This window comes from Eucalyptus grandis, chromosome 9, assembly GCF_016545825.1.
Source record: "Eucalyptus grandis isolate ANBG69807.140 chromosome 9, ASM1654582v1, whole genome shotgun sequence".
NCBI lineage: Eukaryota > Viridiplantae > Streptophyta > Magnoliopsida > Myrtales > Myrtaceae > Eucalyptus > Eucalyptus grandis.
Genome location: NC_052620.1, coordinates 28,544,361 through 28,659,051, shown reverse-complemented (window position 1 = coordinate 28,659,051; position 114,691 = coordinate 28,544,361). Strand labels below are relative to the sequence as shown.

Here is a 114,691-nt window from a genome sequence, read left to right as displayed (position 1 = left end):
TTGTTAATCTTATTATTATTTTTATTTCTTTCTTTTTCTTTTTGTTGGTGGCTATGTCAACTAGCCTCGCTTGGGCAATGGTTGCCCGTGCACACCACAAGCGAGGTGCATCTAGGCAAGGGTGAGATTTGACATGGGTTAGCCTCGCTCAAGCTAGGGCAGCCTCCGTAGGCATCGGTTGGATGAACGCGACGTCGGTCAAGGCCACCTTGGCGTAGGTGAGGTTGACCTTACTTGAGAGGGCGAGCTCCAGTGAGGACTTCCCTTGCCAGATTTGGCAATGCCGGCCTCCCCCAGGCTAGGGCGACTTCTTCAGGACGTTGCCTTCACCTGACCTCGCTCAACCTGGGCCTCGCCCTTGCCTAACCAAGCCTCGCCTATGGCAAGTGAGGCCAGCCTGCCTAGCTATGGCTGGTGGGAAGAAGAAAAGAAGAAGAAAAATGGAAAAAAAGAAAATAAACAAATCGAAGATAAATGTTAAAATATTGTAAAAAACTATCCATGTTAGTAGTAGGAGGCTACGTAGGATGAACGGTATCTACATCAACGAATTCCAACCAAAATTAGATGGATAGACTTAATTAGTAACATGTGAAAAAGTATAGAACTCAATTAACGAAATTGAAAGGTTTATGACTTAATTTGTAAAAATGAAATAGATTTAGGATATTTTGAACAAGTTTCCCAATCATTGATCGTTACAGAGACTCACTCACGCTAGTATAAATCCGCCATTGCCTCGCTATCACTTGCTCAACTCCACGGCCACAGAAAAAGAGAGCGTCGAGATGTGTGAGGAAGAAGTGAAGCTGCTGGGTGCGTGGGGGAGCCCGTTTAGCTGGCGGTTGGAGGTGGCTCTCAAAATGAAAGGAGTCGAGTACGAGTATTTTGACGAGGACTTGATGAACCGCCCCAAGAGCTCTTTGCTTCTCGAGTACAATCCGGTCCATAAGAAGATACCCGTGCTCGTCCACAACGGCAAGCCCATTGCCGAGTCGCTGGTGATTCTCGAGTACATCGATGAGATTTGGAATGATCGCCCTGTGATCTTGTTGCCTCAAGATCCGCGCGACCGAGCCATCGCACGTTTCTGGGCCAAGTTCATGGATGACAAAGTATGTCTACCTTTGACTCCGCTTTCATCGGATCTTTTTCTTTATGATGCATGGACAACAAGAGGTGCCTTTGGCTTTATTTCTTACGAGGTGAAAGTTTTGAACTCGCTTCATCAAAAGTCGTCAGTCTTGAGATTATAGAGTAATGAGTTTGCACCCTTAGACATGTTTGTTCTCAGGTATGTCCTCACGTTTCTCAGGTCACTCGACTTTAGGCTCGCTTTCAGCAAATCGGTTTAATTCATTTTGCCACCGACAAGCCATTGAAAACCTCTTTTGTTTGACAAATTAGACTAAAGCTAAGTGAACCGCTTGTTGAGTGTTGAACTATATGATTCAGTGGCATATCATGAAAGCAAAGTGAGAATCAAGTGATCCTGAAGAAAAAGTTTGGCGGATGGTGCCATTTTGATTGCAGTGCGCTCCAGCCCTATGGCGATCTTGTCGGCACGAGGGTATTGAACGAGAAAACGCATTCGAGGAAGCATGTGCCCTCCTAAATGTGCTTGAAGCCGAGCTCAAGGACAAGCAGAAGAGGTTCTTCGGAGGAGACACCATCGGGTTCGTGGATATCGCAGGCAACTTCATCGGCTACTGGATCGGAGTGATCCAAGAAGTGGCCGGGGTCCGTCTGCTGACTAGGGGTGAGCATGGTCCGGGTTGGTCCGGGCCACCCCGTAACCCTAGGACCAACCCGTACAGTGTCGGTCCTCAATTTTTAGGACCGAGGACCGACCCTACTGAGCCTGGGACCAAGGACCGGACCAACCCAATGGGTTCGGTCCGGTTCCAGGGTCAACCCGAGACCGATTGATAATTTATTTCATCTTATTTTTTATACTCTCTAAAAAAGTAAACCTACAAATTTAAATTACACATCCATCAACAATACGACATTGTGCAACTAAACTATAAATACCAATACAAGATCTCAAATGAAGCACAAAGTAAATATCACTAGCCAAGTTGTGTTTGGAAAGCAAGGGCAAGCTGAGTGTTAGGGTTTCTAATTAGGGCTTCTTCTTTTTTCCTTCTGATTTACTCGGCGATAAGTGAGGCGACCGGCGCGAGTGGTGAGCGCAAGCATCGAGTGTCGAGTGGAGTGAGCGTCAACTGGCAAGCGGCAAACGTTTAGTGAGGCCAGCGGCAAGCGGCAAGCGTTGAACAAGACTAGCGGTGAGTGGTGAGTGGCGAGTGTTGAGCGAGGCCAGCGACGACAACAAAGGGCGAGTGGTGAGTGGCGAGCAGCGCGAGCAGCGCGCACGGTCAAAGGTGAGCGGCGCGGGCAACCAGAGGCGAGTAGGATGTTGCTACTTTTGATTTTGGCAAATTGAAGAAAAAAGAAGACAAAATGGAAGAGAACGTACTTTAGGGAAGAAAGCTATGAGGAGATTTACGGCATAAACTTCGCACCATTTTGGACGTCACGAGTCCATGACTATGAGGAGTCCTTGGTCCTCACGGTGAAGAATGTACTCTGGAGTCTAGACTATGGGGGAGGAGGTCGTGAAGACCTTTACGGCGTAAACTTCACGCCTTTTGGAATTGGATGCCGTCTGTCCGTGACTGTGAGCATGAGGAGTCAACAACTTTAACATCATTTTACTTAGGTTTGAATATATAAAAGAATTATATATAATATAATATAACATAAATTTTACTTAGGTTTGAATATATAAAAGAATTATAAATAATATAATATAATATAATATAATATACGGGATTGGTCCAGGGTTGGACCGACCCAAAACTCTCAGGACCGAGGACCAACCCGCACAGTGTTGGTCCTAGAATTTCAGGACCAAGGACCGACCCAGTCCCCTTGGGAACCGGACCAAGACCGGCAGGGTTGGGCCGGTCCAGGGTCGGTCCAGGGTCGACCCTAAACCGCTGCTCACCCTTACTGCTGACCCCGGAAAAGTTCCCCCTGCTATGCAAGTGGTGCTGCGAGTTCCAAAACTTCCCCATCATCAAGGAAAATTTGCCTCCGAGAGAGCAACTCTTCGCTTTCTTCAAGGCTCGCTTCGAGAGGAAGAGGAAGACTTCTCACCGGCGGCTTGATTATACGGGCAAGCCGGGACGATTTCGGACTTTCTTTCGGCCCATGCAGTCACAAGCCAAGAAAGGAGGATCCAAATGGTGGTGTTGGTCGCCTTTGGCTTGTTGTTATTACGGTTTTCCAGTTTGGTTTAGTGGTTTGTGAGGGGATATTATGGCCTGGGAGGATGGAGTCATATCCAGACATCACTTAGATGTGACGTTTGTGGTGTCTCTATCTCCGTCGAATAAGAACGAAACTATCACGTACTTCTTTCGTTATTTCTATTGTCTTGCTAGCCCCGAGAGATTTTGCGCGGAGCGGCACAATGATATACGTTTAGGTCGAGATAACAACTAGATCTCATGCTAACGAGCCTTGATACTTGTTAAACATGATCTACAAAGAAATAGATTATGTAGGAAAGGTTTTGCAGTCAGGCTGCAAAGCTGTTGGGATATATGATTATCATTCGCTCTTTTCCGTCACTAATGATTTCCCAACCATAGTCACCGACAAATGTTCCTAAGCTCTCTCCTCTCTCCTTTTGCCGCTATGACTGCCTAGTCATGGTTACGTGCCCAGCCGTCCCCAGCCGTGCTCAGCCTCGCTGGTGTTGCCACATTCCACCTAGGATGTTCTGAACGGCGCTGTCTCTCTCTCTCTCTTTAGCACGCATCGAGAATGGAACCAGACCTGGCTTCGGCGTGACCCGATTGATATTTGATTGCTTAATAAAAGACTCTAGGGATTCTTTGAAGTGAGCTCCAAAAGAGAAGTCAAATTTAACTGCTTTGGGCGTGCATGGTTGCGTTTTTAAATTTTGTTCATGAACAGATGTTATTTTTATTCCGGGAACAAAAAAGAACAGAAAACGCGTTTGTTTGCGTTTTTGTTCAAAATCTGTTTTTTCGTTTTAGGAACAAAATTAGAATAGAAATAAGAAACAAAAAAAAAAACAGTTTTTTTTTTGTTCCAAAACACTTTTGAAGAACAAATTTTCTCTCTCATCTATTTTCTTTTTTTTTTTCTTCTTTTTTTCTTTGGCCGGTCACGGCCTCGGTCATGGTAGGCGGGCCGATGAGGGCCGGCGGCCTCGCCTAGATCTCGCCGAGGCTCACCGGCCCCGATGAGGTCGAGCGTCACCGGCCCCCGGTGAGGCTCGGTCTCGCCGGATCCGGGTGAGCCCGATCTCGCCCAGCCAAGGTGAGGCCGAGCCTCGCCGGCGCAGGCGAGGCCTCGAGCCGGGCGAGGCCGAGCCTTACCGTGGCTGTGCGATCTCGGTGAGCTCGGCCTCAGATCCGGGCGAGCCTAAGCTCGCCCAGCCAAGGTGAGGTCGAGCCTCACCCAACCACAACGAGGCTCGGCCTCACCGAGGGCCGGCGAGCCTCGTCGGCCGGTTGCCGGCAATGGCCAAGGCCTAAAAGACCAAAAAAAAAAAAAAAAAAAAAAAAAAGGAAAAATAAAATAAAAATATTAAAAAATTAAAATAAACAAAAAAAGAATACAAATTTACCAAAAGTGTTTCTATTCATTTTTTATTCCGGAACAAGTTTATCAAACACGTCTTTCTAGTAAAAAATTGTTTCCGGAACAGAAATAGTTTTTTCTATTTCTATTATTGGAATAATTTTTGAAAGAAATATAAATAAACGCACCATTTATGGTCTTCCAACTATCAATGCCGAAGGTACAATCCCACGAGCGATGGTTTTCCCGGAAGACCGGAGACATAAAGACCAAATGAGAATTAGGCTGCGTTCGTTTCACGGAAAATAACTTCCAGGAAAATGTTTTCCGGATTTTCCGGTGTTCGTTTCACAGAAAATCAACAACTCAAGGAAAATATTTTCCATCAACAGTAAAATTTACATGCAAATCTAAGGAAAATGTTTTCCACTTCTGAAAAGTGGAAAACATTTTCCACAACTTCCTCTGCCTTTTTTTTTTTTCCTTTCCTTTTCATTCTTCTTCCTTAGCTTGGCCGGTGGCCGGCCCCGATAGCGGCCGGCGATCGGCGACCGACGACCGGGCCGCGGTCGCGAGCCAGCTCGAGCTCCGCTCCGGGCCGGCGAGGCTCCGCCTAGCCCGATCCGTGGAAGCCCGGCCGCCCGAGCTCGGCGAGCTCGAGCCTCACCGAGATCGGGCGAGGCGGAGCCTCGTCGGCTTGGGGCGGAGCTCGGGCCTCACCAGATTCGGCGAGCCGGGCGAGGCTCGGCGTCGCTCGAGCTCGTCGGATCTGGCGGCGGAGCTCGGGCTCGCCTTGATCGGGAGCCCGAGCTCCGCCGCCGCCATCCGGCGAGCTCGCGGCTCGCCGGACCTGGCGAGCTCGGGCGAGGCCCGAGCCTCGCCTAGCTTGTCTGGATCTCGGCAACCGGACCTTGGTCGGCTGGATCTGGCAACCGGATCTTGGTCGGCTCGCCATCGTCAGGCGTGCGGCGGCGGAGGAAGGAGGAAGGAGGAAGGAGGAGGAAGAAGGAGGAGCGGCGGCGGAGGAAGGAGGAGGAAGAAGGAGGAGCGGCGGCGGAGGAAGGAGGAGGAAGAAGGATGAGAGCGGCGGAGGAAGGAGGAGGAAGAAGGAGGAGCGGCGGCGGAGGAAGCGGGAGGAAGAAGGAGGAGCGGCGGCGGAGGAAGGAGGAAGGAGGAAGAAGGAGGAGGAAGGAGGAAGGAGAAGGAAAAGAAAAGGAAAAATAAAAATAAAATAAAAAAAAAAAGAAAGAAATTAGTTAATGAACGGTGGAAAATGTTTTCCACCCAAAATTTAAGTATTAGCCGAACACCGGAAAATATAGCCATTTTCCTAGAAAATAACTTCTGGGAAAATATTTTCCGAAGATGGTCCATTTTCCGTGAAACGAACGGAGCCTTAATCTCACTAATGGTTGGTAAAATATTTTTAGTTTTTATATATTGCTACACTTTATATAAAAATTACAATATATGCACGTGATTAAAAATAAGCTATAAAGGTTTATTGTTGAAATACGCACACAAAAAAAAAAAAAACAACAACAACAACAACGAAAGATGACAATGATCTTTTGAAAAGAGAAAACAAGACAATTACAATGAAAGGGGAAGTGGAGAAAAAGTCTTCTACAGTGGAAGAAAGAAAAAAGTAAGTTTAGGATGAAGTCATGATAATGAAGCCTTTTTCATTCCCAATATCTCCTTTAAATTCCAACTCACGGAATATGGTGATGAACAAGCCGGAGATCTTGTTCTTGTTCCACTCCTCTAATTGCGAATTAGCAAACACTGTTCGAGTAACCTTAACTTTAACCTTAAATTGGGCTTTGTTGTGGATCCTTGGTGTAGGTTAAGATTTACCTCACCACAACCCAGGAGTCCGAGAGCTCTGTTGAGGGCCACATTGCTTGCTAGGCAACACTTATAGGAAATATGACTGCATTTTTTTATCATGTATCAGTGTTTGCACGCCTCTATTCTCCAATTATGGAGAATACTTTTTTTCCTTCTCCTCAAGGAATATCCCTAAATTTTACATCTCGGAGTTTAGATGCAGCAGTTTAAGGTCATACTAAGGACCAAAACATGATAATGAACAAGCCAGAGATCTAGTTCTCATTCCACTTTTCTCATTGCAAATTAGCAAACATGGTCCGGGCAATCTTCTTTCTTTTCGACATAGCCCACGTCCATTACCCTTGACTTGGCTCTTTTGGTCAAATCTTCTGTATTAATACCTACATCACCGGTGAAGGAGGTGGATTGTGTGACGAACATAAGTTACATAGGTTGTGTACCGTATAAAAATTTCACAACAGTTTGTCACTTTTCAATGTCTTTCTGATAGGTGCGGCTCAAATTCGACCCCAGCTCAAGTTGGCCCAGATACGAATCCTTTTTTAAATGGCATATGAAAAGGTTTTCTCCTGTGTCTTTTCGATTTCGATTTGTCTTCATCCGAACAGAATTAAATGTTTTGGCTTGTCGATTCTAATTATTATAGGGCCCATTTCAGGTTCGATCCCAATGGTTTCTCAAATATCAATGCTTGTAGGATCAATTTTTATTTATGTAACATTCATAACACATTTTTTACACGATGCGCATCAATTAGCTGCCCGACTCGTATAAAAAAGAGTGGATATAGATTGTGTAACAATAGGACGTCGGGTAGCATATGAAAATACATAATTGTAATTTGCAACCTACTTTGTCGTCCCCTTTTTTTTTTTTTTTTTTTTTTTTTTTTTTGTTTTAATGAGACACAGAACAAAAGTTGGGGCCACGACTAACCCAAACCGTCCATCGAGGAACGAGAAAAACCACATGGAGCCCATCATGTCATTTTAAAACTTTACTCTAGGCTTTTAGATCCATTGAAGCCGAGGTCATGAATCGAGAGTACTCTAATACCAATTTTAAAATATATAAAGAAAAAAAAACAAAGATTACATGAATACTAATATGAAAGAACAAGGGGATGCGAAGGAGGGAAATGTCTTATTTTGACAATAATTGTCTAAAAATTCTAAACCTATTATATAATACTAATTTGGTCCTAAATTTTGCAATTTTGCTAATTTAGACCTTTTGACGATTTGCTATGTAGTTCTTCTAACCTTTTTTTTTTTTAATTATGGAAAATCACTGATATGAACACCAGTCATTCCGAGTGGCACAATCAGCTTGATGTGAATAATTTTTAAAAAAAACTTCTATTTTTTTCCCTTTGTTTTCCTTTTCTATCCTTTCCTTTTTATTTATTTATTTATTTATTTTATTTTTATTTTATTTCCTATTTCCCCCTACAATTCCACGGCCTTGTTGATGATCGACGAAGGTCAATGGCCACAGATGAGAGCGTTGCAGCCTTTGCGGACACTAGGGGAGGGCGGCAACTCCCTCGCCTAGATTTGGGCTAGGCGAGGGTGTCACAGCCCTCACCTATGGCCAACGATTTTTACTAGCCATTGTCAATGTGGGGGATCGGCAGAGGAAAATAAGAAAAAAATTTAGAAAAGTACATTTAAAATATTGTAAAAATTATCCACGTTAGTGCCAATAATGTTACGTAAGATTATCAACATCCATATCAACAATTTTCGATCAAAATTGATCAGAAGAACTATATTGATAACTTGTCAAAGGGGTCAAGACTAAATTACCTAAATTAAAAAAATATCATCACTGAATTAATCTCCATACAATGAATTTACGCTTATTTGAATAATTTTCCCTCTAATCTTCTGCTCTTGTAATTCCAAACAGCGCATAAGAGATAATATTTATTGCCACCAAAGGGGAGAGTTTCCATCTCATGTAACCTGTCTTCCACATAATCACTCTCCTTTCTTGTCTTTTGCTTGCCTCATGTTCTATTCTCCGTTGCTCAATGCGTTTAAGTAACAATACCAAAAGGAATTATATAGAAAATAAATACGTCTTAGCTTTGACTTATTTTTATTTGTACGCACGCGTATGAATTTGTTTCTGACCAGGTCCATCTTGAACAAGAGTGACAGGAAAGAAATCAAGAAAATACCTAGTCCAAAGTCAGCCATAGACCAACTAGAAGACGCACTGTTTTACTCGGTACAATGCGAACCCAATGAAAGACTCGTTAAACAAATCGCAAACGCTTCCTTCGACGCTAAGCACCTGCGCCAGGCCATGCAGACATATATGAAAAGCATGACATGACTTCGAGGCATACTTTAATTCTTTGAAATCTCTCCGTCTGTCTGTCTGTCTCAGTGAAAACGCGACAGAGATCGAAATGAGTCAGCCACAAGAGGGATCGTTGATATACAGCTTCGTGGCGCGGGGCACGGTGGTGCTGGCCGAGTACACACGGTTCACCAGGAACTTCCCAGACGTCGCCACCGAGTGCCTCCAGCGACTTCCCTCCGGGAGCAGCAAGTTCGCCTACACCTGTGACCGCCACACTTTTAATTTCCTGGTCAAGGATGGCTACGGTAATTAAAAGGAAAAAAAATGTTCATTCTTTGTCTCAGTTATTTTGTTCTTCTTTTGCTTGATTTTGTTGGAGTCTTTGTGAAGATGTTTAGCTGATTAGAGCAAATAGAGAACGCTAGATATGTTGGTTTATGCTAGATATATTGTTTATCTCGATTTTAGTTCGTGGAGATTATAGTAATTAACGGCGGGTCAATCTTAACTTAGGAGAAGAAATTTCACGGGACACTATACTAGAACAATTCATCTCTTGAAATGGTGTCGGAGTGAGAGGTCTCGACCATATATCAGATTTGCAGACTTTAGGATCTCCTAATCCTGCTAATTTTCCAGTATATGTATTTGCAGCTTACTGCGTCGTGGCTACTGAATCTGTGGGCAAGCAAATCCCGATTGCGTTTTTGGAGCGCTTCAAAGAGGACTTCAAGAAAAGATACGGAGGCGGGAAAGCGGATACAGCTGTCGCCAAAAGTCTCAGCAAGGAGTTCGGGTACGGTCGGCATCAAGAACCATCTCGGTTCACCTTGCAATTCGTCCACGTATAGTATATAAGGAACATAATTTCAACAGACGGGAAAGCTCAACGAAGAAATAATGAATATATGAATCTGTAGGCCTGTAATGAAAGAGCAGATGAAGTACACCATAGACCATGCTGAGGAGATTGATAAGCTGATGAAAGTGCAGGCTCAAGTTTCAGTAGTCAAGAACATAATGATGAATAACATCGACCAGGTACATTAGCTAAGCTTGAACATATGTTCGATAATGTTTGTATTTTCACAATCTTATGTGGACCTGAAATCATTACCAATTCTCCGGGCAGTACTTGAGAAAGCCGTGATCTCCACTTGTTTTTGTACTGCAATTGTTTTCGTCCTACCATGTAGCATGGCTTTTTGAAATTTCGCATAGTGTAGAATTGCTTCATGAGAACTGCAAATGAGTGTTACCGATGCAGTAACTGGAAAGCCATTTAAGCTCCAGTAAAATTACCTCCTGACAAATCTGGGGTTACAGGTTAAGATATGTATAATTTCAATCATGAATTTAACAAATATAGATAGATTGCGAGATTTAGGCGTGGCCAATGTCCTTTACTTATATATCATGGTATTCTTTTCTTGATTTGTACTCTAGATTGTACCTTCACATGAAGAATCTTGTAAATGTCTTATAATGAGTGGTCATAACAACAGCCCTCATCTTGAACTTCTGTGTGCCTTTCTGTCTTGTTTTTTTCTTATGACCTAATCATAAATTTATGGTTTGACTCATGAAGAAGTCAATGGTTTTTTGAGATCAAAGTCTTACTATTGCTTACCTCTTGAACTGGGAGAATGATTCACACAGTACCATCTGCTAATTGTGTTTTTAAGGCATTGGATAGGGGAGTAAAATGCACAATGCTAGAGGACAAAGCTGAGAGTCTCCATAACGAGGTAAAATCAGTGACGATTGAGAAAACAGCATAACTGTCGTGACGCAGGTCGGCCTTTACAAGTTTCTTGGGCCTCTTAGTTATAAATACGCGCATTCGTCTAATGCAGGCTCAGATATTCAAGATACGAGGGGGAGAGATCCGGCGGAAGATGTGGTATCAGAACATGAAGATCAAGTTGGCCGTGCTGGGGATCGTGCTGCTTCTCGTGCTGATAATCTGGCTCTCTTTATGCAAAGGGTTCAATTGCAGCAATTAGTCACGTTTTTGCACACACCGAGTACAGTCGAGTCTCGCGATGTCCATGAATCCATACGTTTTATCCATCTCTTCAAGTCGACTTGAGAGTTTTGTCATCGTGCGAATTTCTCTCCTTATGCGCTCGCACAGATGAGTGCTTTTACCTGGAGAGACGTATTGACAATTGTAATATGTTCTTGTTCATAAGGGAAATTAATTTTTCAAAGGTTTTACTTCTGAAAATTGTTTTAATCGCAGAAAAAAAATTACCAAAGAAGTCATAATTGTACTCATTTAGTCATAAATATTTCAATTTAGTCATTTTAGCCGTAAACATTTTTATAATTTACCGATATAGTTCATTCGACTAATTTTAACCAAAAATTGATCATGTGGACACTAACTGTTTTTTTTTTTTTTTTCTTTTGGTCGAAAGAGAAAGATGTATTCAAGTGAAAGGAAACGTATAGCCCAAGGCTATTGCATCAGTATATACATGATCTAGCAAATAAAATGGAGGAGAAATAGCCCAGTTGTGGGTCAAGGCTGCACTACCGTGGGCCTTGGCGGCCCAATCAGCAACAACATTCACTTCTCGCTTGCAGTGTTGAAGATGAAGATTAGGAAAACATGAAAGCAAAGCGGGGGCTTCTGCAAACAGGGCACAATCTTCCCATGGCGTCAATATGCAATCATGCATAGTTTCAACCAGAGTGAGACAGTCCAATTCAATCAAAAGTTGTGCGTGGTTGATGTCGTGTTGCAGCAGATGGTGGACAGTGAGAGTAAGTGCTTGGATCTCCGCCTGTAGGGCCGAACAAGCTGGGAAATGTCTGGAGAGACCATCAGTAAGTTTTCCATGATGATCACGGCATATACAGGCCATAGTTCCTTCTATGCTGGCAGGCTGATAAGCGCCATCTATATTGATCTTCATAACTCTTGGATTTGGTGGCCTCCAAAAATGTTTAGGATTCAAAACAAGTCGCCCTGTTCTCGTCTAGGTTCAAGCAAAAAGCTGAGCAACATGGATTTGGGCTAAAGCTGCCTCCACCACATATGTTGGGTCAGGACGCCGACGACATAAAATAAAGCTATTACATGCCCTCCAGATCTGCCATAAAACGTTGGTAATGGTCTCCAAACCAGGTAAGAGCTGCTATGTTGTAACCCTCTCTGCGAGCTATGCATCTATTCTTTGCATTGTTTGAGGCGATAGTCTAATATTGATTTGAGGGTGAGACCAAATGCCCTGAGTCCATGGACATAATAGAAATAGATGTTTGAGGGTTTATGGCGTTTGTTGATGATAAAGAGTACAAACTGGATCTGTGGTAATGTGTCTTTGAAATAGGTTAGCTTTTGTTGATAATGCATTGTGGCATAAAGACCATAGAAAGATACAAATTTTTGGGGCAGTTTTCATTGTCTAGATTCTTCGCCATAATAGCCTTGGGGTTTGATATGATGTCGAGGTCCCATATACCGGTTGTTATCTGTATTTCTAAGAGCATGGTAACCGCTTTTCACAATGTATTGGCCATGTTTTGTTTCAATCCAAATTAATTTATCAGTGGCATAGAGGGGTTTTACCGGAATGGTAAGGATTTTTGCTATGACCTGATCATCAAAAAGCTGGTGGAGAAGGGGAACATTCCAGGTGTTGTGGACTGGATCAAAGAGATCAGCCACTAGTATCCCTGTAGATAACCATCTATCTTCACGGATGCTGATCATGTTCCCATCTCCAACTAACCATCTAATATTAGGTAAAATTGAATCCCTCCTAAGCAGTAGACTCCGCCCACCCCAAGATGGTTGAGTTCCTCTATCCACAAATGGGAAGCCCTTTGAATGAAAATAAAGGCCTTTGAAGAGTTTACTCCATAGAGACAGAGGTTGTTGGAGTAAACGTCAAACCCGTTTCCCAAGCATGGCTTTGTTAAAATCTATGAGATCGCGAAAACCTAGGCCACCATTGTCCTTGCTACTTTTTAGTACTTCCCATTTATGCCGATGAATTCTTGATTTGCGACTATCATTCTGCAACCAGAACCTAGCAATTCTCTATTCAATAGATTTACAAAGAGACACGGGAAGTTTAAAGATAGACATGGCATACTGTGGGATCACCTGTACAACAGTCTTAAGTAGGATCTCCTTACCACCCTTAGAAATTAAATTTTCTTTTCATCCTTCCAATTTAGCATTCACTCTCCCTAATATCCAGGAAAACATCTCCTGTTTTGAATGCCCCCAATCTGATGGTATTCCCAGATACTTACTAGTCCATTGAAGCACTAGTATTCTAAACTCCCTCGCCAAATTTTCCTGTAGTCTAAAAGGGCAATTTTTACTTAGAAAAATTCCAGATTTATTTTGATTAACAGCCTGTCCCGTAGCTAAATAGTATTGATTCAAGATATTGGCGAGATTCTGACATTCCTGAATTTTATCATCTAAGAAGAAAATTGCATCATCAACGAAAAATAGATGGGAGAGGATAGGACACCACCTATTTAGCTTGATACCCTTAATGTGTCCCATCAGCTTGGTTAATGAGATTTGATAAGACATTCACTAGCAAGATGGATATATACGGAGAGAGAGCCCCGCCGAAGGCTCGTGTTGGATGGAAATAATGTAATTGTTCGCCATTGAATTTAACACTAAAAGATGTTGTCGTTATACATTGCATCACCCATTGTACCCATGTAGCACAATGAAGTCTAATGTGAATTTTTTTATAATTTTCATTTTTTTTTATATATTTTTCTTGTTTTATTGTTAAGGCATGACAAGGGACCGCCACTATCGACTAGGGCCAACAACCCTTCCTAGCTACTGGCCAAGAGTTGTGACCCTTGCCAATTGCCGACAGGGCCTTTTGCAATTCTCACCTAGTGGCCATGAGGTTTAACAATTAAAGTTCTCTTTAAGGTTAATTAATCAAACGGGGATGAAATTGGAACTTCATTTGATGTTGAAAATTGGACAAGGAAAAAGAAGGTTGCAAAAGGGTCACTTTGTATCAAAGTTATATCGGAAGAAGAAAAGTGGCAGTAGCCCAAGACAAGCAAATAACCAAGTTTTCACGAAATCTTCGTTCCTTTAACGGGTATAATGAAATTTAGATAGTGCAGCGTGAGAAGCCAGAATTCTATCATTCCGTTCCCAAAATGCGGACTTTCTTTCCCTGCTGGTAAATTTAAATAAATGTGGATATTGTTAAAAAAAAATTTGCTGGTAGAAAAGATCGTTTTTGAGATAATTTTTATGGTAGCTTATCTCCATTTTTACAAAATTACTATTTTTTTAATAATTCGCATTTACCAATTTTGAACTAAAAAATCAATTTTTATATGCATAAAATGTTTCGAAAGTACTAACTCTTGAATGAAATCACTTACCTAAATTAGATCGAGTACGAACTTTCATCATATTAAATTAATAACTAATTTTAGGTTCCCCATGCCTATTTGAGAAAAAGAATTACCAAGAAAGTCCTAAACTTATTATGTTTGTGTTAATTCAGTCCTAAACTTTCATCATATTAAATTAATAACTAATTTTGCTCTAATCATATCTGATAGATAATGTTTTCTCAAAGACCTAAGAGCTTCTGACATTCAAAAGGTGAGAGGCCTCCACAGGATATCTAAGTTCCCAATGACATATCCCCAAGAATTAGAGATATCATCGGTAAGTATATCACCAGGCATTATCCGCAGTGGATTTTGCCCGGAATTATTGTAATTATTAATTTGATCCGAGAGACATCGGATCATTTTTTTTTAATTATTTTAATTTTTGGGCTTTTTGATAGAATTTTAATTGTAAATCATTATAATTATTAATTTAATCCATAAGACTTCGGATCGATTTTTAATTATTTTGACCTCTTTGTTGTGATAATTAGGGTTAGAATAATCGTTAATTTGACCTATGAGACAACAAGTTATTTTTTATTATTATTTTAATCCTTTATTTTTGTTGATAGTTTAGATTTAATATTTATTTAATAATTAAAATATTAAAAAAATCAGAAAATCAAAAAATCAAAATTCTGCATGAGCATATAGGTTTAGTGAATCAGACATGTAGGTTTTGTAAATTAGAATTTTTTAGGATTACATTTTTAGGGTCGCACTTTTAGAAATAAGTTAGGGTTTGACCTAAATTAATTTTTTAGATAATGATCGCACATTTTAATTATCTCATTTTTCAAAAATAGTTTTCTAAGATAGGATAGGGTTTAAGTCAAATTAATCCCTAGATTAAATTAGAAAATTATCCTCTTTTAGATAGTTTAATTAGGGTTTTTATTAATTCTGAAAAATACAAAAAAAATATGAGATGCATATTAAGTAGTTTGCATAATAGGATCATTTGATTAGAATTTATTTACTAGTAAAATTAGGTCATAAAGGTGCATATTAACTAGTTTTCATAGTAGGATCATTTAATTAGAAATTTTGGTAATTTAGGTTAAAATAAATCAGCTGCCTGTAAATTTTTCTTTTGAAAATTAAAAAGAAATGGTATCGAAAGAGCATTAGAAAATTCTAGTGTAACCAAGTCCCCGTACCCTTAGTCTCTAGTTCGTAGAAATAAAATAATTTTCCTGTTATTTTACTTAGGTGTCTAATCGACCTACCATAAACCGATTAGTGGCGATTCCTAGTTAATAACCTCTTGCATATTTAAAAATTTAAACTTAAGTCGCGAATTGGTATGGGCTTGGGAGAGCCCGAGCTAAGTTTAAAAACTTAGTAGTCCATTAACCTAGTTTTAGGTGATGCACCCGAAAATTAGTTTGTGACAGCTTGGCGACTCCGCTAGGGACTTGTTTTAAAGCACTTAGTGGACTTAGGCCAATTTTTCTTTTTCCTTTTAAAAATGTTTTTGTTTGGTAGCGGGGACATCAGGTACGTCCCTAACGTTTCTAAGGTGTTAAATGTTCTTGCAAATATGAGGTATAAGGGGAGTAGTTTTTGCTGACATTTGTCTTGCAGCTGGGAATGTGGGATGAATGATTTGTTTTTTCCTAATTAGAAGCGTTGTTTGCATTTAAACTGTTGTGCATGTTTTATTGCTTTTAGCACTACACTATTGCACACACAACCTGTGGCCGGACCTGGGCTGCAATAGGATTTTTAGGATGGTGTTGAGAATGATACTTCCTCCAAAGTGAGACCACTATATAGAGGTTGACATTCTCTTCCTTGAAAGTCTTTTCATAGTGTCAAATGTGTTTGTCCATATCCGCGAGACTGCATGACTATTGGACATTCCATTTGACTAAGCCGGAGTTAGGAGGACCTGACACGTTAATGCGAGACTACAACAGTCAGATCATCTTCTTAGCTCCACTTTGTTAAGCCGTCTAGGTAGAAATCGAGCCTCACATCTCATGTGCATGTCTATGTGATTGCCGTTAATTTTTCTTGATGAAGTAAGTCTTCTATCCTTATACCATGCAATTTATTTTGTCGTATTCTTGGGTCGATCCATGACAATCTAGGTCAATCATTGATTTCATTTGTTTGTCAATTGGAAATGAAATGAGAGATTGCTAGGGAATGATGCATATGAAAAAAAAAAAACTTTGGAGAATTTGTTTTTGCGTCATGTCCAGAAAATTTGGTTTTACTAGGATATCCATTTTTTAGGAAATTTCCTTCTTGCATAGACTTTTCATGAATAAATGAAAAAAAAAAATCGATTAGATCATTGTCATGGATTGACTCTCCATTCACACCTCATACTTACATGTTCCCGTTTATTTCCTTTAGGTGATTATGGAGCGATCTCGCTCACCCATCCATACATGGTCGAGAGCTAAAATGGCGGATCAAAATGAGGTGCTGGACCATATCATTGTCAATATAAACAAACGAACTGCGTACCTCCAAAGTCAAGTCGATGAATTGTCTGCTACTGTGGCTTGTCTCGTCAAGTAAAAGGGCCATGATGACATAGGTACTCTATCTTCAGTGAGAAACTACGACTCGAAGAAGAGAGCCAAGAGGACTTTCGAACCATCCTATTTTCCTGAGGTAGCTGAATTTGATGCCACTATGAAGAGACTAGTGACATATCTAGAAGGAATAATCTCTAACCTGGAGGATTTGCATCACAAGATCAAGGAGGGTGAGGAACTCAAGCACACATGATTCATGATCCTAAGTAGTTCGCTTTTCTTATTTAATTAGGGGCATGTTCAGTTGCATTTTCCCCTGCGTGGGAGTTCATATTGCTTTTTAGAGATTGGTAAAAATTTCTTCTGTTTTGCTTTAGTGCTTGAATATCACATTTTTCATTCCAATAAATATAATTTGATTGATGAATATCAATAAAATTACAAGTTTTGTTTTGAGGACATGATGGAGTATGCCAAACCAACCCAGTGATGATATCCAGCCGATAAACAAAAAGAAAAATCCAAGGAGAATTCCGAGGCCTGAGCTTCATCATGCTTCCTTGTGTCAAAATGTTTCAAAAAAATATTTTTGTCAAAGGATTTAAAACAAAAACAAAACAAAAGCACAAATGTAGATTACTCTGTTTGTCTTTCTAATTTATTTCATGTTTCAGGAACAATCTTATGGCATACAACGATTGGAAATGGTCCAATCCAATGCAACAAGTATTGATAATGATGATCCTGACGACTCGATCGAAGACTCCATTGAGATGCAACATAGTTGGGAACAACATGAAAAAGCTAAGGCTCTCACATCTGAGCAGACTGTCACTATTAATTTGAGTGACACTGAAGAAGCCAAAGAGGTGAAAATTGGGGTGAGTCTCCCCAAAGATGAGGCGGAGCGCCTAATTTAATTACTGAAGGAATATTAAGACATGTTTGCATGGACCTACGTTGACATGCTTGGACTAGACTCGTCAATCGTGGAGCATTGCCTACCAACTAATCCGGACGTGCCACCTAAGAAGCAAAGGCTACGGAGGACTAAGCCCGAGCTCTCGAAGAAGATATAGGAAGAGGCGAGGAAGCTTTTGAATGTGGGATTTATTGAAGTCTCACAGTGCCCCGAATGGGTGGCTAATATCGTGTCGGTGATGAAGAAGGACGGTCGAGTTCGAATTTGTGTTGACTATCGGGATTTGAACAAGGCTAGTCCAAAGGATGACTTCCCATTACCACACATAGATGTCCTTGTGAATAGTACTGCTGGTTCTGAACTATTCTCATTTATGGATGGTTTTTCCGGGTACAATCAGATAAGGATGAATGAGGAAGATAAGGAGAAGACTGCATTTATTACCCCGTGGGGAACCTTTAATTATAAGGTCATGCCCTTTGGACTCAAGAATATAGAGGCAACCTACCAGTGAGCCATGGTCGCATTATTTCATAACATGATGCACTAGGAGATTAAAGTCTATGTTGATGATATGATTGCAAAAACTCGACCAGGAAGAAGCCACATCGAAACCTTGAAGAAGTTGTTTGATCGACTCCGTGAGTTCAAGCTTCATCTAAATCCCGCTAAATGTGTGTTCGGAGCAACATCCGATAAGTTGCTCAGATTTTTTGTGAGCAGTAAAGGGATTGAGATCGATCATTTCAAGGCTAAGGCCATATGTGAATTGCAACCTCCGTCAACAGTGAAAGATGTCCGTAGCCTTTTAGGGAGATTCAATTACATAGCGAGATTCATTTCTCAACTCTCTGAAACTGCCAAGCCATTCTTCAAGCTTCTAAAGAAGAATGCACAAGTTAACCGGGATGATGAGTGTCGAGAAGCGTTCAATAAGTTGAAACAGTACTTGATGATTTTACCAGTTCTTGTCCCACCCTCATCGAGGTATCCTTTGATTCTCTATCTCACTATTCATAGTGAGCCATTGGGTGCAATGTTAGCTCAAGAAAATCCTGTTGACAAAAAAGAACGAGCCATTTATTACTTGAGTAAGAAGTTCACTGTATCATAGTTGAAGTATTATGATGTTGAAAAGACTTGTGTGGCATTGATGTGGGTATTGCATGGGTTGCGACAATACACACTACATTATCAGAGATTCCTCGTGACTGAAAACGACCCTATCAAGTACTTACTTGATCAGCTAGTTTTTGTGGGTAAGTTGGCCAAATGACAAATCTTGATTTTCGAATTTGATGTGCAATTCATGCCACAAAAGTCGGTTAAGGGTCGAGCGATGGCTGATCTATTGGCCGAGAATTCAGGAGTCCCTAATGATGATAACAGTTTCCTTGATGATCGTGTCTTGAGTATAAATGAAGACTCATCGAAGATGTTCTTTAATGGAGCTATAAACCTATCTGGTTCAGGTACCAGGGCAGTTCTGATATCTCCAAATGGACAACACCATCCGGTAGCTGCAAAATTGATATTTTCATGCACTAACAATGTAGTCGAGTATGAAGCTTGCATCATCGGGCTTTAGGCCGCAATTGAGATGGGTGTGGCTAAGTTAAAAGTGTTCGAAGATTCTGCACTAATCATACTACAGACCGTGGGAGAATGGAAGACCAAGGATGCAAAGTTATTCACATACCATAAGTATTTAGAAAATATGGTGAAAGAGTTCAATGATCTTTCGTTTGAATACTTGCCGAGGTCTCACAATCAATTTGCAGATGCACTTGCGACGTTATCCTCTATGTTGCAAGTCACTGATGGGTTGGAGGTTGAGCCTCTGAAAATAGAAGTTTTGCCGAAGCCGGCTTATTGTATGATTGTGACTGAAGAACCTGATGGAAAACCATGGTATCACGATATCATGAATTACATTAAAAAACAAGAATTTCCCGAAGGAAGCACTAGAGTTGATAGGAAGTACATCACGAAGATGGCCTCGAAATTTTTCGTCTTGTACAAGAGATCTTACGATTCTGTCTTATTGCGATGTATAGATATAGTCGAAACCACTCAAATCATGCAAGAAGTGCACGAGGGAGTATGTGGCCCCCATATGAATGGACAGATGTTGGCCAAGAATATTATGAGATTAGGATACTACTGGCTCACACTGGAAAGCGACTGCATCCGGTATGTTCGGAGTTGTCATCGATGCCAAATTCATGGAAATAAGATGAATGTTCCTCCAACTGATCCGCATCAGTTTTCTGAGCCATGACCTTTCTTGATGTGGGGTATTGACGTGATTGGCCCAATCAATCCCAAGGCTTCAAATGGGCATCGATTTATTTTGGTGGCGATAGATTATTTCTCCAAATGGATCGAAGCTACATCCTTTGCAAGTGTCACTGCTCGTATGTTGTGAAGTTTGTCAAACGTGACATAATTGCTCGCTATGGTGTCCCTAAAACAATCATCACTGATAATGGGACCAATTTGAACAACAAACTTGTTGATGAGTTGTTCGGAGAGTTCAAAATCAAGCATATGAATTCGTCTCCTTACCGCCCTCAAATGAACGGGGCCGTTGAAGCGGCCAATAAGAACATTAAGAAGATTTTGGCTAAGACAGCTGTGAATTATCGAGATTGGCATGACATGCTACCCTTCCCACCGATGGCATACGGACATCGATCCACACTTCCACCGGGGCAACCCTCGTTTGCTTTGGTGTACGGCATGGAGGCGTTCGCCTCTGTAGAAGTGGAGATTCCTTTCCGAGATTTTTATCCCAAGTGGATTTGTCTCGAGGCGGAATGGTCACAACAAAGATTCAAGCAGTTGGACTTGATTGACAAGAAAAGACTAAAAGCTCTCTGCCATGGCCAAGCATATCAACAGAGAGTAGCTAGATCTTTCAACCGGAAGGTGCGGCCAAGGCATTTTGAGGTAAATGACCTAGTCCTAAGGAAGTTGTTGCCAATCTTTTCAGATCCCGGAGGCAAGTTTGCTCCAAACTACAGCGGCTCATATGTGGTAAAGAAGGTACTTCCTGGCGGTGCTTTGATTTTGGCAGAATTGGATGGTCGTGAGTTTTTCACTCCTGTTAATTCAGATGTTGTCAAGAAGTATTACCCATGATAGAATTTTCCATGTCATGTTTTGAACTGCAAGCATTTCAATAATGAATAAATTGCTTCAATGAGTTCAATTGTTTAAATTTATTGCAAATTTTGCATTTTTCTTCCTTGATGAATTGTGTGAGATAAATTAAATGTGTCAAATGGGATACTTTGGAATGATGAAAGGCAGGCCTTGTTCCATACACTATTTCATATACCAATCCCTAGTGAGTTGTGTGAAAAATTCCGTCCTTGCAAGGAAAAGTTGATATCGCAAAGGGTACGTCAACTAAAGTGACGAGAGGCATTCTTTTCTCTATCCCAAACATTACAGGTGATCCATTGCTTAACCCATTTGAGCTCCATATGCTTTTGGAGATTCTTTTTAAATTTCCTCTGTCAAGGATCATCCCACATTGGGACAAATTCGTAATGAATTGGAGGAATCTTGTTGCTCGCACTTGTATCAATCTTCGAGTATTGCTTTCACAATGTAACTTGTACAGAAATTTAAAGTGCCTTAGGATGACGAAGAGTAGTTCTTTCTTTATCCTATACACTTTCATCCATTACATAGCGTACTTGAGCCTATAAATTCATTTCATGTCAAACCTAGTTGGTGATCATCCCCCACACTGGGGCAAGATTAGAGACAATCATTCAAGTAGCATGGTCTAAAATGCTTATAAAAGAAGATTGTGTAAGTCCAAAGAGAAGAAGTGCAAAATAGGGGCATGAAAAAGCAATGTGTCTAGTAAAAGCAAGGCTAATGTACAAAAAGAAAAATTAAACACTTGAGTCGTATCCCCAACAAGGTGGTACCAAAAAAAAAAAAAAAAAAACTCTCAAATGCTGTTGCAATCAATGGAGTTGTGATAAAAAAAAAATCTTTGACAATGGCGAAGGAAAGTGGTGGAAATGTCAGGATGATCACCAACTTTAACCCCCTAAACACTTTTTTGAGCCTAATAATCCTTTCATTTCTCAACCCATGAGTCAAGCCTATGTTACGACCCTTACAAAGTCTCTTCAAATTAGGGCACTTGAATTAACCTAGGGGTTCACATGTTTTAAGCATAGGTCAAAGAAGTGCGAGCAAGATTATTTCTTTCTCATTTTGCAGGGTTCTTGACTTGTAAACCCAGAAATGATTGCGAAGCTATTCTTTCAATAGCCTTGACTCAAAGAGTCCTTTTGTTAAGCTGTTGACAAAGCCCACAATATGGTCCCTGTTGAAGACCTCTCAAATTGGTAAGGTTGTACTGCTTGCGAGAATACTTGAACCCCTGTCGATATGGTGAGATGGAGTAATTCTCTTTTAAATGAGAGTGAGTGAAAGTCCTTTCTAACTGAAAGTCTCTCATTTAGTATTCTTAAGAAATCCATGTCATGAGTAAAAATTATCTTGAATGGTAATTCTCTAGTGGAAATTTAGGTAAGTATGCATGAACCCCAATTAAATTGATAAAAACTTCAGTGGATTTTGAAGTGTGCATTCCAGAATAGCATTAATTGCTTATTTCTTTGGTGAATGCATTTTTGCTCTAATCATGTCTTACAAATAATATTTTCTCAAAGACCTAAGAGCTTCTGACATTCAGGAGGTGAGAGGCCTCCATAGGATATCTAAGTTCCAAATGACATATCCCCAAGAATCAGAGATATCACCAGGTAAGTATATCTCTACTTATACTTTAAATACTTGTCATTGTGCAGGTATTCTCTCCCAAGTGCATCAACACTTGACTCGGTCAAGCTGTCTTCTATATCGACTCGATGTGCTTTCATAGCCCGGTGTCCTTTAAATTGACATGGCGTGCTTTCATAGCCCAGAGTCCTTTTCATTGACCCAGCGTGCTTTTGTAGCCCGGTGTCCTCTATATTGACTTGGTGTGCTTTCGTAGCCTAGAGTCCATTTCATCGACCCGGCGTGCTTTCGTAGCCCGGTGTCCTTTATATTGACTTGGCGTGTTTTCGTAGCCCAGAGTCCATTTCATCGACCTGGCATGCTTCCGTAGCCCGATGTCCTTTATATTGACTTGGCGTGCTTTCGTAGCCCAGAGTTCATTTCATCGACCGGGCGTGCTTTCGTAGCCCGGCGTCCTTTAAATTGACTCTGGCGTCCTTTCGTAGCCTAGAGTCCCTTTCATCGATCCAGCGTGCTTTTGTAGCCCGGTGTCCTTTACATTGACCTGGCGTGCTTTTGCAGCCTAGAGTCCCTTTCATTGACCCGGCATGCTTCCGTAGCCCGGTGTCCTTATATTGACCGGCGTGCTTTCGTAGTCCAGAGTCCATTTCATCGACCCGGCGTGCTTTCGTAGCCCAATGTCCTTTATATTGACCTGGCGTGCTTTTGTAACCTAGAGTCCCTTATATCGACCCGGCGTGCTTTTGTAACCCGATGTCATTTATATTGACCTAGTGTGCTTTCGTAGCCCAGAGTCCCTTTCATCGATCCGGCGTGCTTTTGTAGCCAAGTGTCCTATTTATTGACTCGGCGTGCTTCCATAACCCAGTATCCCTTGATATGACATGGCATGCTTCTGTAGCCCAAAGTCCCCCTATCAAATCGACGTACTTCCGTAGCCCGAAATTCCCTTTCTTCGACATGGTGTGCTTCCGTAGCCTAGAGTCACCTCATTAATTTAGGAGACATATTTTTAAGCATTAGAGATGCCATCAGGTAAGTATATCTCTATCCATACCTTAAATACTTGTCATTGTACAGGTATTCCTTTTCAAGCACTAGCACTCGATGGAGTTGCCCCCCAAAGAATTTTCTCAGATTCATCAGGCGACCGTAGAATGGCACGGGTCCTGAAAAATGAATCTCAGTTTAGGTGACCATAGAATGGTACGAGTCCTAAACAACACCTACTCAGGCGACTGTAGAATGATACGGGTCTTGGAAATGAATCCTAGTTTAGAAGACCGTAGAATGGTACGGTCCTAGACAGCACCTATTCAGGCGACCGTAGAATAGTATGGGTTCAGAAAAAATGAATCCAAGTTTAGGCGACTGTAAAATGGTACGGGTCCTAGATAACACTTACTCAGGCGACCGTAGAATGGTACGGGTCCTGGAAAATAGATCCCCGTTTAGGCGACCGTAGAATGGTATGGATCCTAGACAACCTCAGTTCAGGTGACCATAGAATGGTACGGGTCCTAAAAAATCATTTTTTTTGTCAAGGCGACTGTAAAATGGTACGGGTCCTAGACAACATTCAAGCGACCGTAGAATGGTATGGGTCCTAGACACAACCAAACAATGCCTTACTAGGTGACCATAGAATGGTGCGGGTCTTGGGAAAGCAATCACTTTGCGAAGTCATGTTACTATTATAAGCGACCGTAGAATGGTACGGGTCTTAGATATGTAACACAAATCTATCTTGGGTTTCTCTACCATCCCCGAAGGTAAGTAATTCCAGGTAACTTCCTTTATCATTTGCATTAGCATTTCCATGCATCATATAAATTGCATTCAAAAAAGGAATTCATTTTCCAACAAAAAGTCATTTAGTGCATGTGCATAATTAAAATTATGTCTTAATTTGTCTTTGAATGCAACCTCTACGAGCTCACATTCAAAGAGGGACAACTGTTGACACATAATTTTGGAAAAATAAAATTGCATTTTGAACAAATAAAAAGAAAAAAATGAAAAAAAAAAAATGAAAATGGGGGAAATTGATTTGATTGTTTATGCATGGAAGTTTGAAATCTAATGGATATTCATATTTTGATAAATGCAGAAACAATTAAAGATCAGGTGAACAAAGGGCAAAGATTTTAATAAAATTGAAGGAATTGGTGCAAGATCGAGCTGATTGCGAAATCATGCTCCATTTGCAGTCGTGATTTAATGCGACAGAAGATGGAAACTTGAAAGTTGCCATGGAGACCGGCCATCTAGAAATCACTATAAAATAAGTCGATCCATACAGATGCGAGGGGGGTGCGAAAAATTGGGAGAGAATTCGTGAAAAAGGTGCGAGAGAAAGTAAAAAAGAGAGGAAGAGAGAAAAGGCTTTCTCCCTCATCCATCTTCAATCAAAAGAGGGTTTTTTCTTTTCCCGACAAAAAAAGCAGGAAAAAGAAAAGTCAGCAGAGAGGGTATAGAGAAACGTGAGAGAGAGAGAAAAAAAGAAAGAAGAAAAAGAAAACAAAAAAAAGGACTACGGTGTCGTCTTCTTCCTCCCGACACGCCCCGTCCGCGCCGGGCCGTGCCCATGCCGTTCGTGTTGCTTCGCCGTCGCTCCACCAAGTAGATCCTCTTCGAACAACCCTCGCCCGGCCTCCAAGCACCACCGCGCCTCCGCCACCGTCGCCTCGCTGGACTTGCCCCGACGCACAACAGACAGCCGCCGACGTTCGTGCTCCTCGCCACTCCTCGCCGCTCCGCTTCGCTACTCCTCACCGCACCATCTCGCTCGCCCGCGCCGAGCTACCCTCGCCAGCCACCGTCACTACGCCTCCTCCACCAGCTAGGGTTTGACCTAAATTAATTTTTTTAGATAATGATCACACATTTTAATTATCTCATTTTTCAAAAAAATAGTTTTCTAAGATAGGATAGGGTTTAAGTCAAATTAATCCCTAGAATAAATTAGAAAATTATCTTCTTTAGATAGTTTAATTAGGGTTTTTATTAATTTTGAAAAATACAAAAAAATATGAGATGCATATCAAGTAGTTTGCATAATAGGATCATTTAATTAGAAATTTTGGTAATTTAAGTTAAAATAAATCAGCTGCCTGTAAAAAACATTTTTGAAAATTAAAAAGAAATGGTACCGAAAGGGCATTAGAAAATTATAGTGTAACCAAGTCCCCATACCCTTAGTCTCTGGTTCGTAGAAGTAAAATAATTCTCTCGTTATTTTACTTAGGTGTCTAATCGACCTATCATAAACCGATTAGTGGCGACTCCTAGTTAATAACCTCTTACATATTTAAAATTTAGACTTAAGTCACGAATTGGTATGAGCTTGTGAGAGCCTGAGCTAAGTTTAAAAACTTAGTAATCTATTAACCTAGTTTTAGGTGGTGCATCCGAAAATTAGGTCGCGACAGTATGATTAACCAGAAAGATGCCCAACGGGGATCGAAACGGAGCAAAGATTAAGCAAACCTATTCATTGGGATAATTATATGCACACCAATTCAATTTTAAACATTTTAATTTGATCAATTTAATTTTCAATGTTTTAACAATTTGTCAATATATATTTTTCGGCCAATTTTAACCGACAATTGTTGATGTGGACGAAGTGAATGGCCGCGTGTATAGAGGCTTGCTTTGCACTGTTATAAATTCACCGTTTCCTTTCCATCATTTGCTCAAGACACAAAAGAAATGGGTGGCTGTGTGTGTCCTTGCCCTTCTTCTCTAGGTGGGTGGGGAGCCCATTTAGTTGGCAAGTAGGGGTGAACAAAAGAATTGGATTGAATTAACAACCATCCAAATTCAATAAACTAGCCAGTTTTGGGTGGTTTCCGCTAGAATTAGTCCGGTTCCTAAAATGTGGAATTGTGAATAATCGATATGGTACCTAGTTTTTTGTGCAGAACCAGACCAATAGGTGACACTAAATTAAGATTACACCTGTTTCTTTCTCTCTTTTAGACCTTAGCTTCTTACCTCCCTTTATTGCGATTGACGCTCTCACCTTCCTCTCTCACACAGCCACGACGGTCTTGTAGAGCCACCATCACAGCAAAGCTAGACCAAAATAAAGTCACCATCATAGTGAAACTAGATGAGATTAAAGCTCATAATGTGGAAACTAAGGGTGAAAGAGAGCTGAAAGAGTTTGGTCAGTGGAGGAATTGTTTGGTGCTTAATGTAGATGAGAGAGAGTAGAGAGAAAGTAAAGACAGGAAGGTGCGGGTGTTTTAATAATAAAATGAAAAGGTATATCCATAAAAATATTTCCGTAAAAGCGTGTCGGTTCCCTCTGTGCACGTTGCCTAGGGAAATGTTTCTTTGATCCCACGAAGACTGAAAAAAGTAGTGAGTCATCTTTCTATTAATTTTTTTGATTAAATTAATAAACCATTTTTAAAAAAAAAAAAAATAATAAAGTTGCGCCCAACTGTAGTTTGCCCGGTTCTAGAACTGTCCGATCCAGTTCCTACTTCTGAAATTTGGAGCCAAGAGTTGTCGGGAATCAATCAGCCCTATTGGCGAGTTGAGATGGCTCTCAAAATGCAAATAGTCAAGTGCGAGTATATCGATGAGGACTTGATGAACTGCCCGAGAGCCCTTCGCTACACGAGTACAACTCAATCCACGAGAAGATACCTGTACTTGCCCACGATGGCGAGTCACTAGTAATTATTGTACTTTTTATTAATTCAATTCATAACTTTTCAATTTTAATAATTGAGTCCTAAAACTTTTCATTTTTTATCATTTGAGATTATTTAGTCAATTTTGACTAAAAATCGTTGACATGGATATCGACGCTGTCACGTGGGATGGTAGATGCTGACGTGAATAATTTTTAATAATATTTTAATATTTTTTGTTAATTTTTTAAAATATTTAAATTTCTTTCTTTTTTCCTTTTTTCTTTTTGCCGATGGCCAGGTCGACTAGTCTTGCTTGGGCAATGGTCACCCTTGCTTGCCACGAGTGAGGTGCGTCTAGGTGAGGGCGAGACCTAATGTCAATTGGCCTTGCTCAGGCTAGGGCGGCCTCCCTAGGCATTGGCTGGATGAAGGTGACGTCAGTTGAGGCCGCCTTGGCCTAGGTGAGGTTGACCATCGCTTGGGAGGGTGATCCCCAAGGAGGGCTTCCCTTGCTAGATCTGGCAATGCTAGTCTCCTGTAGGCCACGGCGACTTCACGAGGGCGTTGCCTTTGCCCAGCCTTGCCCGATGTGGGCCTCACCCGCCCGTGGGCGAGATGTCCCACCTAGCTATGGGCGGTGGGAAGAAGAAAAATGAAAAAAAATAAAATAAAATAATAAACAAATCAAAAACTTAAAATTAAAATATTATAAAAATTGTCAACCTTAGTATTAGCTGGCCATGTAAGATAGTGGGTATCCACGTCAGTGAATTCTAGTTAAAATTGACTGGATAAACTCAATTGGTAAAATATAATAATGTTTAAGACTCAATATACGAAATTAAAAAGTTTATAAATAAATTGGTGAAAGTGAAATATGTTTAGTTCATTTTGAACAATTTTCCCATCTTTGATCGGTACAGAGACTCACACTAGTATAAATCCGCCATTGCCTCGCTGTCACTTGCTCAACACCCAAAAGAAGTGTGTAGCTGTGAGGATTCTCACACGTCCACGGCCACAGAAGAAGAGAGAGTGCCCAGATGTGTGAGGAAGAAGTGAAGCTGCTGGGTGCATGGGGGAGCCCGTTTAGCTGGCGGGTGGAGGTGGCTCTCAAAATGAAAGGAGTCGAGTACGAGTATTTTGACGAGGACTTGATGAACCGCCCCAAAAGCTCTTTGCTTCTCGAGTACAACCCGGTCCATAAGAAGATACCCGTGCTCGTCCACAATGGCAAGTCCATTGCTGAGTCGCTGGTGATTCTCGAGTACATCGATGAGATTTGGAATGACCGCCCTGTGATCTTGTTGCCTCAAGATCCGCGCGACCGAGCCATCGCACGTTTCTGGGCCAAGTTCATCGATGACAACGTATGTCTACCTTTGACTCCACCGCCTTCACGGGATCTTTTTCTTTATGATGCATGGACAACAACAGGTGCCTTTGGCTTTATTTCTTAAGAGGTGAAAGTTTTGAACTCGCTTAATCAAAAGTCCTCAGTCTTGAGACTATAGAGTAATGAGTTTGCACCCTTATATATGTTTGTTCTCAGGTATGTCCTTACGTTTCTCAGGTCACTCGACTTTAGGCTCGCTTTCAGCAAATCGGTTGAATTCATTTTGCCACCGATAAGCCATTGAAAACCTCTATTGTTTGACAAATTAGACTAAAGCTAAGAGAACCGCTTGTTGAGTGTTGAACTATATAATTCAGTGGCATCGCATGAAACAAAGTCAGAATAAATTGATCCTGAAGAAAAAGTTTGGTGGATCGTGCCATTTTGATTGCAGTGCGTTCCAGCTCTATGGCGATCTTGTCGGCGCGAGGGTATTGAACGAGAAAACGCATTCGAGGAAGCATATGCCCTCCTAAATGTGCTTGAAGCCGAGCTCAAGGACAAGCAGAAGAGGTTCTTCGGAGGAGACACCATCGGGTTCGTGGATATCACAGGCAACTTCATCGGCTACTGGATTGGAGTGATCCAAGAAGTGGCCGGGGTCCGTCTGCTGACCCCGGAAAAGTTCCCCCTGCTATGCAAGTGGTGCTGCGAGTTCCAAAACTTCCCCATCTTCAAGGAAAATTTGCCTCCGAGAGAGCAACTCTTCGCCTTCTTCAAGGCTCGCTTCGAGAGGAAGAGGAAGACTCTCCGTGGCGGCTTGATGACATTACGGTAAGTACCATTACGGGAAGCGGGGACGATTTCGGACTTTCTTTCGGCTTATGTATTCATGAGCCAAGAAAGAAGGACCGAAATGGTGTTGCTGGTCCCCTTTGGATTGTCATTGTTATGGTTTTCAAGTCTGGTTGAGGTGAGATTGAGTGGTTTATGAGGGCATATTATGGCCTGGGGTGATGGAGTCATATCTAGATGTGACTTAGATGTGACGGTGTCTCTATCTCCTTCGAATAAGAATGAAACTATCAGATACCTCTTTTGTTATTTATATTATCGTGCTAGCCTCGAGAGATTTTGCGGGGAGCAGCACAATGAAATACGTTTAGGTCAAGATAACAAATAGGCCTCATGCTCACGAGTGTCAATACTTGTTAAACATGATCAACAACGAAATAGAGTATGCAGGAGAGATTTTGCAGTCAGGCTGCAAAGCTGTTAGGATACATGATTGTCATTCACTCTTTTGTGTCACTAATGATTTCCCAACTGTTCCTAAGCACTCTCTCTATCTCTATCTTTCTCTCTCCCTCCCCTTGGCGCTATGACTGAATAGTCATGGTTGCGTGCCCAGCCGTGCCCAGCCTTGCCGGCGTTGCCGCATTCCACCTAGGTCATTCTGATTGCGCCATTTTCGTTGTCGATGCTCTCTCTCTAGCGCGCATCGAGGATAGAGCCAGATCTGGCTTTGGCATGACTCGATCCTTATTTGATTGCTTAATAAAAAAAACTCTAGGGATTCTCTCAGGAGAGCTCCAAAAGAGATTTCAAATTTAATTGCTTTATGGTTTACCAATCATCAATGCAAAATGAGGCTTTTACAATCCCACTAGTGCCGTGGAGGTCCCCCGGACCACCCAGATCCCATGAGTGAATAGAAAATTGAATCTACATTGGATCTCACGCTAAGGACCACCCCACTTGCTAGACAACTCTAATGGGCTGATAAGACTACGTTTTTTATTATAACATACTAGTGCCTACATGCCTTAATCCTCCAATTAGGGAGAATAATTTTTCTTCCTTCTCCTTAGGGAAGACCCCCTGAATTTTACATCCGGGAGTTCAACGAAACAGTTTAAAATCATACTAAGGATCAAAACATGATATTGAACAAGCCAGTGATCTTGTTCTCGTCCCACTCTTCTCATTGCCAATTAGCAAACATGGTCCATGTAATCTTCTTTATTCTTGACATAACCACCGGTGACGGAGGTGGATTGTGTGATGAACATAAGTCACATAGGTTGTGTACTGTATCAAAATTTCACAGCAAAGCGTGTTTATGTCACTTTTCAATGTCTTTCTAATGGGTACGGCTCAAATTCGATTCCAGCTCAAGTTGGCCAAGGGACGAATCCTTTCTTAAATGGCTTATGAAAAAGGTTTTCTCCTGTGTCTTTTCGATTTCGATTTGTCTTCATCCAAACAGAATTAAATGCTTCGGCTTGTCGATTCTAATAATGTAACATGCATAACATACATAATTATAATTTGTAACCTACTTCGTTTTTTTTTTCTTTTTAATGAGACACAGAACAAAAGGTGGGGCCACGACCAACCCAAACCGTCCATCGAGGAACGAGAAAAACCACATGGAGCCCACCATGTCAAATATTAAAACTTTGCTCTAGGCTTTTAGATCCATTGAAACCAAGGTCATGAACCAAGAGTACTCTAATACCAATATTAAAATAGATAAAGAAAAAAAAAGACAAAGATTGCATGAATTATCATATGAAAGAACAAGGGGATGTGGAAGGGGGAAATGCCCAATTTTCATGATAATTGTCCAAAAAATTATAAACTTATTATACAACATCTGTTAAGTCCTAATTTTACAAGTTTGCTAATTTAGAACTTTTAACAATTTGTAATGTAGTTCTTCAGACCAATTTTTGCATTGACGTGGACACCAATTATTCTAAGTGACATAATCGACACTGATGTGAATAATTTTTTTTTAAATTTTCTGATTTTTTTTTCTTTTTTCCCTTGCCTTCCCTTTTCTATCCTTTCCTTTTTTTTTTTTTTTCTATTTCCCTTCGCAATTCCACGACCTTGGTGTTGATCAATGAAGGTCAACAACCATAGATGAGAATGTTGCGGCCTTTGTGGACACTAGGGGAGGGCGGCAACTCCCTCACCTAGATCCGACAAATTTAACCGGCCATCGGTAGAGGAAAATAAGAAAAAAATTCAGAAAATTATATTTAAAAAATTATAAAAATTATCCACGTTGATGTCAATAATGTCACGTAAGATGATCATCGTCTACATTAACAATTTTCGATCAAAATTGATTGGAAGAACTATATTAATAAATTATCAAAGGGGTTAGCTAAATCACATAAATTAAAAGAGAAATCGTGATTGAATTAATCTCCATACAATGAATTTAGTTTTAGTTGAATAATTTCCCCTTTAATTTCTGTTCTTGTAATTCCAAACAGCACATAAGAGATAACATTTAATGCCGCCAAAGGGGAGAGTTTCCATCTCATATAACACCTAATTACTCTCCTTTCTTGTCTCTTGCTTGCCTCATATTTTATGAGTGCTGGACACTTGGTGTCACGCCCCGAACCCGAGCGCATGCCCATCCCTCTCTGGTCGATAAAAATTTTGCAACTTCCTAGGACGAGTCGCCGACCCATTGATTTTTATTGCACATGCGGAAGCAAATAACAAATCCCCTGACAATAACTATCTCGGGATAGAAAAGCAGGACATCACATTAACAAACAAACCACACTTTATAAACATACTGAGTCTTTCACACAAGTCTATAACCAAAAGACCAGTTCTCAAAAAGAGGATGTCCTATCCGACCTACTCTTCAGGTCACCTCAGCTTAGCTCCAGGTCCTCCCTCTACGGTCCTGAAAATTTTAAGCCCACGACGGGGTGAGATATAAATCTCAGCAAGTTCACGGTCTAAGCCCCGATTAGGAGGAAATACACCCAGACACAACCACTCAATTGGCACAGAGGACTTACCTTGCCTCAGTTTCCTTTCCTGCATGTCAGTATAGTTCATATCGCAATGCATATAATCAATGCATATAACAACTGGAACACCTCATCAATTCAATTAATCACCGGGGTCCTGATTATAAGACCAAACCGTTATGACACGTCCCATTCTATGTCACACAGTTTTGGTCTCATAATCGGGTGCATCAAACTCAATAATCATGCGTTCCAATTATTAATTACACCCCTCAAGGGTACGGCCAACTCTATTGGCGGTCTTCTGGCATTGCCAGGCGTCGTCTCCCCCGTGAGCACGGCAACGTCTCTCAATTAGATGACTTCCCGAAGGGGCGTAGGTCCGAATCACTGCGACCCGCTACCCTAATGCATGGGTAACCCGAAAAGGGATTTAGTAACGTCCGGCATAATTGCTCGAGATCGGTTCTCTTAACCAACACACGACCACTCAATCTCGGCCTGGACACCGTGCATTGCACTCAAATGCCTCCATTAAAATAGTGATCCCGCCTATTTCCTTCGTATTAAAAATATCTTGAAAATAGTCGTGTGTGGGACACGGTCAATTCGAACTTAAGACCGATACATATCTCTTTCAAACCCCACTATTTGATATAGTACTTAAAATCTATTTTCAGGTGTTAAAACCCGACACCCGGGATTTTCGAATAAATAATGAATTTCACAAATTTTGAATTAAATACTCAAAATTCCAATCAGCACTCAATTTGCACAAATTAACATCCAATTGCAGAAATTGAACACACCATTGCAATCAAGTTTAAATCCGGTCATGCTATCCCTGCCTAATTTCCGGAAAATAATTAATAATTAAATAAATTATCGAAAATTAAATAAATTACAAAATAAATAAATTTAAAGCATTTAATTGAATTAACCTAAATTAACTAAACTAAATAATCTAACTAACAATTAAATCTAACCATCCTATTTAATTTAATCTAAGTGCACTAACTAAATAAACTAACTAATTCCTAACTAATCCACCTAACTAAACTAATTACACTAACTAAATACTAACTATATACTTAATCTAACTAAGCCATCCTAAACCTAATCAACATAAATAATCCACAAATTAGCTAACTAACACACCTCTAAGTGTCATTAGCCCACTAATAAAGGATTAGAACGCAACTCACCGGTTAAGCCCGAAAATTGGCTCACGGCGACGGCGGCGCAACGGCGGCCGAGACTCGAACTCACGGCGAGGCCAACAGGAGTTCGGACTGACTGAAAAACCACAAAAAGAAACTCACGAACTCGGCTGAGTTCGTTGGAAGCCGCGGCTGGCTTCGGTCTTGGAGGACTGAGCGAAGCTAGCGTTGGCAAATCGGCAGAGAAGAATTCGGTGGGTTGCTGTAAGGGAAAGGAAAGCAAAACCAGAATGAAGGAAGCATGGGCTTTGGCCTTCGATTGGGGTTTTGACCGAAGCAAATGGAGCTTCGGACGCGTGGGCTTTGGTGCGAGGAGAATTTCACGAGGAAGATGGCAAATGGTGGGGTGATTCGGTGAGTGGAGAAGTAAACGTGAAATGAAAAAGAAATGAGAAGGAAGACCGAAGATGGTGGGAAATGATCATGGAGAAGAAGCTGAAGGCGTCGCACGAAGAAAGAGAGAGAGACGAAGGAGCTGGCGTGCGCAGGAGGCCACAGGAGAAGAGAGAATCGGATGAGGGAGAGAGGCGGTGGACAGGCGTGCGAAGGAAGCTGCAGCCAAGGAAGAAAATCAAGGAAAATATCTTGATCCTTTAATGCTTGGTCTCTTTCGGCCTTCATGCATATCACCACGCCCCCATTTTCTTTCTAACAAATATAATCCAAAACTTAACCCAATTGATGTTAAAATCAGTCCCCAAACCATAGCTCTGAATTTCACCTGATTTTAGAATTCAATTTCATCCTCAAATTCTCAATTTCAAGTCCGATTTTATCGAAGAAAAATCCCACACATGTCCATAAATTCCCATCACCCAAGAGTTCTGGGCTTTTGCACATCAAAGTTTCCTTCAATGAGCTCCGTCCGAATTTCCGTTCATTTCCGAATCGATTTTCCGTAAAAATCTCGGAATCTCCGAAAAAAAATTTCGGAAAGTGGGTCGACGTTCCTAAAATGAATCGTGACACGGAGAAACTTTCAATTTCTGAAATCGAGCCGATTTTGCGGTTAATTTCAAATTCGATGTGATTTTAGCGTGTCACAATCTACCAGGTAGCTTTTAGGAACTTTTAATACAATTGACTCGTGGTCGATTATTTTCGAGCCACAATGTACATCTTCGACACATTGGCGACTCTCGATTGTCGTGAAAATCTCGAGATTTCAAATACGGACACATGGTACAAAAATGACAGAAAAATCGGTCTAGTACCGTTCGACAGAAGTTTTGTAATTAGGTGGAATCACCCACGCACTAATCACATCTCTCTATCGAATCGACCTATCTCCGGTCTCGATTCATTTTGACGGTGACACTTGAGTGTTAAAATTTGGCACGAAAGACATTTCAATGCCAAAAGTTAGGAAAGTGGCGTTTATGTGCCAAAATCAAAGCAAAATTGATCATTTAAGTGCCAACAGCGAGAAAAATGACCAAAATGCTAACGTGGCGATTGTCTAGAGAAACAAGTGTAAAACGATGTCAATTTGCACGCTGACGTGGCTAGACGAGTGCAAAAATGACATCGCTTTGCTGTTGATGTGGTAAATAATTAATATAAAAATTAATTAAATTAAATTTAAAACTAAATTTCTTTAAAACATTATTATTATTAAAAGGAATGAGAAAGCATGTGGCTGAGGGCTAAGCCCTTGTCGCCATTGCCTCCCCGCCGTTGCCAGGCCTTGGCTAGGGCTAGCAAACCCAATCGACCGATGGCAAGGGCCACGCGAGCCCTCGCCTAGATGGGCTACCGATTCTCGCCAAATCTGCAAAATGGCTCGCGGGCTCTCGCCGTCGATCGACTAGGGTTGGCGACCTCTGGCTAGGGCCCAACGATTGCGGCCGACCCTCCCCCTACCGTCGTCGACCCTTCCCAACAACGGTGGGGAGGCAGCGGCGGCGAGGGCTTAGCTCTCAAGGGCTTAGCTCTCAAGGGCATGCTTCATCCTACTACTACCACTACTACTACCGCCATCGCCAAGCCTTGGCTAGGGCTAGCGAACCCAATCGACCGATGGCAAGGGCCACGCGAGCTCTCGCCTAGATGAGTTGCCGACTCTCGTCAAATTTGCGGAAGGGCTCGCGAGCTCTCACCGTCGATCGACTAGGGTCGGCGACGTCTGGCTAAGGCCCAACGATTGCGGCCGACCCTCCCCCTACCGTCGTTGACCCTTCCCAACAACGATGGGAGGCAACGGCGGCGAAGGCTTAGCCCTTAGAGGCATGCTTCATACTACTACTACTACTACTACTACTACTACTATTATTATTATTATTATTATTATTATTATTATTATTATTAACAATGGGGAGGCAGCCGTTATTATTATTATTAGGGGCATGCTTCATAGTAGTATTAGTTATTATTATTATTATTATTATTATTATTATTATTATTATTATTATTATTATTATTATTATTATTATTATTATTATGTGCCAAAATTATTATTTTTTATTATTATTTTTTATTATTAAGTCAGCTCTCCAACAAACCGTAAAAATAAAAATAAAAATGTTATATAGGTTTTTTTTTGGTAGGATTTGCAAACAAAAAAAAATATGACACTTAATAACACTTTCTTAACTTTTGACATTTAAATGTCATCTTATGTCAAGTTTTGACACTTGACCTATATTTCTTTTCATATTTTATGCTCCTTTGCTCAAGGCATTCAAGTAACAATACCAAAAGGGATTATATTGAATAAATACATCTTAGCTTTGACTTATTTACATATGTACGTACGTGAATGGATTTGTCTCTGACCAGGTCCAACTTGAAGATTAGGTACCAGGAAAGAAATCAAGAAAAATACCAGGTCCAAAGTCAGCAATAAACCTACTAGAAGACGCGCTGTTTTACTCGTACAATGCGAACCCAATGAAAGACTCGTCAAACAAATCCCAAACGCTTCCTTCGACGCTAAGCACCTGCGCCAGGCCTCGCAGACATATATGAAAAGCATTACATGACTTCGACGCATCCTTTAATTCTTTTCAATCTCTCTGGCTGTCTGTCTGTCTCAGCGAAAACACGACGGCGATCAAAATGAGTCAGCCACAAGAGGGATCGCTGATATACAGCTTCGTGGCGCGGGGCACGGTGGTGCTGGCCGAGTACACGCAGTTCACCGGGAACTTTCCAGCCATCGCCGCTGAGTGCCTCCAGCGACTCCCCTCCGGGAGCAGCAAGTTCACCTACACCTGTGACCGCCACACTTTTAATTTCCTTGTCGAGGATGGCTACGGTAATTAAAGGGAAAAAAATGTTTAATCTTTGTCAGTTATTTTGTTCTTCTTTTGCTTGATTTTGTTGGGGTCTTTGTGAAGATGTTTAGCTGATTAGAGCAAATAGAGAACGCTAGATATGTTGTTTATGTCGATTTTAGTTCATGGAGATTATAGTAATTAACAGCGGGTCAATCTTAACTTAGGAGAAGAAATTTCATGGGACACTATGCTAGAACAATTCATAGCTTGAAATGGTGTCGGAGTGAGAGGTCTCGAACATATATCAGATTCGCAGACTTTAGGATCTCCTAATCCTGCTAATTTTCCAGTATACGTATTTGCAGCTTACTGCGTCGTGGCTACTGAATCTGTGGGCAAGCAAATCCCGATTGCGTTTTTGGAGCGCTTAAAAGAGGACTTCAAGAAAAGATACGGAGGTGGGAAAGCGGATACAGCTGTCGCCAAAAGTCTCAGCAAGGAGTTCGGGTACGGTCGGCATCAAGAACTATCTTGGTTCACATTTGCAATTCGTCCACGTATAGTATATAAGGAACATAATTTCAACAGACGGGAAAGCTCAACGAAGAAATAATGAATATATGAATCTGCAGGCCTGTAATGAAAGAGCAGATGAAGTACACCGTAGACCATGCTGAGGAGATTGATAAGCTGATGAAAGTGCAGGCTCAAGTTTCAGAAGTCAAGAACATAATGATAAATAACATCGACCAGGTACATTAGCTAAGCTTGAATATATGTTCGATAATGTTTGTATTTTGCAATCTTATGTGGACCTGAAATCATTATCAATTCTCGGGCAGTACTTGAGAAAGCCATGATCTCCGCTTGTTTTTGTACTGCAATTGTTTTCTTCCTACCGTGTAGCATGGCTTTTCGAAATTTCGCATAGTGTAGAAATTGCATCATGAGAACTGCAAATGAGTGTTACCGATGCAGTAACTGGAAAGCCATTTAAGCTCCAGTAAAATTACCTCCTGGCAAATCTGGGGTTACAGGTTAAGATATGAATAATTTCAATCATGAATTTAACAAATATAGATAGACTGCGAGATTTAGGCATGGCCAATGTCCTTTACTTATATATCATGGTATTCTTTTCTTGATTTGTACTCTAAATTGTACCTTTACGTGAAGAATCTTGTAAATGTCTCACAATGAGTGATTATAACAACAGCCCTCATCTGGAACTTCTGTGTGCCTTTCTGTTTTGTTTTTCTTCTTATGACCCAATCATAAATTTATGGTTTGACTCATGAAGAAGTCGATGGTTTTTTGAGATCAAAGTCTTACTATTGCTTACCTCTTGAACTGGGAGAATGATTCACACAGTACCATCTGCTAATTGTGTTTTTCAGGCAATGGACAGGGGAGTAAAACTCACCATTCTAGAGGACAAAGCTGAGAGTCTCCACAACGAGGTAACATTAGTGACGATTGAGAAAACAGCCTACCTGTCGTGACGCAGGTCGGCCTTTACATGTTTCTTGGGCCTCTTAGTTATAAATACGCGCATTCGTCTAATGCAGGCTCAGATATTCAAGAAACGAGGGGGAGAGATCCGGCGGAAGATGTGGTATCAGAACATGAAGATCAAGTTGGTTGTGCTGGGGATCCTGCTGCTTCTCGTGCTGATAATCTGGCTCTCTGTATGCAAAGGGTTCAATTGCAGCAACTAGTCACGTTTTTGCACACACCGAGTATAGTCGAGTCTCGCGATGTCCATGAATCCATACGTTGTCTCGATCTCTTCAAGTCGACTTGAGAGTTTTGTCATCGTGCGAATTCCTCTCCTTATGCGCTCGCACAGATGAGTGCTTATACCTGGAGAGACGTATTGACAGTTGTAATCTGTTCTTGTTCATATGGGAAATTAATTTTTCAAAGGTTTTACTTCTGAAAATAGATATAATCGCAGAAAAAAATTACCAAAGAAGCCATAATTGAACTAATTTAGTCATAAATATTTCAATTTAGTCAATTTAGCCATAAACATTTTTATAATTACCAATATAGTCCATTCAACCAATTTTAGCTAGAAATTGATAATGTGGACACCGGCTGTTTTACATGGCACAGTTGATGCTAATGTTAAATTTTTTTATAATTTTAATTTTTTATATATATTTTTTCTTGTTTTATTGTTAAGGGATGACAAGGGACCGCCACCACCAACTAGGGCCGGCAACCCTGCCAATTGCCAACGGGGCCTTTTGCAATTCTTACGTAGTGGCCGCGTGGTTTAACAATTAAAGTTCTCTTTAAGGTTCATTAATCAAGGGGGATGAAATTGGAACTTCATTTGATGTTGAAAATTGGACAAGGAAAAAGAAGGTTGCAAAAGGGTCACTTTGCACCAAAGTTCTATCGGAAGAAGAGAAGTGGCAGTAGCCCAAGACAAACAAATAACCAAGTTTTCACAAAATCTTCGTTCCTTTAACGGGTATAATGAAATTTAGATAGTGCAGCGTGAGAAGCCAGAATTCTATTATTCCGTTCCCAAACTGCGGACTTTCTTCCCTGCTGGTAAATTTAAGTAAATGTGGATAGTGTTAAAAAAATTGCTGGTAGAAAAAGATCGTTTTTGAGATAATTTTTTATGGTAACTCATCTCCATTTTTAATGAAATTACTATTTTTTTTAATAATTTGCATTTACCAATTTTGAACTAAAAAATCAATTTTTATATGCATAAAATGTTTCGAAAGTACTAACTCTTGAATGAAATCACTTACCTAAATTATATCGAGCACGACCTTTTATCATATTAAATTAATAACTAATTTTAGGTTACCTGTGCCTATTTGAGAAAAAAATTACCAAGAAAGTCCTAAACTTATTATACTTGTGTTAATTCAGTTCTAAACTTTTTAATTTGATTAATTTAGTCCTAAATATATTGCACTTATGCCAATTTAGTTTCTAAACATATTAATTATGCCAATTTAGTCTTAAACATTTTAATCATTTACCAATTTTGTCATCTTGGCCAATTTTGATCATAAATTGCTAACATAACAGTCTAGTTAATATTGATGGTCTTTTGTGGCACAATGACATCAACGTTGAACTTTTTTCTAAATCTTTCTAAATTTTTTATTCTTTCGATTTTTTTTGGCTAACCCTAAGCCAACAAGGTCATCGATTGATCCTCGCAAGCTATAAGCGAGGACCGGTGACCCTTGCCTCATCTAACACCCTCACAAACCATGGGTGAAGGGTGTTGCCCTCGCCTATGGTAGACGAGGGCATGAAGGCCCCGCCCATGGCCAACGAGAGCCACAACGCCCTTGCCTAGACTAAGTCTTGCCTCTAGCAAGTGAAAATTGGTCAACAACCTCGTTGGCCTAAGTTAGGAAAAGAAAAGGAAGAGAATAAACAAAGACAAGTAAAAAATTCAGAAAATTGTTAAGTATTTTTAAAAATTGCGCAAGTCATCGTTGACCGTGCCACATTGGTGATTTTCAACTAAAATTAACCAATGTGACTAAAATGACAAGTAAGAAATTCACAAAAGGTTTAGAACTAAATTGACACAATTAGAAAGTTTAAAACTGAACTAACATAAATGTAATAGGTTTAAGATTAAATTGATCAAATTGAAAGATTTAGAACTGAGTTAGCACATGTTCAATAAGTTTGGACTATTTTGGTAATTTTTCTCTTATTTGAGTTACTTACCAACTTTTAATTATTGTTTTTGATTTACTAATTTTTCTATCATGAACTTTTGTTTGCTTATTTTAGCAATCGTTATATGTACTAACCCTTTTGCACCAATTTGAATTAGTGTGACTTGCCAACTTTTATCCTATTGAATTTCAATCAAGCTCCTTTAGAGAGATCATCGAGTCCAAGCCAATATTCGGTTGGACCCACCTCTCAAAACTTAAATTGATGAGTTACAAGCTAATTATGGTATATTATTTAATTTATATCAAGTCAAATATCCAATATGGGACTTTTTAAACCTACATTGTGCTTGCATAAGGATAATTGTCCAGCAAATCCTAAACCTATGCTTATTATATAACAGCTAATTTAATCATAAACCTTTCAATTGTGTCAATTTAGTCTCAAAACCTTTTGATAATTTGTCAATTTTGGCCGAAAATCACTGACATGTATATCAATCATCTTACATGGCATAATTAGCCCCAACAAGGATAATTTTGCATTTTATTGTAAAATTTTTCTTAATTTTTCCTTTTTCCTTTTTTTTTTTTTTTTCCTTTCACCTAGTAGGGGTAATCGGTTTTCAATTTGATCCAATTCTAAAGTGAAACCAGGAATCGGACTAGGAGGACCAATTCCCAAAATTGGGAATTGAGGACCAGACCATCGATCGGGTTTGGTTCTAGTCCAATCCAATGGAATCATTATTTGTTTCCCACTACTCGATGCTTTTTATTATAAAGAAATTTTTAAAAAAAATTGATAACTTTAATTTTTAAAGAAATTTAAAAAAATAAATAAATATGTAGTCAGTTCGGTCCAGTTTTCCTTTGGAACCAAGAATTGGACCGCTCGGACATTGATTCCACTTTTAAGAATTAACAACTGGACCAACACTTTTGAGAACTGGGCCCAAGGTCTGGTCTAGACAATCCATTTTGCACATCCCTATGTGATAGGTGCCACAAGCGAAAGGAAAACAAAAGGGAAAAAAAGAAAATTTCAGAAAATATTTTCAAATGCAAAAATTGTCTATATTAGCGTCGGTCATACCACGTAAAACGGCTATAATCCATGTCAGCAACTCCTATCCAAAATTGATCAGAAAAACTAAATTAAGAAATTGTCAAGATATTTGGGACTAAATTAGTATAATTAAAAATTTTAAAATTAATTTGACTGTCCCACGAAGGTTTATGACTTTAGACAATTTTCACCAATTGGAAGTCAACAAGCAGGATTAATGATGGTCATCTTTCTCATTATGTGCTTCAAGTTCCAACAAATTTCTTTTTCCAACTCATTCTTCCACAACTGCTCCCCAAACTGGTGATGATTCAAACAGAAAACCACAATATACTACTATATATCAAAAGACTTTGCAACATACTTAACAAGAATAAATCGTTTCTAATGAGTGCCCCCTTCTCTTTTGAGCTCTATGGCTCAAAAACATGACAAAGTCATGGTTTGCCAAACTCAAGGGACCACAAGACAAACAATTGAAATGCGTGACCATTTTTAATGCAAACAACGTGTGGCGGTGCATTTCTCTTCTCGAGCCCCATGAAAGTTTTAGGCAGGCGACGACGAACGCAAGATTCAAAAGAAGAATCAGAAAGAAGAACAGACTTTTGACAGCAGCTTCCGCGCATGCAATGTGTTTCAACAAAAGTGGCGTCCGAAAGTGGGAAGAAATTGATTTCAAACCTTCTTGATGAAGAATTTGAGCTTGGAGATGCCCGTAAAATACACCACAAGCCGTGCATAGACTGAACTCTCTCTTCAGGAAGGTCCTGACATATCATGTCTGGACTTTAAGAGGAAAAGGCTTCACTCGCACTAATCGAATTCGTCTGTACCGTCGGGACTTAGACAACCTTATTTCCAAACTAATGCTATTTTTTCAAAGTGAGAACTAGTTAAAGCTTGTGTTCCTTGAACTTGTGATTTCTTCGTCTTGAGTATGAGGTTGTACTTTATGTGATAAATATTTACACCGTGTGGGAGACACCCAATAATTTCACGTCTCTCTCCCCGTCCTCGCTTCTTTTTGGGGCATCAGAAGTTTGAGATAACCATTTCCAATTTCGTATGGCTTGTCATTTTCCATGCTTTAGGGTAAGGCCACTTCTCAAAGAGAAACGACAAAAAAGCTTGTTGCTATATTCAAATGATAAAGCTCTTAACTCCGCTCGGGTACACCCCCACCGCAAACCCTAGAAAGGGAGAAAGGAACAAACTTTTTTGCTGATTTTAAGGCATTTCTGGCTTATACGCAACATGAATCTAGCTGTGAGGGTCTCGTTTGTGGCCGTTCTGTATGTTGACTCTCCAACTGAAGTTTCAAGTCTCGCGATAATTCAAGCTTAACTGATACAATGAGGACAATTCACGGGTACGTCATTGATCTATCTTATCAATGTTGAGAGGATTGGATTTCGCAGCATGTTATGGGATGGGTGCTCACAAAGGTTCGTAAGTTTTGGGGATCGGAAGAAACGTGATGTGCTTTTAAGATTTAGGGATCAGGAACTTGGCATAATGGCATGACTTGCAATGTGTAAGCCAAACCTGATTGAAGCAACACGGGACAACACATAAAATCAGATCAAAACGAGATCTGCTCAATCAGATTTAATCATGATGGACCACAGTCTCACTTAGAAAATTCATTCATTTAAATCCGATATGTATCTCCATGCTCTAAGCTCGACGGGATGAGTGAGGCTTGTCCGTGTCGTGGTGCGCATAAATCATGAAATGATAAGCTTTGAATTTCATCAATAGAAGTGTGGTTTTGTCTCACAAATTCACTCGCCTAATTTTGTCATTCATTCAATTAATTTGTTTCGCCGTTGCATGGGATATCAATCCTTTGGACAGAATACTTTCCACAAATGAAAAGTTACCAGAAAATGATCTACCGGAAGAACGTTCCACAGGTACAATGTCCGAGGCATGCATGAAAATCTGATGTTCATCCACAGAAGAAACTCGAACTATATAACATCATCTTCATAACCACGTTGGACGCAATTAATTTACAAAACCAACACTCCATTCTGTTCACCAAGTCCTGTAGATCTCTCATACATAAATCCACCAGAGTCTCATCCATTTAATCATAAAAAGCTAAGATAAATTCACGTGATGGAGCAGTGTCATGTATGCGATAAAAATCATGCATCCCTGACTTTGAATACGTTGCGGTTCTTCACGACAATGTCGTACATGTGCACGGACTTGAACTTGTTGAAGTCCTTGGGAAGGGATATCAAATGAACTGTGGAACTCTTGTGGAATTGAAGGAGGTCTGGATCATTGTAGTACCTTTCCCATCCAAGTGAAACCAGCTTCCTCTCAAGATCAGCATAAGATGTTATCACTTTATTTGTTGGTGAGTGAACCAACACTTTGCGCCTCAAGTTTAAGCCCGAAGACGGATTGGCGCCCGGGTTCTCAATCAGGCGAACAACCCCATTTTTGAAGACCCAAACGCCAGACATAGCTGATGAGAGATCTGAAACTGAATTTTGTTGGAGTATAGAGAGAGATGAGAAATGTGGTGGTTGAGCTTGAGGATGAAGTTGTACCGGTGATGTTGAGTCTATAATAGGGATTATATTTATAAAGGCAAGTTTGTGCTTTCATGGGTTAAAATGAAAAATTAATAAGTTATTTAAAAAATATCGTTGGGTTATCTTTTCGATATATCACTGTCACGTAATATATTTAGTGTGCAAAATTTCTTTCTCCCATGAGTGTGGGAATGATGTTCAAGTTCAACGAAGGAGGAGGGGGCCATGTAGAAAAGGAGAGATTCTTGCCGAATGAATAAATTATTGAAGCTGGGGTTTGTAATTCATAAAGCTATGAAAGTCGCTTAATCAGCCTCGCGTGGTTGACTCCACGAGTTGTCGGAGAAACAGACAATTAGGTTGAGGACACGTTTTCAAGTTTAGGTTTTTTGCAACTCCAAGAAACTTTTACAGTGGGGCTGCCACATTGAAGTCTAAAAGCAATAACAGATTGATTGACTTGAAACATCTCGACTTTCCTCTCCGACTGTATGATTCCTTTTAATTTATAAGTCGTATAACTTATCAAAAAAATATAATCAAATTCTAAAATTTTGAAAAAACGACAGATCAAATTTTAAAATTTATCAAATTCTTCTGATTCCATCCAATTTGCTCGCTCACGAGAAAATGCTAACTTGACCTTCTTTTTTTTTGTTCTCTCTCCTACGTCATTATTGAATTTAAATCAAGTGTGAACTAATGCTTAAAATAGATGTCGTGTTTCCCAATCTATAACCTTATTTGAATTGTCCTTCTTCATCGCTCTCTTCTCCTTGGTGTCGGCCGGAGCTTCTTCAAGCTCGCATCCAAGGCCACTCAAGCTTCATCAAGCTCGATCATGGTCACTCAAGCTTCATCAAGCTGACGGAGAGAAGGAGATGTATAGATGGAGCTTCTTCAAAAGCAGGCGACCATGGTTGATCGAATTTCATCGAGCTCAACCATGTTTGCTTGTACCATCCACCTGAGTGGCGTTGCTGGCTTTGGGCCCTCTCCCCCTCGTGAAGGGGAGGGGTTCGAATCCCCAGTGTGTCGCAGGGTGACTTAACCGCTGGCGTGAGTGTGGTGGCCAGCTTGCGTCAGCCCTAGGTTTTTCCCGCCGGCTGTCGGCTTTCGGGATTTCCTGAGTCATCAAAAAAAAAAAAAAAACCATGTTTGCTTGGGCTTCATTGCGCGAAAGGGACTTGGAGCTTGTGGCCATGACAGGTAAAACTTCTTTGAGCACAACCATAACTGCTCGAGTTTCGTCCAGCTCGACCATGGCCACTTATGTTTCGTTGAGCTCACAGAACGAAGGAGATTTGATGGCAGCCGGAGCTTCTTCAAGCTCGTGGCCACGAACTTCATCGAGTTGGAGTATGACCACTTGAGCTTCCTCGTAGAGCAAAGGAAATAAGGAGCTTGTGACCATGCCAGTTGGAGCTTCTTCAAGCTGGTCGCCATGGCCGACTCAAGCTCTGTCCAACTTGTGGCCATGGCGGCTCAGCTTCTTCGAGCTTGGGGCTGGCAAGATCATTCCTTTTAAATAATAATTTAGTTTTTATTTTATTTTTCTAATTACTATCTTTTTTTTAATCCTCTTTTTCTTTTGTTTTTAATTTTGTATCTTTTTCTTTTCCTTTTCAATTTTCAAGATTCTCTTCTGATGTGGTCCCACATCCATGCCACATGCCTTAAAAGAGTAATAAAAAAAAAATCATGTCAACATTTCCATTTGAAATTAACAAAAGAATTTGATCGTACTAATTTGATAAGTTTTAAAATTTATTAAATATATTTTTAAAAGATTATAACTCAATTACACTTTCACAACAAAACTTAGAACTTTTAATGCATTTCACGTTTAATGTTTATTATGCTCTCATATTGTTAACTTACGTCTTTGTTTTCTATGTTTGTTCTTGGACTACTTATTATAACAAATAAAAAATCCAACAAAATCCTTTGAGCGAATACTTGTATACAAAAGAGAGTCTATATTTGTGAGAGACCTTAAGAAGGTGTGGTAAAACATCTACACTGGAAATCAAGGCAAAGCTGTGCTGTAACTTCTCTTTTGATCATAGTGAAATCCAGCCGGGGTTTGGAGTCTTAGGAAAGAGTGGACGTAGGCTTGGAATAAGCCGAACCACTATAAATCCTGTGTTCAATTTTCTCTTCCTCACTCTCTCTACCTCAATCGTATTTCATTTTGTTAATTAAGAGAGAATTTACTTTCTATCATATGTTAAGAATCGCTTCCGTATATCGATAAATTGTTTAGGCACCTATTCACCCCCTCTAGGTACTCATACTAGCAATATCAATTGGTATGTCGAGCTGTGTACTTACTTTATTTGAAGTGTTTTACTTCATAGTAAAGATCCATGGCTAGTATGCTAGCACCAGGGCTGATGGAAGGGTAAAGCAATACCAGACCACCCTACTTTGATGGAAATGATTACAACATTTGGAAGAACAAGATGAAAGCTTTCCTACAATCAAAGGATCCTCTGGAATGGGACGTTGTATAAAAGGAATTACTCCTACCACTGCATCAGTCTCTGAAAGAGGAAAAGAAACTGAAGAAACCAGCGGAATGTCTCGAAAGAAATAATCAAGAGACAAACACTGATGCAAAAGCAGTTTACTCCTTATATTGTGTTTTATCACCAACTAAATATAATAGAATATCTTCTTGTGGTACAGCAAAGAAGTTTGGGCCAGTGCATATCACCTATGAAGGAACAGTCGAGTGAAGGAAACAAGAATCAACATTCTTCTCGATCAATACGAAGCCTTCATAATGAAACCGGGAGAATCAATATCCGACATGTTTAGTCGTTTTACGATATTGTAAATGGTCTTGAAAATCAAGGTCAACCAACTTCGATCCCATGAAGGTAAACAAGCTACTTGCGTGGACTCTCCGGGGATTGGAATCACATAAAGACTTCGATAAAAGAGACGCGAGAATCATGACACTATCGTCGACGAGTTGATTGGAACTCTTCAATCCTATGAAGTGGAAAGGATCAATGAAGATGAAGATCCAAGGTAAGAAATCCATTGCATTAAAAATCAAATGATGATTATGATTATACGAGATTCTGAAGATGATATGGACGATGAGGAGCTTGCTCTCATGATAAGAAGATTCGGAAAACTAAATAGAAAAGGAAGAAGGTTCAACTTAAAGAAACAAAGCTTTCAAAGACAGCAGACCAAGTCAATTTGATGATGAGGAACCAAATAAAGATGTAGTCGCTTTGAATGCAGAAAAGGACACATCGGACCAACCGTCCTCTTACGAAAGAAGAAGAGAGGAAAAGCTGAAAAATTTCGAAAGCTCTCAAAGCCGAAACACAGGTGATGCGGTGTGAAGAAAGTGATAATGAATATGCTTAATCTATGTACGATTAGCATTAATCAATCTGAGATCAAGAGACTCAGATAGTGAATTTGAGGCAAGTGATTTTAAAATTCCTGTCAAAGTTTCTAAATATATTGATGAACCATGCTTTAGTCTTAAGACTTCTCTCAAAAGAATTTCCGAATCAAAAAAGAAAACTCAGCTCTAAAACAAAAGGAAAATGTTTTAGCGAAAGAGTTAAAAGTCTAGACTTGTCTGTTTCCAATCTTAAAGAAAATGAAGATAATCTTTTAAAAGAAAATGTTTTTAAAAACAGACTTATCAAATATATCAAAAGAAATTTTCTATAAGGTCTGAAAAACTTGAGAAAATTCTTTCAAAGACAAAGACCTTACTTCAATAAGTCCGGTTCCTAGGTATGACAAGAAACAATTCCCTTGATTGATTTTCCTAAAGTAAAAGAAAGAATCAAGAAAAGACTCTCGAGTGAGGTTTACAAAAATCACTTCAAGAAAGTTTTGTAAAACACGTAAGTAGAAATGCTCTCGAATGTTCTAAGTGCAACTTGTCAGGATCATTTTGAAAAAGAGTGTCCTATGGTATGGAAACCTGTTAAGAAAAGTATGGGCTAATATATTTTATCTTACTAACACCAAAGGACCCAAGAAAATTTGAGTACCAAAGAAAGCTTGAGACTTTATTTTAAATGCAGGTCTCCGTCAAGAAAGCGAGGTAAAGTGATATCTTGACGGCGGATGCTCAAGACACATGACGGGAGACTCAAATTGCTTTATAAAGATTGCTCAAGTAAATGGTGGAAAAGTTTCATTTGGGAAAAAGAAAGGAAGTATTTGTGGGATTTGGAACCGTGAAAATTGGAACTCTCACAATAAGTAATGTTTCCTTAGTGGAAGGACTCAATTACAATCTTCTCAAAGATTAGTCAATTGTGTGATACTGGTTTCAAGATCTTCTTTCAAGAAGGAACATGTTCGAATCGGTAAAAGACTCTCGATCTTTCATGGGTCGAAGACATGGAAATATCTATCTTCGGATGTGAAACCAAATGAATCGCAATGCCTTATCTCAATTCAAGACGAAGCAAGCTTATGGCACAAAAGCTTGGTCATGTCAACATGAAGCAATTAGCCAAAATCTCTTCAAAACAGCTTGTTCGAGGACTACCCAGTTGCCATACCAAAAGACCGATTCATGCACTCCATGTATTAAGGGGAAAGAGGTAAGAAATTCTTTAAGCCAATAAATCATGTCTCTACTAATCATGTACTACGTTGCTGCATATGGATCTCTTCGGACCAACGTAACTTCCAGTATTGGGGGGTAAGAAGTATTGCCTAGTAATTGTTGATGATTACTCCCGTTTACTCGGGTATATTTCATTGCAAGTAAGTCCAAACCTTTTCGTATTTTGAAAAATTTGCTAAAAAGGTTCAAAATGAAAAAGGATGTGTTATCTCTAGTATAAGAACAGATCATGGAGGTAAGTTTGAAAATCAAGATTTTACAAAATTCTGTGATGAATCTGGCTTTAAGCATGTGTTCTCCTCTCCATATACTCCTCAGCAAAATGGAGTTGTGGAAAGAAAGAACAGATCTCTTCAAGAAATGGCTAGAACTCTTTTAATTGAAAGTAAAATTTCTTCTCGATTTTGGGCTGAAAGTCGCTTTTTTCAACAGCATGCTATATCATCAATAGAGTCTTCTTAAGATCTATTCTTCGAAAACCCCTTATGAGTTATTCAAAGAAAAGAAGCCTATTGTTTCATACTTTCATGTATTTGGTTGTAAATGTTTTATATTGAAAATGCAAAAGATCGAGTTGGTAAGTTTGAAGAAAGATCGATGAAGGTATCTTCCTTGGATATTCTACATCAAGCAAAGCTTACGAGTCTATAACAAGAAGAGTCGGTCCGTGGAGGAGTCAATGAATGTCAAATTTCAAGACTCAACACAAGATGAATCAAGTGAACTCATCAAGAAGAGTCCGAACTGCTCCGCACCTTCCAAAGCTTACGACTCAAGAAGCATCTCGACTCGGAAAACCAGCATCGGGATGTTCGTGAAGATTCAATCAAAAGAGAGATCATCAAACGGACATATCAACAAGTAACTGGAAGCATAAGTCCAGTCATCCCAAAAGATCTTATAATCTGAAATTAATGAAGGAATTCGCACCGAGATCCAAAAGGCGAGAAGAGTCTAGTGATGTAGCTCTTGTTTCCGAAATTGAACCAAAAAGCATAGAAGAAGCTTTATCGATGAAAGTGGATTGAAGCTATGCAGAAGAGCTCGACGAGTTCGGCATAAATGATGTCCTGAATTGATATCCAAACCAAAAGGTAAAAACTGACATTATTGGAGCTAAATGGGTGTTCGAAACAAGATGAACGAGAAAGGAAAGGAAAAGTCGTACGAAATAAAGCAAGACTCGTGGCCAAGGGATATACGCAAGAAGAAGGAATAGACTATGATGAGACTTACGCTCCCGGTGGCAAGGTTAGAAGCTATTCGACTATTACTTGCGTTTGCTTGTTATAAGAATTTCAAGTTATTCCAAATGGACGTCAAAAGCGCCTTCCTAAATGGATTTATCCATGAGGAAGTTTATGTGGAACAACCACCAGGGTTTGAAGACCCAAAGAAGCCGAACTCGGTCTTCGGGCGAAAAAAGGCTTTGTATGGTTTAAAGCAAGCACCTCGGGCTTGGTACGATGATTAAGTAAGTTCCTAATACAAAATGGTTTTGTCAAAGGTAAAGTAGATACGACTTTATTTATCAAGAAGGAAAACAAAAGTTTCTTACTTGTTCAAATATATGGATGATATTATTTTTGGATCCTCTAATGAAAGTCTTTGCAAGAAATTTTCAAAGTCTATGCGGGATGAGTTTGAAATGAGTATGATGGAAGAGTTAACATTCTTTCTTGGTCTTCAAGTAAAACAATTGAAGGAATGAACTTTTTATTTATCAAGAAAAATATGTTAATGATCTTGTCAAAAGGTTTGGACTGGAAAAGTGCAAAAAGACCGACATACCAATGTCAAGTTCTTTAAAGATAGACAAAGATGAAGAAGGGAAGAAAGTTGATCAAAAGCTGTACGGGAGCATTATTGGATCACTTCTTTATCTTACCGTCTCTAGACCTGATATTTTGTTAAGTGTTTGCATACGTGCTAGGTTTCAATCGGATCCTAGAGAATCTCATCAGTGCTGCGAAACGCATCATTAAATACGTCGCTTCATCATCAAGCATCAGTCTTTGGTATCCTAAGAAGGAGACTTTAATCTTGGGATATTCGGACGTAGATCAGCCGGTTGCGAGTTGATAGAAAGAGCACTTGAGAACTTGCCGATTGCTTGGAAGCGGATGCGATGTCTTGGTTTTCAAGGAAACAAAGCACCTTTGTGTCTCTTTCAATAACGAAGCAGAGTATGTAGCTCTTGGAAGCTGCATTTGTTCGCAAATTCTATGGATAAACAACAACTAAGAGATTTTGAAAGTGAAGACTCATGCACGGAGATTAATTGCGACAACACCCAGCGCTATCAACCTCACCAAAAATCCAATTCTCCACTCAAGAGCAAAGCATATAGGAGATTCGACATCACTTTATTAGAGATCATGTTCAAAATGGAGATGTTTCAATTCAATTTGTTGACTCAAAGAATCAACTGGCGATATACTCACAAAGCCTTTGGAGAAAAATCAATTTGAGTCTATACGGTCCGGACTCAACATTTTGAGGTATGAGGATATCAAAGTCTAAAGACTTTCGGACTCGGAGCTAACAAGACTTTATCTTTTGTCTTGGCTCGACCTTGAGCTGTAAGTCTTTCTCTCCAATCTTATCTTGAAAATGTACGATCATCGGGCGTGTTTAAATTGTTGCTATATTTAATTAACGTAAATATTACATCGATTCATTTTCAAAAGGGAAGTTATTTTTGAAATAACTATTTTGCGGATAAAGACAGTTATTTTGAAAATGCATATTTTTATTTCCTTTGTGACGGTTCGTTTACTCTTCTTTTTAACCGATTGTGCACTTTGTAGATTTCTCTTCACTTTTCTATTCACTTTCTCTCAAAAACCCTAGAAAGCATCGATCCTCAATTCCCGTTTGTCTTCTTCGCTCAGTCTTCAAAAAGTTGTCATCTTTTCGGGAAAGTCAAGCAAGGAATCTTCCAAACACTAAGAGAAAGATGTCATCTTCAAAAAGTCCTCAAGAATCGCAAGTAGGGGACCACGAGAGAATGAGTGAGGGGCCTACGCACTTCGATCTTGCGAATATGAAGTTACTCTAGATCAGCTGAACCGAGTCACAACATTCTCGGCGGCGTCATTCTCCACCATCTAGTCCTCAAGGCGTTGTTCATCGCATCGGGGAAGAAATCATCGAGGATGCACTCGTAAGAGTTCAAAAAGCCCGCTTTTTATTTACAAGCTATATCGTGCCTTAAAAGGAATTCGTACTCCTTTGAACTATGTTGATGAGTTTCTTAGAAACAAAGGATATAGGAACGAATATATCTTTCTGCGAAAAATGGAAAGTTTGGGAATCGCTCGTAAAGGGGTGGTCGAGGAAACCTGCGAATATCCCAAGTGATCCTCATGACCGGGACCGAATCCTGTAGATGGGAATGACGATGACAATCTGTTGAGGTCTATTTCAACCGAAATGGGTATTCATGCTGAAATTCAAGGAAAATGGGAGATTTGTTCAGATCAAAGGAACAAAAGGATCGTACTGAAATTGCTGAAGCGTGGGGTAATAAACCTAGGAGTGTGGACTTTGATTTTACGAGATGCTGTGAAAGTGAACTTGAGGGAAAAGTTCAGTTATCTTCAACTTGAAAAGTTTTGCTCGACTCAACCGAGGCTTATGCCGAATTGACTGCATATTTCTATTCAAATCTTAGCTTTTGGATGCGAATAGATTCTCCTTCAGCGTTAAAGAACAAGACTATGTGTGGATATGAATATCTTTGAGATGTGTTAGAAGTTGAGAGAGGCAGATATCAACCAATCAAAGTTTCCATTGCTCGGGCCACACTTGAACCGGTGAAGGACAGGGAGAACGAGATGAGAAGATCACCTACTCACGGATGAATGCATTCAACATCTTGCTTCACAAGATTGTGATCAATTGCCTTAACAAATCAACTTCCAAACGTGTTTCAAGCTCGAGGCAAAGTTGATGTATGCCATCCTCTATGGAAAGAAGTTTTCTCTCCCTCATACCGTTATGTTTCACATGTATAGAAATGATGATGAAGGACAGAGGTCAACTCCTTACCCAAGCCTTGTTACGAAGTTATTCGGACATCTGAATATTCAGCCTCCGCAAATCTTTTGTGTTCGATCATGCGATCATATGGTGGTAGGACTGAAAATGGTAACCAAAATGCGTTTGAAGCGAGCAAAGAATTGGAGAAATTCAAGGAGAAGACTCGCCAAATCTCATCAACTCTCTTCTCCGCTGCTAAGAGAAAATGGAAGGAGCCCATGGCTGCTCCATCAAGAGAAGAAGAGCTCTCTCGTTGAGGATGAAGATGATGACGAAGACATCACCATCTCTCGCAATGGCTTTGAAGAATTTAAGTCGTCCTGTTCCTCGGAAAGAATCGGAACAAAAAAGACGAAAGAAGCGAAGGAGAAGGAAGAAGAAGAAAGAGAAGCAAAGCAAGAAGAGAGGAAGAAAGACCGAAGAAGAAAGAAGAGAAGAAGGAGAACCCAGGAAATCTCTTCTCCACCGTAGGCATGGAAACGAGGGGAGATCGGGAGGAAATGAGTGACGTCTTCATATCCCGATGCAAAGTGAAGGAGTCGTCCGCTCACCCGCAAACCCTGAGAGGATGTTTATGCATCTCAATTTCCGAAGAAGGTCATGAAGTTTCATCGCCAAACCTCGTGAGATTATCTTTGATCCACCATCGTCTCGCTTTTACTCCATCGATCGAGCGAAGCAAGTACTCGGAGCGATAATGGAGCAGATTTTCGCGGGAAATCATGGATATTCTCTTGGAGATGAAATGTCAAATTTATGCCTTGGGATGCGAAGTTCAAAGTTTGAAGAATGAAAGTCAAGCTTCTTCCCTGTTCATTGAATGATAAGATGCAAGCCCTCTCTATTCGAATCGGCTAATGCCAAGAGTGAGGAGGTTGTCAATTTGAAGGAAGACTTTAAAAGGTGGAAGGCATCGTTCGGTCTATGGAAGATTTCCCGGCTTGTCCGCATTCCCTAAGACTCCATCTCATCCTTTTAATGATGACAAAAAGGGGGAGAGATGCATGATTTGATCAAAAACTTTCAATCATTTTTTAATTGTTTGTTGAATTGTGTTGTTGTTTAACTGTTTTTCAAACTTTGACTTAGTTTTGTGTCGGGATGAGAAGAACTAGACTTGGACTTGACTGCTTCTATTAACAAGTATTGATATCTTATGGATGGTTTTATTATACACTAGACTAACCTATTTTCGTGGTTGCAGATTCTAGTGTTAATCTTTTAGCCATTCATCTCTATAAGATATGCATATGTGTTTGAGAAATGTTTTGCAAAGTCAAAGTTATCCAAATCTGCAGGAAGGTTTGTCACCATCAAAAAGGGGAGATTATTGGAGAAATCTTCGTGAAGTGTTTTGAAGTTGACAAAACGTTTCCATCCCTAATCTAAAGGTGCGGACTCGTTAGTTAAAAGTCCGAAGACTTCCAGACGTAGGACTCAAGACTCAAAGTCTATCCTCATTGACAGTCTCTAATCCGTTGAAGAAAGGTTATCCCGGAACGGATGTTTTGTTCAGGATTTAACCTTATCATCCGGAGAATATCTCGTGGTTGGAGAAGACGTATCAGTAATCATTTGATTGATCAAGATTGATTCAATGACTGAAGATTCGATGATTGTCTAAATATTATTGGAATGTTCTACTTATGGAAACCGAGATCCGATTGCATGGGCGAACGGGATTGATGGGCTATCAACACGTTCCTTTAATAGCTCGAACAATCTTCCTAATTGATTCCGTCCAACGGGTAGATTGGAGGAATTCCTTTGGTAAGTGCCAACGGGTATGATGGCATAAAGGAGTATATAAGGAAGACGTTCTTAGTTGTTCGAGGTGTGCGCGATAGAAGAATTCCAAAGTGCGAAGCTCCTATTTGTTTAGATAAATCCTTTGAGCGAATACTTGTATACAAAAGAGAGTCTATATTTGTGAGAGACCTTAAGGAGGTGTGGTAAAACATCTACCTTTGTGGAATCAAGGCAAAGCTGTGCTGTAACTTCTCTTTTGATCATAGTGAAATCCAGTAGGTGTCAAGTCGAGGTGCGGAAGAGTGGACGTAGGCTTGGAATAAGCCGAACCACTATAAATCCTGTGTTCAATTTTCTCTTCCTCACTCTCTCTACCTCAATCGTATTTCATTTTGTTAATTAAGAGAGAATTTACTTTCTATCATATGTTAAGAATCGCTTCCGTATATCGATAAATTGTTTAGGCACCTATTCACCCCCCTCTAGGTACTCATACTAGCAAAATCAACGGCAGCACCACATAATATAGAAGAATAGGACTTCCACTTGCCTTGAATCCTCGGTGGTGCAGGCTAGTGGCGAAGCAGCAAGACGACGTGAGCAGAATGAAGGCGTGCTGTGAGGTGTTTGGTTAGAGGTGAGAATAAAGCAAGATGGTGGTGCAGCGAGGTGGTGCAAGTGGCGGCGTCGAGTAGCAAGAAAGGAACAAAGCTGTGAGAGTCTTGATGGAGATGATTCTTCGCTGAAGACGTTGATGGAACAAAGAAGATTGTGAGGTGAGGGAAATGAGAGACGGTCTTTTTTTGTGCTTCGGCTTCTCCGCCTGCTTTGACTGTCTTGGTCAACATTCCTTAGTTTTGTGGCAGTCCAGAGGAGAGACGCGTGGAGTGGACATGGCCATTAGCGGTAATCCTCATTGCCATTTGCGAAAATCACAGAATCGTGGCTGAATTCTGTGTCTTCTCTCCTTCTTTGCCTTTGAGAATTTTGTTGGTCAATGGTCTTCATTTGTGGCAAGCTAAGGAGGAGGCGGATGGGGTTGACGTGGGTGATGGTGGGAGTTCTCTGCTCCTCTCTTTGACAAGTTGCACGGATACGTGGGGATGAAGGAGAATTTACATGAGAGAACCGGCATGGCAACGTAATGAAGAAAGTAAACATTGGTGGGAGAAGAGACGTGACCGATCTTGAATTGATTCTTTTTTAACATCTCATGGTCGTGGTCTATCTTTAAGATCACATTAATCTCACTCGTGGCATTTCATGAAGAAGAAAATTTAGTGAGGTAGTAAACTAGGCGGCAATTAAGTTGTCATGATGTGGTGGAGACATGGTGATGGGGTGGTGTCGTGGGGATGTGATGAGGCGCAATGGTTCGGTGAGATGACGGTGGTGGCGATACGGTGACCGTGGCTGGTGCCAACAGCATAGTCCAATGGCCAGCTTGTCAACGCGACAGGGATCATTAAGTATTTGAGGCTCAGGCGAAGTTCGTATATTACATATGGGTTCAAATCCCTACTTGACAATAGCGCCCGGTTCTTGTCGTACCCTCTCTCGGCCCGTTTCCGGTTGGCCGAGGAGCTAGGGTTTGGGATAGGTTCACATGCCTTCAAAGGACCTAAAATGGACGGTCCAAATTGCGAGGCGCGATCGACAATTGGAAAAGGCCCAATTCCTCATCGGAGATCGGACGGTGGGCACACGACTATTTTTAAAGGATCTAACGGTCGACAATTTTCCGCAAGTTCAAAGGCTTATGGGAAAATATAAAAGGAAAAAATAAATTATTTTGTGAATACTGTAGGCGACCCCATCACACCATTAACAATTGCTGGAAATTGCACAAGAAGCTCGGTGAAAAGGAGAAAACGGGGGAGGAATCTTCGGTAGCAGCTTATCGGACCATTGGTTCGAATAATGATCAACCCATCACTTAAGGGCGGTATTAGCAGCTTATGTAGGCATTGCAAAAAAATGAACATTTCCAACAAAGGAAGTAGCTTCTCAAGTATTTCTCATTGCCTGATAAATTCTATTTCCCGAAATTCTTGGATAATCAACTCAGGGGCTAGTGATCAAATTGTCTGTAATAAGAGCTTCTTTTTCATTATTCATGAAGATTTAAGTATTCATGTTTCTATATGATTGCCAAATGGAAGCATTACCTATGTGACCACTACAGAATTGTGAACCTTAGCCCTCAAATAACCTTGAGAAATGTCCTCTATGTTCCAGATTTCCAGCTCAATCTGATTTCTGTGTCTAAAGCCTACAAGAAAAACTCTTGTTGAATTTTTTCAATGCTGATGTCTGCTTCTTTCGGGCTCTTTCATTTGGGAAAACCGATAGGTTTGGGTAATCTCTCCGATGAACTATTTTTCTGGACTAGCATTCCAAGAACTTTAGATTTATCTCAAGTTTCCTCCAATAAGCAATCATTGTGTAATGTCACTACCAATGATAAAAATTTCCTGTTGCATTCTAGAATGGGCCACAGTGCTTTGTTTCCTTACTCTCATGCTCCATTCGTTTCACGGAAAATATCATATTTCGGAAAACATTTTCTAGAAGTCATTTTTAGGAAAACGACTCTATTTTCCAGGTGTTCTACCAAAAATCTAAAATTTGAGTGGAAAATATTTTCCACTGTTCGTTAACTCAAACATTTTCCTGAAAAAATTTTCAAAAATTGAATTTTAATATTTTTAATTGACCAAAAAATTTATTTTATTTATTTATATTTTTAAAAAAAATGATTTTTTAATTATTTATATTTTTTAAAATAGAAATTTTTATTATTTATTATTTATTTTCTTTTCCTTCCTCCTTCCTCCTTCTTCTTCCTCCCGAGCTGGGCTCCCGTCCGCCGTCGCCTCCTTCCTCCTCCTTCTTCCTCCTCCTTCCGCCGCCGCCACCTCCTTCCCGCCCGACGATGGTCGGCGCCCGGCGGCCAACCAAGACCCCGTGGCCAGATCCGGCAAGCTCGAGGCTCGGCCGATCTCACTCAAGCTCGCCGGACGCGCGACGAGCTTGAGCTCGCCCGGACGGGAGCCCGAGCTCGCCGCTAGATCCGGCGAGCCGCGAGCGCGCTGCCATATCCGACGAGCTCACGGCTCACGGCCGCACGACGAGCGGCGGCCGGACGGTGGCTCCCGCGAGCCTCCCGGCGCCGCTGTAGTGCTCCCTTTTAAGCCGAATCCTCCCGAGCGGCTTCGAGCCGCCGGGAAGCTGAGCGGCGATGGCGGCGACGCCCGGCGGAGTAGGCGGGCGGGAGCGGCGGGGAGGGCGGAGGGCTCCCCGGAGAAGGACGTTGTTGAAGCCATTGTAGCAAGGAGAGCAAGAAAAGAGAGAGAGAGAGAGAACAAGAACCGATGAAGGAAGGAGAAAGCAGCGGAGCGCGAGAGGCGAGAGGTGCGGGAAAATGATTTCCTCTTTTCAAAAGAGGAAATCATTTTCCACGATTTCAAGAGGGATTTTCCATTGACCGTGTATTCTCCGCCATCCGAACACCGGAAATTTCGGAAAATATTTTCCTGGAAGTTATTTTCCACGAAACGAACGGAGCCTCAATGTCATATCTGCCCACTTGCAAAACAATCACGTGCAACCTTTCCAGTTAGCAAAAGTCATTCCACTAGTGTTTTTTCACTAATTCATGTTGATGTGTGGGGGCCGTATCATACACCTAATCATGATGGATCAAGATATTTTTTTACTATTGTTGACGATTATTCTCGAGCAACATGGATATTCCTCATGCAAACTAAGGGTCAAGTTCTATCCCACTTTAAGGATTTTATTTCTTTATCAAATACCCAATTTGGAAAATCTATCCAGCGGATTAGGATAGATGATGGAACAGAATTTTTCAACCATGAATGCACATCATTATTTTCATCCTATGGCATCTCGCATGAAAGTTCGTGCACATACACTCCACAACAAAATGGAGTAGTGGAAAGAAAGCATCGACATATTTTGGAAGTGGCACGTGCCTTGAAGGTTCAGAGGCTTCTATTTTCGGATAATTTTTGGGGAGATTGCATGATCACGACAGTCTACTTAATTAATCGGATGCCAACAAAGGTGTTAAATGGTCGAAGCCCTTCAAGTCCTTTTCCGAAAGAAGCCAAAACTGGATCACCTAAGAATATTTTGGTGTTTATGCTACGTCACTACGGTAGGCCCTCGGGACAAAATGAGTCCTCATGCCCAACGGTGCATATTCATGGGATACCCAAATCTTCAAAAAGAGGTATCGTGTGTTTCAACCTTCCACAGAAGAATTCCTCATAAGTAGAGACGTAGTCTTCCATGAAGACATGTTTCCATTTGCTGAAGATCAGTCCTCAAAGGAAAACGATCTCAATTCTTCTCGAGCTATTTTCCGAAGACGATATATCCAAGGATCCTAAATATGTTATGATTGGAAATCCGGGAACCTTCAATAATGCTTCCACAAGCGATCGGACTACTGCTAAGGCCATTTCTCCGTCACCAAGATTTGAGGATGCGGCTACTAAAGAAGCCTCAGATCTCATGACAGCACCACCTATGGAAGAGACTCTACCATCACGTCTGGATCCTCCTCGACGTTCAGGGAGCACCACATGTCCACCGGCCTGGACTAAGGATTATGTTTGTGCCACACATAACTCTCCAGGTATTCACTATCCCTTCTCATCCTATGTCTCCTTCAATCAATTGTCTCGAAACATAGACAATGCATTAGTCGCATATTTGAAGAAAGGGAACCAGCTAGTTATGATGAAGCATCCACGGATCCACGCTAGCAAAAGGCCATGGCAGCAGAATTGCAAGCACTAAATGGCAACCATACATAGGATCTTGTGACTTTACCTTCCAATCGTAAAGCCATAGGATGCAAATGGGTTTACAAGATAAAGTTTCGGGCTAATGGATCGATTGAATGATATAAGGCTTGCTTGGTGGCAAAAGGGTTTACACAGCGAGAATGATTTGACTATCATGAGACCTTCTCCCCGAGTGGCCAAAGACGTCATAGTCCACTCCTTCCCCGTCGGTTGTGGCTTTTCAAGATTGGTCATTACGCCAAATGGATGTCCACAATGCATTTCTACATGGCGATTTGGATGAAGAAATTTATATGGAACATCCTTAGGATTTACGGAGACAAGGGGAGAACAAAGTGTGTCGTCTCCGCAATTCCTTTATGGTCTCAAACAAGCATCCAAGCAATGGTATGCCAAGTTCGCGAATGCTCTCACAGCAGCAGGTTTCAAATAGTCCAAGTATGATTACACTATTTTTACATGGACAAAAGGTACATATTAAATTATATACGTTGATGATATACTCATTATGGGTAACGATGCAATTGCCATAAAGAGCTTTAAGGAATACCTGCATTCCACATTCCACATAAAGGACTTGAGTTCACCCAAATATTTTCTGGGAATAGAAATTGCTTAATCAGATCGAGGGATTTCCCTCGGTCAACAAAAATTCGTGCTAGAGATCATATCATAAGTAGTCTATTGGGAAGCAAACTAGCAGTTATTCTAATCGAACAAAATGTCAAGTTAACAACGGTGGACCATGATGAAGGAAATCTTCCAAGATGATCCTGTTCTCAGAGACCCGTCAGGTTATCAAAGGCCGGTAGGAAAGCTCATATATTTGACCATGACTAAACCAGATATAAATTATGCTATGCAGACACTCAGTCAGTTTATGCATAAGCCAAAGCAGTCTCATATGAATGCCGCCCTAAAGGTTGTTAAGTATTTGAAGAAATGTCTAGGACTTGGAATTCTTCTTTAAAAAAAGTGCAACATGGAGATGACGGCTTATTGTGACGCTGATTACGCAACTTGTCCAATGAGTAGGAGATCGATTACAAGGATTCTATATCATGCTAGGAAAATCTTTACTTTCTTAGAAGACGAAGAAGCAGTCAACCATGTCTTTATTTTCAGCAGAGGCTAAATACCAAGCTATGGCGAAGACCACTTGTGAAATAGTGTGGCTGCAAGACTTGCTTTGGGACCTTGGGGTGCAAACAAAGGGACCGACCATGTTGTTTTGTGACAACGACACAACACTTAAACTTGTGTCCAACCCTATAGTGCATGAAAAAACAAAGCACGTAGAAGCAGATTGTCACTTCACTCGAGAAAAGATTCAAGAGGGGATAATCGAAACAAGATGAATTGAGACTACAAAAAAGCCTGCAGATATCTTCACCAAACCCCTATGTCAGAGACAACACGCATATCTACTAAGCAAGTTAAATGTCTTAGACATCTCTAAGCCACCAGCCTGAGGGGGATTTTTGAAAGATAAGTGAAGTTGTACAATATTCTTTAGGATTTAGATTGATATGCCAAATCAATTAATATCGTCTAATATTGGAATTGATTTTGTAATATTCTTTATTTCCTTTTTCTTGTACATGCCTAGTGCTATAACTGTAGAGCATTGTACATTATTTGGATACATAATAGAATACAAAAAAATTTCCGAAGTTTTTCCTTGTTCTTCCTTGCTCGATCTCAAAAGTTGAATTTGACTAAACTGAAATATTACCCTTTCGTGGAAGCCCACCATTCCGATCCTCGTTGCCAATGCAGAAAACCAAAAGAGGTGGTGTTCTAGGTTGCAGGGAACTGGTCAACAGACAAAAAGAAAGTTCCCAGAAAAATGTACAGAAGAATCTTTATTTGAAGTGTTTCTATGATTCGACTCTTGGAACTTAGCCCAAGGAACAAAGAACACAATTACCACACCGTGGCTTATTAAACATGTCACGTTTCTTTCATTGTCGAAACCTTAAGTGACCGTACAAGGGGCCATGTGCGAATGTCCACCTCCCGCATCATTTCGCAATGCAGCAACTTACGTGGAAAGCCATATTGAATCTTGAATATCTCGAGAAAACGAATTGGCGGGCCTAATCTGTACTAAACTCGACAAAAGGGACATCAACAAAATAACATAAGAATGGGCTAGCGACCCTCTCTCCCTGCTGGAAACGCTGTCTGAGCGTACGCTGCTGTACAGATTGCACTGTTTGCTCCGAGCAGAAGGAGGAGGAGGTCAGTGAACTACATGTAGGATCGCATGCGAGGCCTCACCAGAGATTGGCCTCCATCGGCAAAGATAGTCGTCCCCGTCATGTAACATGAGCCGTCGCTGATCAAATAGATGACGGTTGAAGCCAGATCGTTTTTGGCATCGAGCCATCTGTGAAGCGGTGCCGCATCCTTGACCAGGGCCTTTGCCCTATCCATGCCTACGGATTTTGGATACTCATCCTCTATGTGCAAGCCACGGGCGACAGCATTAACTCTAATCTTATGCTTTCCCATGTCCAACGCCGAGGTCTGTGTAACAATCACAAAGCCAAATAGGTTAGATAAGAGATTGGCCACAAAGGGAGTTAAGAAACACACAAGATTATGATAACATGATGCCTCACTTACTCTGACTAACTGCTGCACTCCAGCCGAACACGATCCGTATGCAGCAGCTCCTTGATAAAGCCCTCTTTCCGAGCCGATTATTGACGTTAAGAATACGATGGAACCTCCTCTACGGCCGTCACGCATTTTTACACCGACGGTCTTCAGCAAAAACCACGCGGACAGGAAGTTTATACGTATTATCTTTTAAACTCTTCTTCTGGCAACTGTAGAGGGTCTTGCATCTTTCCTGTTCAAGAAAAGTCAGTCGTAAGCTAAGCTGGCTTGCTTCTGTTCCCACTAGACAAGCGCGAGAAACCGACAGCCATTAACAGTTGAATTGATTTATCATTAATCCAAACATGGCCACGTGAAGAGCGCACTTCAAGATACGGGAGCGAAAGAACTTTCAGAGTTCTCAAACTTCGGTCCTGATGTATCTACAAATTAAGACGACCCTCCAATGGACAATCTAGAAAGATTCAAAAAGGATGCCTTGGCAACTAGACAGAGTCCCATATTTCTTTTGGACAATTGACGAGTCCCTTGTCAATTCTATTGGCACCATCTGTCTCTTTTTTCTTTTTCCTGTTGATGACCCTGATGGATATGGCATGGGTCGGTTTGACTGGATTCACCCCCCAATTTCCCAGAACTTCACTATTGAGTTCCTCGTCCTAGCATGGAAATTTCACACCCCTTTACTTTTCCACGGAACCATGACAAGTCCCAAGCATTCCCGTCGAGTTAAGCTGTTGACAAGACAAAGAGGGCATCTACTGGAGGGGTCCGAGATGCAACCAAGTCACCTCTACCTACTGTTGATTTAGACGACACATTCCCCAAACGTCGACTCTGTCTCCTCACATCAGGGGAATTAGATTAATCTTATCGAACAGAGCATTTCCGGGCAAACTCTTATCATTTGTCCTTGGATTGGATATTGGAAGATTTAAAGTTCAGGAACTATAATATATCCGAACCAATTGCAGGTAAAGCCATCTAACGTCGAAAGCAACACGATTGAACCCAAGAAGCAATATCCCCGATAAGAATGTCACTTCTGATTTTGAATGCATTATAATTATCTCCGCACGGTATACCGAGTACTATCTCACGGTTCAACACAAGACGCTACAGTCATGATTTCCAAACCGCACGCATGGCATAGAGCAACGTACCTTCGTAATTGTAACAGTGCACGAAAGCATCCAAACCCCCCAGAACGTTGCAGGCTTTGTCCACGGCCTCCTCGAAAGCTCCCTCCCTCTCTTCCTCCATGTCCAACCCGACGACCTCGACCGACGCCGCACCCTTCAAAGAACCGGCAATTCTCTCGCGGACGCTCCTCAGACCCTTTTCGTCTCCCATCAAGACCAACCTGTTCAATACACAAGCACACGATTAAGCACCAACTTCAGGGCCAATTTGTGAGCCCTACGTCAGTTAGCTAATCAATAATCTCTATCATCTTCAATCGACACGACGACTACACGCGCCCTCGGCATTCTTCATGGTGCAGAACCGACCCAAAAATTTCACCCAAAATCGTTCCAGGCTCCCCCCAGCAAACATTAATAAGTTTGGCGAGCGATTTAGGGACGAACATAACCTGCAGCCACGCTTGGCCAAATGCAGAGCGACGTTCACCGATACATCGTCGCCACCGGAGGTGAGCAAAACTCTCTTCCCAGCATTCGCCATCGAACCCTGTATTCCGATCGCGACGCGAGAAAAGATCAGAACCGATCCCCAGAGGCAATGCCAGACGACGGCGACGGCGACGGCGACGGAAGCGATGAATACGGAATCGCAGGTTGGTGCGGATAAACACAGGCCGATCGAGTGACTGGACAGAGACGCTCCGTGGACTTATTTATACGCAAAGCGTATGCGCAGGTCGCTGAAAAAGGAATTATCGGGAAAGGGCGGGGGACTAAAGAAACAATTAATTTCCGAGGGGGGGGCCTATTGGGTGGTCCGGGACCACCACGTCAGCGTGGTCCCGGACCACTCATATGGCGCCACATATGAGGGAGGGGCAAAAGAGAGAAAAAGGAGAGAGAGCGTCAGAGAAGTGGGCCCCGGTTTTCGTCCTTTGTCTGCGCTCCCCATACACGTGGCGCCGTGTGAGTGGTCGGGACCACGCTGACGTGGCGGTCCCGGACCACCCAATATTTTTCCCGGACGAGACTGACGAGGGCGGTTAAAAGCGAAAAAATCCCGGAACGAGAAGGGAACGAGTGAAGGGGTGCGAAATTGGGTGCGAACGAGCGGTGAGGTTTCTGAGATGGCGTCCACGTAATTGCGTTAGAGCTCGAGCGAGATGAGTGGAGAGGGGACGATCCACTACGGGGGGGCAACAAGTGCGCGGGCTGCTCTCGGAAGAAGAGACGCAGCTGGCGGAGAAAGGTGTCGGCACCGTGACGTGGCGCGATCTTACTGGCGAACGAGTGGGATCGGGGATGGTGGCCGTTTGACCCCGTTCGGACGTCGCTTGGGCACGGGTCCCACTCGATGGAAGAAGTCACAGCCATCACTTTTTCTTTTTAATTAGTACCACCAAAAATCATCTCAATCAATTTTTTAGTATAAAAAAATTCAAAATTGATGGATTTATAATAAATTTATCTCAAATTAACTTTTTTATCATAAAAAATTATAAACTGACATATTGATAATAAATTTATTCTCTGTTATTTTTCAATCAATTTAATTAATATCACAAAAAGGTACATTTGTAATAAATAGAAGATGAAATCCTACTACCATATGTCATCTAATTTTGTAATTTAATAAAAACTAATGGAGATAAAATTTATTATAGGTGTATTTATTTAAGATTTTTCACGATATTACCTTTTAAAAAGAAAACACACAAAAATTATGGTTTTGATGAACTTGATCCGCTAAACTAGAAATCATATAAAGAAATTTCCCTTAATTCGAGCATTTGGAGTGTCAAATCTTGTGTAATGCCAATGTTGCATGTACTAAAGACCACGTCACGACACATAGTACATTCATTCAATGCCTTAATTGCGGCATCTAACTTTCCATGTGAAAGATGTCTTTGCAAGTATAGTGCTAGTAGACGGGTTTTGTTTCCCTCCCATGACATGCATCACCATCGTTTTTTTTTTGCATCTGATTCCAAAACTCGAATTCACATCAAAACGATTGGAGAGAAATGGTACAACGAACCCAAAATATATTAAAATAAACCAGCTGCGCCCATTGATTAGTCCCATACGTGAATGCTCTTTTACAACCGTCGAAAGTATTTTAGTATATGCCTTAGATTCACTAAAAAATTGCTGCGTTTAGGACAAGTTAGTTGATTACGGTAGGTTGAAGTCAGTGTGGCATTGAAGAATGGCAGGGGCCTCGAGGAAAGTACCAAGAACCATTTTGTATTAGCGTGGAGACTGAGTCTCGTGGTCCTCCCTCCCCTGTTCTTGTCCAGTTGATTCATGGGAGAGGCTTGGGTCTTATTTTATGCGTTGACCTCTTGACTGTTTTGGATGTAGCACCAAAGACAATGCATTTTGCTTTCTTCCTTAGTGCAAAATTACTAAAAAAATTAAATTATTTACCCTAAATTTTTTTCAATAATACTGAAAATCCCAAACTTGTATTAATTTGCTTGCATGAATGCTAGAAATCAAAAAGTATTGACACGACGCACATGGAGTAAAATAAAATGACATTGATTTAGTTTAAATATTATTTAATAAAAGCTTGACAGAGGGTGAATATGTCATATAAATATAAAATTTAGATTTTTCATGTTATAAAAGGAAGTTCAGACGAATCTCTGTGTTAGGTGGTCGACTGTCGACGATCAATAGCCTAGGTAGTCGGCGAAGTTGATAGCCTGGCATGCCACGGTGGTCGGCGCTCTTGATAGCCTAGCCGATGGAGTCCTGGGTACCAAAAAAAAAAAGGAAGTTCTGACGAAGACGCCATGGTGATTATAATTTAAATTTGTTTTTTTCGTGACTTTGCTCTTTTGCCTATTTTGGGAGTCTTTCTTGTGGTTTTGAATTTGCTGAAGTAACACAAAACTCTATTTGGGCCGGCACGCTTGCGTGCACGCACCCATGACACGTTAGCGCAAAAGTAGAGGGAGAAAGATTTGAGATGAATGAGGGGATAAGAGTGCTCTGAGAGAGAGAGAGAGAGAGAGAGAGAGAGAGAGAGAGAGAGTTTTTTTTTTTTTTGGCTAAAAAGAGGGGGATAGAGAGAGGTTGCAGCGAAAGCAAAATGATCCCCTGCCCCCACCGAAAATTCACAATGATCTGCGACCGCAGTGATAGGAGAGACTCGGCGGAAGACAATAAATGATTGCAGTTGGCGACCCATGAAATCACATGCCCGTAATTGAAGTCGGTCGAACATCGTTTCCAGCTTTTTCCGATAAATGAAGAGAGCAAGGGAACCATCGTGGGCTTATGCTTTATGATTGCAATATATTTCGTTTGGAGAGATTTTCTGATTACTGATTACTGACATCTCTCGACATGTTGTAGAGACAAATTTGCTAAGCTTGCCAACTGTGAACAGTATCGATTATGATAAGTACCAATTTTTTTCGCTGGCGTTGATCACTCTTCATTGGCTTCATTGCTTATGAAGTAATGAAGTATTGAGGGTGGAGAATGATAATGGTGGCAAGAGGGCCCGCATAATTTTAGGCTTCTGACAGGCTTCTAACATAGAGAAGGGGAGAAAAAGGGAGTGGCCCACGCATCAATGAAAGGGAGGGCGATACTAAGCCGACACGATGAGGACGTCAAAACTGGAAGGATCTACAGCATCCCAAACTCTTGCTTTAACTGGAAATCATATTGAAGGATTTATAAAGTAAAGACCTGTCGTGAAAAATGATCACCATCTTGTATGATTACTCAGACGATGTCTTATGAGTACAAAATGAATTGAATTATTACACTCTTGAGATGGAAAACCGGCCAAAATAAAATATGAAAACAAAACACGACAACCTAAAATCCATGTCGCACCCTCCTCATGCACAAAGTCCAACTGGGGAGAACGTGTATCTCGACTAATCACAGCACCACGTGAAAGGGAAGTAAGTTTTCGTTTGATGAAACGTGATTATCAACGTGCATTAAGTGAGGGAGGTACTCCTAATATATAAAGGTGACTTGATCATAACTAAAGTCGTAAAAGGTTGACTTACTATAACATGGGCCGACACACGCAGCGATGGATTCACCGAATCTGGCCATGTAGTTCTTTAATACGAATATAGAAGCCCGAATTATTTACTCGTATTTTGACAATTAAGGAACCAACACCTACTTCTCTCGAAGCGAGGGCGCATGCGCACGTAACAGCGATGTTCTCAAAGCTTATGGACGAGGAATCAGGAATTTCAGCCGGTCAGAACTCTGGCCAAAGATTCCCTTTCCTTCCCTTCCCCATCGCTAGGAAAATAGCTCGTTTCGTCGATTCGTTCTGGTAGTTGAGAAGCTGTTCGTGTGAACGAATATCCGAGCCGCGTAATCCACGTTTCTCACGGGTCAATGAAGCGTGAAGCGTTCACTGCACGACTCACGAACTGAACTCAACTACCGTCCTCGGATGGTGATCAATTTGGTCGCGTCGGGAACAGAGCATCTCCCCTCGCTGGACTTGTTTGACCCTGTAACGAAGTCTCTGCAGTTCGTGGCGGACTGTTTTTCTTCGTCTTTTCTTATGGTCGTTCTACCCGCTTTTCACATCGACCGACCGATGACCATCCTCGTATTTCAAAGCCAACCTGGTAGTTTCGCGAATCCTTACGGGCAAAGAGGAGGAAGATGCACTGGCGAAGCACGGAGCTGGGCTGTGTTGACGGTGGCTTGACGGCCCAAGTCGTTGGGCGGCCCGGAATTTCAGGCCCGGATTTGACATTGCCGGCAAATGCCTAGAGTGCTGATCCAAATGGGTCGGGTTTCTCTCGGATTCCTGAAACGACGCCTTGGGCTGATGTCACGGGGCCGTTTGGTTTGCTGGATTCGATCAAGCCAAGATTTTTTTTTTCTTTTTTGGTTGGAAAAAAGCTTTCCTTCATTCATTCATTCATAAAACAAGCTCTACTATAGCTAGACAAGTAAATTTATGAACACAAAATATTCCTAAGAGGTTGAGGGGGCAAAGACAATGAATTGATGGGGGAGTTTTCTTTCAGTGAGTCTTAATGATCCAATCAGTGGCTTGATTTGCCTTTCGGGGATTATAATTATAACGACCTCCACCTTATCAACTTGGGTTAATAAGTCTCAGCTCTCTTCAATGATGTCCCTAATAGCCCAAGGGCTTGCTTCTCAGCCCAACAAGCAATCCATAACAGAGGTACAGTCGCTAGACATTATGAAGGGCAAATCTCTTCAGATTCTTTTAGCAAGTATTCCTCAGTTTGATGAAACCATGCAAAATTTTCAGCTCCATTAAGAATGGAGATTTGGAGAGATACCGAGACCGTATCAGGTTTTGGCTACCCACTATTTACTAGGAACTCATTAAATTGTTTAGAAAGAGCATTAGTTTCATTGAGAAAATCAAACTCTATCTCTATAACATGTTGACATCAAAATAAGTTGAGATCATATGGAACCATCAAAGACGAAAATAGTCTTCTTGTCTCCTTTTTTCCCTCGTATCACTTATTTAAAAAGACACGTCACGGTTTGCTAAAATCAAGTTGCCATAACCTTGTGAAGTATATGTAGGCACTTTGTCAAAAAATTATATAATTATGTGCTCGAGCTTAAGTCTATTCCATCATAGTTTGACATTAATAACGATACAAAAGTATCATACTAAAGTAATACATATGCTAGTTCCAATTACGAGGCATTTGGTTTCACTAACATTAGATAAAACGTCAAGTGTAAATATATTTTACCTTTTATATATTACTTAATTTAAATTTTCGAACTTTCTCATATTCGACTTTTCTTAAATTTAAAATTCTCGAAACTTCTCACAGCTCTAGCTTGTTAGACACATAAAATTGCACGGAGCTTTTTCTTATAGTTTTTTGAAGTCAATGCCGTAAGCTGCAAAGGAGACACCTTTTTCTTATCCCTAAAACAGGCCGGCATTTTGTCTAGGTGGCTTTTATCCTTAAAAACGAAAACGTAGAGAGAACCATTTTCTCTAATGCCTTAGCCTTTTGACCGGGTTTATCAAAAAGTGAAAAATCAAAACCGTTGGCATTCGGGATCTGTTGAACGGCTGAGATGTATTTCTCCAAGGATGAAGTTTTCATCAAGGCACGGGCGTCGACAGTCACCCCGAAAATTACACTGCCTTCTTCCGGTAAAGTTCATTTCGACAGGAAATTCTCGAGTGCGAGAAGGAGAGAGGAGAGCTTGGCCATGGCGAGCTCCGCGTTCGCGTCTCCTTGGTCGCTCCGGTCGCCGAAGCTCCAAGGCCAGGCGTCGCCGACGGCAGCGAAGTCAAGCACCAGGCATGGCACTTCTCCGTTCATTTCTCCGTGAACCAACACTTGTCCCCCTATTTGCTTAGCGGCAGAGTTCTCAATCGCTCACGTCAATGGCCGGAGCTCGTAAATTTCTGACGGAATTTTCCTTGCGTCGATGTCTTTGAGCAGATTACGATTCCGCGGCGGTGGATTACGCAGAATTCGCTGCGATCATTCCTGCTTCGAAGTAAGCATTTGTTCGTCAATCAGCTTTGGTTTCGGTGTATGCTCTGCGTTGTGAACTGTCCTTATGTACTGTACCTTCAATGCGATCGTTTCTTCGCTGAAGTATTGTCGTGCAACTCTTTTAGTCGGCTTCCATTTGGTCGTGCTTTTATTGTATTCCGTGAGTTTCGGTATCGCGGAACCACTCAGGGTTGTAGCATTTGAATGTTTGGTCGCTCTCGTTGGATTCATTCGGCCTCTGTTAGAATCAAAGTTCAGTGGTACTGACATATTCGCAGATGAACTAACGAGCATTCTATTAGACAATGGCGAAGTGTTGAAGGAGGAAAAGATGTAATCTGTGATTGAAATGGTGGTACTTGCCGAATGATAAACTCCAAAATTGAACGATTCTTAATGTTTTGGAAGGCTAAGGGCTAGCCATGTTTTCTGGATTCTTGCTCACGTTGCCATGTCCATTTGAAATGGAAGGGGTCTGTCGAAACCTACAAGATTGTCTACGACTATCGTTCCCCGTCGTGAAGGGCTTTGTGCTTCTCCTGATTGGCCTGTTTGATTGATTTGAAAAAGGGAGAGAATGAGAGTTTTCTATTAACCTTGATGAATGGCAAAGGGATAAACAATAAGTTGACTTACAAATCACTTAGAGGAATGTATGCTTAGGTATTGACCATATCTCACAAAGAATTTCTTCAAGTAGATCCAAGAGTACAATTCGATGCCTTTTGGTGCTGTTCTAGGTGCTATTGATGCCTTGACATGCCTGGATTCTAACCTAAGTGTTCCCAGACCTCATTGGGCGAGGACTTATCATCGATTGTAGTTGCTTACTATGTTCCAGGAAAGTTTCACAATAGTTGCTTTATTTTCTCAAGAATTTAGGAAGGTTTTAGAAACACTTTGTAATATTTTCACCATTAAGAGGATTCCTAGCTGAATAAGGTTTGCCATCCATGCCAATTGTCCGTATACATCATTCTTAGATTCCTTCATCGATCTTTCATTAAAACAAAGAAAAGGGGAAAGTGAAAGATTCTTCTTTACAATGTGGTGCTATGACTTACTAATTCACATCTAGCATGAGAGTTTTTGTCTGTAATGCATCCATTTTTAGCTTTCATTTATCCAAAAGATGTTGCAAATAGACTTTATTTAATCTACATTTTTCAACTTTTGTTTCATATGGTGTGGCATTTTTTTTCTGGAATTGATCGAATTAGTAGCATCTATGCGTTTCTAGAATTAAACAATTAGAACTGTAGAGGAATGAAAATCTAAAGCTTTATTTTTTGTATTTGAAGGTTAAAAGTGTTGGCTACCATCCTCCGGGGACCCAGTTCAACCTTCTCAAAGATGTTAGTTTTTCCCTCCCCGAGAAAAGGTGTGTCTGCTCTCATTTTCAGGTTTACTCAAAGCATCTCAAACTTTCTGAGCATATTTGTAGTACTTTGAACCATCTAGGCTTTCATTCATGGTATGACTTAATTTGTTTCATGCAGTTTTGGCTTGATTTTTGGTCAGAGTGGAAGTGGAAAGACTACTCTATTGCAGGTCAGCAACATCAGTTAGGAAGCTTACTGCAGTGTTGTCAATCATCAAATATGTCAATTTCCTTGTGGCTCTTTCTCAGCTTCTTGCAGGACTCAACAAACCAACTTCCGGTTCTATCATCATTCAAAGATACGGCGACAGCGGTGAACATAAAGGACCTCCTGAACATTTGTCTCCAGAGAAAGTTGGCATTGTCTTTCAATTTCCTGAGAGGTACCGAGCATCACTTGATATAACCAAAAGAAAAGTTGATTTCCGAGTCGACTGTGCTATGATTACCGAAGCCAGATTTTTTGGCCTATGGAATGCTACAAGATATAAAATTCTGGCTTGGCCATTTTTCTTCCTTTCCTTTTTGTAATCACGCTAGTCGAATTCAGTAAGCATGTATTGGAAAATTGTGATTTATGCATTTAGATAACTTTCCGCTTACTTTGTCATGACCAATGATATTCTCCATTCTTTCGTTTTTCCATTTCTCTCAGCTATTTGTCTCATTCCGTATCAAAAGATTTGCTAAATGCCCCATCTTTCGGAAAGATTATAAATTACAGTAACCGCAAGTTTGATTTGTTGTGCATTAGTAATATGCATAATCAACTTCTGGGTGCATGACCTACCAGATCAAGTTCTTGCTGACTGAGCAATTTGAGTTGTCATTACCGCAATTTGCCTTTTGGATTTGTCAATTTGTTAATCTGTGATATAGGTACTTCATTGCCGACAATGTGCTAGATGAAATTACATTTGGATGGCCAAGGCAAAAAGTTAGCACTCAGTCGAAGAAGCAACTTGCTTTCAAACTTCAAAGAGCTTTCAATTGGGTATTTCTTCTTTGACATGTAATAGAATCTTCTTTTGCTATCACCGGTTTCTTGGTACCTATTGCTTTTTGCAATATCTTTTTACATTAGTTAATCTTGCTCTTTAAGATGGAACTTAGTCTCTACTATGGTCATAAAATCTAGGTTGGATTGGACAGAATTTCCTTAGACAAGGATCCTCACTCGCTGAGCGGTGGCTACAAACGCCGACTTGCTTTGGCAATCCAATTGGTAACTACATTTATGATTACACTTTATAAACTCAGGATGCTACCAGTGCGGCAATTCACACTAATGCTCTAAAATTAAGAAATTTGTTCTTATGTTTCATGGACTAACGTATGCCCATGTCTTTCCATTTACTGAGAGCGCCCATTGGCTTCTATTTACAGGTTGAAGTTCCAGATTTGTTGATATTGGATGAACCTCTGGCTGGTCTTGGTATGAAGATCTTTTTGCCATGTTATTTTTATTTGATTAGTAGCCTCACACTTGGAGGTCTATGGTTCACAATGATAAGATCACTTCGGCCATTGACCAGCATATATTAACTTGATTCACCCATTCTTAATAATTTCTGATGTTTTCGCTCCTATTTGGCTTGGGATGCCTATTATGCTTCTTTGTGAATCAAGCCCCGAGACTCAAGAAAACTGCTAATCTACTTTGCATTAACTTCATCAATGCTCTACATAGAGGAATATGAGATTGTAGTCTCCGTCTGTGGCTTTGAAGAAGTATTTTGATATTCTATTTTTAAAGCAGATAGATCTGTTATTTGTTATAGTAAGTTTTTTGTTTAGGTCTGACCTCTGAATTCAAGACCTCTTGTTAACCTTTATCCCACCCTGACAATGGGCCTCCTGTCAAATGGCAATAGACTGGAATTAGGGCATCCTTCTAAGAAAAAGCAAAGAAAAGGATAAACCTAGGAAAGTAGAGTCTCCACACACGTTGGCTGTCTTTTTTCATCCAAAGAAGTCGCCTTTTATGCCCTATAAGGTGTGTACTGTATATGTGCTAGAGAAACTATCTAATGCACAAGAAGTTATATTGGTGCTAGAATTTATTGGTCATCTTTCTTTAACTACCAATTCCTTGGAATTTTTGTTCATCTATAATGGTTCCTAATTATGCTAAGGTTGTTCCTATTTTGCTGCATCATATAGATTTAGATTCTTACTTGGGGCAATTGTGTTAATTCTCCTGTTGGTTCTTTCCTTCATTTCTTCCCTTCTCTCCGGGGAAAATGTAACTGAATATCATTTCAAGTCACTTTGATCTGATTTCCTATTCCCTATTTGACTTACTTGATACTATCTTGACAATTAGATTGGAAAGCACGCACAGATGTCGTGAAGCTTTTAAAGCATCTGAAAAGAGAAGTAACAATACTCGTTGTCAGCCATGACTTGAGGTGAGTAATCCTTTTAGATCCATCGTATGAGTAGAGTCATTGTTGCTCGATATGCTTTTCTGGTCAATGGTTAAAAGTTTTAGTGAGAAAATCTGAAAGACATTTTTGCTATTGCATTATGGCTGAAAAATTCATGGGATTTCTTGCGAGTATTAGGTTTTATGGACAAGGGAGTCTTCTTATCTTGCGATGTTGACAAATCTTTTGTCTCCCAATGTTTTTGTTAGGCGGTTGTTGGGAGGAAGAGGAATGTGCCGTCTTGTAATTGATTTACTCATTCTAGACACATCAGCCACCTATTTCAATTAACGTTATTCAGATATAAATGCCATAACCGTTGCTTCTCTTGCTTGTCTGTGGATAACATGGATTGTGCTATATTCATGAATTCTCCTGGTGTGATTTCAGGGAATTAGCTTCTTTGGTGGATCGATCTTGGAGAATGGAAATGGGAGGAACTTTGAGGGAAGATTCGCTGCCTTTCTAGAGACGCCATAAATTGTCATCTAAGTCACCAGCATTATTTCTATCATGTAAGTTTCAGCAATTGGTTCTCTCTTTACTTTTGTTTGATTACAACCTTTACTATGTTATATTTAATGCCAATAAAGGCATTTTTATTAATTTACATCTGGAGCAAGCTAATACATCTGAGGGGGATACTGAAGGAAGAGCAATTATTGTTAGAGGACCTATGAATTTGCCACCAAACTCACTAGCAGTTGGTATAAATCGGAAACTGCACGCTCAAGATTTTTTGGCCCCAGTGATTGGAGTTTAGGACAAGTTTGATTGTACTCTCCTGTTTTGTTGCATACATTTCATTTGTCAAATGAGATTCTGATTTTCTTGCTCTTGTTTAGCAACAAAAGCTAACCTTCTTGGACTTTGACTTACCTTTAAAAAATGCAACACATTTAAGTGGATGTCTAGGTTGTGGGAAAAGGAATAATTGAGTTCCAAGCATCCATGCTGCAACATAAGAGAAGGCACTGGCTACAGGATCCACCTTGATGACTTTCAAACATGAACTATGATATATAATCCAATAGTAGAAGACCTGTATGATGCATGGGTTCTTATGTTTTTGAACTTATTTGAAGGTATTCGTAAAATATATATGATATCCAGTGTTGTCTCTAAGAATCCTCTTAAAACGAACTGTTCTTATAAATATTATTTTAGCATACTTTTTCAGCTTTGTTTGCGCTTGTGATTGATTTAATAACTACCAGTTTTTGTTTGGTGATTGTTTGGGAGGAAAAGGAAAGTGCCATCTTGAAATATACACATATATATAATTCTTTGTACACATTTATTTTATTTGTGTAATACTTGAAAGAATATATAATTTGCATAATTGAGAGTGCAATTAAGCGTCATTATAAGGGTAGTGGAATAATCTAGAGTTACTGTTTAAATGAGTTAAAGGTATAAGTTGAAGAATATGGACTCTTGTCGTCACATCGTGCACTGGCAACCTTATGAGCACAATATGCAACTGAATATTGCTTGTTATGAAAATAACGTACATACACCTAGATGTTTCCCAACTTTAGTCGCATTATATTATCTGAATTAATTAATTCTATACCTACAACTTTACAAATCATTTGTTTCGTTATTTTCATGGTAAAGGTTATGAGGAATGAATCAAAATTCTTTTTGTTTCAAGTAATGTGATTTAGGCTTTAATTTGTGAGAATAGCAGAGCCAGCAGAGCTGACTCTTGTGGCTGTGCAACACATTGCTCAACATGGACAATTAGTTCTACCCATTTTTCTATTTTCCTACTGGATATGTTAGTGAACCAAGGATTATTTGGAAGATGGAACTTGCTGAATTCAGGCTTATACTCTCTACCCCTTCTTACCCTGAAAAAGCAGATAACTATATTTCGGCTAACCTAGCCTCCTCCGTAGAAAGTTGAGCACTCCATGTTTTAGACTTCACTATACAGTTTATAAGTCCAGTGGAGGGTGTTATATGTTTTGTATCTTTCTTCTGGACTTATTGGACTTATTTGGGAATTGGAGCATACAGATTCCAGCTTATGTGACTACTTGAGAAAGTTCGAGCACTACTCGTTACAGATAATTTCTTACATTCAGAGATGATGGATAAGTCCCTTACACTTTATTTAAGATCAGTCTCACTCATAAGCATGTAAGACAAAAACCACAATCACATAAACTAACAGCATTACCACAAATATCCAGTAATATTCTCTTAGCTAGAGCTCCAACACCAGATCTGCAGCAGGAAAGTCACATAACAGTGAGATAAATGTTAGCAGACTAGATCACCCTACAGCCTGCCATTAAGTCAAATAAATGAGTCAAATTGCTTCTTAGGGCATGCCTTGTTCGTGTGTATAAACTTGCATATGTGCTTGCTTGTTTGCACAGGTGCTATCAAGCATGTTTCATCATCCTACTACCCCCCAGTGACTTGCAGTTTTCTGGTACTTATTTGTTATTAATAAGGACTTTCTCATGATCAGCGACCCTATTTCTTTGGTCTCAGTTTCATTGGGAATACTTTTCATAATATAGCACCAACAGGAAAATAGCTTGACAGCTAGCACATTTAGTGAATGTAACTTTCCAAGTGTGGCATATTTCACAATGGAATTGTTAGAATGGTTACTTATCGAGTCTCGATCAGATTTATGGTGATGAAGTAGTTTGATTAGTGTTTGCAAGTTGAATGTTGCTTGAATTTCAGAATGAATGCAGCTTCATCAAGTTAGTCAGTGAAGTGGCACATATATGCAAACTTACAGTCTGCATCTGTTTTGATCCAGTGCTCCCTGCAGTCATCTGAGGTGGCCGTAGCAATCTCAGGAGGTCGGAGTTTTAAGCTGGCCTTCTCTCCTTCCGTTGACATTAAGCCCTGAGCAGAACTTATGTTGGCTTTGTCCTGGTCTATCAAATCCTTGTGGCTGCAGCTATTATCATTAAAGGCTTTCTTGCTTTTGTACGCCTTACACTTGTTCATTTCTGCTGTATCCATAGCATTCTCTGGATGGATCTTTCTACGGAACATTTGAAGGACCTGCATGGAACAAAGGCAAAGTTCCTGTAAGTACCGTCTGCCTCTTCTTCATTTACATGCAATCAGCAAACATGTAGATGGTGATGGTGTCTAGCATCTACACTGTCTATGCTCCATGAGCATTCCTGAACAATTAAGTACTATTGAAAGAGAAAGTATTGCTCATGTTACTTATCACTCCCTGGTAATTAGAGTTTGTGATTTTGTCACTCCTGAACTTCAATCATATAAAAGCTGGATGCTGCCATTTGCATGGCATAAGACACTTAGATTGCTCTGTTCTTGTTATTGTGGACTTTGATATGACTAACCTCAGAGTTTCGCCAGAATCAACACATCTGGCACTCTTTGTCAAGATATATTTGATCAAGAGACTGAAAAAAGTTGGCAGACACCTCTGACTGTCAAAGTAAAATTTTGGATGAAAGTTCCTGAATACTTATATGTGGATATGCTATTTTGAGTGTCCAATATGAATGACTGACCTTATGGAATTTTTTCTTGGGCAAAGATGATTCAGTGGCATCTCCTCCAGTGGAATGACTTGGGGGTCTTGAAGAAGCACACAGCTTTTTGAGAAACTTCTTCATAATATGTTTGGAAGATTTATGTATTGGCTCGACTAGTTTAGCTCCCATCTCAGATTTCTTTGAACAATCTCCACCTGTTTTCCTTGTTTCTTGAAACAGCTGCAAAAGGGATGCCTTTTGTTTCTTCATCTCTATCTTTGTTTCTGGCAATTCGACTGAAGAGCCGAACAGATATCCCTGTAGTGGAAAAACCACTGTATCTGCAGGTCCTTCATCTTCAACTGCCTCCATTTGCGGGCTGTCGAGTGTTATGGTGCTGGCATAACTATTCCTTGATGATCCCTTGTGCCCTTCCTCTTGAGATTCAGCCTCAAGAAACTTCTCTAGTTCATTATTTATAACCTTCAAATCATCCTCTGTTACTTCTACTGCTTCTTTGGTCATGTTGTCCAAAGTCACAGCAAATGTTGGCGTGGCAGGCTCACTGGGAGCTGCTTCTGAACCCAGAAATCCTATGGCAAGAAAGCCATGGAAAAGTTCAGTGGAAGTTTCTGGTTCAAGAGAGATGGAATTTCCATATTCCTCTGCTGGGCTCTCTGATGATTTGGGAGCATATCTGGAGCTGAAGTTTGGCATTGTGAATAAGTCTTTCTCATCGTGCGGTTGTTGTGCGGAAAGACAGGTGCAGTAGCTCCCTGAATAATAAGTTCAATGAGAAACATATACTCTAGCTGCAGCAGAGGCAAAAGATAAGGAAGAAAGGGAAATGCTTTGAGACTGATTTCTCTATTAACAACTAATGTTTCAGTCTTGGTAGTTGTAGTTGAAAGGGCATCTCGTTACAGCATTGACATGGTCATGCTCTGCATATAATTTAATTTAAGTATCTATTGCAGTAGTGTGGGCAACTTATAGAAGCTGCTCATATAAGCCTTGTGATGTGAAAAGTTGGCCTGGCCAGTTTTGGCGGGAGGGAGAGGGAGAGAGAGAGAGACTTAGGCTGTTCAGTTATCCTATATTTGCTTGCATTAGGCTGTCCATTGAAGGAAACGTTGAGTTGGTCGAGCCGACAGCATTTGTATCATGGTTATTGTTGTTCTGACATATCTATTTCAAGTAAAACAAAAATCAGGAACTGAGAATACCGATGGCGAAATCTCTGAATGTCTCGATGCTATTTTGCCGTAACTTTTGGTGCATCCAACCTAGTAACTGCCACAATGACAATGAAAACAAGACTTTAGCATAGCTGACACTGAAGTATTAGAACTTGGTAGAGTGTGGACGTACCTTCATTATTGTCTCTTGGGAGAACCTGCTATCAGATATTTTTGGTTGTCTGCATAGACATGAATGAAGATGAACTTTGATCTTTGAAAGGGATCGAGAGCCTATAAAGGAAAGGTCAGGAAGGGGGAGTTTCTTAAGCTGACAGGTGTAGAGTTGAAGTAGTTGCTTGGAAGGTGTGATATATGCACAAAGAAGAGAGAAGCATATACTAGAGTACAAAATTGCGGTTGGCTTTTCTTTGTCTAGATCAAATCAACAGGACAAGTTGGTGAGCATATTGAAGAACAGTGAAGTATTCAAGTTGTGCAGACACAGATGCTTGTACTGGGTTATTCAGATGCATGAACATGCAAGAATTTACTTTGATTACCTTTATATTAACTTGTATAAAAGCCAATGCAATTTGCTTGATGAGGTTGCACAGCCATATGATAGAAAACAAATGTGTCTGCAGATGGACACATGATGAGCTGGATGGATATATGTACAGACCAGTGCTGTCATTCTCGTCTCTAAATTCTATACATGTACAACCCTGCATGCAACACAGTTTTCCTTCAAGTTTTAGTCCATTAAGTATAGTGAGGGATATATTTGTTGAACATGTCACTTTGCAAGATTTTGATTAAGAGGAAATATTTGTTATTAAATACCTTAAAGCAAAGGATGGATTTTCTTTTGTACTTCCTGCTATTAGAAAAAAAATTATTTCTTCCCGCATCCTTGTCAACCAGTTCCATTGCGACTGCCCCCTGCTAATATGTGACAATGTAGACTCAGTTTTGCTGCTTCTAGAAAAAGCTCTGTTTTTTTCTTCCTTGGTTTTTTGTGGAACTCTTGTCCACATGGCATCCTTCTGAAATTTTTTGCTTGGTGATGGCATGCTTCTAATTGCTTCAGTTGATGGATAAGTTTATGAATCCTGTGCAAATTTTAAGAGTCTCTACCATAAGAACTACATAGAGCTACATGGAATCTGATCCAGAGACAGATTTATTTAGCTACAATTTATTTCATGTCAATCTGATTGCTAATTTTTTTAATTTCATCTCGAATAAATCATGTTTCGAAGTGACAATTGGTCCTGTAAAGAACCATAGATCTTTTCTGTTTTCGTTGTGATTTATTTGCATTTTTGTGACGAGTGGTTCCTGCAGACTTTGAAGTGGAATCCTAGCTTCTGCGTTGATATACTTTCTACAGTATTTAGCCGTTATTCTTCAATGCATTTTCCTTCTACTGAGTTGCTAGCCTTCATAGCATGTGTCCCACTGTTTCTAAGTCTTGGTCCATATCTTTACATCAGAAATCCTCGTGACAAATTTTAGTTGACTGTCTTTTTTATTTTGATGCAAGTCGAACACTTTCAGACAGGCCTCATTTTTCATCCCTTCAATTGAAATTCTGAAGTTCTACTTTGCTTAATGATAGTGCTGCAATAATTACTTTGGCTGTAACGTCTGACACTTCTAGGAAATTGTATGTCTATTGGAGGAATGATGTTGACACTACTACATACTCTGTACGCATTATGAACAGCAACTTCGATTGAGTGGCCCTAAGGGTCTCTGCCTTCATTCTCTGGAAGCATCTGTGGAGTAGGGATCCGAGAGGTAGCTGTTGCGAACCTGGGGACAAAAGCCACGTTAGAAGCTCTCAAGTAGCCTTATCAAAAGTAGGATTATTTCGGAGGCAGCCGAGGCATCAGGAAGAAGGTGGAAAGTGTCCGACAGAAACTACTGCTCTTAGTTCTATTTCATATCACCAGTTCCATTATAATGGTCTAATCAACACAACCTAATCACGGAAAGTGAGGCATGTAACGGAATATCTTTGCCTTAACCGATCAACATGCTAATGACCGGATTTTGTATTGACTGATTTGATTCACGTAGATTCATTCTTCATGATGTTTTGTGAAGAATGACAAGCATGATGCGTGCTAAAGCTATTAGACTTATAATTTTTGGTGGTAATTGCTTATGCATTGCTAGTCTCTTCATTTTGCAAAGTCTCTGGGGGCTAAAACTGTTCTTAAGCTTACTAGATGAAGAACAGGAGTTGGTTAAGTCGAGCAGAGACCGAGTCTTTTTTCTTTTTTTTTTAATGTTTATTTAACCGTCAGTCGAGCTTGAAGAGAATTTCAGCTAACTTTTATGTTGCTCCGAGGTTAAATACCAAGCGAATCCTCGGATTTGCCGCCTCGCACGCTTGCTGTTTGGCCAAGGCCACATGCTCGAAATATCTCCAATGTTTCAACGATAGAAAAAACATTAGCTTGCCGGTAATATAGAGTAGTAAGACCACCGTTATTAAGTACCATGGTCCGATTCGAGACATGATCGGCCAAATTGCATCAGCACGAGGCTTAGCTGTTCTCGGTTTAGTAGTGGTCGTTGAGGGATCTTGATTTGAGGCTAGCCAACAAGCCGCTTCGGAACGCAATCAGTGTCCACTTTTAGATGAGAAAGCCCACCCACTCTCGCTCGCTCGCTCAAACAGTCAACACATCCAAATCGAAGCGTGCAAAAGCGCGCGTCAATCCCGCGTGATCATGTCGGGGCCCGACCTTTAATCCATTTGGCATTTTGGACAGCGACCCATGTGAGAATCCACGTGCATATTTCCAAAAATAGGGCGATCCGATGGAATCTCATTGGCACGACGGTCTAAATCTGGTGTCAAATTGGGAACACGTCCTTGGGTTGCGGATCTCATCGATTGCTTTGGTCTCGCGTTACATGTGTCAATCACGTTCCATCGATACATGCTGGTCATGTGCGGGTCGACATGGGTTCGAGGTTTCTGGCGTCACTAGAAGAAAGCAGTCGCAATCATTGTACCTACGAGAGAAGAAAGTGAAAAAGGAAAAGCAAAGGGTCTTGGCGAAGGGGTCTTATCGCATGCATAGCAATGTATAATGAGAGAAACGCCGTTGGTTTTCGGTGAATGAACTACGAAAATCTTCCTCTTAGATTGTGTTGTGATTCTGAAGAGTACGATCGAGGGTTTCTCCAGTTCTCTTGAAATGTCAAAGAATGTGATAAGAACGCCCGAGATTTGTAGTTTACCTAATGGAAAAAAGTTCATAAAGCTGAAATCCAAATGAAATCCACCTATGTTCCCAGGGCAAAGCTAAGTTTACAACTAGCCCTAGAAGTGGGCGGATGGATCGCTACCGTAGCTAGTCCCATCAGAGGTTGTTAAAAGAGGAAATGACACAGCCAATTGTTTCTCAATTAAGTAACCTAACTATTTTTTGTGTTCAATCAAGCACTGAACTTTTCAAAATCAACTCAATATCGTGTTCTCATCAAAAAGATTGGCCACGTTTATGTAATCAGTTTTTCAGTTTTTCGCTGACATGACTTGCTTACTTAATAAATATATACATAACGAGTGACGTGGCTCGCTTATTTAACGAAGATCTGTCAACTCACTTTAAAAGGAATGAATAATTCCTCTTATTTTATGTTTTTTCTTTTCTCTTATTCTTTTTCGCTTTTCTTTTTTTCATCTTTCTCTTTAGTCTTCTTCCTTCGTTTGCACCAGGCTGGCGGGTCCTTTGCTGCCGTCACCAATGTCGATTTCTCTTCGACCATGCTCGACTATATTTGTGATGGAGTCCAGTCGCCAAAGGCCCTACTCAACTCCATCTCACTCCGTCTTTTTCTCTCTCGCTCTTGGATCAACCTCCATTTGAGATCACAGCCGGCCTCTGCGTGACCTCAACCCAGCATGGTGGTGCCGGTGCTGTGTTGTCCTTGCCGATGATGGTGGCGGTGGTTGTGTTGTCATTTGTGGTGACAGCAATGGCAACTCTATCTGTAGTGGAGGGCAGCGTCCTTGCCCAATCTATGGTGGTGGATTAAATTGGCAATAATTAAAAAAAAATTATCATCAAATTGACAAGTTATCAAAAGATTAAATTAACAAAATCAAAAAGTTTAGAACTGTATTTACAATTGTTGAATACGTTCAGAATTTTTGGGATAATTTTTATTATATAATTAATGGCCCTAATGACAAAGTCGTCCATGCCGATTAACGTCATCAAATTTCTTTTTAATGGAAATACCAAATTGAGCCAATTTTGAAGAGTTCACTTACTTAATCAAAACCAAAAGATAACTTAGATACTTACTATATCATTACTCTTTACTACAAAGACCTCACACATGTCACGGAGTATTCATAGAGTTACTAAAAGAAAGTCATTTGGTTTGACAAAAAAGAGAGTCATTCACCACAAGGTAAGGGTAAGTAACATGCACCGACTGAACCAAGAACCATCCAGACCGGATTGAACCGACTGATTGGTTTGCTTCTCGAGAGAGCTAGTCTAGTTTCCAATTCCAAGGGAGATCCAGGTCGGACCAGATATTTATATAAATGTTTTTAATTTATTACATGTGAGCTGATATTTTTAGATGTAAGCCAATTAAGCCAATTTTGAAGAGTTCACTTACTTAATCAAAACCAAAAGATAACTTAGATACTTACTATGACATTACTCTTTACTACAAAGACCTCACACAATCAATCACACATGCCACGAAGTATTCATAGAGTTACTAAAAGAAACTCATTTGGTTTGACCAAAAAGAGAGTCATTCACCGCAAGTTAGGGGTAAGTAACATCGACCGACTGAACCAAGAACCGTCCGGACTGGATTGAACCGGCTAACTGGGTTTGCTTCCCGAGATAGTTGGTCTGGTTTCCAATTTTGAGGGAGAACCAAGTCGGACCAGATATTTATATAGATGTTTTTAATTTATTACACGTGAGCTGATATTTTTAGATGTAAGATGACATTTCCTTCAGGTTCCGTCAATATCATTAAAAATGACCCATAGAACAAGCAACCTTCCATCTCATTCTCTTTCCCAAGTATATTAGATTCCTCTGGCCAGCAATAGACTAGCCCATACAGCAGGATCATTATGAGCAGAGAACTCATGTTCTTCATGGCCTACAGAGCTCCCCTGAAGCCGTTGAACCCATGGAGCTTCGACTCGAAAGCGCCGCCTATCTCCTCGAATCTCAGTGGGAGTGGCCTGAACTTCATCCCCATGAGTGCCCTGTTCTACTTCTCCAGCCCCGCGGCTTCTCTCCTGCGTCCATCCATCGTCCTAAAAACCAGCTTCAAATCAGAACACACGGTGTGCGCTCCACTGGTTTCACTGGACCGTCCAGGAACCGGAACGGACTGATCCAAGTACAGGCGGATCAGTTCCCGATCCTTGAAACTAGAAACCAATCCGTCTAATCTGGTTCCCGATTCCCTAGTGGGAATTGATCACCCGTAATGCAAGTAGCAACTCGTTGGTTTGAGGTAGGCAGGCCCTGTCATCGTAACCCATCAAGATGTCAAAGGCTTCAAGCTATTTCGTAAAAGCGAAATACGTGCATTTGACATTGCGAACGGATTTGAATTCATGAGCCAGTACCGATGGACAGCCACCACCGACGGTGGCCATTGCTAGCTCCAGCTCTTGCAAGCAAGCCCATGCGAAATGTAACTCGGCTCGGGTCGAGAGACAGTCCATGATAGTTGGATTTGGGCCAGGGAGCTGACCCCGTTAAGCTTTTTCCAAAGGGCCATTTTGTTCTCTCTCTCTCTCTCTCTCTCTCACCCTCTCTTTCTGGGCAACAGAATATTGCCCAAGCCCACTGAAACGATGGGCTCGCTCGGCTATTGGCAAACATATCAACCCCTCAAAGCCATAACACAGTTTAAGAAATACTAAAGAATCTCCGGCTACATATATATATATATATATATATATATATATATATATATATATATATATATATATATATATATATATATATATATATATATATATATATTTTTTTTTTTTTATGACCGTGGAACTGCCTCGCAGCTCCGGCTACATTTATTCCGTAGAAAATCAATAATTAAAAAATATGTATTTTCCAAAATAATTACTTGTTGCTCGAAATAAATAGTTGAAGAAAAAAATATTTTCATTATTCAATGACCATTTATATCTAAACATCTTTTTGCATGACAAAAATTATTTTTCATCCATTTAATTTTGTAAGTAAAATAAGAACTTATTTGGTTTTTGCATGACAAAAATTATTTTTCGTCCATTTAATTTTGAAAGTAAAATAAGAACTTATTTGGTTACATGCTAGATAGTACATATTTCTAATAAAAAAACAGAAATCTATTCGATAACGCTTTTACTTTCGGAGAATAGATTGGAACGGCAATCAATAACTTAAAAAAAAAAAAAAGTTGTTTCTTTATTCCTAGGAACAATTATAGAATCAAATATTCTCTCTTTTTTTTCTTCTTCTTCTTCTTCTTCTTCCTCTACCCAGTCGCCTGCCTGGCAATGGCCAACGATCAGCCAATTGAGGGCCAATGACCTCACCATGGCTAGGTGAGCTCAGCCACCTTGGCTGGGCAAGGTGACTGGGCGAGGTAAGCGAGGCCAAACTCGCCCAACCATTGATAAGGCTCAACCTCCCTTGGCCACTATGAGGCTCGAGTTGATAAGGCCAGCAAGGTCGTTAACGATCAACTGGAGGAAGAAAAAAAAAATGAAAAAAGAAAAAAAGAGAAAAGCGTAATAAATTTATTTAAAAAATTAAAAGAAATTCTAAGTCACAAATAAATTTGAGAATTGTACCAAACATATTTTTAACTCGAAAATATGATTTTTATGCGGTTACCAAATATTTTTGAACGCTTAAAAACTCGGTAGGGGAATAGAATAATTACTAAACACGTCTTAAACGATGCATTCTCCACAAAGCAAATGAAGCCGTAATGCCCCATCCCTTTCCCATTCCAGGGAACGAAGCCGTCAGCATCAAACACCAGATTTCAACCAACACTCGAGATTCCATCCATGCGCCTCTAGACAATTTATAGTTACTTCCTCCCATCTACCTCGATTCCCAAGTCCCGATCCGTCAGCATCAAACGCCGGCCAAGAAAAAGATAAGCCTCCCCCCCACTCCCTCCCTCTGGTCCCCAAAAAAGCATTGAATGCGAGAGGCGCTGGAACTGCCCCATCCCAATGCCACCGCCTGTCCGAAAGTCAGCCCCCCCAATGGAACGGAATCCTCGTTATCCCAAATATTCAGCTTCCCGATGCTCAATTCATTACCAACCAAAAACGGGGGCACACTCCGAAAGAAGAGAGGAGACCTGGTTTAACACGCGAGCCGTGTCGCCGGGACACGCGGCGCCTCCTCATTGGCCCCCTCGAGCCGCAACCCCGTCTTCCTCGCGGCCCTCATCTCCGGAAGATTTAGCCACCAGCTCTTCAAACCTTCCTCCCCTACCATCTACCCTTCCCTCCCTCTCTCCATCATCATCGTCGTCGTCAACGTCATCGGATCAGTCAATTTGCCCCCTCTTTCTCTCGCGCTCGATTCCGTCCCGCACGTCGCCGTCGATGGGTACCGAGATATCGGAGCCGCTGCTGCCCGATCCGCGCAAGGGCGGCGCCGACGGTGGCGGGGAGGGGGACGGGGAGGAGAGGATCCCGGATTGGAAGGACCAGATCACGGTCCGGGGGCTCGCCGTCAGCGCCGTCCTGGGGAGCCTGTTCTGCATCATCACCCACAAGCTCAACCTCACCGTCGGCATCATCCCGTCCCTCAACGTCGCCGCGGGGCTGCTGGGGTTCTTCTTCGTCAAGTCGTGGACGGGGTTCCTGTCGCGGCTGGGCTTCTCCGTCACGCCCTTCACTCGCCAGGAGAACACCGTGATCCAGACCTGCGTGGTGGCCTGCTATGGGCTGGCCTTCAGCGGTCAGTTCTTCTTCTTCTTTTCTTTTTTTTTTTTTTTTTTCAGCACGTCGAATGTAGATTGGCTCAGTGGTTTTTTTTTAAATGCTGATTGCAGTTTGAGCTCTGTTGTTGCTGTTAGCTGAGCTGCATTGGGCAATCAAATGGGTGCTAAAAAGCTTAAATTTACTGTTGTAGTGGAATTGCCATGCGTTTTCTGTCCATTCAGTGGTGGTTGCTATCATCGTTGGCAATATCTTTTAGAGTGCTAATGGAATTGAAGTTCTGTCGTGCGATTTCTTTTATCGAGTTTATACGACCGTGATGATTTCTGGTGGGGTGTCTATTTGGAAGAATTTTCCATCTAACCAAAAGGAAAATTGGTTTCCTGTATAGAATAGTAAAAAAGAGGCACTATCATCTGCTGATGGATGGAGATGGATGGCATCGGCTTTACATGGTTGATTGTTGTTATGATTCTGATGTATGGTTAGGTCATCTAGGAGATACGGATGCATAAGTTGTCCGATGACTTTCCATTTGAACATCTTCTTAGCAGCACTCTTTCCAACATAAATCTTGATGATCACTTCATAATATTTTATGGGCTTAACTTCTGGTTTGATAATTGACAGGTGGATTTGGTTCGTACCTGATTGCAATGGATGAAAAGACATATCAGCTCATTGGTGCTGATTATCCCGGTAATCGGGCAGAAGATGTTAAAAACCCAGGCTTGGGATGGATGATTGGATTCTTGTTCGTTGTCAGCTTTCTGGGACTTTTTAGCCTTGTTCCTCTTCGAAAGGTTGGTGACGGTAGATACAAGTTATCCATATTATAAATGGAACGGTTTCTGAAAGTGCATACTTGATTTGTAGGTTTACAAACCTATAATCTGAATTATTATGCTGTAAATATATATTTGCAAATATCACGAACAGTACTGCTTGTCATCCCGTCCTAATCTTCTCATTTCCTCTGTTCGATTATCGCAGGTTATGGTCATGGATTACAAGCTTACTTATCCAAGCGGTACTGCAACCGCTATGCTAATAAACAGCTTCCACACAAACAGTGGAGCCGAACTTGCTGGGTAAGGAAGGGTGAAGGAAACCATTTGCTTTATACTGCTCTACTTTCTGCTTGCAAGGAGTTTCAAGCTTTGCAGCTATGAATTTTAGATGATTGGGATTCCATTGAAATGATGGAACTGGAAAATATTTCCCATCTGTAGTCTACATTTACTAGATTTAGTCTTAAAGTGTTAAAAGATTCCTTAAACAAACTGCTAAAAAATTCCTAATCAGGAAAACAGTGTAAGCTGCTAACATAGCTTTAGTCTGTAGACTCTTTACAATCTTTCTTTACTCGGGATATCTCTCTTAATTAGTTGTGCGTTTTATGATTTTCTGCTGTGTTGATTTCCCAGCAAGCAAGTTAGTTGCCTTGGAAAATACTTGAGCATAAGTCTATCATGGAGCTGCTTCAAGTGGTTCTTCAGTGGTATTGGCGATTCATGTGGATTTGATAACTTCCCCAGCCTTGGCTTGACTCTGTTTAAGAACACGTAACTCTCTCTCTCTCTCTCTCTCTCTCTCTCTCTCTCTCTCTCTCTCACATACACACATGCTTGCGCTGCTAAGCGTCGACTTTGCATGTTTGACTTCCAGCACTTGCTAAACTGCGTGAGGAGTTTGTGCTGATCATGTGTCACGCTCTTCATGCAGGTTCTATTTTGACTTTAGCCCAACTTATGTTGGATGCGGACTAATCTGTCCCCACATAGTTAACTGCTCTGTTCTACTTGGGGCAATTATATCATGGGGTTTCCTCTGGCCTTTCATTTCGCAACACGCTGGGGATTGGTATTCGGCTGATCTTGGCAGCAATGACTTCAAAGGTCTCTATGGATATAAGGTACTTCACAAGAACATTTATGTTAATTAATAGCTTGGATCCGTATTACTATTAGATAAGCACTGAGCACAAGTTTTGTTGTTAATGTGCTTGGTTGCAAAATTTTGTCTTGGCTGATGAAGATGAGTAGGAGATGGCATATTTTTTTGTGAAATTTTCTCATTGCTTACTCACTTTGGAGTAACTTTTCTCTCTTTCCTCTCTGTTTCAGGTTTTCATTGCTATTTCGCTCATTCTTGGGGATGGTCTCTACAATTTGATCAAGATAATAGGAATAACTGTTAAAGAGATGTTCAACAAAGGCAGCCAGACTAGCAACCTGCCGATCATCATGGAGTCTCTTGGTAAGGACATAAATTGTGTTGTTTTTCTATAATTGAAGCTAGTGGATGAGAAATTGGCCTACTTCTTGTCATTTCATGATGGAAGGGCTTTCTCATATTACGATGGACTGCTTATATAATGAATTCTTAAAATAAAATGCATCCGAAACCTATTTGTGAGCCAAAAAGGTTTATTAGAGCGGTAGAAGATGCTAAGAAATTCTTTCTATAATCAGTGTGGCCAATCTGTTGCATAATTTAGCAAGCACCCTGTATCAGACCTATGGCTTCTTCGAGTCACTGTTGATGTTTTATCTGATTGCTGAATGCCCTTTAGATTAGGTTATCTAATCAGAACACATATTTTGAGCTTCAGTTATTGACTCTGGGTACCTGCTCAGGACAGTAGTATACTCTGAATGTTCATGTTATCTTCTGGTTTTTTCAAACATCTTTGGTTCCAATTTCTTAAAATGGGCATTCACTTTTTAGTTGTAATGTAAAATAAACGCATCTGCTCTACTAGTGCGAGACTCATTTCATTTCACTTTTATTTAGTGCCTGCAGAAGAACATCGTCTTTGAACATCTATCCATAGGCTCACCTTTTTCCCCTTAGATAGCCCTTGTCTAGTGTTTGATTATTGTGAATTATGCAGACAGTGAGAGTTCCAAGATAGTGATGGAGCAAAGGAAAAGAGATCAGGTATTTTTGAAAGACCGAATACCCTCCTGGTTTGCAGCATCTGGCTATGTGGGCCTTGCTGCAATATCCACCGTGACAATTCCAATGATTTTTCCACCTCTTCGTTGGTATCTGGTTCTAAGTTCATACATTATTGCTCCTGCACTTGCCTTCTGCAATTCTTATGGTACTGGCTTAACGGATTGGAGTTTGGCCTCAACTTATGGGAAGATTGGACTCTTCATGATGGCATCTTTGGTCGGGTCTAATGGGGGTGTGGTAGCTGGTTTAGCAGCATGTGGGGTTATGATGGCCATTGTCTCAACAGCCGCTGATCTTATGCAAGATTTCAAGACAGGTTACCTGACCTTATCATCTGCAAAATCCATGTTTGTGAGTCAACTGGTAGGAACAGCCATGGGTTGCATCATCGCCCCACTCACATTTTGGTTGTTTTGGACTGCTTTTGATATTGGGGCACCTGATGGACCATACAAAGCACCATATGCTGTAATATTCAGGGAAATGGCAATCTTGGGCATCCAGGGTTTCTCTGAGCTTCCCAAGAACTGTCTCGCCATGTGTCTAGGGTTCTTCGTGGCAGCTCTGGTTATAAACCTGCTGAGGGACATGACCCCCAAGAAGGTCTCACAGTTCATCCCCATTCCAATGGCTATGGCTGTTCCATTCTACATTGGAGCCTACTTTGCAATCGACATGTTTGTGGGGACTGTAATATTGTTCATCTGGGAGAGAATCAATAGGAAGGATGCAGAGGATTTTGCAGGAGCCGTTGCTTCAGGTCTAATATGTGGTGACGGGATATGGATTATCCCTTCGGCAATACTTTCTATCTTTAGGATCAACCCACCTATTTGCATGTACTTTGGGCCTTCTGCAGGTACCTGAGCCTTGAATCCCACATACCTTCATTGTAATTATACTCTCTGCAGACTTGCGAGTCTGTTGGAATATGTACAGAGGATGCCCGTCACATGATTGGATTGTTCTTTTTCTTTATCTGGAAAGCGTGGAAAGAAAAATCTGAAGTTTGTTTTTCCAGTAGGATGGATTGGTGTGCGTGTGCGCATGCAGGCCCCTGCGTCGGTCAGTCGCACTTGGGTCACTATGATGAGCAATGTCACAGCAGTACTTTCTGTGTTTTCCCCTTCTAATTGCTCAGCCTTACTCGATTTGCATCTTACCAAACCCCATCAATTCACCCCTAGGACGACCGTCTCCAATATAACTCTTTTAGCTGGAAAAGCTATGCAGACAAACTTTCTTTGCATGGCAGGTTTTTCCTCAATTAGAATGAATGTGTTGGTTTGGTAGGTGGGCAGGAAGATTGGACCCAAGATGGCTTTGAGCTTTATAGGTGAAACGCAGGACGAGCTTCTAGAAATGAACCACTTTTTCTAAAATGGGGGTGACATATCTACTCGTTAGCATGTAGGCGTCTTTCTCACATTCTGGTTAGGTCTACTTTTTGTCGCCAACGCAATGTCAGTAGTCTCAACTAACTGGAAGCAGGGGACCTTCTCAAATGCGCAAACATCCAGCGGCTGAGCTAGATCTTGCCATCCAAGCGATCCTCAAAGTAGAGAGAATTGCGTATTGCTTTTTGGCCCGGCCAGGTTCGATCTTGATCAACTTCGATCAGGTCGGACTTTTTATACGTAGAAGGGGAAGAACATACAACCATCCGGAACCCACTGTCTCGCGCTTCGGATCTTGGTGGAGCCTGCGCGGGCTGCCAAGTCCTCAGATCAAGTACACTAGCTGCTGCACCAGATGAAAACGGTTTAGGGCGCGTTTGGTAACGATTTTGTTCCCGGGAGTAGATTCGATCGGGCGATTCTTTTTATTCTCGTTCCCAGAACTCGATTCTAAGCATTTTAAGCCGTTTGGTAATTGTTCAAAATTTCCGATTCGGAATAGAATTGCGTTTGGTACCGTGTTCATTAATTTTGTTCCAAATCAATTTCTTTTAATTTTTAAATAATTTTTTTACTTTTCATTTTTTTCTTTTCATTTTTTTTTTCTCATCTTCTTCTTCTTCTTCTTCGGCCGATTAGGGACCGATGACCGACCTGGACGAGGGCGGCGACCTCACCGGAGCGTCGTCGGCCCGGCGAGGCCGGCCTCGTCGGGCCGAGCCTCGTCGGCCGACTGGCGAGGCTCGGCCTCGCCAGATCGGGCGAGGCCGAGCCCCACGGTGGCTAGGCCGGCCTCGTTGGGGTTGGGCGAGGCCTACCGGGCCACGGCGGGCCGGGCGAACCTCGCCGGTGGCCAGCAAGCCTCGCCTAGCCACTTAGGTGGGCCGGGCGCCCCGGCGAGGCTCGGCCTCCCTAGATCCGGCGAGGCCTCGCCCGCCCGGCGAGGCCCGCTGGCCACCGCAAGGCTCGGCCTCCCAGATCCGGGCGAGGCCGAGCCTCGCCCGTGGCCGGGCTTGCCTCCGGCGAGCTCGCCGGGACCGGCATTTGCGGCGGCGGGCGGCAGGCGGCGGTAGACGGCGGACGGTGGCGGGCGGTGATGGACGGCGGTCGCGAGATTGGCCGAAGGGAAGAAGAAAATTTCTTCATTTTGATTCTCAAATTGTTCCCAGGAACAAGAATCAACTTTTTTATTCTTCGATTCTATTCCCAATGCTATTGCGAACAAAAATTTTACCAAACACGATTCTAAAAATAAACCGATTAGGGAACAAAGAATCGGAATTTGGCCTGTTTGGATGGTTACCAAACAGGGCCTTAAACGCCAAACAAGCGAGATCTCTAACCTTACTGGCTGGGGAAAAGCTTCGACCTATGTCACCAGCATCAGCTGGTTTTCTGCTTTCTAAAGCAAAGGAGATGGCTTTTTCCTGCTACTTTCAAATCATGTCCTCTTAATTTATGTGCTTTAATGATACCGCTCAATTAACTAAGCAGTTGGGCTTCTTGATTTACATATCTTTCCCGGCAAGTGTCCGTGATGGGATCGGTCCCACTTGCTAGACCATCAATTTGCTGCTGCCTATATGAAGACTTTAGTGGAGATACAGGAACCGTCACGAGCCTGATCTTACCATGCCTTCGCGATGATAGGATAGAATCGACGAATCAATGGAAACACAATTACATACTTCTTTTATAGGAAGAGGAATGCGAATATTGTTATGAATTCGAAATCGAAGCTTATCGGTCATACCAATAAATGCTTCTGCAGCAAATGGAATTTCCGGATTCAATAAGCAATCTAAGAAAAGCATTTGATTACTATGCTTGGCTAGATCGAAGATAGATTAGCCGTGAGTGGATTATATGTTTCATGCGGGACTCCGTTCTCTCTTCCCTAGGTAGAAAGATGTGAACTTCATGGGCCATAGAAGTTGGCAATCATTGTTCCCAGTTTTTTTTTTTTTAAAGGATAGACGCTTTCAACCTACCATAGAAATTTGATTCTGTTGGTGAAAGAGAAATCTCCTTTTTTCCCTCAACTTTCAAGCTGATTCCACTACAAACCCCACAAAATTCTTGCAGATGAGGCAGATGGCAGAGGTTTTGTGCCCTCACACTAGATATGTTTTGGGACCACTTTGTACCCAATTGGAATCTATGCTTTGCCAGAACTGTCAAAGCGCTCTTGAATCTCAAGACTCCCACCTCAGAAGGGCCTGTCCATCACCAGCAGTTGATGGGCTGCAGTATTAGTTAAAAGTGAATACTTAATTAATCAAAACCCATCAAATTTATGCATTATGTACTTAAAAATTGCGAAGAAAGTGATTTTTGGTGCTAAGTTGATTGGGATTTCGATATGCGTTGCGTCATTTTCAATGACATAATAAAGATAAAAGATCATTGACCAAACCAAAACTCTTCAAGTGGAAAGGGGAAAGAAAGGGATAGGCCTTGTTTGGATGGTGACATGAGAGGAGAACGGGTGAGGTCCATTCTTCCCTATCGAAGAGAAACAAAGAGGGGCCATTCAGTTAGAGATTCCTTCTCTTGTGGCTTCTTTTATGGCAGCTCAGCAATTTGATGAGGTTGTGGTTGGCTTCCCCCTATTTAATGTGGTGCAACTACTTCCTCCTTTTTCCAATCTCACTCATATTCTCCACATCCCTTTCCTTCATGAAAAAAGAAAATCACCCCGTTGATGCATTTGGAAACCACGTTCAATTGCCATGATAGTCAAGGAGTCGGTCGAATCGACAAAACGATTGGGATTTCACTTCTTTTTTCAAAGAAGCATGAGATTTCAAGCACAGTTCCTGCTATGCACAATGTCAATGTCGATCTAACTAGCCATCGGGACAAGATTAAAAGCCCCTCTCATGTAACATGTGGAATTTGATCAATCAATGTGAACACATTCACCTAGAAAGTCTAATCCAAAAGCTTCAGCCAATAAGTAGAGGGAGACCACATGTATATAAAAGGTATATAAAACTCACTAAAAAAAAAAATCCTCCACGAACCTTCCGATTCCAACGTGAGTGGCCCACTATTGACTGCTATCTTAGAATCGTTCCCAGAAGATGAAAGCGAAGTTTTTCTCCGTTTGCGCCAGAATAGAAACGTCGATTTCCTTGTTGGAGAACAGGCAATTTGGATGGCATGGCATGCTTTGGGACATGGCTTTCGGTGGTATTTCCACATTTAGGATATCAAGCCAACTGAAACTGCGGCGAGATTAGTGAGAACCCCCAACCCCCCGTAAAGAGAAACTGAAAATGGTCATCATCGGATGCGAAAAGGCAAACCGAAAGGGGCTCCGGTCGTCTGCTGCGATCTGCACCGCGATTGAGCTTTGGCTGCGTTAGGCTGATTGAAGAAGCAATTGTCAATGCCCAAATCTCTTTTCCATTACCAGAAAGACTAAGCGAACTTTTGTTGATGGTTTTCCTGCGAGGACGCGCGTCGGACAACGTCGTACACGGGTTCAATAGGAAGAGTCGTGTGCAAACTTGACCTCTAGACGAAGCTGTTCATGATGTGTGTTTTAGATTTTGACCTGGCCCATTGGATTTGGGTTGGAGATGTGCTAAGGGGATCACTAATGCATGACATCCTCCGCCTTCTCTTTCTCGCCAAAAAAAAAAAAAATACTCCATCAACATCAAAGATAATAAAGTAACTATACAAATTACCTAATCAGTCCTAAACCTATTATATGAATGTCAATTTAGTTCTAATTTTTTTCAATTTTGCTTATCAAGTCTAAGACATTTGTATGAAATTTCAATATACTCATTTTGATCAATTTTCACTAGAGATCGCTAACATGACAATCTAGTCATTGCCGGCTGTCTTACGTGACGCATCACCACATTAGTGACTGCATTAAAGTTTCGTACTAAGAATTTAAACTAAATTGTCATCTATATAATAGGTTTAAGACTAATTTAACAATTGATGGAAAAATATTGGGTAGATTTTATTTATGACCAATCACAATTTAGAAATTATTTAAAGATATGTGCTTTTTAATTTGATTGACTCAATCTATTAGACCAAATCTAATTAATACAGGGGATAGTATTTAGTTCTTATTGAAGGCCAGAATTTGAAGTTAACTTTGTATACTTATTCAATAAAAAAAAAATCCACATTCAATCGAGCAGTCTAATCTATCAAATATTTCCTACCTAGAAGTAAAGATATTATCAAGTCAAGTGGAACTAATACTAGAGATGAGCATGGATCCAGGGTGAAATCGAGAAGTAGACTGAACTAAGGAATCAGTCTAGTTCCAAATTCTCGTGGTTCTTGGCTCCATAGAAAGTGGAACCAATATTATGCGATGCAATTCCTGGTTCCCGGGTAAATCGAACTAGAAATTGAAAAACTAGATGAGGATTCAATCGACTATGGCTACGTATTTTTAAATTTATATTGTTTATTTTATTTTACATGTTCATCTTTATGGATTGTTGCTATTGACAAATGGTGATTTTTGTTATTGTGTTCAATTCCATTTTACTTAATTAAGAATTAAATAAATAATAAATAATAAATAATAAATGAAAAAAAAAAGAATAAATTGGGTGGTTCTCAATTAGACCTTGGAATCTATTGATGAAACAGGTTTTAGCTTCAAGAGTACACGGGGTAAGTTCTAGAATCTAAAAACTACCGAACTAGTTTCGATAAGATAAGTTCCAAGCTAAATCTAAACCGACCCCGAAACTGCTCACCCTTAGCCAATACACTACTAGGCTCAAGCACTAGACTCGACTCGAATCACACACTCAGCACTATAAGTCTAGCACAAGCTTGATCGAGTATGACATGCTCTACTCAAGCTTGGCTCGAAAAGCAATCAAGAAACTAGAGCTCAACTCAACTAGGCCTTATATTTGTGCCAGAGGACACTATATAAAATGTTTAGATATTTGGCGTATAATTTAATGAGTGTGCAACCTCTAAAGAAATTCCAGATACTCTAGAAAGCTCGTAAGCTTATTTATATAAGCATTAGCCATCTCGAACTCAGCTTGAGAAGGTACTCGCGTAGCTCAGGCTAAAAAGATTTCTTTACCTCCATGAGGTCCAAAAAGTTAATATGAATGGTACGTTAGCTCTTGGAGTTTGTTGGTTGATGGTGAAATCTTTGAAATTAAGCCACGTCTCGCGGCACTGATGGGAAGTAACTAAAACCGATGCTGCCTTGATTGAAGCTCTCCATTCCATGGTGCTCCCTCCATTCTCCCATTATCTCACCAAAGGCTTATCACCACTCACACCTTTTTTGAGGACAAAAAAAAAAGAAAAAGAAAAAGAAAAAGAGGAGGGAGGCGTAGAGAGAGGCTTATGATCATGACCAAACATGCATGCAAATATTCAATCTTATCTCTCTCTCTAGAAAATAATGATTGAGCCTCAAGAGGGAAAACCCTAATATGAAAGCGATGATCTTTTCTCCATTCCCATCTTTGAAAAAACACAAGAGGGGGTGTGTGCATTGATGTATATTTCAACAGCTAGCTTTCAAGAAAGAGGAAGGGGGGAGGAAGGGGGGCCTCCTTTTGTCCCCACGATGGGAAGCACCTGTGACCCCCAATTCAATCGCGTACGCACACATACTCCCCATCCCCATCCCCATCCCCATCGCCATCATCATCCTCATCATCATCGTCATCACCGTCATCCATATCATCATCATCGATGGCAACCCCTCCCATCGAATTGGTCTTCTCAACATCAAAGCTAAAGCTAAGGAAGAAGATAAAAAGAAAGGGGAAAAGAGCCAATCATTCCGTCCCTTGTGTGATTCATCCACAATTCCTAAAGTCATTTGCTTCTCGCTCAAGTTGAGAGACTAATGATGAAAGATAAAAGCAGATAAATTTAATTATTCCGAGTGAGATAGTGGAATGGGGTCTGCATTATGGTGACAGAACAATTCATGCAAGTTTTTTTTTTTTTTTTTGGTGATTTTTTTTGGTTGAATCTTCTACGAAACGCAAGCCCGCCATCTGCGTCTCTCACACTTATAAATTTTTCGTTCATACCCATAATTAGTTTTTTCAAGAGCTAGCATATATAAAGAGTCAGCGGGATAATTCTAAGTAAAATATTGAGTTGGTCTAAAAAATCCAAAATTTTCACGGTCCCTGTAAAAGAACACAAGTTTTCACGAGGAGACTTTAACATGATCCGTTTTCTCTTCCTTTACATTGAATTCGTGGCTCCTATGATAGGGAAGAAAAAGAGGCCCTCACAAGTCATTCAAACATGTCATCCTTCGCGATTTTGAATTCCGAAGTGACTTTAGGCTAATTATACCCAACCGGTCATGCCTCATCATCATTTGACTTGACATTTGAATTCTTTATCTTTCGGACCAAAATACGAGTCCGCGGCCTCAAGGGTTCATCCGCGGTACGCCACTAGAAGTAAGGAATACGTGCAAATAGTGTATCAAGACGTGTCAATCCACCACCAGCTCGATTTCCTTTTCTCTTTTTTCCTCTCTTTATTTTTTTCCTGTGGGAAAGCTCGTGTGAGTCATCAAAGGAACGGGATAAAATAAAATAAAATAAAATAAAAACACGAAATTCCTTGACCGAAAGCGGCGGATCCTGGAGATATACACTGGAGAGGCTCCTCAAGTCAAAAGAAATTGGAAAAAAAGAAGAAATTTATGTGCGTGTGTATATATAACGATTAATCATCCTCCAACCCCATTGATTAACACAACGATTGTTAAATTAATGAAAATTTATGAAGCCAAGGGTACCGAAAGAAGAAATCGGGGCAGATAATCGAAAGACGGTTTTTCCATACGAGACATTAAAGAAAGCCGCCGGGAGTTATCGCCTTGCCTTAATGAAATGGTGTCACCTTTGTCCATTGGAGTGAATTCGAAGAGGAGGACCTTCCCGTCCTTTTCTCCAGCTGTTCCTCTGCTTCCGACCTTAAAAAAATAAATGTAAAAATAAATAAATACGCCTGAGAATCTCTCTGTCTGTCTGAGACATTCAGCTGCTCGCAGCTTACGCGAGCGCTCGAGGTCACATAGATCCCCCACAACACAGAACCCCACGGAGATCTTGGAGATGGAACTTCCAGGGCCGGGCCCATGGAACTCCTCTGTGGGGCCCAATGGGGCCCACCCGCCCCGACCGGGATGAACAAAAGTGAAACGAGTTAAAGCTCCCCTTTTTAATGCTCCGCAAAAACCAACCCAAAAAAGGAAAAATAAATAAAATAAATATCAGAGCGGAGCGAGGAGCAACCGACGCACTCCCTCTGTCTGGACCGGTCTGGTCCGTTACCTGCGGAGTTTTCATCTCATTCTGTTCCGATCCCATGCATTAATTATCATCACGAGCATAGCATCATCTCTCTCTCTCTCTCTATCTGTGAGATTTTTGATGGGCCTGGAGTGGGTTAGAAGCAAACCCCACCACCAACCCGACACGTGTCGCGGCGGCGGCCCTCCACCTCGGAAGTCGACTCGTGCTCTTTTTTCCCCTCCCCTCTTCAGGACATGGTCATTGCAATAATCGGATTTGGTCGGGAATGTGGGAATGAGGGTGGCTCGTACTGCGGTGTCCCCGCGAGGAAAATCGCGCCTCTAATTTCTGGTTTTCGGGGGGGCTTGCAGAGTCTGGAGGTTGAAGTGGGCCGGGGTGACCCGCTTTCGGACCGGTCAAGAACCCGAGATACGCTCTTGTCTTAACGGGGTAGAAATATATGACCCCAAAAAAAAAAAAAAAAAAAAAAAAAAACAGAGTAGAGACGAAAAATAACGCAGCCTCGACGAAGACCCTGAAGTAAAAGCTTTAAAGAAAAGTCGTATACTTTTTTTTTTTTTTTCTTTTTACCCGACTTAATTTTTAAATTTCTCTCGGGGTCTGTCTGTCTGTCTGTCTGTCATGAAGACATTGCCAAAAACAGTGAAAGCTCATCAAAGTCTTAAAAAAAAAAAAACCTCCTTTTTTTTTTTTTTTTTTTGGTCCTTGCCTCTGTCGTTTCTCTTTCCTTCTTTTTTTCCTCTTCAATCGGAACGACGGAGAAACGCGCACCCTCTCCTCTTTTGGCCCTGTTCATGGATCCCAAGGGCTCCAAGCAGCAGCAGCATCAGCAGCATCATCATCAACATCATCAACATCAGCAGCAGCAGCAGCAGCAGCAGCTGGAACATCAGGAGCAGCAGGTGCCCAGTTTCTTGAGCCTACCGCCTCAGTCCCACCACCACCACCACCACCATCACCATCAGCAGCAGCAACAGCAGCAGCAGCAGCAGCAGAGGACGACGGCTCAGAACATGGAGGAGAACAAACCGGCGGAAATCAAAGACTTCCAGATTGTGATTGCGGACAAGGACAGCGAGCAGAAGAAGCAATTGGCCCCCAAGCGGAGCTCCAACAAGGACCGCCACACCAAGGTCGAGGGCCGGGGCCGGAGAATCCGAATGCCCGCCCTATGCGCCGCCCGGATTTTCCAATTGACCCGCGAGCTCGGCCACAAGTCCGACGGCGAGACCATCCAATGGCTCCTCCAGCAGGCCGAGCCCTCCATCATCGCCGCCACGGGGAGCGGCACCATCCCGGCCTCCGCCCTCTCCGGCGCCGCCGGGTCCGTCTCCCAGCAGGGCGCCTCCATATCGGCTGGCCTGCACCAGAAGCTGGACGACCTGGGAGGGCCGAGCCTCGGGCCGGGCGGCCGGCACCCCTGGGCAATGGCCGGCGGGGGCGGGAATTTGGGAAGGCCCCATCACGTCGCCGCGGGTATGTGGCCCGGGGTCGGCGGGTTCGGGTTCGGATCGGCATCGACATCTGCGGCTGCCGCCCCGGCGAATTTGGGGGGCGAGGGGCCCAATTACTTGCAGAAGATCGGGTTCCCGGGGTTCGACATGGCGGGTGCTAACATGGGTCACATGAGTTTCAGCTCAATTTTGAGTGGGAGCATGAGTAATCAGCAGTTGCCTGGATTGGAGCTCGGGTTGTCAGCTCAAGAGGGTCATATTGGGGTGTTGAACCCACAGACTCTGAATCAGATTTATCAACAGATGGGTCAGCAAGCGAGGTCGCAACAGCAGCATCAGCATCAAGAACATCAACACCAGCAGCAGCAATCAGCAGCCAAGGATGATTCTCAAGAGTCAGGAGGACAGTAGTGGAATTTTTTTCTCTCTTGAAAATGATTATCGAAATTCGAGATGAGAGGAGGAATTTAGGGGAGTTTTTTTTGGGGAAGATGCGTGTTTTTCTGGGTCGTAATGGCGTTTCTTCTATATTGTACCTAGTGAGTTCATATTTTTGGAGATGGAACATATTTTTCTTTCCCGAGGGAACTGGATTTGGTCTGCTTCCTCCAAAAATTTCTTCCAATTTCATGGCCTTGAGTCTCCATATACAGGTAAATGGAAGGACTTTTGGAATTCGATCCTTTTTGCATTGATTGGAGAAGCATTTCTTATTGATCAATCATGTGGTTTTTGGTTTTGTGTTGTCCTTTTTGCAGATGAGAGGTTACACAAGCAAATAGCTTGGGTTTGAGCTTTGAGGTTTTCTTCTTACTTATTTCAGAGGTGTGTTGATAGTGTAGAGATCCATCTTTAGTCATTGATTCTGTCTAGGCCCCAATGGAGTGGCGATCTGCTCGTTTGTGAAATCAGAGTGATTCATAATCATATATGCCAAATTTCTTTCATAACTCTGCTAATCATGGGCTTCACTTGCACGTCGAATGATCACTTCAATAGTTGTTATCATCTGGCTTTCCAATGCGTATCACCCTTCACTCGTAACTGGTAGCTGTTTTTTTTTGCTATGTCATATCTCTACCTCAAATTTTGGCATCCTTTTTCTTGTGTCAAAGTGGCGATATTAAAAATATCATGGTTTTTATCTACTTTCCAAGAAAACCTCTGCATCGATCAAATGTGTTTTTGGTGAATTATGTTTTCTTGAGCCCTGAAGACTGAAGAGTAGTAAGAATTTGTGTAGTTGCCATGTTCTTTCATGTCAGCAGTTTGTTTGTAATCTAGCTGTAAGGTATGAAAATGCTTGAAGCAAATATTTTCATGGCAGTCTCACGTAGGGAATCATTTTAGTTGAAATATGCTGCAAGAAACCTAAGGTTGGTAATTCCTATTCTTTGGCCTTTATCCTTCTACTATAAATTTCTAAGGAATAGATTAAGCTTAATGACTTAGTGGTATATTTTTCCTCTGTGCTGGGTCCTAATTTCCCAAGGTTCCAAGTTCTACCTCAGTGGTCCCTCGAAGTTCAACTCAATAGCAAATTAGTACTTCATATTGGAGATTAAGCCTGAGCCTAGAGGACTTAGATGCAAATATACCATCACTTAAACCATGATCGCATCTGTTCTTATTTGGACCTTCGTTTGTCTTTGCTTCTTTCTTTTAAGCACAACATAAGCAGCAATAAAGTATCAATCTTAGCTAAAGGAACTATTGTATATTTGGATCGAAAATGCTCCTCTAACCATATAATTGGTCTATTGGTGCCTTTATTTATGCATTAAGCAATCGTTTTTCCATAGATTGTCCCTCATGTCGAGTTTTGGGCACTGATGCATGCTTTTGCCTTGAATTGCATGAAGACCTGGATGTCGTATAATATAGATCATCAAGTCATGTTACACGATCAATATCATCCTTAAATGTTGGCTGACGTTGGAAAAGCATATCTACTGGACAGAGAAGCTGTAGTGGTCTCATGTACATGGACATTAACAATATAATCACTGAAAGGGACCTTGATGGCACAGGACGTTTGATGCCAATATATATTGATCTCAGATTCTTGCCTCGTTGTTGATGAATTCGTCGTGAACTTTCTGATGTGTTGTCTCTGTTCACTATCTTGCTGCTGTAGAAGTTCTTTCTTTGGGTCCTCCCTCTTTGTGAAGTCAAAAATGATCACCCATCAATTGTCATTCGTTGTCATTTGTTGATCAGGGTCCGAATGGCACGGTAAGAACCCAAATTTTTGGCATCTCTAAGAATTTATCAAATTTGCATTCAATGGGGGATGTTGCTTTGGCATGGCTGATTTGTGATATTTCCCTTTCCATGTGCTAGCAACCGAGCACAATCCTCTTTAAGCTCGAAACAAGCAGTAGTCACCATATCAGCCTCTGAGACATCCGAACTTCTTTGTTCATGAATTTTAGCTGAGTTTCCATGTGCGAGTCACACATATTTGCAACTTCTGAGGTTTACTGCTCTGATCAAATTAATGAATCTGGGTGTGCTCTGCTCTGCATATGCCACGCATAACATGGTCATGGATTCTCTGTTTCCCTTTTGTGCAATCGTCTTCCTCGTTGGTATGTACTAACTACTATGCAGACTAATAGAAATGCTACATGTACTAAATCTTTGGACTCGGTTTGTTCATGTATTAATAGGACTTGGTGCACTAAAATGACGTGGGAATGCTTGTGACATTGTTATGCGTGGCATATGCAGATTCGGTAGTTTTGAGATATTTTATCATTCAATGAATTGGAAACATGTTGACTGTTGTTTAATTCAAGCTCACTTTGTACTGAGCTCACCGTGATTTTAGCTAAATCAGCGGACCCAGATCGCCTCTGTCTCGTACAGACATTCTCGGCTCATGGGTCGGTGTTTGCTTCCTTTTCAAGATGGTGTCAAGGACGCGGTTGAATATGGACACTAGTCTTTGACTTATTCTCTCTCTCTCTCTCTCTCTCTCTCTCTCTCTCTGCGTGTGGAGACGAGCACGTCCAGGACGATCTGCAACTGCTACTGTGTTCACATCAGCGTCTGCAGTTACAGCAATCAATGAGCAGGAAAAATAAAAAAACTTTCATCACTGAAATATCTGTTATGATCCATTTTTATATTTTTCATCGTCCTTGCTTATCTTATCTTCATTTTAGCTTGGAAAGATTTCGAAAAAGAAAGAAGAAAAAATGAGTTGGTCATACTTAGATCGATGGCTCATCAATTGGTCGAACTTTGGAACGATTTTGAAGTGGTCCTCTTGATACGTTTCGAGGAGATGCAATATTTGAAGTTATGTGTGAAGAGCTATGGACCAAAATAAGGTTGAAAGAGTAGTGACAAATCCATATTCGACTTTAAATCTCTTTTTCTCCGTCACGCTATATTTCTCTCGAATCTGTAGCCTTTATTCCACGACACCCCTTGCGTTCATAGAAATGGAGAAAATTGCAAGTTTAATTCGTCCCGAGGCGACTAACTCGGCAAGTAATAGAACCCAAGAACTTCTTATAAGCTTTTCAATGTGTATTGAACGTAGATCCGATTTTTCTTAGGTTATGATGATCTTGATCTATCGGTACAATCACAAACCCTAATTCCCTGTAAAAGACAACACCTTGACGTTTTATCGAGTTCAATTAGTCAAAGCTCGATGTAAATTATGAGGAAGCATCAAAGTTCCTTTCCGGGTCAGTGGTGCATCTCCCGCATCATAGGAGTGAGACTCGTGTTCGCGCTTCACATCTTGCAAGCATGAAATCCTCCATCCTTGCGCTCGAAGCACTCGAGTAGGAGCCACATTCGCACAAGCCGACCTCATGTGAGCCCAGCGATACGCTTCTCCCCATTTCAGTCGTATCGAGCACGGTCGACAATCTTGAAGAATGTCGACCTTTTTAGATCAAGTGAGCCTCACATGAGGGTTTCGTTAGGTTCAAGTTCATCGACAGAGCTCGCCCCGCGATTCCTTTCGCTGAGGAAGAGCTCACCGCGCCCAAGGCTTGATGGATTTAGGAATGGAGAGGAGCGAGTGCAGAATCTACGAGGCCCAGTAAGTAAAACAAAAGACCCATCTTTCCTCGGTCCAGGCATGCGGACTAATCAAAGCGACTAATCAAAGCAAGGCTTGACAAGCAATCTACTCCATAATTAGTCAGCCTTAGTACAAATGACGGTCGGTTTTCTACTCCTTATCACCCCCCGCCGCCCAAGGAATCTAGCCCCGCCTTTGTTCTATCCGGAACAAGTCAGCGCATCGCCACAGAACCACCACCACTATCCACTGTTCACGCCTCGATAGTAAACGGCTGCGCTCGCAAATTTGACTCGTTGCAATCCCGCGATGAGTAAAGGAGACAAGCGTGCGCGATCGGGGGAATCGAGCATGATGAGTAAATGCGACCGCGAAATGTCTCCGGAAAGACACTGCGACTTCCATTTGACGTGGACATGTTGCGGCGTTGTAACTTCGTAGACCACTGTAAATTGCACCACGATGGCATTTCGTTCGGCCCGTCGTTTGTGCTTTGTAAAGTTATCCTCGTCTACTTTTGAGGAATTTTTCGTATGTAGTTAAAAAGTCCCACTAAAACTCTTTTGCCGGATAGGATCTTATCCGAACCTGATTCTATAGATCCGAATAAATCTTTACTCATTAATCATGTGAGACTCGTGTAATATTCGTAAAGGTCACGTGTAAGAATCCAATTTACGTGGACCCGAATTCAAATAAATTTTTGCTTTTTTGTTTAAGTGACGTGACGTTTTTTTAATTGATTGATTATTATCAATACGTGGGCCCTACTCATTTTAATATTTGATCAAAAACCATCTCATCATTTTGTAGAAGTTTTATTAAAGTTTCTTAACAATAAAAAAACCGTCGCATCATTGCTCTTTACTTTTCGCCAACCAAAAATAAGTGATGCTCATTTACTAATCTCTAATGTCTTTAAAACGTATCATGGACGCGTTTCATTATATTAATGAAAAAAATCACATAAGCAACTGCTGCCGCCCTAAATGGATATAATCCGAGTTGAAATTGAATTTGGTGGGTCCCCACAACCCATGGAATCACATCTTGAGGTAGGGCTTGTTTGACATCGAGGGACTCATCAGGAATTAACTTATATCACTATGCTAATCTGTTCAGCAATCAACCCTAATATGGATCGTGCTACTTTGACAATGTTTAAACTTGCAACGCCAAAATGCTGTAACTGTCTCCACAGTCCTCTTCCGCACATCCATTTCTACCGTGGTTTCCCATCACCGATCAAATCGAACATTGAATCCCACAAACGACAATTGGGAAAGACACGAGAAAGCCACGAATCCACGAGTCGGTAGAGCAAGCTGCTGGCGCAAACGGACAATCCAAAGTACACGACCTAAAATCCTATTCTACTGCAAAACCTAATTATAGCATTAGGATGGCTTGCCCGAGGAGCTCCACGTTCACGGATTCTCTGTCACTCCCTTAATTTTAATAAGCCAAAACGTCAAAAGATCGCCAAAAATCAAATACTTCGATCTTGACCTGTCCATTGAATCGAGTGCTGTGCTTCTCTTTCGGCGAGTCTACCGAAGGGAGATCAAGCCAAGCCACTTGGCCCTTAAAAAGCAAGGGTAATTGGAGAGAGAATGAAGTTGATTGGTTTTATATGTGGCTAGGCTAGCCTGGCTGGTGGCTAGCAAAGCAAGAAAGAAGAGTTCAATTTGTGCAAGGCATGGCGATGTGTCCACGCCCCACTAGGCAAGATTTGTTTTAAGTGGAAAGAAAAGTATCCCAATCAAACTTTACAAAATCTTTTCATTTCTTCTTTTTGTTATATTTCCTGTTTCAATTGATTAGACCCGTTTATTACTTACGTTGACAGCTACCCACCAAATTTAGTCTATCTCGTGATATGATCAAAAGCAACTCATCGATCCAAATGGCATAGGATTAGTGAAAGATTATTCCATCACGGCTTATTCTTGAGCTTATACTTTCATAAGTTTATATAAATTTACCTAATTTTTTTCACAACCATCAATTCCAAATTAATATAATTGTGACAATTTACCTTCCGTTAATTTTTATTAAATTAAATTAATATCATGAAAAATTATAAAATATTTCATCCGTAATAAATGAAGGATAAAACTTCAAGTCGATACATCCATCAATTATTTTATGTTATTCAACCGAGCAATTTAATAGTAAAATTGAAGGGAAACTAATAAAAGATAAATTCATCACAAGTATAGTAATTTTAGATTTGACGTGAATTGATCTTTGAGTGTATAAATTTAAAACTTTTCGTGACGTTAACCTTAAATTTAAAAGCGTTGGACCAAACTCTGACCACGCTTTAGGGTCTTTTCACCAACATCTCAGCAGTAGGGTTAGGAAGATTAGGTGATGATGCTGCCAATTATCTCGTGCCGAGAAGATGGCTTGCTCTCCGAAAAGCAAATTAAAAAAATCAGGAGGAGATCATCAAAGCCGAAAAGGGCGTGATGTTAAACTATTCGGAGTTCCCGATTGATGGCTGCTTGCGCGGGACTTGCTCCAATAGCGACAGGGAAATGACTGTTAGGGAGGGAGGGAGATGGATGGGCCTCGCTACATCAGTCAAAAAGAGCATCAAGATTATAAGCAACCCCTGCCGTCGACAAAACATCAACGAGGATGATGTCCCAACAGAGGAGCAGCGTCTTTCGTACATTGAGAGAGAGAGAGAGAGAGAGAGAGAGAATTCGCATGGGACAGCGCACTAACGATGAAAATCCCAGAAAGCTAAAACAAAAGTATCGATCCAAAGGCACTAAAAGAGGGTCAGTGGATAGATGGGTTGGACGGACGGAGAGAGTTTTTTATCCATCGCATAAAAGTGGGATCGAGCCAATAGCAGCTACCTATGACAACTTTCGGAGCGCGGTTGGACAAAAAGCAGAGGGAGATGGAAATAAAAAAACGTGGGTACGAGACACAACAGCGACCGAAATGACAAAAGTCACGTGTCAATGCCATAGTGATTCTCCCACCATCACCTATCCTTGTAAAGAGACCTTGTCCAATTGACCTGATGGATGATCATGACCGATCGAGTTTTGGGATCCGGCTCAGGCCCTATTCCTAACCGACTCTTCTCAAATTTTAGCAAAGAAATGGTGGATTTTCGAAATGGAGTTGGATCAAGATAGACTTAAATCTGACTGAGGCCAATGGTCTCCATGGAATGTCTTATCCATTATCACTCATGTTGCATGTGACGTCATGCTATTTCAATAAATATCAAAGTAAATAAATTATAAAGTTCGTGAAGTTCTTTCTTTAATAGCTTTTGCTCGATTGCTCCTCGTGATATGTTCAATTTTTTCTCATTTGTGTTATGAAAAGCTCCATCCATAGGATGACAAGTGTTGCCTTCAAGATTAATCTGAGTTTGAGATGTTATTCAAACATGAGCCAAGATCAGGCACATCTAGAATTATGCACGTGATTTGTAATAAGTAAATGCAATTGCGATTAACACACTATGAAGGCATGTATTTAGTTTCTTTTATTGAGAAAAGTATTTGAGTTATCTTTCTTCAAAAAATATTTTGTTATGATTTTTTTTTATTTTATCGAAAAAGCAATTGTTTGTCATTATGATCTTTAAAAATAGTGAAATGAACTTATCGTGATTTTAACTCGAAGAAAGTTTGTCGAAGTAATGAAATGATCAAGTTATTGTCCCTAAAAAGAAAGGAAAATGAGACTATAGGTTTAATTCTCACTTGCCATAACCATTCAGGATTAGATCGCAAGAAAGTAATTTCTTAGAAATCTTTCATGATCAATATAAACAGCATGTCTTTAATTGGAGTAGAGAGATGAATATAAATAATCTGTAACGTTTGAAACATCATTCATAAGATTTTTTGAATGGTCGGCAAAAAAAGAAAATTTTGAGGACCTACAAGATCCTTATCTTGATTCTAATGACTCTAACTTTGACCCTAATGCAAGCTAGAGAATTCCCTTTGCAATCCACAGGAGAAATCACAACTTTTGAGAATCAAGACGAAAAAAGGGAAATTTTCTTTGTAGTCCTGTCCTACTAGGCAGCTTCCTAGCTTTTTTTAGTGCTCCTCTCTCTCTCTTCCTGGATAAATTATTCCCCGGATGTTGGAGGAGCCATAATTGCCCACGTCACAACAGGATCGTATTGGATCATCTCAGAACCCACTTTTGGTCTTCTCTGCAAAAAGGGTCCTCCTTTTCTTGGTAATCTTGAAGGTCTTGGGGGGTGTTCTTGGAAGCGGAAGGGGGAGAGAGAGAGAGAGAGGGAGAGAGAGAGAAAAGCTGTTGAGAGATGGACGACGAGTACGCGAAGCTCATCAGGAGGATGAACCCACCAAGGTATACTTCCCCCATTCCTCATCTTCAGCTCAGATTCACGGGTCTTGGCGTTTCTGTTGATTTTCTTGGTGTTCTTTTCCCGTTCTTAGCTATCTGGTGATTGAGGTGTGCACCCTCTGGTTAGCCCTTTAAGGATTTGTGGCTAATCTCGATGTCATCAAGTCATTTCGTGCGGTAATTTCTTGAAAAGATCCTAATTTGATAACCATCTTGATGCAATAGAGGACTTTTAGCTTTGTGTGTCATCTGATCATTTACCTCAGTACTTACCCAAACGCTGATATCATGGGCTGCTTGTTGGCAAGGAAGTGTTTTTCTTCTATGGTTTCATAACTTTTCAACCGAAACAGAGCGATTCATCGGTTGGTGCTCCGTTTTAAGTGAAATTTGGACGGAGATGAAGTTGATCAGAGGGTCGGAGCGGTCGTTGATTGTGATAATGCTTTTCCTTGTGCAATTTCATGATGTTCTGGTGATTAGCTCTCAAATTCGTGTCGTGTACTTCTTTTTCAGAAATTCAGCTTGATAGAGTTGGGCTCTCCCTATGTGCTTTCTTCTAAAATGCCAAAGCGAATCCCATTGAACTTACTCGATGAGCGCCTCGAAAGTCATATCTGCTCATCTACAATCTTTTCCACTGAGAATTATTAGGCCCATCGCCTCATACAACATGTTTTACCGACTCCATCAGCTTCGAAACCTCATTCAACTCAGTTATTGTGATTGGGGGTGCTGTTATTACTGCTATGACGATTTGTACCAGTCATCTCCCATGTAAATGTTCTCTATGGACGATTTTTAAGTCTTGCTGTGCGTCACTGTGGTAATTGCAGGGTCGTCGTTGACCACAATGCCTCTGGAGATGCTACGGTTATCCAGGTGAACCTCTCGCTTTCTGTCTGTTTTTGTGCTTCGTAAGCGAGCTTGATCGGGTTCTTGACTTGCCCTATGGAGTCATGATGGGTTTTAATTGGTTCCCTTTGCCTCCTTGTCACTAAGAATCATTATAATTGAACGTCTGCTGTTTTTCAGGTTGATAGTGTTAACAAACATGGAATTCTCCTAGAAGTTGTCCAAGTGCTCACCGATTTGAATCTTGTCATAACCAAAGCGTACATATCATCTGATGGTGGATGGTTCATGGATGGTGAGATCGGACTCTCTCTCTCTCTCTCTAAGTCGTTGAATATCAAGGGAGAATTTAAAGCTCTCAAACTTGTCTCTTATTGTCTTTTTCTGCTGTCCGAAATTTCAGTTTTTCATGTCGTGGACCGTGATGGTAAGAAAATCAGAGACACGGAAGTCACCGAAAATATTAAGAGGGTAAGTCAGATCACTACTCCTATCTGTCATGTGACATCCTATATCTTTTTCACGAGACTTGTCTGGATGACTAAAACAGCACCTAGCGTGTTGTAAATGGTCTTCACAGCACACATCCATGGAGAGATGGTTCTTTACCTCATTTGAACTATTCATTTTGCAGAGAATTGAGAAAAGTGCGAGCTTCGCTCCCTCACTGAGAGGGTCTGTGGGCGTGATGCCCTCTGAAGAACACACCTCCATTGAACTCACTGGAACTGATCGGCCAGGTCTACTGTCCGAGGTTTGTGCAGTGCTCACAAACCTCCACTGCAATATAGTAAATGGTGAGATATGGACTCACAATGCCCGGGCAGCAGCAGTTCTTCATGTCACAGATGATTCCACTGGCTCTGCAATCAAAGATCCCGAGCGCCTCGCGAAAATCAAGGAAATGCTCTTCAATATCCTTAAAGGAGATGACGACATGAAGACTGCCAAGACAACTCTTTCGCCTCCTGGGGTCACCAGTAGGGAGAGAAGGTTGCATCAGATTATGTTTGCTGATAGGGACTACCAGAGGTTTGAAAACAGTAGCATCGGACAGGCTGATGATCAGAGCCTGAGACCCCATGTGACTATTATGGACTGTGATGAGAGAGACTACACCATCGTCACTATGAGGTCGAAAGATCGACCAAAGTTATTGTTCGACATTGTCTGCACGCTGACGGATATGCAGTATGTGGTCTTCCATGGCATGGTGAAAACCGGGAGAAAGGAAGCTTACCAGGTGACATGGAGGACCTTGCCCTTTTTTATTTAGCTAGGATAGTTGAGGAAAATAAGTAATTACATCAATTGATCTGTATTGACATTGTTGTTCACACCTTCCTCTGGATCATCCATCATATCCTCAGATTAGACTTTTTCAGCACAATTTCTTTTGTTAGACTTGCATGTTCATTACTCATTGAATTTCAGCTTAACCCTTTCCATATGGTCATAATTCAAGGAATTCTATATTCGGCATGTCGATGGGCTCCCTATTGGCTCGGAAGCTGAAAGAGAGCGCATTATACAGTGTCTCGAAGCGGCAATTCAAAGGCGGGCATCAGAGGTATTCTTGACCTTCATCGGATGAAATTCCTATAGTGTCAAACACACCTACAATGATGTCCTTATAAATTCCTCTTCACCTTCCATGCAGGGTTTAGAGTTGGAATTGTCCATAGTTGACCGGGTTGGGCTGCTGTCGGATGTCACCCGGATATTTCGCGAGAACAGCTTGTGCATAAAGAGAGCAGAATTAACTACAAGAGGTGGGAAAGCCAAAGACACGTTTTATGTGACCGATGTGACTGGTGACCCTGTTGATCCGAAGATGATCGATTCGATTTGCAAGCAGATTGGACAACCTGCGTTGCGGGTGAAACAAAACTGGAACTTTTCACCCAAACCACCGGAGAAGACGAAGGCGGGATTCCTTTTTGGCTACTTCTTTAGTTCTCGGACTTTGCAAAGCTTCAAATTGATCAGATCCTACTCATAGTGGCTCCGTCTACATTTGTACTCTAGATTCCACTGAAGCATCATCAAGTGTAAAAGATGTACATAGAGATTACGATGTTTGTAAAAATGTATGTACCCTGGCTCTTGGTTTCTAGGACAAAATAACAGTTAGTCGCAATGTATATGAGAGAGAGAGACCGCCTTGTAGTCATCAATTACTAAGGGCGATTTGTTGTACAGTGTGTGAGTAGTAATGTACAGTTTGGCATCCATGCAAAACTTGAGACAGATCTTGTGAAATTGTGCTCCTGATGGGTAATCATTTTCTTTAGATCCGGATCTGTTCCACGGTCTATCGGATGATCAAGCCTGTGTAATCCTGACGTCTTGAGTCGTTGGGTATTCCTTGGGCGATACAGCTCTTCATGGACTTCTAAATCAAGTAAAATAGAGATAGAGGTGGAACGGGTGCCCTGCGAAGTATTCGGTATAATATTCACTTAAAAGAGGAGTCTCTGTGTATATCCATGAAGCTGCGGATGCATGTTTTAGGATATGATTTGTTCTTGTGGAAAATCAATAACTTGAAAAATATTTTCTTAAAAGTAATCATTTGTATCGCTAATAAAATAAATAAACAAAAAAATATGTTCATCACCAAACGAAAATTCAAGATATAGATTGTTGGTGATGGTGAAAACAGTCTTCCTCAACCAATTTTTCGACTTAAAGGTATGTAATCCTTCCTGGTAAACAAAATGATAACGCAAGCTGGGTACCTCAGCAAATAAGCACTTGGAGTATGACATTAGCTATCGGGGACTCCCAATACATCAAAGCCATCTTGGAGCCACTAAATCCTCTTTAATTCTAATGGGTTTCGCAGATAAAAAAAACCTTTCTTGGTTATTTGTTCCTATTTTTAATAAGCACCTGAACCTTGAATTAGTTTATTTCCCACCCCAAGTCTCGCGATTAGAGATTGTGGTTTGTCCTCAATATCCGCAGTTCTATTGCATTACTAAAAAGAACTTGGTCTAGAATTGTAGCTCATTCGCCCGTATTCCTCGCATTGTCGTTTCTCAGGGCTTGCTAATCCAATCACCAACAAACAGTTCATGCGCTCCGCCCAGCGAACTGGAGTTGTTCAGACATGCCTGTTTCATCTCAATCTCCATCAACTGCTATCGTCTTACTTGTTGCCATTGCAGAATAGTCGACTTCCGAAGGTGATGAGCAGGTAAAATAGCTAGAGCCATAGCAATAACGAGCCAATGAAATATGATGACATCATGCATCAGCTCCAACCTCAAAGAAAAGCATGCTCAACAGCAGTTGCATGAATTTCAAAATTGTGGTCTCACTTTGGGAAAGGAAAAGTTTGGTGCTAAGTGCCAGAAAGAACAAAAACAAAAATGAACATAAACATTGGCCTCAAATGACAATACTCTAAGAAAAAAAGAGACATTTTGTATCACCCCTAGGTCATTCTCTGAGCAACTTCCTTCGCAATAACCCTCTCTTTAGCCTTGGTTTTGGCCTGTGATTTAGATCCCATGATCCCGCCACCCCACTTCTTCCTATATTCATCATACTTGTCGTTGAAGTTTGCCTGGAAGAAAAACATACAAGTTTTAGATGCCATCCAAGCACAGAACAATTTCCTTCTCCTTGGCCAAAATGATGAAACAATCAGAAGATCTACAGAGACAATATATCAAAACTGCATACTACCTTGATGGCCTCTAAGATTTTGCTGAACTCCAATTTGTCTTCATTCTTGACAGTGGTCAAGCACAAGACAGACGCAGTTTTCTTATGGACAATCTGCCAGAAAAGAGTAGGAATATGAGTGCTTCTCAACCACACTTCATTGACAGAAATTCAATGAAGGAAATGCGGGCATCATTACCGTTCCCAAGCGTGCCTTTCCCTTCACGATGCAATATGGAATTTCCATCTTCCTACATAATGCTGGAAGCCAGACAACCAACTCGATTGGGTCAACGTCATGTGCAATGACTACCAACTGAGCCTTGTTCTGCCAAATGCAAGTTTCAATTGTGTGTTAATTACAATTGGACCCGCAAAGCATGGGAGAGTGAGGAAATGAATGAGAGAAATAAGGAGAGAAAACAAGAGGTCAGTGACTAGCAAAGTAAATGGGAACCTGCTCAATAAGGTAAGTAACATGGTTAAGACCATATTTCACAACAATGGGCTTCTTAGCCTCAACTGACTTCCCTTCTGCTTCAACCTGGGCCTTCTTCAAGAGCCGCTCCTTTTTTGCTGCTTTGTCCTCAGGCCTGTACTTGAGAAGCATTTTGAACAGGCTCGTGGCTGCATGCATTTTTCAATGAGTAGGGGAATCAAATTCTATTGTTTTAAGCTCGTCATAGATGCAACTAAATAAGATAAAATGAAACAAAACAATAGATTAAAATCCGAAAGCAACACAAAATACAACTGGGTACATAACTACTCCAACTCAGTCTTTATCTCAAGTATGGGGTGAAACTCGAGCCCAGAAGGCTTCAACTATTCCTTATAGTCTAGAAAGAAAAGTTCTTGCCTAGCCCAACTATCCAACACTAATCAACCAGAAATTATTAGAAACTTCCTAACTAATTCGTCAAGACCAGCATGGCATGTCAACCAAGTGCACCAACCACACAAGCGCCATGAGGTCCATCAATATAACATGCAACCAATAGCATCCCAGATTTATTTAGATTCAGCCATTGATGAACTTCCCAAGCACAAGATTCACCAGAGTTCCTCCCAATATCATGAAAAAAATAAAAAAACATATTTTCCCATTGGGTCGCATGCACAAAAAAAAAAAAAAAAAAAAAAATCAATCTAATCTGAACTGATAAATCTAAAGTGTACCTCATTGCACCAAACAGAAACGAATAAGGTATGCAAAATAAAGCACCAAAAAAATACACATTGTAGCCCCAGAAATCAAATCAATGAACTGCCTCAGCTACACAGCCAGATTCAATAAGCAGCTATTACTTGTAATTGCATCTCGTATATATTATTTGGCAAGAGAGCAAAGCAAGAAGAACCAGTTACTGCAAAATACATGTGCATCTTATGGTTCTAAACCAACCACAAACTCAGATGCAGACAACCAAAATTACTTTTTGTCACTGCATACCCAAGTTCTTGTCGAGGGTCTTGGTGAACTGGTTCAAAGCTGGTGGAACCTTCAACCTCTGTCTCAGAATTCTCCTCTTTCTCTGAATTTGAACAGTCTTAGGGAACTTAACGAACCGTGTCAAGTCCCTCTTCGGAGGCAGAGCACCTCCAATTCCAAACTGCTTCTGCCGCTTCTCGAACAAAGGGTTCGTCACCTTCTCCTGGTAAAACATCAACGACCAACCAAATTCAGCAAAACAGCCGCATCCCCTCGAAATATAACCGAGACTAATCGCGAAGTAACAAAGCTAACCTGCTTCTTTTTGGCCGCAACAGGAGCTTTTCCACCTTTCTTGGGACCCTTCGATTCGCGAAACACAAAAAGTTACCGACTTAGATTCATCACAACAGACGTACTCCAGATAGACACAGAAGTAGCGCATCTACTCATATCTAAACTCGGGAAAAAAGCAAAAAGCTCGACGAACTAGCACGAGATGCGACGTTATTATCGTACCACCGCTGAAGTTTACTCATTACGCTATAGATCATCTCGCTAGAATCAGCGAAGACTCTGGAGATCGCCATTTCCAGCAAATGGCACGAAATCACGACACGAAAACATTCGAACGACCACCGCCACTCTTAGTTCCGCCACGACGCCTGGCCGTTGCCAGCTTAGCAACTTGCCGATTCGTAAGCGAGAAGGAGAGTGATAAAGAGAGAGGATCGGACGACTCACCATTGTCGGCTAAGCTTCAGCGCCGGCTCCTCTGGTTCCGAATTTGCAAAACTGGAACTTGAAGACGAGAAACCCTAGTTTTCAGTCGAAGTTATAGGTCCGAGGAATAAGGCGCTCAAAAACGACGCCGTGTTGCGTAAAGCAAGCTGATGGGCTGAGTTGGGCTGGGCCTTTTGATACATGGAAGATTTGGGCCGTTGTTTTAATAGGCCAGAGAGGAAAAATCTCCCACTCATTTATGTCCGATTTACCGAGACCCTTCACCCGTAATCTCCTATTATTATCCTGTAAATCAAGTTTGGCGTCACTAATAAAAGAATCTTAGAAAAAAAGAAGAATGATTAGTCTTAAGCTTTCTCATGTATTCGCATTACTTGACTAATATTCAAAATTTATATCAATAAAAATGTTCATACAAACTAAGGATTAGATTATCTAACAAAATAATAATTCGAATAGGATTTCAGTAATTCATTTAGAGCGCTTTTTTTTTGGCATTATTTAACCATAAGTATCTACAAATGTCTAGTTGATTAAAGAAATACAGAT

General features: G+C 41.0%; 13 protein-coding genes, 1 long non-coding RNA gene and 1 pseudogene across 18 annotated transcripts; 9 read left to right on the top strand and 6 right to left on the bottom strand.

The window, feature by feature from the left end:
* The first annotated feature begins 772 nt into the window (after positions 1-772).
* LOC104417511 (glutathione S-transferase U8) lies at positions 773-6,537 on the top strand. The gene is made up of 4 exons (XM_039302514.1): positions 773-1,115; positions 1,534-1,774; positions 2,604-2,683; positions 6,472-6,537. Exons 1-4 carry the CDS (start codon positions 789-791, stop codon positions 6,535-6,537), a joined length of 714 nt encoding a protein of 237 aa, XP_039158448.1. The 5' UTR covers positions 773-788.
* A 2,345-nt stretch (positions 6,538-8,882) lies between these two features.
* On the top strand, positions 8,883-10,920 carry LOC104415132 (vesicle-associated membrane protein 724). Its single transcript, XM_010026389.3, has 5 exons — positions 8,883-9,098; positions 9,448-9,589; positions 9,714-9,834; positions 10,479-10,541; positions 10,650-10,920. Exons 1-5 carry the CDS (start codon positions 8,900-8,902, stop codon positions 10,797-10,799), a joined length of 675 nt encoding a protein of 224 aa, XP_010024691.1. The 5' UTR covers positions 8,883-8,899; the 3' UTR covers positions 10,800-10,920.
* Positions 10,921-11,228: 308 nt separating this feature from the next.
* LOC104417510 lies at positions 11,229-11,717 on the bottom strand. Its single transcript, XM_010028773.1, has one exon. The coding sequence runs from the start codon at positions 11,715-11,717 to the stop codon at positions 11,229-11,231; it is 489 nt and encodes a 162-aa protein (XP_010027075.1).
* An 8,587-nt stretch (positions 11,718-20,304) lies between these two features.
* On the top strand, positions 20,305-20,769 carry LOC120288492. Its single transcript, XM_039302513.1, has one exon. The coding sequence runs from the start codon at positions 20,305-20,307 to the stop codon at positions 20,767-20,769; it is 465 nt and encodes a 154-aa protein (XP_039158447.1).
* A 7,274-nt stretch (positions 20,770-28,043) lies between these two features.
* Positions 28,044-29,579, top strand: LOC104415131 (probable glutathione S-transferase). The gene is made up of 2 exons (XM_010026388.2): positions 28,044-28,420; positions 28,841-29,579. The coding sequence occupies exons 1-2, from the start codon at positions 28,094-28,096 to the stop codon at positions 29,222-29,224; spliced, it is 711 nt and encodes a 236-aa protein (XP_010024690.2). The 5' UTR covers positions 28,044-28,093; the 3' UTR covers positions 29,225-29,579.
* A 2,361-nt stretch (positions 29,580-31,940) lies between these two features.
* LOC120288595 lies at positions 31,941-33,918 on the bottom strand. The gene is made up of 2 exons (XR_005546697.1): positions 33,380-33,918; positions 31,941-32,104 (listed from the first exon to the last, which is right to left on the bottom strand). It is a non-coding gene; the product is annotated as an uncharacterized LOC120288595 (long non-coding RNA).
* A 2,405-nt stretch (positions 33,919-36,323) lies between these two features.
* Positions 36,324-38,516, top strand: LOC104415130 (vesicle-associated membrane protein 724). The gene is made up of 5 exons (XM_010026387.3): positions 36,324-36,650; positions 36,978-37,119; positions 37,245-37,365; positions 38,010-38,072; positions 38,181-38,516. Exons 1-5 carry the CDS (start codon positions 36,452-36,454, stop codon positions 38,328-38,330), a joined length of 675 nt encoding a protein of 224 aa, XP_010024689.1. The 5' UTR covers positions 36,324-36,451; the 3' UTR covers positions 38,331-38,516.
* Positions 38,517-43,227: 4,711 nt separating this feature from the next.
* LOC104415129 (flowering-promoting factor 1-like protein 3) lies at positions 43,228-43,910 on the bottom strand. Its single transcript, XM_010026386.3, has one exon. It carries the CDS (start codon positions 43,833-43,835, stop codon positions 43,509-43,511), a length of 327 nt encoding a protein of 108 aa, XP_010024688.2. The 5' UTR covers positions 43,836-43,910; the 3' UTR covers positions 43,228-43,508.
* A 17,337-nt stretch (positions 43,911-61,247) lies between these two features.
* LOC120288133 lies at positions 61,248-63,707 on the bottom strand (annotated as a pseudogene).
* Positions 63,708-69,101: 5,394 nt separating this feature from the next.
* Positions 69,102-80,105, top strand: LOC104419126 (ABC transporter I family member 11, chloroplastic). Of its 4 annotated transcripts, none has more exons than XR_001981511.2 (12): positions 69,102-69,252; positions 69,397-69,454; positions 70,755-70,834; positions 70,953-71,004; positions 71,084-71,217; positions 71,714-71,828; positions 71,973-72,059; positions 72,221-72,269; positions 73,161-73,245; positions 73,654-73,778; positions 76,052-76,328; positions 79,662-80,105. XR_001981511.2 is itself a non-coding variant. In XM_010030678.3 (11 exons), exons 1-10 carry the CDS (start codon positions 69,161-69,163, stop codon positions 73,730-73,732), a joined length of 831 nt encoding a protein of 276 aa, XP_010028980.1. In that variant the 5' UTR covers positions 69,102-69,160; the 3' UTR covers positions 73,733-73,778; positions 76,052-80,071. The 4 variants fall into 4 exon arrangements, 1 of the variants encoding a protein (XP_010028980.1); XR_001981510.2 differs by having other exon boundaries at positions 79,596-80,105; XR_005546582.1 differs by having other exon boundaries at positions 76,814-80,071.
* LOC104419127 (protein LAZY 1) lies at positions 75,333-78,255 on the bottom strand. The gene is made up of 5 exons (XM_010030680.3): positions 78,123-78,255; positions 77,978-78,044; positions 76,788-77,527; positions 76,029-76,302; positions 75,333-75,498 (listed from the first exon to the last, which is right to left on the bottom strand). The coding sequence occupies exons 1-5, from the start codon at positions 78,126-78,128 to the stop codon at positions 75,479-75,481; spliced, it is 1,107 nt and encodes a 368-aa protein (XP_010028982.1). The 5' UTR covers positions 78,129-78,255; the 3' UTR covers positions 75,333-75,478.
* A 5,042-nt stretch (positions 80,106-85,147) lies between the features above and the next one.
* Positions 85,148-89,888, top strand: LOC104419125 (probable metal-nicotianamine transporter YSL6). The gene is made up of 7 exons (XM_010030677.3): positions 85,148-85,920; positions 86,532-86,704; positions 86,895-86,992; positions 87,329-87,466; positions 87,627-87,816; positions 88,028-88,160; positions 88,798-89,888. The coding sequence occupies exons 1-7, from the start codon at positions 85,182-85,184 to the stop codon at positions 89,730-89,732; spliced, it is 2,406 nt and encodes an 801-aa protein (XP_010028979.2). The 5' UTR covers positions 85,148-85,181; the 3' UTR covers positions 89,733-89,888.
* Positions 89,889-98,239: 8,351 nt separating this feature from the next.
* Positions 98,240-100,030, top strand: LOC104419124 (transcription factor TCP20). The gene is made up of 2 exons (XM_010030676.3): positions 98,240-99,679; positions 99,785-100,030. The coding sequence occupies exon 1, from the start codon at positions 98,367-98,369 to the stop codon at positions 99,435-99,437; it is 1,071 nt and encodes a 356-aa protein (XP_010028978.2). The 5' UTR covers positions 98,240-98,366; the 3' UTR covers positions 99,438-99,679; positions 99,785-100,030.
* A 7,133-nt stretch (positions 100,031-107,163) lies between these two features.
* On the top strand, positions 107,164-110,553 carry LOC104419122 (ACT domain-containing protein ACR6). 2 transcript variants are annotated; one of them, XM_018863219.2, is made up of 8 exons: positions 107,164-107,439; positions 107,529-107,613; positions 108,273-108,318; positions 108,472-108,586; positions 108,695-108,762; positions 108,926-109,534; positions 109,757-109,861; positions 109,952-110,553. In XM_018863219.2, exons 2-8 carry the CDS (start codon positions 107,591-107,593, stop codon positions 110,291-110,293), a joined length of 1,308 nt encoding a protein of 435 aa, XP_018718764.1. In that variant the 5' UTR covers positions 107,164-107,439; positions 107,529-107,590; the 3' UTR covers positions 110,294-110,553. The 2 variants fall into 2 exon arrangements, with proteins under 2 accessions (XP_018718764.1, XP_010028975.1); XM_010030673.3 differs by lacking the exon at positions 107,529-107,613 and having other exon boundaries at positions 107,167-107,439.
* A 958-nt stretch (positions 110,554-111,511) lies between these two features.
* On the bottom strand, positions 111,512-114,240 carry LOC104419121 (60S ribosomal protein L7a-2). Its single transcript, XM_010030672.2, has 7 exons — positions 114,143-114,240; positions 113,714-113,761; positions 113,420-113,621; positions 112,424-112,593; positions 112,166-112,294; positions 111,988-112,080; positions 111,512-111,865 (listed from the first exon to the last, which is right to left on the bottom strand). The coding sequence occupies exons 1-7, from the start codon at positions 114,143-114,145 to the stop codon at positions 111,734-111,736; spliced, it is 777 nt and encodes a 258-aa protein (XP_010028974.1). The 5' UTR covers positions 114,146-114,240; the 3' UTR covers positions 111,512-111,733.
* Positions 114,241-114,691: the final 451 nt, after the last annotated feature.

Bases quoted from the DNA above. Each gene is read 5' to 3' on its own strand.
- LOC104419127 (XM_010030680.3), bottom strand. The intron at 76,303-76,787 runs GTCAGTCATTCA...TGTTCCATGCAG, and splicing joins CCAAGAAAAAATTCCATAAG to GTCCTTCAAATGTTCCGTAG. The intron at 75,499-76,028 runs GTAAGTTTGCAT...TTCCTGCTGCAG, and splicing joins GATCAAAACAGATGCAGACT to ATCTGGTGTTGGAGCTCTAG.
- LOC104417510 (XM_010028773.1), bottom strand. From the start codon at position 11,717: ATGAAGATCAATATAGATGGCGCTTATCAGCCTGCCAGCATAGAAGGA.
- LOC120288492 (XM_039302513.1), top strand. From the start codon at position 20,305: ATGGCATACGGACATCGATCCACACTTCCACCGGGGCAACCCTCGTTT.
- LOC104417511 (XM_039302514.1), top strand. From the start codon at position 789: ATGTGTGAGGAAGAAGTGAAGCTGCTGGGTGCGTGGGGGAGCCCGTTT. The intron at 1,775-2,603 runs GTTGGTCCGGGC...TCTGGAGTCTAG, and splicing joins TAGGGGTGAGCATGGTCCGG to ACTATGGGGGAGGAGGTCGT. The intron at 2,684-6,471 runs GTGAGCATGAGG...TCCTTGGTGTAG, and splicing joins GATGCCGTCTGTCCGTGACT to GTTAAGATTTACCTCACCAC.
- LOC104415131 (XM_010026388.2), top strand. From the start codon at position 28,094: ATGTGTGAGGAAGAAGTGAAGCTGCTGGGTGCATGGGGGAGCCCGTTT. The intron at 28,421-28,840 runs GTATGTCTACCT...TTTTGATTGCAG, and splicing joins CCAAGTTCATCGATGACAAC to TGCGTTCCAGCTCTATGGCG.
- LOC104419124 (XM_010030676.3), top strand. From the start codon at position 98,367: ATGGATCCCAAGGGCTCCAAGCAGCAGCAGCATCAGCAGCATCATCAT.
- LOC104419126 (XM_010030678.3), top strand. From the start codon at position 69,161: ATGGCGAGCTCCGCGTTCGCGTCTCCTTGGTCGCTCCGGTCGCCGAAG. The intron at 70,835-70,952 runs GTGTGTCTGCTC...TGTTTCATGCAG, and splicing joins TTTTCCCTCCCCGAGAAAAG to TTTTGGCTTGATTTTTGGTC. The intron at 71,005-71,083 runs GTCAGCAACATC...GCTCTTTCTCAG, and splicing joins GAAAGACTACTCTATTGCAG to CTTCTTGCAGGACTCAACAA.
- LOC104415130 (XM_010026387.3), top strand. From the start codon at position 36,452: ATGAGTCAGCCACAAGAGGGATCGCTGATATACAGCTTCGTGGCGCGG. The intron at 36,651-36,977 runs GTAATTAAAGGG...ACGTATTTGCAG, and splicing joins CCTTGTCGAGGATGGCTACG to CTTACTGCGTCGTGGCTACT. The intron at 38,073-38,180 runs GTAACATTAGTG...CGTCTAATGCAG, and splicing joins CTGAGAGTCTCCACAACGAG to GCTCAGATATTCAAGAAACG.
- LOC104419122 (XM_010030673.3), top strand. From the start codon at position 107,393: ATGGACGACGAGTACGCGAAGCTCATCAGGAGGATGAACCCACCAAG. The intron at 107,440-108,272 runs GTATACTTCCCC...TGGTAATTGCAG, and splicing joins AGGAGGATGAACCCACCAAG to GGTCGTCGTTGACCACAATG. The intron at 108,587-108,694 runs GTGAGATCGGAC...CCGAAATTTCAG, and splicing joins TGGTGGATGGTTCATGGATG to TTTTTCATGTCGTGGACCGT.
- LOC104415129 (XM_010026386.3), bottom strand. From the start codon at position 43,835: ATGTCTGGCGTTTGGGTCTTCAAAAATGGGGTTGTTCGCCTGATTGAG.
- LOC104419121 (XM_010030672.2), bottom strand. The intron at 112,594-113,419 runs GTATGCAGTGAC...AAATGCATGCAG, and splicing joins GACCCTCGACAAGAACTTGG to CCACGAGCCTGTTCAAAATG. The intron at 111,866-111,987 runs GTAGTATGCAGT...TTTTTCTTCCAG, and splicing joins AAATCTTAGAGGCCATCAAG to GCAAACTTCAACGACAAGTA.
- LOC104415132 (XM_010026389.3), top strand. From the start codon at position 8,900: ATGAGTCAGCCACAAGAGGGATCGTTGATATACAGCTTCGTGGCGCGG. The intron at 9,590-9,713 runs GTACGGTCGGCA...ATGAATCTGTAG, and splicing joins AGTCTCAGCAAGGAGTTCGG to GCCTGTAATGAAAGAGCAGA. The intron at 9,835-10,478 runs GTACATTAGCTA...TGTGTTTTTAAG, and splicing joins TGATGAATAACATCGACCAG to GCATTGGATAGGGGAGTAAA.
- LOC104419125 (XM_010030677.3), top strand. From the start codon at position 85,182: ATGCCACCGCCTGTCCGAAAGTCAGCCCCCCCAATGGAACGGAATCCT. The intron at 85,921-86,531 runs GTCAGTTCTTCT...GATAATTGACAG, and splicing joins CTATGGGCTGGCCTTCAGCG to GTGGATTTGGTTCGTACCTG. The intron at 86,993-87,328 runs GTAAGGAAGGGT...TTGATTTCCCAG, and splicing joins AGTGGAGCCGAACTTGCTGG to CAAGCAAGTTAGTTGCCTTG.